This window comes from Alligator mississippiensis, chromosome 5 (genome assembly GCF_030867095.1).
Source record: "Alligator mississippiensis isolate rAllMis1 chromosome 5, rAllMis1, whole genome shotgun sequence".
In the NCBI taxonomy this organism is placed as follows: Eukaryota; Metazoa; Chordata; order Crocodylia; family Alligatoridae; genus Alligator; species Alligator mississippiensis.
Window position 1 is genome coordinate 93,293,398 of NC_081828.1, and position 119,827 is coordinate 93,413,224.

Below are 119,827 nucleotides of genomic sequence, written 5' to 3' on the forward strand. Positions count from 1 at the left end.
CCCAGCTGAGCTGCATCCCAGACCCCAGCCCAATCTATTACTGGGCATTGGGAAGCAGCCCACTGGGTGCTAGATCATGCTGGGGGTGGAAGGCAGCCCAGCTGGGCTGCTTTCCAGTGGCCCACGCTAGATCACTGGGCTGCCTCCCGCCCCCGGTGCAATCTAGCATGCGGCACTGGGAAGCAGCCCCTCTAAGCTGTCACCCACCCCTGACACGGTCTAGCAGGGGGGCTGCCTCCCACACCCCGGGCAATCTAGTGCTGGGGATGGGAAGCCAGCTGGGCTGACTTCCCATCTGCAGCAAAACTCAAAACAGTGTCAAAACAGCCTTTCTGTTTTGATAGAACGGAACGGAACAGCTGTTTTGACACGAAATGAAATTCAAGATGAAACACTGTTCTCTTGAACCATTGAAACACAAGGCGAAATGGAAAGGTGCCATTTTGCGCAGCCCTATTAGGCACTTAAGTACACTTAAAGCCTCTCTCCACATGACAGTAAAGGCACAATGGGACCTAAAGCACAATCCATACATGCATGGCAGGAAGCATAACTATGGGATCACAAATCAGATCACATCATCCCATACTGCAAGTGCAAGTTCATTATTGCAAGAAGCAAATTCCCATGGTTAGGAACACCCCCAACTAACAAGCCTCTCAGCCTTAGGGGCTCCCCATGAACCCCCGTGGCTAGAAGACCAACTGCTGTGACCTGCCAGCCATCAGCTAATGGGAGCCCTGTCAAGTAATGGGGCTCTCAACTGTGGGGGCATGTTCTCCTGCATCTGGGAGCTGGCTTTCTGAGGCTTAGGGGTGCACATGGCCTCTCCACACCTGGGAGCTCTGATCAGCTGATGGGGCTCCCAGCCACGGGGACACAGACTCCACATGCAAATTAAAGCTGGATAGAAACTGTGTATATAAAGTTATTACACAATTTCCAGCAATAACTTTATAGCTGGTTGGACCTTTTCAAGGTGCCCTAGTTAATTTGCATGTATAGTCAGTCTACATAAATTACGCGATTAACTGGGGAATTGCATAATACATGCAATGCCTTAGATGCCCACTAGGTGGAATAGTAACTGCTCCCTTTTATTTTGTTTAATATGATTCAGGTGACACTGTGGGTGATCTAGCTCTGGGCAAAACTTCCTCAAACATATTGTTCAAAACACTGAGCAGAGCAAAATCAAGGTTCTACACTGAGGTTTGAAAGACTGGAATCTTGAAGACATTGAGCAGTCACTGTCACATGGCTATATGTTTCCTTTATAGTTTTCTTGGTCTAAGTATCTTCTCTGTTTGTATTTATATTAACTCATACTGACATCCCCATGTAATGATCACTAGGTTCAATAAATACAGATTTACCTGAATGAAAAAAACAACCAACTTTAATCATAGAGCAGTAGGCCGCTTCTGCAAACCTCTGCAGATTGTCTCTAACTAGGGAGCATCTTTATGTTACAATTTCTATCAGTGCATTTTCCCTCTTAACAACAAGTACAAAAAAACCCAACAACACCCATATAACAGAGGAAAGGTTATGAGCACGTCACCCAGGAGTGAGTCTTTACCACTCACACCCCTATTCCCCCTTTTCTAAAGCTTTTAAGCAAGTCTCTATAAGCCTTTCAAGTTTTACTTTCTTCTTAGATGAACAAAGTGTCAGATTCAATTTCTTATTTGTTTTTATTGGGAAGCTTTTACTGCAAGTCTTGATAGATTTTAGTCCTTAGAGTGGAATCTAACTAACTTGCACCCTTGGCAGCTGTGCTTCTCCACATAGCACAAAGTACATTAGCCACAGACTGCTAAGGCTGGTTTCCTCTTTTGGTATTATGATATTTGCATGTGTGTCCATAGCTGCATCTCTTCCAATAAGGACATGGTTGCTTCTTGTGTTCTGGAACAATTTTTTTTTAAAGACTATCCAGATTTGGGCCATAGCAACCAAGAGAATCATCAGAAGATATGCATGTTGTGTCTTTTTGTACTGCAAACACACCATTAACTAGATTCAGTTTTTCACAAGCTGCTAGGCTAGGGGTAGGCAATTTTTTCGGGTGGAGGGCCGCTTTAGTAGACTCACTTTCAGTGTAAATCTTAGTTTTCCTTATTCTTTCTCTGGTAGATTATTAACCTAAGCTCATGTCCAATTTAAATGAAATCATTGTTTCCTTCACTTCCACTGGCAAAATCCAGTGGGTTGATTTTGCTTGATTCAACCATATCTAGAAAAAAAATCTCCTCTTATAGTGTATATTCAACCATGTGGTTTGTGTGTTTGGGATCTGCAGCACCTGGCAAAACAGTTCCTTCTCTAAGAGTTAAAACATAGGTTTCCAAATGCAGGACAACATTTTGGGCCATGCTGCCTTCCACATTTGTTGCATGTGAACCCCTTCCCTTAGCAGGATCCATACCAATAGAAAATTCCACCCAGCGAGGAGGCTTCCTCTTTTAAGCCTACCTCATGGACAACCCCTTTTGGTATAGTCAGCTTTGAAGCTTGGGCCCTCACAATTTTTGCTGGTCTGCATATTTGTACAGGTTTTTTTAGGGATAAGGCTCCCTCATGCAATAGCTTGCCTTGCAATGCCACAAAAAATTCTATTTCTAATCAGAGATTCTGTCACATTCCCAAAGGCACAGTTCTTACTCAGTCTCTTTAGTTCAGTCACGTATTAATCTCTACTTCCTCTGCACATAAAAAAAAACTGTCTCTTTTAAGAGTCTCATTCTTTCTGACGTGCAGTGCTCCTCAAATTTTGGACATTATAACACTGTCAGCTGCTTACAAGTGCTGCTACAGGGTACCTGCCTCTAGAGGCCTACTAGTGCCTACAGCCTCCAATCTCTCCCCTATTTAGTAGTCTCACCTGCCAGGTCCTGATGTCAATATTATTAGGCAAAACTGCAAAGAATGCAAGGCACACTTTTGAAGAGGCAGGCCCTGTCTGGTCTGAGGCTCCCCCCAGCCCCATCTAAATTTTACTCTCACTGAGGCCTCTAGCTCAGGGCCTACTGTTCAGGGCAGCAAGCCCTGGCTTAGCTTTGGCGATACCCCATGACTTAATATTCCAGACCCCACAATATCTGCTATATAGGCAGCTAGGGGCCTTCATCCTGTTTTTCCCTTGCCAGCCTCCTGACTTATAGTCCAGGCAAACTCAGCTTCATTCAGACACAGAACATACTCTAGATCTTATCCTCCGGCCACTCAGCAGAATTTCAAGTTCAGGGTGTCCACATCACCTGCTTTCCATGGCCTCTGCCTCCCCTATAGCCACAATCCAAACAAAAACCTCAAAATACAAGCATCATTCCTGGCTCAAAGGAACGTCCCACAGGGATGACAAAGTTGAACAGTTATAAACTCCTGCAAGACCATTTCAGGCTGGACATAAGGAAGAATTTCTTCATTGTCCGAGCCCCCATGGTCTGGAATAGCCTGCCACCGGAGGTGGTTCAAGCACCTACATTGAACACCTTCAAGAGAAATTTGGATGTTTATCTTGCTGGGATCCCATTACCCCAGCTGACTTCCTGCCCCTCGGGCACGGGGCTGGACTCGATGATCTTCTGAAGTCCCTTCCAGCCCTAATGTCTATGAAATCTATGAAATCTATGGGGTTCACAACATCCCTTGGTGGTGGGCTGCAAGTAGATGGGAAAACAAAACAGAACGTGCTTGGGATATTTAGCTGGCTTCCTATTCAGGTCCCCGGCTTCTCTTCACTCGGGGCTTCTGATTTAATCATGGAAAAATGTGCATTTGGAATTTTTTTATATATATATATATCCAAAAATGGGATTTTTTTAAATCAGAGAAAACCAGGATCCCTGGTCATCAGCCTCTGCCTGCCTGCCACTAGGGCTAGTGGCTATCTTGCTTCAGGCTCACCTGCCTGAGTTTGCCTGTGGAAACACCACCAGGGCACAGACAGAAAATACACAGAGACGAAGTGGAAGGAAGTGAGTGGGACGGGGGAGGGAATAAGAACCACAGAACAAGGAAACCAGGAGAAGATCACAACCAGGGAAAGGATGTACCAGCAGACACACAAAAGGTGAGAGAGGAAAAGGTGAAAGGAGGAGGGAGAAAGGACCAGGTACCCCTGGATCCCCTTACCATTCTAGTAATGGGGTAGGGGCCCTATTACAGACACTTAATTGCATCATTTGATCCTCTTTACAGGTAAAGCTGTTATAAACAGCCAGGGCTTCCTCCGCCACAATACGTAAGAAGATAGTTTATTTGACTTTTATCATTTTTATATTCTGCCCAGGGCTGCTATCTACCACTCAAACCTTTCTCTGAATACCCATAAATCCTCTGCTATACTGCCCAAGAGTGGAAGGGCAGATAGAGGTTGCAAAATTTCCTTGACCAACTGTCCTTAGACTCTTAACTGTGCAGACAGATCACTCTCTTCTTCCATGTGGCTGTGTTGCTCCACTTGCTCTCAGTTTCTAACTTCTTTTTCAGTTCGGAATTCACATTTTTTCAAGTTCTTTCTCATTTGCCACTCTTGCCAACATGAAATGATCATCAGCTTCAATAAATACAGGCATACAAGGAATCAGAAGAACAACACATGTTAAATATGGAGTAGTAGGCAGCTTCTACAGACCTCCACAATCTGTCTGTAACTAACTAGCTATTTAACTGAGGGACCACATCTCAATTACTAACTTGTTTGGTGTCCTTAGAGGGGGAGCATCTTTAAATTAAAACTTCTATTCATAGATTCATAGATGTTAGGGTCGGAAAGGACCTCAATAGATAGTCAAGTCTGACCCCCTGCATAGGCAGGAAAGAGTGCTGGGTTTAGATGACCCCAGCTAGATGCCTATCTAACCTCCTCTTGAAGACCCCCAGGGTAGGGGAGAGCACCACCTCCCCTTGGGAGCCCATTCCAGACTTTGGCCACTCTAACTGTGAAGAAGTTCTTCCTAATGTCTAGTCTAAATCCGCTCTCTGCTAGGTTATGGCCATTATTTCTTGTAACCCCCAGGGGTGCCTTGGAGGGTAAAGCCTCACCAATTCCCTTTTATGCCCCCATAATGAACTTATAGGCAGCCACAAGGTTGCCTCTCAACCTTCTCTTGCGGAGGCTGAAGAGGTCCAGGTGCCCTAGTCTCTCCTCACAGGGCTTGGCCTGCAAGCCCCTAACCATACGAGAGGCCCTTCTTTGGACCCTCTCCAGGTTATCCACATCCCTCTTGAAGTGCGGTGCCCAAAATTGCATGCAGTACTCCAACTGCGGTCTGACCAGTGCCTGATAGAGGGGAAGTATCACCTCCTTGGTTCTGTTCGTCATGCATTTGCTGATGCACGATAAAGTGCCATTAGCTTTTCTGATGACTTCGTCACACTGACGACTTATGTTTATCTTGGAGTCCATTAGGAGTCCATTAGGACTCCAAGATCCCTTTCCACTTCTGTGCCACCAAGCAGGTCATTCCCTAGGCTGTAGGTGTGCTGGACATTTTTCCTCCCTAGGTGCAGCACTTTGCATTTCTCCTTGTTGAACTGCATTCTGTTGTTTTCTGCACATATGTCCAACCTGTCCAGGTCTGCTTGTAGTTGTTCCCTGCCCTCCGGTGTGTCCACTTCTCCCCACAGTTTTGTGTCGTCTGCAAACTTGGACGGAGTACACTTCACTCCCTCGTCCAAGTCGCTGATGAAGACATTGAAGAGTATCAGTCCAAGGACCGAGCCCTGCGGGACCCTACTGCCCACACCCTTCCAGGTCGATACCGACCCATCCACTACGACTCTCTGGGTACGACCCTCTAGCCAATTCGCCACCCACCGGACTGTGTAGTCATCCAAGTCACAGCCTCTTAACTTGTTCACCAGTATGGGGTGGGATACCGTATCGAAGGCCTTCCTAAAGTCTAAGTAAACGATGTCAACCCCTACTCCTGTGTCCAGGTATTTTGTAACCTGGTCATAAAAAGAGACTAGATTAGTCAGGCATGATCCACCTGCTACAACCCCGTGCTGGTTTCCCCTCAGCATAATTTTTCCTGCTGGGCTCTCGCAAATGTGAGCCTTGTAATTTTTTTAAAGAATTTGCCAAGGATGGAGGTGAGACTGACTGGCCTATAATGCACCCCAAACCATTTGGAATGTTCCAATCATAAGCTGAAACTTTACTGAAGTAAATAATAAGTAGCTGTGAAAGAAAATTAAGTGACAGCCAACATGTCAATATGGTGCTGCATCAGATTATTAAATATCATGCTTACTACCAATCAGGTAATGTCTATAATAATAATTAACCCCATAGCCTATTCCTTTGGTGCTTTATGTAAAGTGAAAAACCCAGATGGCTTAAGCCAATCCACAGTTCGGGACAACTCCAACAAACAAACAAACAACTTGGACATTTTAGGAATCCTAGCTGCAATTCACAAGCAAGAAACCCCACTGAAAAGAAAACTATCCAGTTAGAAAAAGAAAGACTGAGAAAAGAAGAAATGCCTTGGGCTGGAATGCTGTTGGATGCCAAGACCAGGCTTGTGCTCTTCATGGTTGGGGCTGATGATAGGTCACATGACCCTCCCCAGTAATTTTTCAATGGACTCCTGTATAGTCAAACTTGTTTGATAATATTTTGGGGATCAGTGTTTATATACGCTCCCCCACCCCACCCATGAGCCAGAAAAATACATTCCTGGTCCTAGGGGCACCACAAAATAAATAATAAAAAAGAGGAACTGCTGGATTGCTAATAAAGAGTTTCATGTAGTTGATAACATTTACTTTCTGCCTAGTAACTCTTGCTTCTAGTTTTCTCCTTAATCAAATGACTCAAGATGGACAGGGTTGTAAAATGTTTATCAGTTGGATGGATTGGATGAATACTGTAAAAAAAAAGATCACTTTCTCAAAGTAATATTTTATCTTCTGCCTACTAACTCACTGAACTAGCACCTTTAACAGTTTCTTCCTTCCTCCCTTCCTTAAGAAAAATCTCCAATTCAATTGACTGGTTCTCAAAGATCATGAACTTAAAGATAATCTCATTTTTCTCAATGTCATAAAATAAAAATTTCCAGAAAACTGAAGATCCTGTTTTGCTCAGCTCTATTCACAGAGCACTTGGATTGTCTGTTATTTTTTTTCCATCTGTGGCAGGTTCACACCCCATGGGGTGGCCATGATTCCCCCTGGTGGCCAAGTGACTCCTGCCCAGCTCAGTCCAGTTTTTACTAGAAGCTGAATAAGGGACACTGCTCATGGGATCTGAGTGCACCTGAGTGGGTGCATGAACATGAGATGCTACATCACTGTAGTGACAAGCTATGGCAATATAGCTCATCACTATGGTGAAATAGTGTCGGCAGGCACTAACCATGTCACTGCTGCTACTGCTCAGTAGCAACGAGCTACTGCACTGCGCAGCAGTGTCAGAAACCACCCGATTCAGACTCGCATGATAGGGTAACATCGAAGCATCCTGTGGATCTGCCCTGACTGATTTTGTACATGCCAATGAAAGCAGGTGTGCATCCATTTTGCAAGTGCAAGCAGTTAATAGAAAGCTGCTCAATATCTAAATCCTTGCATGAAAAACTGCTGAGCACTTATCTTTGCAGACAGACTACCTGCAAAACTGATCTTGCAAAGTAAAAGTAATGGTTGATGCTTCTATCCTTTCACATTTATCAGGTCTCTGATTTTAAGAAAAATGTTAAAAATGTTACTACCTCTTAGATACTTATGCTGAAGCACCCGTGGCTCCCCAGTCATGGTCCCACAGAGGCCGGGGGTTCTGGAAATGTCTTTCACAACTGGCAGTCCAGGCAAAGTAAAGGTTTGTGGCAAGTAGAATTACTGGCCAGTTCCTCACTGCTGGTGGTATAGCAAGGCTGCTAGTGGGCTCCTTAATAGTTTTTCAGTTGACAGATGTGTTTTGACCTGTGTTATGATGGGCAATGCCAAGACCTCTGGCAGATAGCTGCTTGATGGAAGCCTTAAAAGTCCCAGATGGCAGATGATTTGGTTGCAGGAAGGTTCCTTGGCAGCTAGTATCGAGTTTCAGTGACTTTTCCTTTTTCTCCTGTATTATACAAAACAGAATGTATTCAGAAGCCAGCCAGCTTCTTAGCCTGTCCTAAAACCAGCCATTTGGGACAACTAGGAAACAAGATAAAATGAGAATCTGGATTAGAGCATTAGATCTGGATTAAAGTACTTTAGTCTGGATTAAAGTACTCTGTCATTCATCCATTCATCCAGTGAAACCTCTGGAATTACCTAAAGGAAACAGGCAGTTTGGACATGGATTTCAATGACAGCAGAAGTAAGGTACATAAGGTTTAACTTCCCTGAAACCTTTTCAAATAGAGATATATAATATAACAGCATTCCATTTTTCTGTGTTCATTTCCACTAAAACTTTCTTCTGTGGCCTCATCCAATTATATCACTAGTTACTAGGGGTTCCCTGAGGTCATTAATTTAAGAGAAAGCTTTGAGGGGAATTGGGTTTTTACACTGTGGGGGGGTAGTAATCTAAAGCAGAACTGTGGATAGGTAGAAAAGAGCTGTGCAGCTGCCAGCTCTAACTGGGTTATTTGTCCATCATTCTCATGGTGTTCCAGAACATGATGCCCCGGTAATAAAACATAACAGTGCTATAACACAGACATATAGTTTGTGCCCAGACACAGAGTTTGTGCATATTTCAGATCAGGAAAAAAACTCATAGGTCATCTTTGGGTTGGTTTTTTGTTTGTTTGTTTACTCCTTAGGCTTAGAAATATTTTTTTCCTTGTATTCAGGAAATAATACATCAGCCTTTGTTACATTCCTATCTAGTGCTCTACCTTGGCAAGTCTGTCAGTATACTAACTCAGCTCCCCAGTCCTCAAACTCAAAGCCTTTTACTGTACTCTGCAGACAGCTTGTGCTTTCTTCTCTGAAAATCACTTCTCTGCCAGGAAGCAACAAGCAAATTGCAACAGGAACAAGCTGTCCCAGCACTAAAGTTTTATTACAATGTAATGAAATTCCATCACCAGGCAAAAAAAAAAAAAAAAAGACTTAGCACCAATCTGAAAGCAGTTTAAGCCCCATGCATCATTTGAGTCCCTTGCTGAGAGATTAAATGTAAAAGAAGGGCAATCAAAATAAATTCAGGTCCCTGCCCTAGTAAAACTGGAAGGAGTTACATGAGCTGGTCCTTCCTGGAAAACGAATACAGTATCAGTCAGAGGTGTGAAAAGCCACAGTGCCCTCATATGTCCCCTGCCATCTATGTAAATGAGCAAGAAATTAATAACATAATTTACTTCTTAAAAAATGGACTTTCACCTCTTAAACAGACCTCATTTTATTTATTCCTATCAATGCTCCAACCACAACAAAGGAAGAAGCCAAGAATCCTGTTAGGAACACAAAAGAAGAGAAAATCATAACATATGTAGTGTTCTCCCTGCACTCACAAAGAGTGAATAGATGTATCAGAATAGTTACTTAAGCAAAGTATCTAGATCTTGGCTCAGAAAGATGAATATATTATGTTTGAGGTTGAACTAGAGGACACTGGGTGCGTCTACATGTCGCCCTATGGCAACATAGCGATATGCTACCTCGCCATCCAGTGTGCTATGGTGACATAGTGATTGCATGGGTCCACACATGATCACCAGCTACATCACCATAGCAGCGTGCTCCAACATAGCAGTGAAATCTAACCATGCGCCACGCACACAGTGAAAAAACGCCCATATTGCGTCGTGCTTTAGTACTTCCACAAGGAAGTTCTAAACACAGCTCTGTAACAACATCACCATACGGTGACATGTAGATGCGCCCACTGTGCAACTCTTCCTACACCTCATAAGAGAGGTTTATACCCATTCTTATATATCACCATTGGCTGTACAATTCTGGGATACCCTGAGCTACTAGGCCCCTACGACCTTGGTCTGGACAATGTACCTTTTTTCTTCCAGGTATGGGCAACATCTGCGTATCAAATTGCAGTGTAGAATACCTGCTGTTAACTGGATATGGAGCATTTCTCTACATGGAAGAACACATTTTCTGTATGAGATGGGTCTTTCGGCTCCTCACATGTAGATCCAGCACTTTGTGCTTCTTTGTGAGAGACTCATAGGCTCCTACAACTGAAGATCAGGGGCACTAGACAGTGTGGCAGCTTCACCTGGTAAAAGCAGAGGATTTGCTTTTCAGTCTCACCTATGCATGACTTAATCTAGACCCACTGAAATGTGACATGTAAATAAGAAAAGAGACATGATAATTGCCTGCACTGCAGAAAAATGAGAAATGTCAGGGAATATAGAAAATAAGATTTTATTTAAAATTTGTTTCTTGGAAGGGCAATCTCATTTCACAGGGAAAGAAAATATAAAGATAAAAAAGTATTGTTTTGAAAGCTTGGTTCTTTATTCCCCAGTCAACAGACAGCGTTGATTGACTTCTTAAGATTTTTGAGTCCCCAGAATTTCTCTCTCAAAACTTTCCAGAGTCATGTATATGTGACTGATTAAAGGAAGGATACATTTTCCCTTTAGGGCCAGATCAACACTAGATAATAGTGCTGCTTGGCTGTCTGCCTATGCTGGGGGAACATCCAGAGTGCGCTGGCGTGGCCACACCCTCCTTTCTGACTACTCAACAGGAACATAAGCTGGGGACTTTTAAAAAAATCTTGAAGGAGGTAAAATCCCCTCTTCTCCACCCCCCTCACCCGCCACTGCCACTGTCTCTGCTGTTCCAGGGGCAAGGAGAGCTCCACCCTTGTGGGGATGTGTGGGGACTGGGCTCAGCCCAGGACAGTGGCTGCAGTGATGGCAGCAGCTGAGTTTCTCCTCCCTGAACCTTCCTCTAGGCATTCTCCACATGCCTGGGAGTAGGTCTGGGAGGGGGGAACCTGCCTTCCTGCTGCTGCCGCTGCCACTATCCGGGGCTGAGCCCAGCCTACATGCAGTTCAGCTTAAGTGGCTCTGGAGGTCCCCTCAAGCCCTGAGACAGCAGGGACAGCAGTAGATGGGGGAGAAGGAGGAAATGGGAAGGGAAGGGTATGTGCTTGTGAGCAGGGAGAGGAAGGGTAGAAAATTACCCGTTTTGGGGACTTAAAATATCCCTGAGTGCTGCTCCCGTGATACAGTCTGCCTGCCCTGGTGTGGAGGGGGAAGAGGTTGGGAGTGGGGGGTGCATTCACCCCTGCAGCAGCAGTCACTCCTCCTGCCCTTTCTAAAATCCTGAATCTACTTTGTTGTATGCCCAAGGGGTTCCATCTAGCTTTGTCCATTGTATGGAAGAACCATGACTGAAACACACCAAATATGCATGGAAAGCAAATTTTGGATTCACAATTACAAGCATTTACAGTGCAAACTTGATTCTAACAATTAAGCTCATCTGAGTAATGAAGGAAACCTGTTATATAACCTATGTATGCATTCAAAATAGTTTGAATTGGGGCTATCTCATGGATTCTCCCGCAACAACATATAGGCCAAGGATATTACATTTAAGTATGAAAAGGGATCAAATTCAAGAACAGTGCAATGTTTGTGACAATTCAAGAGTAGAAACAGAGGTGAAATCCACTGAATGCATTATTTGCCACAGATTTGTTTTATCAAGCCTTACTCCTGACATAAATTAGATACATATCAAACTTAATTTAATTGCCCACAAAAGGCTCACAATATGGAGGACAAAAAGGACAATGGGCATCCATCAAACATTAATTTAATTGCTTACAATAGGCAGGACAAACAGTCCCTATCCCTCGTCCCCCTGGCAACCATAATTCATATTTCTACAGTGGTCCAAGGTCAGTAAACTAAGGCTCTGGCTATTTCCCAGATAAGGCAACCTTTGTGTCTAGGAACCCTTCACTGATAGGCTAAGTACAGATGTTGACAAAGCTCAAGGCAGAAATCGATCAATCTTATGCGGGTCTCTGTAAGCAGCATAGGTTAATTCAGGAGTGAACAGAGCCTTTTGGTAGGAGGAGGGGGCAAAAGGGCTACCTGCACTGGCCGATGCCAGCAGGTTGGAGGTGGTCCTAGTGGCACTCCTGGGGCTGCTGGAGACTACTAAGTGAAGCCAAGCACAACCAAGTAGCTGGACCACCTCTGATTAGCTACTGGGCATAGTCAAACATCCCTCTCCTCCCCCTTCCCTGTCATCATCAGCCACAGGCATCTGTTAACTGCACTCAGGCAACTGAAGCAACCATGCTCTTTCATCCCTTACAGTCTGGTCATGCTTCCTGAGGCTGTGCCTGCTCATGTGGACATGAAAATTCCTGGGTGGGCTCCTGCACACCCACACAGGGTTCCCCATGCCCCCTGTGAGTACAACCAGGCTGCAGGGTATGGCTGAGCACTTCTCCCCCATCACAGCCACAGGTATCTCTCTCTGCAAGAGCCCAGGGGTGGGCCTGGCTGGGTGTTCAGCCAGAGCAGACAAGCACAGGGTGAGTGCTAGCATGGCTCCCTGCAAGGGGAGGCTAGCAGGGCTGCAAAGGCACATGGGATGCCAGTGGGCAGTGACCTAACTTGAATCAGTAAGGGATCTGGCACAGAAGTTCAATGCTCTGGTCTAACCAAATCAATTAAGTTAGAGTGCACATCAGTCCAGGTCTATCTTAGATTGAATTCTGCCATTTTCAAACCAGTCTCTGTGCACTGAACTTCTGTACTGTTATAGGTTTACACCAGTTTCTGAGCACTTATACCAATAAAAGTGAAATGTCTGTACCTGGCCATAATGCTTAGCTTTCAGTTCTCAAATATGCTGTTGGAAATTAATCACATGTACCACATCTGCTGCTTTAACACTGAATAGGTAAACAGGTGGTTCCTCAAGTATCTAGGTCCCAAAGTATACAGATTTTGCTGTGGTGTTAGAATTAGAGTGTTATTCACAAGTTATCCCTGCCTTCATAAGAACACCACATGAGTGGCTGGCTCTGAGAAAAACCAGCATGGATTTTACAGAGGCCACAGATGCTTGATCTATGTATATGGAAGGCCTGAAAATACCATTCTTTGAGAGCATGGCTGAGACATATTGCTTGAGCTGAGGGGGCAAGCTAAACCTCTTCTGTGGAAAAATACAGGGTACCAGGGCTTAGAATTTGGCAGCATGTCTTCAGGAAGCTAGTTCTGCCCAATTGTCAATGATTTTCAATACACTGTAAGTTTAAAAGTTTGACTCAAGCCTTCAATATTATTGGGTTAGCACTGACCTCAGGACAATCTGTGAAAGGAAGAAGCAGCATGAAAACAGCATAAAAGTGGAGCAAGGATCACATGAGCATGCAGGTGAGCAAACAGAAAAAAGAATATAGGGACAGTGATATATAAGTGCCAGGAAAGGTGTGAGAGGAAGATTCTGATGAAAAAAGAGGTACAGTATATGAACAGTATGTAGGACACTACTTGTGCTAGACTACCAAAGCTTTAGGGGTTTCTTTTGGTCCTACTACCCAGGTAGAATGTTCCATTATGGTAGGGAAAGATTTTATTTTATAAAAGTAAGAGGGATTCTGGTCTTCTCTGATTTTAAAAAGTCCTCAATTTTCAGTTTAAAAAAAGTAACCCCAAATCCACATTTTTCTGTGATTAAAATGAAAGACCACTAATTATAGATATATACATAGGGGTGTTTCATTTTAATCAAGGAAAAATGTGGATTTTGGCTTACTTTTTTAAAACTGAAAATTGGGGATTTTTTTAATTCAGAGAAGACCAGGTTCCCATCAATCAGACCCTTAGCTGAGGTAACTCACCATGATTCCATTGAAGTTACTCCCAAAGGATCTAGACTATTGGGTTCACACTGTCAGAATAAAGAGTTTATGACATTCTCCTACTCCTGCAAAGAAAGAAATAATTTCCAAAATTTACAAACCTTATACAGTATCAGCTTCATGTTCACTAGAATTGTTCCCTCTGCTTAAAATTAGATATAGTATCTCTGTTTATTTCCTAACATTATCTTGGGAACTTCCCACTTACTGAATGTTTCTCTTTAGACAAAAAGCAAAGAGAATGGTCTGCAAATTTGTTGTTATTTTTGAAGTAGGCAAACCTACAGGTAAGATTGTTTTCCAGGAATATAAATATACACAACAGGATAAAAGCACATGAGAATAAGGAATTAATTGCTTACTGTAGAGTTTACTAATCCTCTATCTATTCATCTCTACTTTCTATCTATATAAACCTGCATGCCTTCAACCCTGAATCTCTAACCTCTATGTCTATCCATTCACACATCATTCCTATTTCCCATCCAACTGTATTGTTCACTAATTCCCTACCTACCCTTTATCTCTAGCCTCTAGTATTATTTAAGGGATAACTCCATGTGTCCAACTCCCCTTTCTTCTAAATCCTGTTTGAAACTAACCAGGCTATTTAAGAATTACTAAACCCAGCAAGCAACACAAAACTGGATGTAGCTGACATCACCATTCAAAGTATATAACAGCCCAGAGAGCTACTTCTGTTTTCTTTTCCTTTCGATAGTCTGCCCAGATGGCAGAATAGACTGGCCAGTGGAAAATAAATAAGCATAAGATACACAATGTGTCCTTTGCCCTTCCACTTCTTCCCCCGGAAGACTTCCTGTCCCCTGTCACCTGCACTCCCCATCCCCAGCTCCTCACAGCCTTTGCCCCTTCTCCCCACCTACTTCCTTGCTGGGCCATGGAGCAGCATTGGTGCTCCTGATTGGCTAGGCAGGGGATAGTACTTCCATGTGTTCGGTGCCTGGGAGGGAATCCAGTCTGAGCCAGAGCAGCATTGTACCTGACAGTAAGTGGAAGTAGAGGGGAGGGGGACAGAGGGAGCAGAAGCTGCAAAGAGCAAGCAGGGGCAGGGGCAGGGGGAGAGGGGCAGGACACTGCTGTGAGTCTGACTCTGGCCCCAACCTGGGTTCAGAGCCAGAGTCAGCTCCAACTGAAATTTGCTTCCCCTTCCCCATTTTATGTATGAATCTAAGTCATGCTAACTGGGCGGGGGGGGGGGGGGTGGGGAGGGGGCTCATGTTAGATTTGAGTAAATTCTAATATCATAAAAGCTGTAATCTGCTTGTTTGTCTGTCCATAATGCTTTATTCATGCTCTGATTGGCTGACAAACAGCAAATCAGAGTGCAAAGAAGCACTGTGACAGGAGGTGGTTGTGCGGCAGACTGCCACCCTGATGGCAGGGACAATAGGGGGTGGGAGGAGTGAGGCCAGCACCCCATCCTGCTCCCTGGAGGTGGCAGCAATGGAGTGGGTGGAATTGCGGCGGGGGGGGGGGGTGAGCCCAGCAGTATTTGCCTCACCCCCCCTGCCCTGTTCCCTGCTGGTGGCAACAACGGAGCGGAGGGGGGGAGTGATGCCACTGGAGCTGGTGTCGCCCCCCCCACCTTGCTCCTTGGAAGGGACAGTGGTGGCGTAGGAGGGAGCGGGGTAGGGACACTGTGGGGGGGGACAGGTGAGGCCTCAGCCCACCCCTCCCCCCTTCCGTTGTCACTGCCTACAGGGCCAACACGGTAGCGGTGGAGGGAGAAGCGGGCACACAGTGGTGGTGACAGTGGTGGTGAGGGGAGGGGAGAAGTGGGCCCGGGGCCCAATGTGGAGGAGGGGAGGAAGAACAAGCCCGAGCGGGGGGAGAAACTGGCCCACCGTGGCAGTTGGGGGGAGTAGTCAGCTAGGCCCGATGCAGCCCAACACGGCAGTGGCTGGGGGAGGGGAGGAGTGAGCCTCCTCCCCACCTTGGGCTGGGGCCCACTCCTCTCCAATCCCTGCTTCCCCATGTCAACCCTGAGCCCACTCCTCCCATCCCCCTGCTGCTGCAGCAGGGAGGTGGGGGGAGCAGGCCTGGACCACAAGCAGCAGGAAGGAAGTGGGGAGCAGGCCCGGACAGGGAGAGGGGGAGTACAGGGCTCCGTCCCCACCCACTCCCCACCCCCATCATTCTTGATGGGCACCTCGCTAGTATATTAATAATAATAAAACCTCTGTTGCGGAAGGGCAGAGGGCAAGGGGCCTGCCTGACCTGTCTCCAGCCACCTGACCCTGTCTCCAGCCACTACTTTCCTACTGTAATTGGCAGGGGCGGGGGGAAATGAATCTAAGACAATCTTCCAATAATTACATTATTTACCTGGAAAATTACAACACATTTATAATTTTCCTTATATAGAATCTAATTTGCAGGGTGGGCAGTCATATTCAGGACCCTCTCAGATTCAAGTTAATATGGAAGACACAACACCACATATGGGTATGGCACTTCACATGGAGAAAAATAAAACACATTCCCTCCCTCACAGTGGTTAAAATTTTAGCCATTGCAAGGTCTGATTTTAAAATGGGTAAATTGAGCCTAGATGATTTGATTACCCATTTCTGGATGCTATCTATTATATACAGAAAGATCTGCTGATGAAAAATGGTGCATAAGAGCTAACTATGATAAACTGGAAAACTGAGGCATTTTAAGATGACAATTATGAGTGATGAATCAAACACTGAATACTGCTTAATGGATTCCTGAGGCAAAGTTGTGATGTTTTGATGTTTGAGAACATTATCATGATCCTTGGGCTTAGAGCTGTTTGTAACTATTTCATATATCTCACAAGCAAGTTAAGGAAGTATGGGTTGGATTAATGGACTTAAAGGTAGATAGAAAACTGGTTGGAATGATGGGCTCAGAAGGTAGTAATCAATGGCTTGATGTCTAGTTGGCAGCTGGGACCAAGTGGAACACCACAGGGGTCAGTCCTGTGGCTGGTTTAGTTCAATGTCTTCATCAATGATCTCCAAGATGGGATGGAGTACACCCCCTGCAAGTTTGCAGATGACATCAAGCTGGAGGAAGTATTAGATATACTGAAAGGTAGGGCTAGGATTCAGAGAGACCTCAAGTAATTGGAGGATTGGACCAAAAGAAATCTCATTAAGTTCAATAAGCACAAGTCCTAAGTCCTGCACTCAGGATAAATTTGAGAGAGTCCAGCAGAGGGCAACAAAAATGGCTAGGGGGTTGGGGCACATGGCTTAGGAGGAAAGGCTGAGGGAACTATGCTTTTTTAGTCTGGAGAAGAAAAGACTAAGGTAGGATTTCTCAGTGTTGGCAGATGACAGAACAAGAAACAGTGGTCTCAAGTTGCAGCAAGAGAAGTTTAGGTTAGATATTTGGAAAAGTCCTCTCACGAGGTGGGTAGTAAAGCACCGGAACAAGCTACATAGGGGTTGGTGACTGGTAAGGCCCATTTCCATCCTCAGAGGTTTTTAAAACTTGGCTAAACAAATCTTTGGGTGGGATGACATAGTTGGAGATGGTCCTGCTTTGAGCAGGAGATTGGACTAGACGAACTCCAGCATTCCCTATCAACCCTAATTTTCTATGATTCTGCGATAACACATGGATAGCAGCAATGCATTCAAGTTGGAGTGTGTGTTTCTGAATCTATTTTGGACTACTTTTGCATTATACAGCTATATTTGCATGAGTAAATGGAGGGGGAAAAGAGTCTTTAGTAGTTCTAAAATTACACCAACCACTTTTGTAGGTTCGTACCAGTGATACCTTGTCCATGGCTCACAGGCACTATATGCTCACAAACACCCTCATGGGCTGCAGCAGGTTGGGGTGTTGATGATGTAAAAAGCAAGGGTAATTTTTTTATGGTAATATCTTTTGTTAGAACCACTGAATATTTAGGAGAGATGTGAGACAAGCTTTTGGGCTCAAAGTGCTAAGTTGTCAACAATGGTTGACAAGTTGTCAAGTGCTAAGTTGAGAGCAACTTAACACAGCACATAACATTAATTTTATTATAGTTCCAGCCATGTCAAAGAAAACCCACAAGAACTAATTATATTAAATATCTTGCTGTAGGTGTGTTGCCTAGCCTGGTGGCTTCTGTAGGAAGGTTTTGCTCCCTGAGGAGCACCTCAGGCAGTCCTCCCAAAGAAAGCACAGTCTTTTAAACAATCATCCCAAGCAAAACAAAAGCCTGCTGTCCTGTGTTGGACACTGGGAAGGTAACCCCTTTGGCTCTATCCCCAGCACAGCAGCCAGACTCCTTTGCGCAATAAACAGTTTAACCCACAGCTTACTTCCTCTTCTGTGCTCTCCCATGAGGTTTTAAGCTCCCAGCGGGATAAACTCTTATTATCCAAATGCTCTGCAGCTGGGCTCTCTCAACAGGACTGACTATTCCCTCTGAAAGGAGCAGACTGTTACATTTGCACAAAAATCTAAAGCTAAGGTGCTATAGTAAATAATATTTTCATAAATTTTACTAGAAATCAACTGAAGTTGCTATAAGGCAAACCTAAACCCCAGAGCCACTAATGCAGTTTAAGGACACATTTGAACCAGAGGTTATCATCCGCCAGTCACACTGACCATTGTAGCTCCCCCAAAGTTACTCTGTTTTCCTTTAAAAAAGTAAAGAAATGTATTTCACACAACATATTTTTATAACTCAGTGTATAATACAGAACTTCAGAGAGCCTGTACACGTGATGCCATTACCATGGACACGTGATGAAAATGTCACTTTGTGTGACTTAATGGCATCATGCTGTACATATACAACAGTTTTGGGGTTTAAAATCAGTTTGCATTGAGGCAAACTAAACTACATCACAATGTAGTTTAGTTTGCAATGATGCGTTGCACCTATTAGTCAGCTCACCCCACCCACAAGAGAGGCAGGCAGATTCTATAGAGAGAAAAAAAAAAGGATTGGGCCCCTTGCTACTTCTGCCTTTAGCAGGCATCTCCAGCAAAACCAAGGAATCACCGGTATTGGTGAGACCACAGCTGGAGTACCACATCCAGTTCTGGGCACTGCATTTTAACAAGGATGTGGTAAAGCTTGAGAAAGTCCAGAGAAGGGCCACCTGTATGATCACAGACTTGCACAGCAAGCCATACAAGCTAAAGCTGAGAGACCTGGGACTCTTCAGCCTGAAAAAGAGGAGGCTAAGAGGGGACTTGGTAACAGCTTACCACTACATCAGGGGTGTACATCAAGGGCTCGGTTCACCAGGGCACCCTTTGGGAAAACTAGGAATAATGGTCAGAAACTCCTTGAAGACCATTTAAGGCTCAACATTAAGAAACATTAGCACGTCCAGACTGGAATAAGCTCCCTCCATAGGTGGTGCAATCCCCTACTCTGGAAATCTTCAAGAGGAGACTGGACAGTCACCTTGCTGGGGTCACCTGACCCCAGTTGTCTTTTGTGCTTGGTGCAGGGGGCTGGACCCGATGATCTTCCAAGTTCCCTTCCAGCCCTACAATCTATGAATTGATGAGGGCCCGATTGTATTTTTTTTTGGTGGAAACTACCTGCCTCTCCTGCAGTCAGGGGATGAGCTGCTGGTGGCCTGAGCAGCTTCTGAACTGTGCAGAACCCCAGTCCTTCCCTTTGCGGTGGCAGCGCCTCCCGCCCCTGCCCCCCCCCGAGCTGTCTGGGTGGGCTGCTATTGGGCTGGGTGTTACCCCAGCTCAGGGTTGGGAAAGAGTTGGATGAGGCTGGGTGCTGCCTCTGAGCTGGGACAGAACCCAGCCTGCTAGCAGCCTGCCCAGGTGGCCCCAGGGGGCGCTGCTACCATAGAGGGAAGGATCAGGGTCCCCCCTGGCTCAGGGGCCACTCAGCCCCCCAGCAACTTGCCCCAACCGGCTGCAGGAGAGGCAGACAGCCCCCTGGCCCCCCAAAAAAGAAGGATCAGGCCCCTTGCCATTTCTGGCTTCAGCAGGTGCCCAGTAAAGGCAGCAGCAGTGAGGGGCCTGATCCTTTTTTTGTGTGGAGCCGCTGCCATCGTTGGCGGTCAAGCTGCTGGTAGGCTCTGAGTTGCAGGGAGCCATGGTCCTTCCCTCTGGCATGGTGGTGCCCCCCAGGGCCACCTGGGTGGGTTGCTAGTGGACTGGGTGCTGCCCTAGCTTGGAGGCAGCACCCAGCCCAATCCAACTCCTGAACTTCAAGCTACGGCAACACTCAGCCTGGTAGCAGCCCACCTGGGCAGCCCCAGGGGGCATTGCCACTGTGGAGGGAAGCACTGGGGCCCCCTGCAGCTCAGGAGCTGCTCGACCCACTGACAACTCACCTGCCGGCCATGGGCAGGCTCCTCTGGGAAAAACAAAAAAAAAAGGAGCTCTGCTAGTTCAGGGGGATGAGGAGGGGGGTTGGGGTGTTTATGGGTTGGTGGGTATGTGTGGGGGTGTGTGCACATGTGTGTGTGTGGTGCTGCCCAGAGGGCTAGGCCCCAGGAGCCAGGTTGGGGTGAGGGGAGAGAGGAGAGGCAGGGGCCATGTACAGCAGACCTTACCTGGGCAGTTCAGTCCATGGCTGCCCCTGCAGCACTCCACATGGGGCTGAACCCAGCCCATGACACACTGCAGCCCGCACCCACTGGTCTGGCCCCGGCCAGTGCAAACAACTTACCAGGTCTGCTTCCAGTATACCTGCAGTCATGTGGGTGCTGCTCAGCTTCCCTTGCTTCCAGTGGCAGCTCCTCTTCCTACTTCTGCTGTGATGCTCTGGACAGCGAGTAAACTTCAGCTGGGCAGCTCTTGCCCCAGCACACAGCAATGACTCCCAGTACAGGCAACCAAGTGGTTGGAAGGTGGCTGGGAGCTAGAGCTGAAGCCCTACATGCTGCGTCAGGAGCCACCCAGCTGAAGCTTCCTCCCCACCTGAAGCAGCAAAGGAGGGGCAGGAGGAGGATGAGCTGCTGGAGGCATGGGGAGCAGAGCAATACCCAGGAAACTGCAGCTACACCAGGAGCAGCCCCACCATTAAGCTGCATGCTCTGGTTGGGGCCAGGCTGGCAAGCAAGGGTGGAAGTGCAGAGTTGGCTGCCCTGGGCAGGGCTTGGCCCCATCCGGAGGGCCTCAGGGGCAACCACGGGCCAGATCTAATCAATTCATGGACGCTCCCCACAGGCCAGTCCAATCATTTGGTGAGCAAATCTGGCCCACAGGCTATTATTTTGCTCATCCCTGGTTTAAGCCTTTTCCATGGCTACAGTAGAAGGGAGATACGATATAAGAAGAGCCTGGAAGAAAGATGAGTAGGTTTAAGGCAGAAGCAACAACAGCCAGGATGGGTAAGGGACCAAAGTAAAATCTTGTAGTTATTTTGGAAATTGTCTGCTTAAACATGTAAAGGCTTAAGAAGTTCACAAACTTCAGTGATAGTAAACCTACACCCACCCCCAGTATCTATCACCTCTATCTCAACTTGCTGTTACTTGCATAACTCCATCCCCATGTTTCATTTTCCTGAACTCTGCAGGCCAGGATCTGCCTTGAATAGCTTTGCAAGATTTGGTAGGGCAAGGCTCCCACCCTGGTGATCCTAACATACGAATTTTAACTTTGTGTTTGTTAAACTAAAACAACTGAAGAAATTCACATGCTAAAAGCAAACAAACAAAAAGTCTTTGTTAAATTACAGAGCTAAAGCTGAAAAGGTGTTTTTGTGTAGTAAAATTAGATGGTGGGTAGAGCAGAGGAGAGTTTTATGGCAGTGAGGAAATAATCTGAACTCTTAACTGTTCATTTCTAGGCAGCCTAACATCTTATTTTCTGTAAAAGGACTCCATTTTTATGAAGTGTATTTCCAAATGAGTCTGTACCTCCATTCAAAATGTTTTAGGGATCTGCAAATGAAAAAAACATTGAAAACCACAGAATTAGGGGGATGCTTTAGCCGTGGTGGTCCAGGAATTATGTGAGACAAGGATTTCTTCTAGTGATATCTTTAATTGGACTAATTGCATAGTTAGGATAAAATTAGACAAGCTTTTGAATGCATGGCATTCTTCTTTGGGTCTGAGGAGGAAAGCAAGCACAGCAGTTCTTAAGAAGAATGAATAGACATGAAATTGGAGGGGAGATAAATTCCCAGGGGTAGCAGACAAACAAGCAGAAATTAGCAGAACAAAAGAAGCTGATTATCAGACCTATCAAAAAAGGGGAGGGTCATTATCACCTGTAGTGTGTAGAAAGAATTTCAGGAATCAGATAGATTTTTGTAATAAAATCAGTATTGATGTTCAGTCTTTGGTTCCTACTGTCCAGGCAGCTTATGAATTTTTGTTTCACCTAAGATCACCTCTAAAGGTGTTAGATTTCCCACGAGCACAAGGATAGTGTGGTCAGAAGGGGAAAATCAGTGTTCTGTGAAAAATGTGCTACTAATGGTGTGTGTGCATCTTGGACCTTCTGTGAGAGTTCATTCTGATGTGTAGTCACTGTTTAGTTTCAACTACATAGGTATCATGAGAGCCTTTGGGGTGTTTGCATATGTAAAAAAAACCCCAAAACCAAAACCATGCTTAACTTTAAACTTGGCGTGTTCCTGCGCTGAGCCCCACACATGCCCAGAAGAGGCAACGCGTTACGTCAACCCAGCTTGCCTGACCTCTGTATAGATCAGGCACTTTACTGGGGCTTTTTTGGGGCTTTTATCTAATAGCTGATTGAATCAGGTTTAGCTAAAAGCACCAAAAAGCCCTCCTGAATCTTTACAGATGCTGCAGAATTGGGTTGAAGTGCATTTAAAAAAAAAAACTTCTTAATGTCTGCAAGCAGCCTTGGTGCACTGAATCAGGTATATCACGCTTTGTAGAACCCACAGATTCTCATGGGTTTGTTGTGTAGGGTGTTGATTATAGTAAGTGAAGTTAACCATCTGTTGTTAAGACTGTGTCCCATTTGATGTCTATTGAGCAGTGGAGAATTTTCTTCTGATGATAGTTGGGCAAGGCTAGGGAGGGTCTGGTAATATTTCTCTCAGAGTCTGATCTTTGTCCAGGATAAGCTGTAGTTTCTTGATGATTTTTCTAATTGGTTCCAGCCTGCTGTGGTAGGTGACCACCAGAGGTGTGCAGTCATAGGTGGTTTCTTTTTGTATTGTAGCAGGTGACTGTGGAGTATTTGTGTGGCTCTTTCAAAGATATGGTCTATTTTCCTACTGGAGTGTCCTTGTTATAGGAAGGCGGATTTTAGATTTTTCTCTGCAGAGAAATGTTCTCCTCAGAGCAGATGCAGTGGTATTTGAGGGCCTGACTGTAGATTATACCTTTTTTGGTGTGCTTGGGATAATTGCTGATCTTGTGGATATATTAAATATCCACAAGATATTGAGGTTGAGGTTGTAGATTTTTTGCATATGGTAGTTTGTAGGGTACCATCCAGGATGTGGATCATGGTATTAGAAAGCTGATCTTAATGTAGGAATATTCCAGAGAAAGTTTGATTGAGAGATGATAGTTATTCAACATGTGGTAGAAGTCAATAAATGAGTCCAAAAGCCAGTGGAAGAGAACTCTATATCAGATGATGAAAATGTCATCTAGTGTACATAATACATGGATACTGATGATTTACTGGTGAAGTTTTCTAAGAATTTCTTCTCTACATGGCTCATGAAGTAAGGGCATATTGAGGGGCCATTTTTGTACCCATAGCTGTGCCCCTGGTTTGGAGGAAGTGTCAATAGTTGGAAGTGAAGGTATAAATGAGGATGAAGCGGATGTGTCCCAGGGGAGCGGGGGCACCGGGAGACCCCCGCGGCGGCCAAGGGGTCTGCTTACCTCCCGCAGGGCCGGAAGACCCGAAGAAACTCCACGCGCCGGCAGTGCCGGTGCGGGCCATCAGCCGGGCGTTTATCTGGCTGCGGCTGAGCGGTGGGGGCGGGGCACGCCGGCCGGGAGGAACAAAAGGTGGCCCCGCCGAAGCAGCAGGGCGGTTGAAGGGAGAGACCTGGAGCGCGGAGACCCAGCGAGCAGGGGATCAGCCGCCGCCCGCGGAGTGCGGGACGCCGCTGGGTAGAGGCGGAGCAGGCTGCGAGCAGCGCAGCGGAGAGCCCAGAAGGGAAGAGACAGGGGGAGAAGTCAGCCCCAGAGGCGGGGCAGCAGCCAGCGGGGAACCCGCCACCCGAGGCAGCGGGAGGCGTAGCAGCTACCCCGAGAGCGGGGCCAGCTGTAGCCGGTATTGCAGAGCAGGCTGCGAGCAGCGCAGCGAAGAGCCCAGAAGGGAGGAGACAGGGGTAGAAGTCAGCCTCAGAGGGGGGGCAGCAGCCAGCGGGGAACCCGCCACCCGAGGCAGCGGGAGGCGTAGCAGCTACCCCGAGAGCGGGGCCCGCTGTAGCTGGTATTGCGGGGCCGATGGAGCGGGTAACAGCGGCCGAGACTATTGGGGAGGCAGAGAGGACGGCTGCATCCCAAGGAAGGAGGGATCAGGGCAGCACCCTTCAACGGGGAGAGGCATACCCGGCCCGAAGACAGCCGGTAGGGGCTAGGGTGACCGAGCCGAGAGAGAGGACGAGACGAGGACGGGTGAGAGGCCAGGACAGGAAGACCTGAGGTGGCGTATGGCCGGGGTGTAGGGGAGGACGGAGCCCCGAGAGTACCCGCGAAGAGGCGTGCCGGCACCAGGGGATACCCCAAGGGAAGACCCCCCACTGAGAGAGTCATCAAAGTCGTGGCAGGCGAGTTTTGGGGTCCCCCTTAATACCAGCCGGGGTAAACCCTGGGGCGTACCAACGAAGCTCGGGGGCACAAGATCCCGAGCCCGGGCTAAGGCGGCGCGTGAGCTCCTAATCGAACGGAGGCGGGTACAGATGATTTTTGCAACATGTAGCAATTCTGAGTGTACTCCATGTTCTTGTAGGCATTTCAGGCAAGCATCTGTGTCTTCATGCTGTGAGATGTTAGTTTACAGGCTGGTGGCATCCATGGTTGCAAGTATGGCCTTCTTGGGGAGGTGGTTGGTGTTCTCAGTTCTGCAGAAGCAGTCCTTTGAGTCTTCTAGAAAACTTGCTCTTTGAGAGACAAGTGGTTTCAGGAACAGTTCTGTGTTGTGATTAATTAATAATGATGTTGGTGTCTTGGCTGCCGTGAGCTTGATTCTCTCTTGTGTTGCAGATGCATTGCCTATGAGGTGTTTCCTGTTGTGATAGCTGATTCCACTTTTTCTTCTTATGTGCATGGCTGTCACCAAATATTTTTGGTAGTATGTTTGGGTCTGCTTCACAGTACCCAGATATATCTCCATGCATCATAATAAAGACCACTCAAAACACTTGCAGTTTTCCCAGCCAGAAGCACGGGGTGATTGTTGGTTTGTTTTCTTCCTAGAAATAAAACCTGTAGCTTTTTCTGATTGTCACAACAGCTAGTGGAGCGGAACTCTATATCAGAGAGCATCTTCATTGATACAAGTAGAAAAAAGTCAGGTTTTCTGGGAGTGCATGCTCTGCCTCAGCAAGAGCAAAGAGATGGCAAGTGATGCAATTCATAGATTCATTCATAGATGCATAGATGTAGGACCTTGCAGATCTTCTAGTAGTCTGACCCCCAGAAAGGAAGCAATATTTCTATAAGCTTTTCCATATAGTTTCTCTTGCAGACACAAAAGTGAAGAGCGACTGTAAACTCTGATATAAAACCAAAGATCATTCAAGGACAGTCTGGACTGCAGATTAACTGGGCACATTTTGCTGAAGGGGAAAAAAATAAAAGCTACACTGCCAATAGTGATGCTACAGAGATCTGCTCAAGAACTAAACCCATTGGTGCAGGACTTAATGGCAAAGCTTCTATTGGCCTCACCGGAATTAAGAGGGGTTCCTGAAGTTAGGCTAATGCATCTGCCTCTAGTTCTCTAAAATTGATTTTTTACATCTGCAGAATAGAAAAAAATATTTTCTCAGGACCAGATTCTCACTTGGTGTAACTTGGCACAGCTCCATTGAGATTGCTGGTGCTGCACCCACTTGTACTGGCACAGAACTTGGATAACCCCTGTTAGAGATTTCCAGTGACATGGAATGTATTCATAAAGCACAAGACCTATGTCCTCAAACCAAAAAAGAATTTAATGTGTAAGAGAAAATCTTTATTATAAAGGTAAAATCCCATCCAACATCATCTTGGAACCAAAGAAAAGATGAGCTGTTGTCTTTTATAGCTGTTGAAAGCTGCCCAAATCTCCATTTTATGATGTCTCTAACACACTGTGTAAACTACTTATTGGATGATAAATCAAGCTCTTAAACTAAGTGAACACAAAATGAAATGAAAAGTTATCTGGCTTGCTTTTTGTGCTTGGAACCAGAGGTGAATATATGCACTTGGGGTGCATCTATCCCTAATTATTGGAGATGAAGTGCCAGATCTTTAGCACATGTGATTTGGCCAAGTGTGTTTGCCTTTAGGGGAGCTATTGTAAGACACATTAGACATGTCCTGATGAACGCGCACATGCAGGGGCATGCGTTTCCCACAGAACAAATGTACACCCCAGGGTTATGTATTGTAGATGAGGCCACATTTATAGGATTGGGGTCTCATCACTGTACAAACCGTTGACTCATAGGCTTGTGGTGCACAGTTTATTATCCAGCTCCTTGGTGTTCTATCACTAGTGACTCATTAAAATTTAATAAAGAAAGCTTTTAATGCTGTGCCATTAAAAATAAAAAATCTAAGAGCAAGCATCCCATTTCCTTGGCTTCTGTACAAGAAAACAATGTTAATGGGAAAGTGGACAAAGAGCTTTCATTGAAAGCCCACTCTACACCAGAATTCACAGCAGGCATTTCATCTAACCTCAGAATACTCAGGGAGCTTTCAAAATCTTTATGCATTCCTCCTCTCCACATTGTTCAGCAGCTGATTTCTCTGATGGAGAGGAATCCTAGTATCTAACAACACTCATTTACCCCACATAATATAAGTATATGATTGACAGCCCTTCTCCTCTCCACCCTCTGAGAAGACAGCTTTTCTCAAAAGACAAATGCAATACAATGTAAATAAAATATACAAGTCAAGAGTGCTTTTTCATTTCATTACATCTAGTGCAAGTTCAAATATACATAGCAAGGACTTGACATCTCTTATTTATGCAACAGTGTGAGTTCAGGTCTGCTGTTAGGAAAGCCTATAAACAACATTAACCCAGAGGCCACAACTTCTACTTTCACGTTTATAGTCGATACATGTCCTTGCTACCATATACTGACAGATATGATACTGGGATGTTTTCCAGAAAAAAACATTTATGTCAGGTAAGCTGAAGGACACACCACTACTCATTTCTTTGATGCAGATGATTTCTCTGCAGTTGTGTACTTGAAAATGTCAGTCTTATTCTTCAGTCCCTCAGATATTGATTTTCTGTACCTAGGCTTATTCTGTGACAGGTGGCATTAAATACATCAATGAGTGCACACCAAACATGTGAGCTAATTTTGTTGACTATAGCAGCAAGTGCACCAGAGGTTTCTTGAATCAACACTGGTGTGATGGAAATGTAAACCTGCTTAATACTAGGCTTGGATAACCAGCTCTTGCTGTGGTTACGTTCTGGTTAGCCGCAATACAGGGCGATACATTCTGCAGGCAGCAGCTGAAAAATGATAAGCAGGAAAATTTCAATGAATGAATGAACACTGAGGTATACTATACCTTTGTGGCACAAAGAACACAGAAACATGAGGAGTCACCTGTTCAAATAGCTGCATTATAACCTTGGGGACCCTCATGAAACCACTCTACACTCTGCTTCTAATTAATTTTCTTCATACTGGTGTAAATTAGAATTGGTTCCACTGAATTCAAGTGTTCTTACATTACTGTAACCTAAAGCAAAATCAGTTCCTGTTAGGCAGCTCACTTATGAAGAGATTCCATACAATTTTTCTTTCAAAAAATAATAATATCCCCCCCCCCCCCCCCCCGGCTTTTCATAGCAATATTAAGAGTGTGGGTCAGATTCTCACCTACTGTGAACTGATGTCGCTCCAGTGAAGATAATAAATACAGTAATCTTTATGGAGAAGGCTCCATGGTGTTACAAATTGCAAATATTACACCAAGTTGTGAAGACTTAACTTAGCCGATCCCCTCATTAATGTAAAAATACAATTTTGGAGAATGATAACAGACCGATAATCATGATTGCCAGCTGGAACATTCTCATTTCAACAGGCAGGGATTTTGGCTTGTACCTCCTGCTGATGGCAGACATAATTGTTTTCTCTTGTTACACAACTCTGCTTTTGCTGTGGCAACATCAGTTTATAAACTTCATTTGTGAATCTATTTTGAAAATGTTACCCATGCCACACTCCCCACTTCCTTATATACTTTGCAAGCTAAATTTGAAAACACAGAATAAAAATATATTTCAAAAGGTGTGAAGGATGACTTTAAATGTTTTCCTACGTTTTTCAATAAATATTGCACCATCTGTTCTAGTGTTTACAAGCAAGGCTGGCTGGAGAGCCTTGGATGCACATTATCTTACCAGTGTTTAAGTGTCTGGGAATTAGGGAGCTAAGGTTTTCAAACGTGTTCAGCAGCTACCATGTCCTAGTTTGACTCTTTCCTATAGATGATCAAAGTGCTGACTGCTTTTGTAAAGTGAGGCACAGAAGTATCTTGGCTTGCCCAAGAGTGGGAGATTGATACAATGCTTGAGGAACCAAGCTAGAATGTGGGGACCCTAGTTTCAATGCCATGTTTTGCTACATAATTCCTGTGTAAACTTAAGTTACTTAGGTTCTCAGCATGCTAGTTCCCTTTCTGTAAAATGGTACTAACAGAAGAACTGGCTGGAAGATGGCAAATCTATTTCACAGCAGGGTTGGAAATCTGTTTTCAGCCTTTGTTAGAACAAAAATAAAACCTTTCTATAGCTTTTGCAAAAAACGGTATTGTGGCAACATGCTTGTTTACTAGATTAATACCACAGCTTTTCAATTCAGAACAGGATGCATTACTCTAGCACCTGAGACAGAATTCTGTTTCATGCTCAATAGCTTCCATATTTCATATGGAATAGGATTGCACATGGTGTATTTGTGCAAAAAATGTCACTTGTGTGGCTAGAAGACTGCCATTTGGGTGCATGAAGTGACATCGGATTCTGCTCCCACTGTTCAGGGCACTGGTCTGGGATGTAGGAATCCAGGTTCAACTCCTGTTCTGTCAGTCTAAGGACAGAGTATTTAATTCAAGCCATTCTGAATCAGGGAGAGCCCCCCACATCCCAGGCTAGTGCTCTCCACATTTGACTATAGAGCAGGGGTTGGTAACCTTTTCCTGATCCAGGCTAGAGATTATGACCTGGCCATGGATGCCAGCTGGAAGTCTTTCCCTATCTGCAAGAGTTGCCAGCTGCTTACACTCACCCTTGCTTCAGACACTCACCCACCCTGCAATACAGGAAGTGCAGGCAGGGAGTGCCATGGAGAAGACAGTTGGCACAGCACAGCTCCATGCCAGATCAGACTTTCACAGGCCAGAATGGACATGTTCACAGGCTATATCCAGTTCAGGGTTGCTGACCCTGCTCCAGGACATGAGCTATGGCTCAAATTTTGTTTCCTCCAGTATTCCTACTGCAATAGGGCCCTATAGAATAGACAAAAATTATTTGTGGGATGCTCATTTTAAATATTTTGTTCAGGCTTATTGGGTAAGTTGTTTTTTTTAACTACACAAATCCCTTCTCAAAAATGACTTCATGCCACTGAAATTCAATGGGACCTCAACTTGTAAGTTCATAAGTCATTTTGGAAAATATTGCCCATCTTTTATCAGGCAGTTCCTGATGGGTTGTAACTTTTATGATCACAGAAAAGTCTTGAATCTTGATTGGTGCTTAATTGGGAGTCTGTACACACCTCTGAGGAGGAAGATTTGATCATGACAGGCCTTGAAAACAAAGCATTGTATAAACAGTAGACCATGAGCCTTCTACTGAGAAAATAGGCCAGAAAAAATCAGAACACGTATAACAATTGTCCTTAGCTCCTGTATAACACTTTTGATCTGCAAATCTCAAAGTGCTCACCAAGTAAGCTGCCAATTTCAATTTAAGTCACTTCAAAGGGACTCTATTTACATGATAAGTGTTGCCAAAGGGTAAGAAAAAGACAGGCTCCGGAGGTATCTGTCAGAGGCAGATCTGGGATCCTCACGATAAGCTTACACATTCTATTTGAGGTTTGATCCCTTGGGCCCAGTTGTTATTGTGGTCCTCTGATCCACGGGCAGAGTGTTGCAGAGCACAGCTTCATCCATGCCATATTGCCATCTCCCAGGGTAAGCCATTTTTTAAAAATCATTTTTCAGTGACATGTCTTAGAAGTTTCCAGGTAATTTGAGGTGACATCTTTCCCACATATCCTTGTGTTTCAGGCACTAGAGTAAAAACCAGTTGTCTGCCTCAACCCTCCTGTTACACTGAGCACAGAGTCACTGTTCTCAGATTTTATCATTGTCCTCATTTCACAGGTAGGGAAACTGAGTCACCATAAGGATAAGTGGCTTTCTCAAGACCCTCCAGTAAATCAAAATAGAACATCTTCTATAACCTGTGTCTGCCTGCCTGCCACCCTCCAGCTATTTTTCAGAATGGGAGTGGGGAAAGGGAATGGAGGGAGTCCAGTCTCCGTTCTTTAACCCTCCACTGGAGGGTGGGACAAGTCTATTGGAGCCCCCACCCCTCCAGGTGGTGGAGCTCCAATTCACCCACCCCACCCTCTGGCACTGCTGGGAACCCCTAGAATGAGGTCCCCCTCCTCCGTTTCCCCACGCCCATTCTGAAACAGGGACAGGCTGGGAGAAAGGAAGGGCCATTTTATAGGGGAAACCAGCTGCAGGCTCCCAGCCAGCAGCTTGATTCCTGTCCTCCCCCCTCCCTCCAACCAACAGTGAACCTCTGTGTAGTCTTGGGGATTGTTGTAACTCAGAACGCTTCCTGCAAAGCATTCTCAGTTAGAGGTGGGAGCTGCACTTCTGTCTGCATCCTATTATCACGGCAGTCTAGATAGCAAGCAGGAGCCTTGTAGCTCAGAATAAACTCGTGGGGTTCCAAAGGTATTGCTATACCTAACCTCCTTCCACTGAAGCTCATCTCTTGGAGAATAGAGGCGGCTTTGACCTGTCTCCTTACCAATCAAATGCCAAAAAATGTTATGTCATTAGGGCTGTGCGAAGCTTCGGGTACTGATTCGATTTGGAGGAGATCTGGCCTGATTCGATGTCTGAATCTCTGTATCTGAATCAAATCAGGAGACCAATAAAAAGGTTTGAATCAATTCAAAGCTCTCTGAATTGATTTGGAAAAGATTTGGAGAGCTTTGGAGATTGGGGCAGTTCCCGCTCGCCACTGCAGGGAGCTGGACCTGGACTCCATGCCAGTAAGTAGGGGGCGGGAGGGGGGACTGGAGGAGGGGGGAGGGGACCATGGGGGAACCCCCACCAGGTCCCATGCCCTGCCTGCTCTCACAGTGCCCCTAAGTGCCCCTGACCCCCACCCGCTCTCCCAGCCCCCGCCCCCCAGCTGCCCCACCCAGCCCCAGCTCCCAGTTCTGGGGGTTTGTGGCAGAGCCCCCTATGCAGTTCAGGGTAGCGCAGTGCAGCAGGGATCGCTCCCTCGCCTCCCCTTCTTTTCCCTCCCCTCCCCTCCTCTCCCCCCCCCCAGCAGCTGGTGAGTGCCAGGCTTTTTTTTTCAAAGAGCTGGGAGGCTGAGGCCAGGCAGGGCAGCTGGGGTGTGTGTGTGGGGGGGGGGACTGTTTGATTTGGAGATTCAGCTGATTTGACAGTGGCTGAATCTCTGAATCAGATTCAGCTGAATTGATTCAGGACAGTGATTTGAATTATCAAATCGAATCACTGTCCCCTGAATCAGCCAAATCCACAGCTAAAGCAAATATTAGCTGCTTCACACAGGCCTACATGCCATGTACTTGCTGTCTGGTGTGTACCCAGCACTGCTGCCAAGCTCAGGTACATTTAGGTGTGGGCCCAGTACTGCTCTCAAGGCTAAGATGTTATCTGCTATTCAGAATGTGATGTATTTTAAGTGGGCAAGGTGCATTTTCACATTCATAGCCCTTACCTGGGTCATGGATTATATAGATATGCCCTTAATAGCTTTATAACATGGGACCTCTATCTACCCATTCTGAGTTACCACTTTGAGGTAATATCAGAACAATTGGCTATCATATTTGAAAACTCATGGAGGTCAGGTTCGGTCTTGGATGACTGAAAAAGTGCAAAATAGAGTGGCCATATTTAAGAAAGGGAACAAAGAAGATCCAGAAAATTACAGACCAGACAGTCTGACTAGAATACCAGGACCTATTATGGAGCACATCATCAAGGATTGTATTTCTAAACACCTAGAGGAGAACAAGGTGATCAGGAACAGCCAGCATGGATTCACCAGGAGCAAATCATGCCTGACCAATAAGATGTCCTTCTATGACAAGGGGACAGGCTCTTTGGATAGGGGGAAAACAGTGATCTTGATATATCTTGACTTGAGCATGGATTTTTACAGTCTTCCCTGACATTCTAATTAGTAAGCTAAGGAAATGCAAACTAAGGTACTGTGAGGTGGATACAGAAGTGGTTGGCTCACCATGTTCACTGAGTAATCATCAATAGCTCAGTATTTAGTTGGGAGAAGTTAATCAGTGGTGTTCCCTAGGGCTCTGTTTTGGGTCTGGTGTTGATTAATATTTCATTAATGATTTAGAAGATGGGATTACAGATTTAACAAATTTTCAGTTGACACCAAATTGGTTGGAGTTATAGACACTCTGGAGGGTAGGGTTAGGATTGACAATGACCTTGATAAACTGGAGAAATGGTCTGATATCAATCAAACAAAAAATAAATAAGGACAAGTGTGAAATCCTTCACTTGGGACAAAACAATTGCATGCACAAATACAGATTGGGAATGAGTGGCTAGGCTGCAGTACTGCAGAAAAGAACCCAGAGGTTACAATAAATATGAGCCAAATAAAACCCAGCCATATGCTCTTGTTGCAAAAAAGGCCAATAGCATGCTGTTCAGTATTAAAAGGAACTTCATTTACAAATAAATGGAAATGATTCTCCCATTCTATTCAGTACTGATGAGGCTTGACCTAGAATAATGTGTCCAGTTTTTAGGCTCCACACTTCAAGAAGGATATGGACAAATTATAAAGAGTCCACTAGGGAATGACAAAAATGATTACAGGTCTGGAACACATGATTTATGAGGAAAGACTGAAAGAATTAGGATTATTTAGTTGGAAAAGAGAAGCCTGAGGGGAGATTTCATAATAGTCTTCAAATACCTGAAGGGTACTTATATGAAGGATGCAGACAGAGTGGCTGCAGGGGACAGTACAAGGAACAATGATCTTAAATTGCAGCTAGGGAAATGTATTTTGGATATTAGGAAGAATTTTATCACTACAAGGTGTTAACATCCTTCAAACAGGGTGGATAGGTGAAAAGAATTTAAATGGACCCTTGGGTCATTCCAACCAATGTGAGATGTTTATTAATTAATTGACAAAGCAGAATTATTGCAAGATTAGTGCTGAGGATAAACATAATATTATGGGATGGCTCTTGACTGTCATGAAGTGAAGCTGGCCAAACTCAGGGTCTCCATAGCAGGGGGTTTTCAAACAATCTGGCAGGTAGGCAAATGGTCCAACAGGTTAATAGTTCAGCAGACATCCTGGAAAAGTTCCCAAGTTCCCACCCCTCCCCACAACCTATACCTGCTATTTATACATGGCTGGTAAACATAATCTTAATATTCTAATAAATGATCCCTATTTAGTTTTATTTAAATTTATTTGTTTCACTAAAGCTTTTAGAACCAGATTAAACTAGATTTCTTATGGGACAAAAAGATGCCAATTGTTAAAATTTAAATTTTTGAGAAGTAATAAGGGAATAGGAAGGGCTTCTTACCTCTGTTTTTCTCATGGTAGAATACTGTTTTAACTCTGGATAACGAGGTTATCCTGATTGTGTCCAGTTAGACAGATGGACTTTTTTCTTTGTTTTTCTGACGAAGCCAGCAGCAGCATCTGCAAATGCTAACATTATGGTATGACACTCAAGGACAGGCTTCAGGCCTGCTGTTGCCACTTAACTATAGACCCTTTGAAAATAGCCAAGCCTGGCAGTAACATACCCAAGGCTCATGTCACACAGGCCTGTGCACAGCCTACAGAGGATGGTTAAGCATTGGAATGGGTTACCCAGAGAGGTTGTATAATCTCCATCCTTGGAAGTTTAAAAGAGCAGCTTAGACAGACACTGGGATGGGTGACCGGGATAGTTTAGTCAAAGATGCTTCTGCTGTGAGCAGGTGGTTGGACTAAATAACCTCCCTTTTAACCCTATTATTCCATGATTTGACAATCCTCATTTTGTAGAGGGAGAATTTCAAATGCACAAATAGCAGCAAGATGTCCAATTTGCAGTGAGAGATAACTGCCATTTGTGCCTTTGAAAAACTCCCCCAATAATGTTTTAATTCTTTAGGTCTTAAGCATCTGCTGACTCCTAGTTAAGCATCCTTGTAGAACTAACAGTGAGTCTGCTTCTCCCAAATAATTACCTATTGTTGTAGTTCTCTGGATTGCATGTTCTGATTATTAACTGATTATTGTTCTTCCGCTCTGAGAATGTCACATTTGTTGAATATAAAATAGATCAGAATACATTTGCTCATAAAAAGGGATTGGGTAAATTTACAATCAGTACTTTTACTTATACCCTCCCACCCTCACCCAGCTTTCCTCTCCTTCCATAAAGAAAACAGATAAAAGGATTTTTGTAGAGGCTGAGCTCAATGAGAAGTAATCAAATTGTATGCATGAGAAATTACCTCCCATGGTTCCTATTATCTCCCATAGTTCTGTATTTGGCTGGTTGCACAAATGTGGATGCCTATGGAAAAGCACAACCATTTTATTTCTATCTTGCCAAGAAAATCTTATTATCCATTCTTGCCTCAGTTCCTTTCTTATTGATTGTTCTCAGCTGGGCACATTAGGTATGCATTGTACATAGCAGAAACAGAGTAAAAATTGACGTAGGTTTCTATGTGCCCCTCTACATGTTTAGGTAAAGGTGCAATGGAATCTATACTATCGCGCATTAGATCCCAACATGCCTTATTGCCAGTGCTGGGAGAGCCTGATCCCAGGCTCCCCCTGCACCGGCAAGAAGCAAGATTCTGGGGCTGGGAGCCCCCTCAGCCAAGAGGCTCCTAGCCATGAGGCAACAAATGCAACAGTGAGATTCGGAGATGCAGCTGCTGTGATCTCCCAGCATCAGGAGTGTGTGAAACCTCTGAGGTTGAGAAATAGAGGACCTGATCAGGGCTCCCATCTGATGGGGTTGTGATCTGCTGGCAGGGCTGTGATCTGCTGATATAACTCCCAGCCACAGGGGAGACCTTGCTATACATGCAAATTAAAGCTCGATAGCAACTAGCTATAAAGTTAGTACACATTTGCAAGGTCTAGCTTCTATAGCTGGTTGGAGCTTTTTATGGTGTGATAGGTACTTTGCACATGTAGCTGGTCACAAGGAAATTGAAAATTGAGCAGTTAATTGTGCAATACCTGCAACTTGTAGAGGGGGTCTATACAAATCAAATTTGCTATGCTGATTTTTTAATTGTATTGAAACCTTCTAATGAAGCTTTCACTAGAAAAGCGGTACTTTAGAGCATAACAAACCAGTTGACTTTATGGTAGTTTTATTTTTAAATTGAAATGATGTAAGTTTTATTGTTTTCTGATACTGAACAGTTTCACGTCCTGGCTATATTTCTGCATAAATGAAATTAAAAATTAATATAGTACATGAGTCCTGTTTATGTAACACTGGATTTCTTTTAGCATTCACAATGTACCATTCCTTACCTTAAGAAACTTAGCAAATATTTTAAAAAGTTATTGTGTCTTCTGAAATGGCCAGTAAAAATGAAAAAGACAAAAAAAACCCTGAAAAAACTGACCCATTTACCATGTTGTTGAAAGTATTTCTCTCTTCAGAATGTTTTGAAATCTTGGGGAAAATGATTTGTAGATCAAAATGGGCCCACAGGCAGTTTTATCTTGCATGACTGGCATATATTCCACTCACTGATGTTAGGGTCCTATTTCACATGGATGACCTGTTGTTGAACAATTTCTCTAGCAAGTCAGACACCAAAGAGATGTAGCTGCAACCTCAGCTAAGCTCTTTTCTTTTTATTTTCTTTCTTTCCAAGAAAATCATATTATTCATTCTTGTTGGAGGTTCCTTTTCATTGATGTTTCTCAGCTGGGTATGCAAAAGGTGCAGACAGAGCCAGCCTCTGTGCTACTTGGTAAAAGTGCACATGGGGTTACCCAGAGCAAAAAAAACCCTTCAGTATGTTGATGAAGCTGTAGTCTGTGCTCACTTGGAAGCAGACCTTCAGGCAATCATCAACTTCTTTACCAAGGCATACAAGAAAATGAGACTGATGCTTAACATTCAAAAGACTAAGGTCCCATCAATAAACTCTTAATAAGCTGTCCCCAGGTCCAGCAATTCAGATTCAGGGTGAGACTGGAGAACACTATTTCCCATACCTTGGAAACCATCTCTTGCAGAAGGCTGACATCAACAAAGAAATCCAACATTGCCTCAAATGTGCAACTGCAGCCTTCAGATGCCTGAGGAAATGGGTATTTGAAGATGGTGACATCAGATCCAAAACCAACTTCACAGTTGATCAAGCAGTCATAATCCCGACCTTATCATATGGAGCTCAGAAGTGGACTATGTACAGAAGATGCCTCAAATCACTGTAGAAATTCCATTAACACTACCTGCAGAAGAAGCTTCAAATCCAGTGGAAAAATAGAGGCATTAGTGTCCTCTCACAAGCAAACACCACAAGCATTGAGGCAATGATTATCCAGCATCAACTTCACTGGGCCAGCCATGTCATCCAGATGTTTGACTCCAAACTCTGGAAGCAAGTTTTATTCTCCCAGCTCAGTCAAGGTGTACACTCAACAGGTGGGCAGAAAAAGTGTTTCAAGAATGTCTTCAAGGCTAATTTGAAAAAATGCAACAACAACATCAGCTTGTTGGTGACTGTTGCCCAGGACCACCCCAACTGGAGGAAGAGTGCCGAAAGGATCTCAATACTTTGATGACAGCAGGAGATGGAAAAGTGGGAGCGGCATAAATATCGTGCCATGGACCAAATCAAGAATATGGAGTCCCCCACCCCACATGGAAACATAATTGCAACAGAGTCTGTCAATCCTGCATCAGCCCTGTCAGCCACCTTCAGATCTACAGATAAGAAAATCATGAAAAACAATCATCTTTGACTGCCAGGGATTGCTGAAGATGTGTCAGTTCCATAATCCGCTTGTGCACTGAAAGCTGGATCTATTGACTTGATTTTATTTTGGATCATGCCCCATTTTCCTTTTCTGTTAGAATGCTAGGTGAATAGTGCATGGAATGTTATAAAGAAGTAAATCCAGTACGGTGTCAAAGGTCTGCACACAGATAGTGTGGCTTAATTTCCTTCTTTTAGTTAATGTGGCATTGAGTCAAATTACTGGGCTAAAAAATGTGATTAATCAGTTTTCTTTGCTTTTACAACTGAACATTTCCACAGGTGGCAGAAGCAGACATTCGGAGCATTTTCCAATACATGAAAAGATGAACGTATAAGATGCAGTGGTGTAACTCAGGTGTAACTCAGGTGGGGTGACTGGGACAGATGTGCCAGGCTCCAACTTGGGAGGGGGGTGGGTAAAAAAACCCAAATGCTGATGCAGCCATGCAGTCAAAATTGTGATCATGTGGTGCAGCGGTAACTAGAAGCTTCCCTCTGTGTGGCAGCTGCCCTGGATTCCTGGCTATGTTGTTATACCTCTGATAAGATGACACCCATAACTGGATAACATTGTACTTTGAAGACATCTCTACTGTATCTTATGCTTTCCCCATAAGTCCCTGGAGGGTGATCTTCCAAGGTTTGGTCTGAGATGCACACAGCAAAAAATGGTGGTGGGTTGCTACAGCTTCCGTTCTCTTCCCCCAACCTGGACTGTCTACTTTCACCAGCATTTCTGGTCTTGTCTTTGAGATTATGGTATGTAATATTGAGTACTCCATGTTTTAGCTTTTGCAGCTTCACTATACAAGACATGCCTTACTTTAAGAGCTCCTTTTGTGAAGCAAATGGAAAATATAGAAGCCAAGAGATTTATACCAGGTCATAAGTCTCAGATAGGTCAGCACTGATTGGAGGGCTGCCTGTATTCTTCTTCCAAACACTGGTTAGGTCTTGACCACATTTGCACATTGCAGCAACTCATTTGCTCCTCTTCCTGTTGTAATACAATTCGCCTGCTACTCCTATTAATCAATGAGAACTAAGAAAAATGGATATCTGTTTAATAGCTACTGAACACAAGCAATATCCAGGCTCCAGCTGAGATGTAGGAGTGCACATAGATGACTCCTGGGTCATTCTTCTTTCAGAGGTGAAACATCTTTCTATATTTTTTCAATTCATTTTTTACACACTGTAGAGATCTAACACTACTTGGATATTTATACTATCCTCACACATTAAAATATTTGTAGATAAATCTGAGATTTTGCATTAAAGATATTTCTATTTCTGCTTTATAACTGCTGTTGTCCTTTTGTTGTTGTCCCCATCTCACCAAAATCCCAAGAGCTAGGTATCAGATACAAAAAAGTGAACAGGTTTTTATGGGTTCAGGAATGCATATAATAAAGGTGAAATATATGAGCAAAAAATATAACAATAAAACTAACCCTTGCTACATTTTTGTTGCTGCATTACACTTTAATGAAAAAAAAAACAAAAACAAACAGACAAGAATTTGAGAACCAAGCCCTATTTTTTTCTTTGCCAGTTAAATTACATCCCGCTTTCCCTGGGGGAAAAGAAATTACCCACCCATCTATGCTCCAATCAAAGGATAGTCTGACCAAGGCCTAATTCCCACAACTGTGCAACTCTAAGACATGAAGTGGATAGCAAGAAAGTTCCCAGGGGACAGGACTGATTCTTTTTTACCATTTTAGGGCCCATCCAGACACGCGTGGACATTTGGCTCCTTGAGGACAACTAGCAGCAGTGCACCTTACATGACAGCTACTTGTCCCCGGGGGAACACTCATGCCACACGGCATGTTACTCTGGGGGTGGTAGAGGATGCTGGGGCCAGCACTGTGCTGGCCCCAGCAGCCTTACCTGGGGCTCTGGGGGTCTCCCAGGGCAGCAGCCACAGCAATCCTGCCAAGTGGAGCCTGGCTGGCACCTGCAGCACAACTCCAGGTGGCCAGGTTCGGCTTTTGAGCAGCATGCGCTGCCCGAGCATGCGCTGCTCCAGGTTTTTTTTTACATCCAGGGGTTGTCTGTATGTTGGAACACAGGACTAGAAGGGGCCCTCTGGGCTACTGAGTTGACTTGCCAGCTTTCACAGGCAACCATTATTAATCCAAAGAGTCTTAAAACATGCTAACACAAGCCCTTCACAAACAGCAACCTTAAAGCATATTACACAACCAGAAACACCCTACATTGTGCTACAGGTGAGGCAGGGCCACTGTCTCCAGCAATAGCATAAAAATTAGCTATTAATAATTGCTTGGAGATTCCCATTTAGAGGACTATGCCTTATGCTTGTGCATATAGAGGCATATTTCCAAAAGAATAATATCTGCTGTAAATCTTTTTAAAGTTGATGAAAGTGTTTAGTGTTGAATTGAGCAAATAAGGCTAACCTTCCTAGCTGTAAATTTACTCAGTCTGATCTCAGACCTTCCTTAAAATCTTTAGCAGATGTCAGCTTAAGTCCCCATGTAATATACTCCAGGGATAAAGAAGCACTGGAGTACTGCTAAAATGGCTTAACAGGGATAAAATTATCTTATGCCAGAAAGCATCAGTTAAGAGACTGAGCTACCAGCAGGGCCATTTTTCTGTCTTGCATTTAAGATATAGGAAAAGCATCAGGAAAGTATTTGTTTCTTAGAGCGAGGGAAACACACATTCATGAACACCTATAGAAAGACTCTGCATCTCACAGAAATTGCTTACACCTTTTGTTCCTTTAGAGACAGATCCTTCCATCTTCACTCACATATAGACTCATTTTGGTCATTTTGTGATATGTCAACCACAGTGTCTGGTGCTGTTGTCCTACTCTTCTACCCCCTCCCAATCTTCTTTTTTTTCATCCTGCTTCCTATAAATGCTCCTCTGTAGTCTACTCCCTACAGTTTCTTCACTAGGGCCTGTGAGAGAAATCTGAGGCCCTTTATATCCTGAGAGACACTTCCCATTTTGGAAACAGGAAATAGAGAATGATCTGATTGGGAGGAAGGCAGTACTACTGTAGTCCCATTTTCCTACTCCCCTCCTTAAAGGACACTGCCTGAACTTGGGTAAATCATTTGACTTTCTCTTGCCTCCCTATTCCTCCTGAATGGGCTTGATACCTTTCTCTCCTGAACATGCTACTTATACCCTCAGTGCTCTTCATCTCCAATACAATCTAAGACTGCCTTACTTCCTTTTTTCCTGGGCCTCTTCTTTGGTTGCTGGAGGACAGCTTGAGTTCCATGGTTGGTTGCAGGTGCTGGAGGATGGGAACAGTGGTGGAGGGAGCAGCTCTGATTTTCTTTCCTCCCATGCACACTAACAGCAGTCCCTAGTCAATGTAGGTATGTTTGCTTTTGTCTGTTTCTATCTGTATTCACGTGCTAATATTCTGTGCAATGAACAGCCTGGATATTGAACAGAAGGAGCTAGTACTATAGAAACAGAAATTCTGGGCTGGAAGGGATTTCTACAGAGGGGCTGGGGCAAGGTCTAATACACTCACACCACCTACAAAAGAAGTTTGTCTAACCTGCTCTTGAATAACCTTCAGTGAAGGAAATTCCACAATATCCATCAGTGCCTGGTTCCACTGTTTCACCACCCAAACAGTTACAAGCTCTTTTCTAATATGTATATTAAATTATTTCTGCCTCTCCGTCCCCCAGGGATTTTGGAGAACAGCAAATGTAGCCAGCCAGCTTTCTATCCATATAAATAGACCAGTTTACAAAGCATTATCTAGTTCAGTAGGTATCTGGGGTTTGGGGAATATTTATGACTAGCAAATTGCCCATCATGAATGATTGGGGGGGGCAGGGATGGAGCGCTGTCCCCCCAGTGCCCCAGAGTGCCACCGGATCACTTCCAGCCCTGTGTGCCGCCCCCCACATCCCACTCATCCCCTTTCTCCAGCTCCACGGCCCCCCCTCCACCCCCTGTATCCAGCTCTGTGGCCCCCCTGCACCTCCTGCGTCCAGGCCCGCAGGGCCCCCCCACACCTTGCTGTTCCTGGTATGGCCCCGTGCACCTCCCCACCCCTTACTGCTCCAACCTGCACTGCCACTGGCTCCCAGGAACAGGGCAGGGAGGGGAGCTTGCATGTGGCAGCACGCAGCATGACCCCCTCCCTGCCTCCCTTCCCTCTCTCCCCCCTCCCTCCCCACCACCCCTAATCTCTGCTGGCTGGTGGCAGCGGCATCTGGGGGGCATAGCAGTTGTCGGGGCTGGGTGCAGGAAGACTGGAGTGGTGTCCAGCCTAGCCCATCCCCTTCATCCAGCCACTGCTCAGGAGAAACAGGGCTGGGCACTTGTGGGTAGAGTGGTGCCTGCTCCAGTCTGTCCTCCTGGCTCCCATGCAGCAGCAGTGCTGCCTGTCCACCTGCCTGCCTGGTGCACCAGGCCACTCCATCTCCCTCCTGGGCTGTGCCCCAGGCCCCCGCTTGCCTGCCTTTGCCTACAGCAGTGCCACTGATTGGGGGGAGGGGGGGGGGTAAGGGAGAGGAGATGCAGTGTCCCAGATTTCCTTAAAAATAATATGGTCACCCTAACTATAATTGCTAGCTCTAGGAATAATGTTTGAGTCAGCAGCTCCATGTGTCAAAAAATTATGAATCAGATCCCCTCAAAATCATCTATGAATCTATCTATGAATCTATAAGATTGAGTTAAAAGTCATGACATTTGGGGATACACTTTATTTACATTTAAGTTATTGATTCCCTAGAGTTTATATTTCCATGATTTTCTCTGCCACTGTAAGGGCTTGGAACACCTTTTTTCTGAATGAGACCTGAGATTATCTTGTAACAGCATGATGGCAGCTGCTGTGGCTTTAAGAAGAATGCTAAATACCATTTGACTCACAAATAAATCTGATGCTCACCATAATTGTCTAAGATTAGATGCTTAGAATTGATGCTGAATAATTCACATTCTGGGCTAGATCATCAGCAAGTCAATGGAGCTACACCAATTTGCAGAAATTGAGGATTGACACTGTGTATTCTATAATAATCAGTATGGTATGATACAGATTTAGGGCCTACTTCATTTAAAATGACTGGAGTTTTGCCACTGACTTCCAATAGGAACAGGAATAAGCCCTCTGTTATTAATAAATTACTCTTGTCTTTGGTTGTCTAAAATAGCAGCAATCTTGTTTCAGTCAAGCTCGGCTTCAGGTCCACCTCACCGTTCATTCCTGACTTCCTTACCACGTTAACAATTCAGATTTTTTCATAACTGATGGGCATGTCTTGTATAATGCTTCATCTACACTTAAAAGGTTGTAATATTTTTTTCCTCACTATTACAATGTCATTTCAGTTCATTACCAAGCAAGAAGTGTTTCTTTTTATGCTATGAAGTAGTTTCAAATGGCATACATTTTTAAACACTGTTAGTGTCTGAATCTCTCATATCAACCTGCCCAAAATAATTTGATTTTCAGTATTAAATTCTTCACATATTTGAAATGTTTACAGCAATGCTTATACCAATATGCAAAATGTTGTGTCAAAAATCATTGTAAATTTACATTACATACTGTAAAGTGTCAAACACACCATAAATAATCTTTATTTTGTCTAATTTATACAAAGTGGAGACTAGCTGAGCATCAGCAAAATGGAAATTTTGCTAACACCCAATTGTAAATTTAGTCTGGCAGGTTTATAGTTCACTTATTTTATGGGATCAACAGGGAAACTTTCTGTACTCTTTATCTGGCTGCATAAAGCCAAATTCAATCCTAATATGGGATGCCACAAATTCAAGCCAGTAGAATTATATATGCTTACAAAGGATCTGAATCTCACCTAAGGCTTATTACAAGTCTTGTACTTGGTGTTACTTATTTTAATGAATTAATTATTATGTTAGACTCCAGCAACCCAAACTATTGCCTGTTATATCTCATCATTACTGGCAATCCTCAGAAGGTTACCCCTTGAGTAGTACTACTCCAGCTCATATGCTTTTAGAGGATAGTCAGGTGAAGGTAATGGTCCCATAAACTTGATAAGCTCTGACATTCCATATGAGGAGAGGCATCTAATAATAGAAAGACCCAGAAATTTGGTATTAATAATTTCTTTAAATGGTTTGATATGACTATGTTATTTTGTAGTTAAAAGATTTTTAACAACATCAGAAATTTAGGAGCTAAAGTTACCAGAAATATGTTGAACTCTGGCTTTTGTAGTGCTGCATAGTAAAGAAAATACGCTAGATCCTCAGATCCCAACCAGTCCATCCTCAGCACAGGCCACAGGATAAGGTGGTCATTTCAGCACAGAGTACTCAACCCACACCCCAGGAATGTCTCATGCCTGAAATATGACAGTTGGTATTTTGTCTGTCTCAGGAGAATCCTCAGACATCACTTTACGAAGCACTGTTGATCACTCTATAGATCACTACAAAGAGGATGAACCTGGATCAGTGCAAAGAGGATGAAACTGAGTGAGGTGTGACAAAGGAGGCTGGGTGGGCTGAGTTCTAGCCTGTTGTTCCAGTGGGGAACACTTTGGGAGGTTCAGTGTGAACAGGTTTTGCTGTAAATAATTGCAAAAGCAGGAAACCTAGATGCCTTTGCACCCCAAGGGGAGATGGCAGTCTGCACCTGTTAGCTGGGATTGGAGACTGTTCCTTGATTGGTTCTGTATGATATAATGTATTGGGTGAGTGAATACTATAGTTTGGTAACTGCATTGTTGCACATGTAGCTGACTGAAATAGAGGAGAATGCGTATGCTCCAAGTAAGCTGGGAGTATGAAAGGGAAGCTCCCAGGGGGACAGAAGAAAAAATCCTAGCAAGGACAGAGAGAAAAGAAATAGCCCCAGGGAAGACAGAATAAAGTCTGATTGAGAACAAACAGAACTGGAATGGCACAATAAACACTGTTTGCTGTGAAGCGGAGCCTGCTGTGCTCTTAGGGATGTCAGCACTCTGCTATCCCTTCTTTTTAAAAGAAGATCATAGAGGTGAGGGTGCTACAGATTAGGCCTGTGCGAAGCTTCGGTTGCTGATTCGATTTGGTGGAAGTATGTTTTTTCTACATACCTCTAGGTAGCAGGGGCTTGTGAGTGCTGCGATGCTGGGATTCAGGGAGTATCCCACAGAAGCACGGGGGGCTTCCCAGCGCACTTGGCAGCAGACCCAGAGGTAGACAAGAAGCACTTCCGTACACTTCTGGGTCCACTACTGAGCACATGGAGGGCCCCCCCGCATTCCTGCAGGACACTCCATGCACCCCAGCATTGCAACGATCACAGGCTGTGCCTGCTACTTCAAGGTAAGTAGAAAAATCTTTTAAATCTGTGTCTATGTCCAAAGTGCTGATTCTCCGAATCAGCATCAAATCTTCAGATTTGGATTTGGCTGAATTGAATCAGGGACAGTGATCCGAATCTGAATCGAATAGGGCCTGCTTCATACACCCCTACTACAGATTGCCAGGGAAGCAAGAGATTGAGAAGAGATAGCAAAAACTTTCCACTTCCTCTAAAAAGGGGCCAATGATCCTGTGTGACAGAAATTGATCAGCCAGGGTGAGATGACTGGATGTTCTACCCCATGACTGGAAAGAGGGAAGATTAAATTTGTTATGTATTAAATACTTTCTATGACTGTTTGTGTTTCTGGTAGTCATTCATGTATAACTAACTGCCTTCATTATATTTCCAAGGTGTACTGTTCCAGGTTTCTTAGTCCAAACAGGAAGCTTTGGCACATTACTGATGCACCAGAAAGAAAGCAACGTATTAATGAATAAAGGCTGCTGGAATGCTGATGGGATGTGGAAGGTGCTGAGAGGCTCAGTGAAGAAGAACAAAGGTATCTGAGAAGAACAGAGGATTTCTGAAGTGAGAGCAAGGACATGGGAACAAACAATCTCAGGCAGGCCATTCCTTTCTCTGTTAGCACTAGATAAGTTAACTTTGTGCCATTTGTCAGAATTCTAGCCAGGAATGCAACACCAAATCCTAAGTAGGTGTCACTCGACATAGCTCCATTAACTTTGTGAGGAGTCCCCTAAGTTCAAATATTTTACCTGCTTGAGTAAAAAAAAAACAAACCTGGCAAGAAAAAGACAGTTCCCCAAACATGGATGAAAAGGTTTAAATAAAAGAGAATCAATAAGCTATAGGGCACATATTCATAACTTCAAAAATTGCTAATTCATAGATGTTAGGGTCGGCAGGGACCTCAATAGATCATCAAGTCCGACCCCCTGCATAATGTCAAGATGCTTTATGGGAGCAACTAGCACTCCTAACTCGTGGCCTGACATTTTACAGTAGGATGAACACGAACTTTCTGTTTATTCTCCTGAAGTTGAAGTTATTTCTAGAAACAAAACACAACCCACAATTATTTCTCTTGCTGGTTGCACAAATAACCTTTGTGGAATTGTCATATTCCTGGCATGTTGTGTATTGTAAGATCATCGCAGACAAGATGACAAATGAACCTACCTGAAAAAACAAAGTTTGACAGCCTGAGGCTACTTTCATAGAACTTTTCAAAAAGACAACAGACCTACAGGCTCCCAAACAAAAAGGATTCCGGACAAAACTTTCAGGCAGATATCACCTCCAGAGCTAGTTGAATACCATGTGTTGAATAATGCTTTTTGAAGAACAATTCCCTTATTCATTAACTATATTATTTATCATATACATTTTTGTATTGCTCAACCAGCTTGATCAAATAATAGCTATATTGTCTATTTCTTTCTGCTATAAAAGCAATTTTGTTTGACATGATTGGATATAGTGCTCAATCAGTTCTCATTGCCACATGAGCATCATTCTGACCTCTTCTGTAATAGTTTTATCACCCCCATCTCTTTCCAGCTCATAACACACAATAGATCCCAATATTCATTATAAATTCTAATATAATAAAAGCCTCAGTCTAACTGCCCACCTGCCAGATGCACCATGCCATCCTGCCTCTGCACTGGACTGTGTCCAGTGCCCCTATGATTTCAGGACTTTTGTTTCAATTTTCACCCAGAAGTTGGTACCAGCCTACAAAATCTGGGACTATCTCATCCAAAATGGGACCCTTGGTCACCCTAATTATAGTATAATTAAAATACATAGCTTAGATATAAATTATCAGAATTTAGCTTCTGAAGACCACTTGCCCTTAGTACCCTGATTAAACACTTCTCCAAGTAGAAGTATTTCCTGTTTTAGATCTATCTGATTGCTAATGGTTAGAAGTCTCCTAGATATATGCACAGGATCTGAATGCCTGATAATAGCTATTTTCTGAGTTCTCCTTTTTTCATCCACATGAAACACACATACACAGTATTTGGCTAATGTATTCTACAATATTTCATTCCTTTTTAACTTAGTTTAATTGATTTTTAAGAGTCCATTTGTATATCTTAAAAATTACAAAATGAATTAGGCTTTACAACAATATATGAAATATCAACACATTTGTTGCATCCTTCTTCCACTTGCTTTCCCTGTAAAGGGTCCTAGTGAAACATCCCTCTAACATTGTTAGGTCTGAAGAATTCAGATGATCTGAAAAGCTTCTTCTTCATCGTGTCTCCAGTCTAATCTTTCTATATGGTCTGCTCCCAATATTCTGCACAGGTCATTGCTTCTGGTGTAGGTTTTGTGAAGTGCATTGTAGTGTTACAGGGCTTCTCAGGAGATGGTCCATGGTTTGCTTCTCCTGACAAACACATTGGTCAGTTGCGTAGAGGCCCCATGATTCTTTGAGAAAGTTGCATCTGCTGAGATTGACTCTCAATCTGTTCAGGCTCTGCCATGTGTGCCATTTGTAATTGGAGCTAGATGCTAACACCTCACTGGTGGTGATTCCTCATCAGCTCTATTTTGCCTAGTTTCTCCCATTTTTTGCCAGAGGGTAGTGCTGGCTGATTGCAGTGATGTGATCAATGGTATGGTAGAGGACAAGAAGCTATTTCTCAATGAGAGATAACAGTGCACTGGTTGATGTCCATATAGTAGGGGATGGTCATCTGACTCATACCTGCTGGTCAGTGTCACCTGCTACTTTCCTCCTGATGTAAGGGGGCGCTATGCCAGATAATGCATATAGGCAGGGAACGGCGTAATTCTCCATGTATCATTTAGGGTGGTGTCAATGTGTTTACTGTGACTTGAGTGTTCCCAGGCAGTGCAGGCATATTCAGCTACAGAGAAACAAGGTGCTAAGGCAGTAGTGAATAGGGTGGATGGATGTGCTCCCCACTTGGAATTTGCAAGCTTACTCAGAATGTTGTTTCATGTGTTGACCTTGACTTTGTTATTTAATATGTGCTTTTTGTAATGAAGTGTACGGTCCAGTGCTACCCCTAAATAAACTAGCTATTTCTGATCTTTGAGACTGGTCACCTAGGTGACATTCACGTGTTGTTCTGCAACCCAGTTTCTCAGACGAAAAGCACAGATTTGAGTTTTGCTAGGTCTGGGTTTGAGATAATTGTTTAGGTAGTAATCTGACATGTCATTTAATGCCTTCTCCAGGATCTTTTCTATGTCTTCCAAATTCTTCTGCTGTTTGGTAATGCAGAGATCATCAACATAGGTAAAGGGCTGACATTTGGCAGGAAGTGGCCGATTGTTAATGTAGATGCTGAAAACAAGTGGGGTGAGCACGCTGCCTTGTGGTAAGCCATTCTTTTGGGAGTGCCATCTACTTTTCTGGACGTTTAGTTCCAGGCAGAAATGCCTGTTCTCCAAGAGGCTACGAATGGTCTGTCTTGGTTGTTAGTCATGAGGTACACTTTGATGATCATAATATGGTGTTGGACAGTAGCGTATGCAGCAGATTTGAAAAGCAATAGCTAATCACTAGTCCTGGGATGTTTACAGAACAATTTTTAAATAAATTGAACAACACTGGACAACAACCTTGTATAAATTCAGTTCAACTTCTTCCTTGGAGCTTGTGCCTTTGTTATATGTTTAGGGGTTCTGGTGAGGAACATTTTCGGGCAGGCAAAAAAAAAAAAATCAATTGTGTATTGCCATTAGGACTGCTGCTATGATAGGGATGGGCAGGTCTATTTTGAACCGGGACTGATATTTTGACTTTGTATCTTATAAAATTCTTGCACATGAATACAAAAAAATTAATTATGTGAACATTAGTGTAAATGTTCACGGTATTTCCAAACAGAATGTGCCCACTGGGTTTCTGAATATACGGATTACACACTAATGTTATGCTGGCTTTAATGGAATGCTGTTGTACTGCACCTGAAACAGACTCATCGGGAAAGGTCTCATACCCAATTTTACCAAGAGCCTTGCATGCATGGTCAGTGAATTGTATAGGCATGCTGTGTCTATTTCCAAGGATTTATGTGCACACATAGGCAGGGCAGAAATAAAGTCAGAACTGTGTCTAACCAAGATGTGGGCAGACACAGAGAATAAACCACAATAAACACAGCAGCACTGAGAATCTGAAAAATATTTTCTGAAATATTTCATCAAGCCATGGTGTTTCCTTGTCTAGATGCAGATCAGTAAGATACCTTGTCACCTATTAGCTCTTGAAAGCCATGCTTGATTGTGATCCTGAACAATCATTGCCTTGGCACAAGTCAAAGAACGCAGCTGCCTATCGAAGAAACATTTGAATAAGAATTGAAATACTAGTCAATGCTGCCAGTTTTGAATGTCTGGGAAATTGAAACCACAAGAGCAGATATCCAAAAAATGATTTTGTTCATGTAATCATTAGGATGATGCTCTTGTAGATGTATTTTGTACATATTTCCCTAAAAAGAACTTGACTAAACCATTTAACCCTCAGACTGCTGCCACTGTAAACTGGACATATCCTTGTCAGTCAAGTCTAGAGTTTAGGCTTAATTTTAAGGTTTACATTTCCAGAAATAATGAATATCTCAATATGCATAGATTTTCAAGAGTTCTGTTTTCCTATTTTTCCATCTCTTTAACAGGACAGGCCAGTGTAAGAAAAGTCATCTGTTTTAGAAAGTGGTAATGTCATTAAATGCCTTATGTCTCAACATACTGTACAACAAATTGGCATAACTTTCTTGTCCAATGCTTGGGTATATTTCATTCCCATCTGCTTATTTTCTTTGATGTTCCCAGTAATAACTGACAGTCACTTGGGTCTCTCAGCTATCATCTGCACAAATAAAACCTGACACCGCTTTCATAAAATAATGTCAATAGTATATCAAATTCTCCCTACAAACTCCCTGCACAGCTGCACCAAGTGACAGAAACAAAAACTGCCTTCAAACATAATTTATAAAATCATAAATGGAGTGAACTGTTCTCCTTTGTAAAAACAGAGCTCAGCTACCTTGTAAACAAGATGACAAATCACCAGCACGTTGGTTTAGGGTTTTCTTCTGGACAGGAAAGGTCACTGGAAATGTTGTTTTCATCTGATGCCTTCACATGAAATATAGCAGGATGGAATGCAGGAGTAATTAGAGAAAAGAATGAGTAATAGAAATTGAAATGCTTTTTTATGTAGTCACAGGTGTTTTTTTCATAAGTATCCAAGACCTTTATAAACGTAATGGACTTGATGTCTTCCTACGTCCAAGACCTGCCTGGCTATAGCTTCCTGGATCTTCAGCATCTTCCCAAACTCCAGCATCAGCTCATATAGTCTTGGGGCTCTTCAACTCTCCAGTTTCCAGCCATCAGGAGTATAGAGCTCTGCCATGACTCTTTTTAGGATTAGATTCAGGGTGGGCTTGGCTAGCAGAGGAATTGACTGCTACAGATATGCTAAGTGGGAAGTTCCCTTCTGCAAAGGGAAGTCTGCAGAATCTGGTCCCTTTGCCTTTTTTTACCAGATTATCTTGTCCAGTATTTATTCTATTCTAAAATACATATTGCTTTGCTGAAATAAAATAACATACTTCTACTGTACATATACTTAACTTCAGTGATCTCCACCTAAGCTCCTGGCTCCTATCTTCCTCCTTCCCTCCTGCCCCGCCACCTTCCAGTTCCTGCTGGGGCACCACAGGGCTTCCTTCCCTTCCAGACTGTGCTGGGGCCCAGGCTAACAATAACTGGTGGGATAAAACATGTGTAAACACTGCACCCCAGAGCAGTAACTCCAGCACAAACTGCACCAGAGTTTAATCCATGGTCTGGGTTGTAGCTGTGTTGGTTTAAGGACATAGGCAGACAAGGTTCTTTGGGTAAATCTGATAGCTTTTATTAGACCAACTCAAATAGCTGGAAAAATTCTTCAGGAGAATTTATTCAGGCACACTAATTTCACATGTAGATGTGCTCACTGACAACATTTCTCTGTTAATGTTCCTGAACTTCATGTTCAGGAAGAAATTCTTTATAGTGAGGGCTGCCAAAATATGGAATGGGCTTCCAAGGGAGGTGGTGCTTTCTGCTACCTTGGAGGTGTTCAAAAGGAGATTAGACGAGCACCTGACTGGGGTTACTTGACCCCAGAGCTGTTTCTTGCCCAGAGCAGGAGGTTGGACTCAATGATCTAATAGGTCCTTTCCAACCCTAGAAATCTATGAAATCTATGAAACTGTAACTGGATAAGAATCAGTTAAATGTAAAGTTCATTCCAATAAGACTGTCCCTTTCGCTTCCAGCATGCTTTTGAACACAAGCTTCGTGTTATGCCAATTAGTTCTTGAGTTGTGACAATGTATATCACAATGGCTTTTCAGCCATTTGAAGTCCCTTGCTGGTTTGAAAAAGCTTATTGAGAAATTGCTACATTACCACACCTCATCATCAGGATTTTCCCCCTCATTTTAAACCTGAAATGAAAGTCCTCTTATTGTTCTACGGTACTTCTTTTTAAAAAAAACTTTGGTTTATTTATCTATTCCGTAAATGGTAACATGAAGCCGGATTTTGCAAAGAGCTGAATGTCACCTAGAAGGCCCTGAGCATGAGTAATTTCTACCAGGTGCTCAACAGCAAGTCACAGGGCATGAATCTTGGTTACTAGACAGCAAGATTATATAAATCAGTTAGAATGCAATGTGCATGTGTGCACATGTGTACACACACACACACACACACACACACACACTCTACATCTAAAACAATGATGAAATCCAAGAATCGTTGTGCATGTTCTTATGTAGCATACAGTCCTAGACCTGCTTCTGTGCTATAGGTTTTTGTTCACCTTGTGTATCTAACTGCTTATTCCTGCAACTTTTTCTTCTTTCTTACTACAAATAACTAGTATGGTCCATCTGAAAAGCACAAGCTAACAACCTTTCTTTCAAACCACAGTTTGGCATTACACTATATTACTATTCATGCATTCTTCTTCAAATATTAATATCCAGGCTTAATATGTGTAAGTCAAATCACGGAAGCCAGTAGTATAATTGAGATCTGCCACTAATCTAGGACCATCCTGAAGCGTATGATTATACATTAATTTAAATTATTATCTAAACGTCAGGTTCCCCTCCACTCCCACCCTACCCCTACTCTGCATTTATTAACTAGGCATCTTTTGTATGCTCAATACTTCTGGCAGCATGTGCCTATATTACTTGAGAGAAAAAACTATGGTAAAGAATATCAATGAGGTTGTAATGTCAAGTACTCAAAAGTTAAGAAATGACAGAATTATGATTGTCTGCGCAGTCATAGTTCAGCGGACTTGTGCATTTGCATTATGATAGTCTCAAATGCATACCATTTTTTCCCCACAGGATTTCTGGCGCTTTCAGTATATTGAATAAAGGGTGCTTGGTACAATATTTTTCCCCCCATTGCTCAGTGCGTGCCCTCCTGTCTCATCTCAATGCACTATTTAAGCCCTGCAATGACAATGGAATGATTTATTCCCACATAGGCTTTTCTATGCTGCTCCTGAATACAGTAGACAAGTGCTTCCCAAATATTCATGTACTTCTTTTCTTTACATTTCTGTGAGGTGAGGGGGCACTGTGGAGCTAAGACATGAACAGATTAAAGTGAGACATAATCACTAATTTTCATGTCCAATTTGAATGTCTTTCATTTCTACCCAGGAGAGCTTTTACAATCTTTTCTCTGATGCCTGATGAAGGGTGCTTGTGCCCAAAAGCTTGCAATTAAATATTTTTTTCCAAAATCTTGTTGGTTTAATAAACTGAGGAGAAGCACTGGTTGGTTTAACAGCACTGGTAGCAAGAATGGTCCTAGTGCCAGCCTGTCTTGGACCACAGATTGGCCATTCTAACCTGTCACCACAAAGCATTGCCAAACATGGCTGTAGATCATTAAAAAAGTCTCAGGATATATTTTTTTAATGGGTAAAACCTAGCTTCATTCTTGGAAATGGCCAAACAATATTGGCTGAGATGCTGAGATGTTCCAAAATAATTCAACTTGAGGCAGCGAAGCTATCAGCCACACATGGTCATACAATCATAGAATCATAAAGAGGGCCTAAAGGGACCTCCAGAGATCATCCAGTCCAACTCCCTGCCTCAGGCAGGATCATCCCTATCCAAACCATTGTAAACAAATACATTGTCTAACCCAATGGTGAGCAATTATTTGGTCTCTCAGGCCACATAGGGAGTTTTGTTGAAGTATCATTGTCTGGGTCAGCACCCCACCCTGCTGTGCAACAATTCATGAAAATTCCCTACCTGGGATGGGACTGAGGGTGGGCTGGGAGTGGTGCTCAGGACTGAGATGGCTGGGCAATGCCAGGATTATGGTGTGGGGTCATGGCAAGGTGACAGTGCAAGGCCAGGGCAGAGCTGTGATCTGCTGCCCGCACACCCCTGTGACAGGCATGGGTTTCACAGGCAGGGATATGCAAGGAACAGATTGCAGATCTGCCCCAGCCTGGCCCTGCACTGTCAGCACTCGAAGTTCCCAGGGTCTTCATGGTGACTGGCAAGCACCCAAGCAAGCAGGGTGCTCTGACTGTGTCTCCCCGGTGGAGCATCCTACCAATGTGGCTCCTGGTTGATCTCCATGGAGACCCTAGGATCTTGGGGCAGTGACAATGCAGGGCTGAGGCAGAGTCCCAATTCTGTGGCCAGGGACATAAGCTAAGCACATCGCAGCTCTACCCCAGCCCTAGCCTTGGCCCTACACTGTTACTGCCGCAAGAACCTGTGGTCTCCCTGGCTCCTCCCATCTGTCCCACTCCTAAACACTGCTGCCCACCAGCCCGCAGCCCCATCCCAGCTACTGGGCCACGTGCCCTGCCCATGTGAGTCCTGCCCTCAGTAGCGGGTGTGAGGTGGACAAACCAGGGTGCTTGGGCAGTGGGGATGGGTCTGACAGCAGTAGCAGCTGAAAAGATCTCCCACTGCCACTGGGGCTACTGGCAAATGGAATCCAGCAGCTGTACTGCCCCAGCCCCACTGCATGCCCAGGCACATGCCGTGGCCTGGGCTTTCCTCATGCCTGGGCCGGGAAGAGCCAGAAGACCTGCCATAGGCATGGCAAAATTGCTCCGTGGACCAAATCCTGTCAGTGGGCTATATTTTGCCCACCAATGGTCTAACCAATTAGCAAAACTACACAATCAATCCTGACATACTAAGAAGGCATGAGACCCTAGTCTATCACAGAAAAAGCAGGGGGACCATGGGTGGCCAATCTCCTGCTGCAGCAAAGGTTGTTAAAATATGCTCCTGAGATCTAAGGAAGAGGCAACACCTCCCACTACAGAGGAAGGCAACCCTTCTCCCTCACCCCTCCACCCCCCTCCCCCAAAAAATCAACCTTAGTCCAGACCATGGGATACAATTCCTCCTGACCCCAAATATGGTGACTGGTCTGACCCTGAGTAGAAGTGCAAATATGTCTAGCTAGAAACCTCTGGGTTTAAATCCCAGCCAAAGCACTTGCATATCCTAGTCAAAATAGCCTTGGATCCAGCCAATACCCATTGGTTCTGCATCCCTGACCAGTGACTGTCCAACCTCTGTTTGAACACTTCCAATGATTGAGAATCCACAATTCCCCTAAGCAGTCTATTCCACTGCCTCACTGTTTTAACAGTAAAGAAGTTTTTTCTTAATATCCATTCTGAACCTACTTTGCTGCAAGTGAAGCCACTGGTCCATGTCCTACTCTCTGCAGCAAGAGAGAAAAGGTGTTTTCCCTCTTCTTTATGGCAGACCTTCAGGTATTTGAAGACTGATATCATGTTCTCTCCTAAGCACTTTTTCTGCAAGCTGAACTTAACTATTATTTTCAACCTTTTTGTCTGCTTTACCTTCCATGCCTTCATTTTTTGTGTTGCCCACCTCTGGACCCTTTCTAAGTTCTCCACATCCTTCTTAAAATGTGGAGCCCAAAAATGCACACAATACCCTTGATGAGGCCTAACTAGTGTTGGATAAGGAGGCGGCACTATCACCTCTTGTGACTAGCATCTAATGCTTCTACTGATGGATCCCAAAACTGCATTTACCTTCTGTGCCACTGTACCACATGCAGACTCATACTGAGTCTGTGATCTACCAAGACTTTCAGATCCTTTTCTGTAGTGCTGCCATTCAGACAGGTGTCACCCACTTTCTATTTATATTTTTTATTCTCCTTCCCGAGCTATAGCACCTTCAATTTGTCAGTATTATATTTCATCCTGTTAGTTCCAGCTGAACTTCACAACCTGTCAAAGTCCTACTCAGTTGCACTCCTGTCCTCTAGCATGTTCACAATCTTTCCCAGTTTCATGTTGTCTGCAAGCTTGCTCAAGAAGCTTTCTGTTCCAGACTCCAAATAATTAATGAACACATTGAACAGCACCAGCCCACACCAGGACAGATACTTGTGGGGCTCCACGTGAAACTTCTTGCCATTCTGACATGGATCCACTTACAATTCCCTTTTCTTGGGACTACTGAGCCAGTTGTCCATCCACCTTGTGGTGTCTATCCACACAGTTCTCCAATTTGTTTATGACAAGGTCATGCAGGACTTTGACAAAAGCCTTGCTGAAGTCCATTCCCTTCATCTACCCAAGTAGTTACATTGAAGGAGATCAAGTTTGTTTGACACAATGTATTATTAATAAATCCATACCAGTGTTTGTGATCAGTCTTGCCTCTTCCAGATGACTGCAAATGTATTTTCTGAGGATACACTTCAGTAACCTCCCAGTTATTGAGGTGAGGCTAACTGGCCTGTACTTCCATGGGTCCTCCATTTTGCCTTCTTTTTAAAGGGGACACTATGTTGGCCCCTTTCCATTCTTCCAAGCAAGTTGAAGGCAACCTTAATAACTGATGGTGTTATCAGTTCTACCATCATGTAAGTGCACTAGCTTTATCTAGTTTCCATATTTGCTAGCTCTGGACTCTGCACAGGAAAATGAGCTCAGTTTAACATAAGACATCACTTGTGAGCAGAAAGAGAACACTGGAAAAAGAATTATTCTTAAGGGAGGGATTGATGTAACTGCCAGTAGAAGTCTTCACAGTTATAGCCAAATGTTTGCATTCAGTTCAGTGAATTAAACAATTCAACTCTATATCCCAATTTCAAATTGTGCTTTTATTATTACGTGCTGTATTTCAATTATCATCTGTCAGCTTATTCTAGCTAATTTCCTTTACTAAGATCTAGAAAAGGCTTCAATTACTTTCTCACATTACAGTATGTTATTTTAAGAACTGAAACCTCTGACTTAAAAATATCAGCCTATGCGGCTTTGACACCAAAGTCTGTAAGATCTGCAGGAAACTCTGAAAGGACTGACATTTTCATGAATAAAAGAGATGTTAACAAAAGCATGTATTTTAAACATACTTTTTATTCTGGTTAGAAGTGGATTGATGCTAGAAGAGTTAGACACTATAGCATGCCTTTTGCCCTAAGCAATTAAGATTGGTGGGAAGGCTCTGTGTTGAAATTTGTGCATCAAAGGATGGAAGCTCAAAAGAGCTGTTATGTATGTGTAAGGAGGAGAAGAAGACTGTGCCAATGCTACATGGGAGCAGGAAAGAGATGGTGAAGGAAAAGAGAGCTCCCTGGGAGTTGCTTTTCCATAGTTACTGCTCCGTGAAGTTAGAGTGGCCCCGAAAAGAGGAAGAGATGGTGAAGGACCCGGATGAAGAAAAAAGGAGTGACGCCGTATGGGAGAGATGAACCTACAGGCCCTCAACTGCCGGCGTATGTAAGGGTGCTGAGAGAATGGTTACAAAAAACTGGGGAGGTCACTCAGGACCATCTCCTTCAAGCTTACTTGAAACAAAAGGAATCATATAACCAGGGTGCACAGCAGAGAGAATTCCAGGTGGGACAGAAATTTTTAGTACTCCTTCTAAGCATCCTTCTCAGCATTGCCAGTAAATTCCTCACTAATTGGCAAGGACCCTTTGAGATTATAAGACAAGTTGGCCCAGTGAATTATGAAATGTTCCAGCCAGAATACAAGAAAGAGAAACAAATTTTCCATATCAACCTGTTGAAGTTATGGAGGGTAAGAGAGGGCCTATTATCCACTCCCATACAACAAAGGATAAATACCAATACTAAAGAAGGACATGATGTAACAAAGGAGGCCTGCCTAGGAGTGCAGTTGATTGAGGAAGAGAGGGTACAATTATCACAACTAGTAAGAGAGTTTAGGGATGTATTCAGTGAAGTTCCCAGATGTACAAAAGGGATAAAACACTGAATTATCACTCCTGAGAACAAGGTGGTACAAGAGAAATGGCAGAGAATCCAGTATCATTATTATGATCTTATATGAACGGAGATAGACAAAATGTTGGCACAGGATCATGAAGCCCTTGGAGGAGTCTCTTAGTAGCCGTGCCTAAACATGATGGCTCACTCTGGCTACGTGTAGATTTTCACAAACTAAATGTAATTTCCAGATTTTACACTTTTCCAATGCCCCAGATTAATGAATTGTTAGAGAGGGTCGGGCAGGCTAAGTTCATTTCCACCTTAGACTTGACCAAGGGATATTGGCAAGTGCCAGTTTGCAAGGAGGATGAACCGAAAACAGCTTTTGGCACACCTTGAGAACTTTACAAATTTAAACATATGCTGTTTGGTTTGCATAATGCAGCAGCTACATTTCAAAGGCTCATTGATTGGGTCCTAGCACCATTTCAAGGATATGTGGCAGCCTACATAGATGACATTATTATACACACAGAGGGGTGGGAGCAACATCTGCAATCCCTCCGATTGGTCCTTCAGGAACTTCAGCTAGATGTCCTAACTGCCAATCCCAGGAAGTGCACTTTGGGAAACACAGAAAACAAGTATCTGGGATTTTTGGTTGGTGAAGGCAGAATCTGATCCCTGGCAGATAAGATAGAGGCAGTAAGATACTATTCTCCCCCTCAAACCTGAAAACAGCTGAGGACCTCCCTAGGATTAGCTGGGTATTATCGGCATTTCATCCCACATTTTGCTGAGGTAACATCACCTCTAACTGACACATCAAAAGGGAAAGCTTCAGGTCCAATAAAATGGGATGAGACCCATCTCAAAGTTTTCAACCAAATGTAAAAAGCACTGTGCAGGGATGTAGTGCTTCAGACTTTGGATTTCAAATGACCTTTTGTCCTATAGACCAATACATCAAATCAAGCAGTATTATCACGGGAAACTGAAGGAGTGGACCGGCCCATAGCATATGCCAGCTGCAAGCTAAACTCCCAAGAGTAAAGGTATGCAATGAAAGGAAGAGAATGTTTAGCTATCAAATTGGGGGTGGAATATTTCCATTATTACCTTCTCAGCCAGGAGTTTATGTTAATCACCGAACATGTTCCTCTAAAATGGTTACAAAACACAAAGACTGATAATGCTTGCATGATCTGGTGGGCCTAAGCCTTGTAACCTTTTCATTTTTGTATCAAATATAGGCCTGGCCAGACCGACGTGGTAGCAGACTTTCTATCTAGATGTCATTCTGAAGAAATGTATTTGAACGCCAATGGACACCAACAGCCATGCACATCCCTAATCCTAGGGCCAGAAAAAATGGTGTCTAGTGGCATCTTAAGGGGAAGGATGTGTAAGGAGGAGAAGAAGAGAGTGCTGATACTGCCCAGGAGCTGGCAAGAGACGGCAAAGGAAAAGAGAGTTGTGTTTCTGGAGTTACTGCTCTGTGAAGTTAGAGTGGCCCCTAAAAGAGGAAGAGATGGCGAAGGACCCGGATGAAGAAAAGAGGAGTGACACCACACGGGATGTAACCCGGGAAGATGGGTGGGATGGCTGCGACAGTGGTGACCCCACAGCCAGCTGGCTGCGGGGCTTGGAAGAATTATTCTAAGCCGAGAGACACCGGCTGAAGAAGCATCTCTGGGAATGTGGTGCCAGAGCTGGGACAACTTCAAAGAGAGGGAAGGCTAGTCGGGAGGAGTCAGCTGAGCCCCTTCAGAAACAAGTACAAACTTTTCCTTTTTAGTTTCCATGGTTAAAGGGCAAGCTGAGCTGATGACTATAGAGAACTACAGGTTCTAGAGACGGAACCTCCGACCCAGTTAGTCGGGTTAATTGGCAAAGAACACCCTGTGCATGATTTGTACATCCCTAAGAGAGGGTTGGATTGAACAACCACAGCCCAGAAGGGCTTGTACTCATTTTATTGGTTATCATTATTTATTTTTCCTATTTTTGATAAAGACTGGACATTGTACTTACCTGAGGCTGACGAAACTGTCTGTTAGTATTTGGAGATGTACGTCTGTCATTCTAGGCACAGGGAGATCCAAGGTATCTAGACAGCAAGAGAAAAATAATTTAATCAATAAAAGATAATAAAGAGAGCGAGCATTGTGAGTTTTAATAATAAGAACTGCAGAATTTTCAGCATCACTGAGTTGTGTTACAAGAGAGTTTGAAGCCACAAGAGAAACCAGCCTTGGTTCTGTTGTCTAGTGGTGTTTAAAATTCAACCCTCGCGATAGAAATCCTTTTACATCAAGATGTGTCATTTGTAGAAATGAACCAAAACTAAGAGGTTAGTACCTGAACCAGCCCCAAATTAAGTGGAAAGTCCCAAATCAACTCCACTGGTTTTTTTGCTGTACCACAAATTGAAATAATCATTTTCAAACTGAAATCAGATGAATTAATGTGTGGATTCTCGTGGCTCCAGGTTCTAAAGGTGATGGAAACCTTTAGAACCTGGAGGTGTTTTATGAAGGACATGATGTGGATGTGATAGGAGGTGACCCATCACAGCAGAATCATTTGGGATTTCAGACACTATAAAAAAATCTAAAATGCATACATTCCGTTTCCTTTCCCCTAGTTGGTTAAAGAAGATGATGTGTTATTGTACAGAAAATTGATTTGAAATAGGTGAGACTTGTGGTTGGTCACCCTACAGAATGCACAGGCCAGCTATTGAAAAAAAGACCCATCTTTAGTTCACAGTGACAGTATGAATGTGTTGGGGGTGGAATCAAACAGAAATAGGCTTGATGGCTCAGGAAGCTCCTTCTAGCTCTATTAGGATAGGACAGAAAATCTTGGGTAGGCTTAAGCATGACCTTTCTAATAAAGACACAAAAAAATGTGTTGCTATTAAAACACAGCATGCAACAGCACTGGGCCCATTGCCTCTGGACATTAGATGTAATGAACCAATAAATACTAATAGATCAAAACCTAATTGGACCTAATGGACCAAACCAATGTACTTAATGAAACAATTGAATTGGCAACCATTACACCACAATTGAGTCTTATTCAGATTTTCAGCTGGATTTCATGTACAAGAAAGACTTCAAACAGGCTGAACTAAAGATGGGAATGATAACCCGTGACTACATTCATTGGTCTTTCAGTTAAGTGATAATTCAAGGATACCTGGAAGGATGGAACTCTCACAGAATGGTTAGTCAAGCATCTAAGGCTTGTATGTACACGTTTTTTGATCACAGGAGTCCTGATCAGCCAATGAGGGAGGTTCTGATGATGTATTTCTTCTATGTTGTGTTTCCTCGTAAGAATCCCATTCTACTGACCTGAGCAGCAGAGCAGCGCAAACTATTGAAGACTGACATTACTTCTTCCTCCGTCCCAGGGAGGGCCATAAGCCACAAGAGTCAGTAGATCTGTGTGAAGAAAAAAAGGATCCCCCACAGATAGCCCTTTTCTCAGAAGGATCCTGTGGTATCTATTTGTATGACTGCACAGCCCACAGATGCCTCCATGACGTGTGCCTTGCCTGCTCACTCCTGCTCAGGCACACAGACCAGTTGTGTAACTAGGGTTGGGCAGGTTGGGCATCCACCCCAGACGCCAAGTTAGGATGCACACTGGAATTGCCCCTCACCCCTCAAGAGCCTGCACCGTGACAGCTTACTCATGTCAGGGACTCCAGTCTCCCCTACTGCTGCTACTGCTTTAAGAAAAACAGCCAGGGCAGACAGCGTGCAGGGCAGCAGGAGCAGCAACCGCAGCAGCAGCTCAGCCAGAGACTACTTAGGAGTTTCTGGCATGGGTAAGTCTGCTGCCTCCCTGCAGCCCCGCTCGCAGAACCTGTTCTCCCCCCTCACCCGCTCCCCTCCCACCCCTCAGGGTTTTCCCTGGGTGCCAACTCTGATTGTTATGCCACTAACACTGATGTCCAGAAATGAGGCAAGGTAGCTGTCTCAGAACTGCCCATGCCTCAAGATGCTCTTACTGGCACGCACTCAGGCTATGTTGTTTCATTTCTGGAATCTGGTGGGATCAAATGGATGGAGCACATTTTCTGGTAATACTCCAGGATGTGGCAGAGAGGAGGCATGGACACAGATCCACGGATCCACAAATATGCTGTATTATTTTATTTACAAAAAACCCAAGCTGGATGTAAGCCATTGTTCTCTGTGTTGTTTAGCTTAATCTGTCTCTGCATCTTTACTAGACACGAGGAAAGGCACTGTGTGTGTGAAAGTTTGTCTAGCATCTCTACCAGCTATACAGTTAGGATACCACCAAAAAACCCCAGCAGTTACCTAGATACCTCATGTATTTACCTTTGCACTCTAGCATTTACTAGGGTTTCCTCTGCCTGTCTTGCATGCCAATCAAAACTCTTGCTTATGCTTTTTAATTCAGAGAAACTAAATTATTGTTTAGTTATAATTAGCTATACTAATATATTTAAGTAATAACATTAGCGCTTTAGTCAGTAATATTACCATCCAGTATTTCATTGTATGATACAGGAAAATGATTCATCCCCCAGAATCTCTGCTGATCTTTTTCAATCTTTCAATAATTTGAAGAAATGCCTAGAATCTTTTTGGTTTGGACAAAACAAAACTTCTCTCTATCCCCGTCCCTCAATGTACTTTCAAACCATATGAATTGAGCAAAACAAGAAATTCTAGTAAATACCTATAGATAATGATTTAAACAGACAAAACCACACATTCTTTTAGATAATTTTAATTTATTTCCATCAAAAACAAAGTAGGAATTCTCCGATTAAGGCTTCTATTAAATGGGAATGGCAGTAAAATTATAAAGCTATTTTCCCCCAGCCTTTATTATAATGCCTGCAGTTAAAAAGCTCATTCCAGCTTAGGCCAGTTCTGACATACTCGTCTATATTTTAAATGGAGGACATCATTAGAATAAACAATATCTCTAGAACCAAAATAATCTTTCAACTTGTAACTTCTGTTTCATTTGCGTTATCACATTCAATATATTCAACACTTCTTTTAGTATCCTAACTTATTTTTGAGCCAATAGATAAACCTGACATATAATAGATTACAACTTCCTTCAGATAATGGCTCTCTCTCTCTCTCTCTCAAATCTTTGTATTTATCACCTAGCATCCCAGAATCAGATGAGAACACTTCAGTTTTCTTATGATATTGACACTTTGCCCAAATCATTGGATAAGACTGACTGACCTGCAATGTGGTCCTTAAAGAAAATAAATGACTTAGGAATAGGTAGATGGGTAGGGGTGGGTAGTATCTTCTCTCCCTTACAGTAAGGTAAATCAGGAACAACTCAAAGTCACAGGAATACTACTACTCTATAACTAGTGTGAAACGGAGCACAGGTCTATCATCAAAATAGGCAATAAAGACTTGGAAACATGCAGGTACATATAAGAAAATACCCTGAACTTGCCCATCTGGAAGACAATGTAAATTCCAAGAAATTCTGGAAGACAATGTCTATATTACCCTAGCACTGTATTAACTTACCCCTCTATCTTTTTCAGTGTTACCAAGATCACTGTGATATCCAAAACCATGATGCTTAAGTCTCCCAACTACAGCATGTTAAAAAATTCTCAGCAGAGTGAATCTCCAATGGAAACCATAGTTTCTAGAAACTAACATTTTCTGAGCAGACTGATTTTCCAACCATTTACAATTTTTTGGAGGAAAAATCAAAATGAAATATTTCCTTTTTTGGATTGAAACAACCCCAAGTGGAATATTTTTGAGGTGACCTCTTCCAATTTTGAATCAGACTGGGGCAAAAAACTCAAAGCAACTCTGGGCTGTATTCCCTGTGGTGCAATGATTTATTGGAACTGTAGTTCCAGCCTCTATTCTATCTTATGTTCTGGGGTTGCTGGAGAACTACCATTCCTGTAATGCATCATGAATTATAATGAAGAAACTCTGGATGGAAAAAGGACTGGCAGGATGGAGAGCCTCTTTTATGTGATGAAACTGAAAAGAGCTTGGATGGCTTCAGCAAGGAAAACAGAGGCTGAGAGGAGATTCAATTGATTTCTGTAAATAAACCAGAGGGATAAATACTGTAGGGAGAAGAGCTACATAAAGGACAGTGCTGGAGCAAGAAAAAATGGCTTTAGACTCACTATGAATAAATTTAGACTAGAAATTAGAAGAAGGCTCTCAACCAGAAGAAGAGTGAGGTTTTGAAACAACCTTCCAATTGAAGCAGTAGGAACAAACCATGAATTTATTTTAAGGTGGAGTTTATTACAGTGATTATACAAAGACACTGTCTATGATAGCAGGGGTTTGGACTCAATCATCTGGTAAATCCCTTTTAGTACCACATTCTAAATGCTTATGATTAAGACAGTCTGGGGCCTCAGACACTGTTTTGATTCTGTAGCCACTTGCTGGCCCTCCCATCACAGCCCTCCCTCCATACGACAGCCACACTGCCATTTGGAAGAGCAAAGATTTCCACCTTCAATCATTCCTGAGACACAGGCATAGCTGGATGAAGACATCTTTCCCTACCAGGAGGCAAGCTTCCCCTCTTCACTGAATCAGAGTAGGACAGCAGTGCTTACTCTAGTAACTAGAGCATATATGCAATGGCAGATGAACAAGGCCAACTTAAACACTTCTGGTCATGTCACAAACAGAGCCCTTTGCTGTGGTGGTGCTGTCAGGAGTGATGAAGAAATAGGCCTTGAAATCCTTACCTTGGTGCAATGCATGGTTCACTTCATCCTTCTTCAAATGGCTGTTTTCAGGTTCTGCAAACTCAGGCAGAAACCTTTACTTTGGTCAGATTCAGGTCAGTCTCACGCTTTTCTTTGCTATCTTCAGGCCTAGAAAACAGATTCTGATTAAATTGTGTGACTCCAGGATCTTGGACCCTAGAAAAGGGGTTAGGGCCAGATTCTGTTCCATGAAGTGGATGTTCAGATAGACTTAGGTGTTTAAGTGCAATTTTATTCCACCTTGTACAAGTCCCTGAAATCCATTAATGCATCTACCTTTGTAACACATGGGGCATGTCTACACATGCACTTTAATACGTAGTAGACTATTTTACTGTGCATTAAAGTGTTGTGTAAAAAAACATGAGATTACGCTAATGTACAATAAATTAATCTACTGCACATTAAGCATCCCTAAAAATGTGTGCAAATGTGCTACTGCACATTAGCACAGCCTAATGCACATTAATTTAGTACCTCATATTGGAGGTACTACATTTAATTCACATTAGAAAAGGCACATTAATGCACATGTAGATGTGCCCACTGTCATCTAACCCTTAAGACTGAGTCATAGAAAAACAGTAAGGAGAAGGAGGACACACAACAATTTGTATGAACTCTTTTGCAGGGATTCAAGCAGGGTAGAATACAATCACACTTAGGTTCTTAAATCTATCCCTTAGTGCCTACTCCTCAACTTACCATTTCCTCTTCCTACCAACATTGCTTCTTTCTATTTAGTTTGAACGTGAGCCAATCACTTTTCATCAAGACACTTACCTTGCCCAGTATGGGGACATCCAAGTGATATCCGTCTCCACATGGGATAACAATGAACTAAGGAGCTGAGCAGTATACAAGAATGATCCTTGTGGGTCTTTACAGAGCAGAACAGGATCAGAATCAGGATCAGGAGGAAGCCCAGGACATAAGAGGTCTCTGGGATACTTCTGAAAAGAACATTTATGTTGACTCCACCTAGCTCTTCCAGGCTTTCAAAAATGAGCCCATTAGGACCTTATGGTTAATTGGCTCCAAGCAATATTGGTATAAGCATTAATTACCTTCATTCCACTCCAACTTTGTGGAGACTGTCCATCAGTACCTTCTCTTTGCCAAGGCCTTGACTAGCATCCAGTTTGAAAGGGCTGCTATTGAGTAGCTTCTGAGGTTGGCTTGCTGCTATTTTCTCAATAATCCTGATTAGTAAGGAAATGTGAGATATAAAAATTTTGCTGGCAAGAATATTTTGTATTGGAAAAACACATTCTTAAGCGCTGAACCAAGTGGAGGGTAGCCTGTCTTCTTTGAAAGAGATTCCACAACACTCATCTAATTCTTCCCACCACTTAGCAATTAACAGAGCTGAGGGTGTATTCCATGAATGGTGGTTTATCGTTTGCATTGGACTTTCAGGGCTGGTGACTCAGATGGGTAGAACTCTGTCAGGAAATGTTTTAATGTTTCCCATGAACCCCTGTTGGGGTTCTGCCTGTTTGGATGAAAGCATTTTGTTTCAGATTTTTTGATCTGTTCAGCTATGTTGGGAGCTGTCCAGAGAGGGAGCGAGGACTGGGACAGGATTAAGGCAGCCTTTTCTGAAATTCTTTGCTACTTTTTTCTTTTGGATGTTATTAATATTCTGCAATAGAAAATACAATTAAGGAGTTTTAGTTAGGAATAGAAGAGAGTTAGACTATCTGACTCTACCTTGCTATAAGTATACACCAACCCATCTATAAAATTCAGTTAGAATTGTATCTGCTTATATTGGAGCAAGCATCACCACCAACTGGATGCAAAATTAAATTAAAGGAAATGAAAGCAGGACCTGCTAGCATGTACTAACTATCGCCACACCCCCACCAGAAATGTAGACCTATCTCTATTCTCTGTTGTAACTAGTAAGGAAAGAACTATTAGAGGATGAGATGGATACATACACCCAAATGTTCACTCAGGAGTCCTCCCGTGTACTTAGCAGAGCCAAAATCCATAGTCACATCTCTCAAGGTACCATTGTGCATCTTATCTGTGCCCACACCTCTTCAATTTTGAAAAGCTCTTTGGAGAATTCTTTAATATGAGAGTTTCTCTAAACTCTGCTATTTGGTATTGCTATTATATGATTTTCTTTTGGATAATAAAAAGTTCAGAACCAGATATTAAAGACAATAAATGTTTTTTTTAATATATTAACTTTCAGATCTTGGTCAGCATTACTGGCTTAAAGTGCAACCCAGTCCCTTGTGGGTGCACTAATCTAGGTGTGAATCACCTTTCATAACACTTTATGTGAGTGAAAAAACAGCACCGAATAGTGTCATAAGACATTGCTGCCACTTTTAAGTAAAAAAAAAAAAAAAAAAAAAAAAAAAAATTATGTTACCTCAATATTCCAACATTATAAGGGTAATACTTAAAAATGTCAAGAGAAATATCCCTCCCTTCACATGCCCCCACTTCCTGAGAGGAAGCTTTATAATTTCTGATAGTGAAAAATACCAAATTCTGATCACCTTACCTAACACCAAAATTTCCTTAGGAGTTAAGATTATTTCAATCCTCAGGGGTTACCAACAGTAGGTGGACCCTGCTGGTTAGTTAAAACACACTTTTTGTGTAATCTGTGCTAGCAAGTCTTATGAGCAGAAGTGGTACTAGAAAAGTCAGAGCTGAATTCATCAAGAATGCCCACGTTCCCTCCTAAATAAATACACTGAGAATTATTTACAATACTAGACACTTATTTACTCAAATAAAATGAAAATCCTCACTATGGACCAGATTCTATACCATATATTATGCACATATAATATACATATAAGTGTGATCCTATTCCACCCTACCCAAGTCACTGCAGAGCAGCTAAACAAAAAGGGTGAATGGGTCCTCCTTCTTGCTGCTTTTTTTGCAACACAATGTCAAGGGTAAGATAACAATTATTACAACAGTAGATGTATTAATAGATTTCCAGGACTTGAACAGGTTGGAATTGAATTGTACACAGGTGCCTAAGTCTTCTTTCTCTCTAGTCAGCATGTAAAAACATCACAGAGCAGGTTGCCATGCTAATAATATTTCCTGACAGGGTCCCTATTTCATGATGTAAAATTGCAGAGAAAAAAATCTTTAAAACCAAAGTTCCAAAATTGTGAGGAAAGTTTCCTAATTAAAAAAAACATATTGTTTTTAATACTTCAGCATTTTTTAATGGGGAGACTGATACAATGGTAAAAGGGAAGGATAGAATTTGAAGGTAATCAAGAAAGGTCATTACAGGAAATGGATCCTGAATGGTATATTGGACTATAATGAAGTGGACTGTGTGGAGATGGAAAACAATGAGAAATATGGAAGTATACAAGGGTTACAGCAAATGTGGACTCTTTTGCCTCCTTTAGGCTGTTCAGATAACCCAAATGCAGGCAGAGCAGGCACTCATGCCACAGCCCTTCACAATCTAACTGCAAGAGACACAATGGGCACATTTACTTGGCCATAGCAGTGGCAGCTGCTTGCACCCTGGTTGAGAATCACTGACATAGGCTGAGTTGAGAACCACAACAGTGATTCTCAACTGGGGACCTGCCAAATTGAAACAAAAATTGTGGAGGGATGCTCTCATACTAAAAAGGCTGAGAGTGCCTAATCTAGGAGAAGGAAACAGTAAGAGCCTGGGGGTCATTTGATATATTTTGCTGGTATTAATAATTCAGTTTCTGTTCCCCTCACATTTTGCTATTTCAGGGCTTCTGTGTGGAAGGTAACTGATGCATAGATATGCCTGTGTACAGGAGTTAGCCTCTGACAGGCAAGATCCAACTCCCACTGAAGCAGTGGGAAAGTGTTAGACAGACACTTGGTTGGGATGGTTTAGTCAGGGATGATCCTACTTTGAGCAGGGACCTAGATTAGATGACCTCTTGAGCTCCCTTCCAGCCCTAATTAAATATCATTATATGATCCTATGAACTTACATGGAATCCCTAACTCTACAGAGCAGCCTCAGCTGACTGACCGAGGATGGACAAGGAGAAAAACCTCACTTTTCTAATGTCCCTCATACCTAATCCTGAGACACAGTTGGCTGGACAACCAGCACATTATTTTGTGCATTAAAGTAAATTTCTGCCTCTACAAACATTGTAGGAATTAGGAATGCAGGTAAGGGAACCCTCATCTCACACTTTTGCTTCACTCAGAGGATCAACTCTTAACTTGATACTCCAGTAACAACTCTATGGGGAAAATAATATAAGCCTGTATTATTTTTTTTCTGTAATTTGAGAAAGAAAGAGATGCCAAAAAAAAGTCTCCAACTCTGCCACTGAGTCTTTGTGCGATAGAGAACAACCTAACACCTCTGAGTTTCCTCATTTACATGATGAGTACACAATATTGATCTGCTGTACAATGGAGAGTGTTTGGGAAGCTTGCTTAGTTGGTAAGTACACGGCACATTTTGATTAGGTAAGTGAAAATTGTTATGCAAGTACAAAATATTCACTATATAAATAAATAGCAGTTTTGAGAATACTATGAACATTACAGATATTCTGACTTTAACTCTCCACTTCAGTAAAGATACCACTGATACCAGACACCTGAAATATTTAAAGCAGGATTTCTTAAGTGTGAGCTCCTGTTTCCCAGAAAACTGCATAGGCCACATCCAGACAGGCACAGTTGTTTTTTTAGTTCCCTGGAGAATGCCTGATCACCTGGGGTCAAAAGAAAAACCCACATTGCAAGGTAGCAGTGCAGGGAATGCCTGAATGTGTAGTGTGTGGCACCACAGATGGATCTGCAGTGTCACATACTGCATGGCTGTGCTCGTCTAGACACGGCCATAGAGGGCACTGGCAGTGACTACTGGACAGCATAACCCACAACTTATTGCTGTTGAAAGGAAAACGAGGGCAGGTAATGGTTAGAAATGGTGAAACCTATTTGACCAGCATATGTAGCGCAAAAGAGGCACCCAGGGCATTTCTCTTTGGGTTTAGCTGAAAGGCAAAACTAAGCAGAATACAGAAGTCATCCTAATCAGTCCTCAAATAAGGATACTGAACAAGAGATCTGAATTTGAGTCTTTTCCTCTCACAAACCAATGTTCATTTAGTTTTCTGAAGTATCTTATAACAACTGTTTCAAGAGACAGTTGACCTGAAAGATAGGGTTTCACACCACAAAAGTTTCTTTTGAAATTATGATGTTTAAGCTAAATTTTCAAGAGTGCCTGGAGATTAAATGTACTAACACTGGGGGCACTAAACTTGAAATACACAAAGAAGGAACAAAATAGAGGAAACAGAGAACACTCACCCACTGAAAATCTGGCCACTTTGGCCATGTCCCAATGAGTATGGCTGTGCAGTATGTAGTACCAGAGACCTGCCTGCACCGCCACACACTGCACATTCAGGCGTTCCCCATGCTACTACTTTGCAGCATGGGGGGGGGGGGGAGGGGGAAGAGTGGGGAGCAGCAGGGGTTTGATCCAGGGAGATCCCAGGGTAAAAAAAAATTGTGCAGAAAAAAAGCAGGGTGGCTCATGTAGTGGCACCATGTGCCACCCAAAACCAGATCCTGGCCTGCTGGAGCTACAATCCAGCTGCTGACCTAGGCTCGAAGCTGCAGAGGCACAACGGCTGAAGGTTCCAGGGCCCCCAGAACCCCAGGTAAGACTGCTAAGGCCAGTACAGTTGCTATCCCCATCCTCTCCTACCCCACCTGAGGTACCCTGCTGTGCATCAGAGGGTGCGTGGAATGGGTGTACCCCAGAGACAAGCAGCAGCAGCACAAGGTGTACTGCTGCTTCTTGTCTCCAGGGAACCGCACATTTGTGCTCGTCTGGATGTAAGTCCACACATACAGGCACATGCACTTGCAGCAGCTCAAATAGCAGCAGCAGCACAAATTTGTGCTAAAGATTAGTGCCTCAGCACACAGGCCTGAATGTGCACTTTGGTGTGGAGCAAATTCTGCCACTTGGGGCAAAACTGACTGTGCCCAGCTCCTCCCGGATCTCAGTCAGGGGGAGCTGGAGGATGGGGCCATCACCTGTGGTGCATCCCCGGTGTTGACCCTGGGCAGGGTTCTCTGCCTGGGTCCTCCCACTTGCCTCACCAGCAGGGATCCTGGTTTTCTCTGTTTACATATCACAAATTGTCTTATAAAACCCCTAAATTATCTGATTAAGAAACCCAACATTCGCATTTTTCCACAATTACAATGAAATGCTACTATATATATAGGTAACAGTACAGCACAAAGTTTTGATATATTTACAAATTTAATGCAATTTGGAAGCCTACCACTGCCTCAATCATTATAATAAAATAAATTCTAAATACCTATATATTTTGTCATTTGCTTTTGGTTTTTTATCATAGGAATTTAGAGCTCACCCTGGCCTCTTCACTCATCAGGATGCAGATCCAGCTTTGACTGCCCCCACAGCTACTTTGTGGTGCTGAGCAGCATTGATATGCTGGTGCCATGCCCTTGACTCTTACTCCCAACCCACAGCACCCACATCACTGCAAGTGTCCCTTATTCCTGACCTGCAGCCACTGTCTGCTGCTCACTCTTTCCCTCCAGGCAACAGCTCCCTCCTGCACCAGGACATGAGTCCAGCTGCAGCTGTCCCACCCACTAATTTGTGGCTCTCAACAGTGCCAGCCCTTGCTGTTCAGTCCCGGCCCCCATGCCCAGGCCCCAGTGATCCCCATGCCATTCCTGGGAAGCCATTGACTGGGGCTCAGGGACTGGACTGGGCAAGCTCCTTCTCTTCCAGGGCAGCCTCCCTGTTCTAGGGGGGCTGGGGGGCTCCAAGCCCAGCTCTGGTGGCTGTTTCTACCCAGAGTGCTGCCCCCCCACCCCAAGTATTGCCCTGAGGGGTCAGGCCAACACTCAGGATCTCAATATTGCATTGTTAGACAGGAGGGGGTGGCATACAATTGCACATATACAAACACACAAATCAATTAGGTACATACACACACACACACTACCAGCTCAGGCACATACACATCCAAACCAGCCTAGGCACATGCATACTTATCACCAATTTAAGCGCACACACTATACACCCCAAAAGTTAGACACAGATCACTAATTCATATATCATGCACACAATGCCATGTATATAGATATACACACACACATATACATATATACATACATACACACACACACACACACACACACACACACCAGCAACTCAGATACACACACGTTCAAAATAACTAGTCTAGGTTCATGCACACCTATCACCAGTTTAAGTCCATACACGCTACACACACCACATTTAGACAGAATCAGTTACCAGTTACCAACACCTGCATATCCAATACACATACGTGGATTACTAATTCATATACCACACACACACAATAATATCTATATATTTTTATATATATGTGTATTCACTAATTCACACACATACCACCCACCTAAACACACACACAGGTGAGTTCCTCAGTTGGGTGTTGTGATGTGTATGTATGAATGTGCTTGGTGTACTTAGGATACCTGGGGAAAAGTTAGGGCAAGGAAGTAGAAGTATAGGGAGTTAAAGTTACTGGAAATGAAAGTCACCAGGACCAGGATTAGAACTGGTAGACTAGAGGCCTGGGCTGAAGAACTGAGGCTTGGGAGTAACTTTAGGTTAATTGATTGATCTTAATTGATTAAAAGACAACTGCCCAAAGCCTGCACAACAGGGAAGCATGCTGGACTGGAGCCAGAGCTATGGGGTAGTTGAAAAGGTAGGTGGGGAGAGGGGAAAATGGGACTAAGGGAAAGTGTGGGTGTTAAAGAGGGGCTCTGGGTGTGGGGAGCCAGAAGATGGCTCCAGGGCAGCTAGAGAAGTTGCAGGGAGTGGCAGTAGGTGCTGGAAGCTGGAGGGTCAGCCCCTGGTGTACTGAGCATGTGTGCTTCATGCAGGGATGTGCAGTTTCAGGTGTCTGTAATGGTAAGAGTTGCTGGTTTTGCAGGGTCTTTTGTCTTTCAAATGTTGGTCTTGTCCCTGTTCCTGGGTGAGGTCCATGGTTCCTGGATGAATCAATGCAAGGTGATGGCCCAGTCATTCCAGGCCATTCAGTAGAGGCCTGCTACCATTGTATTTCAGTCATTCCCAATCATTCTCATTCATCCAGGAACCAATTTACATGGGAAGGGGTACGTGACTCATACAGTTGCAACATGGGATGCCCAGGCAGAGGACACAAGATGGAGGTTTGACATATAAAATGGAAACTTGACATGACTTTGGTTCACTTACAAACACAGGGCTAAACCATACAATAGCCATATGAAACAATAAAAATCAATACGAAAATGATAATAATACAATATACAACAGTAGTAAGAATCAATACAAACCTAATAATAATACAACATAAAACAGTGGATGTCCAAAACCAAACACTTGCTTCCAAAATAAAAATGTTAAAGCTTATTCTAAGTCTGAGCTCACTTATACTTATCTATAGGGAATAGAGAGGGAGAAAAAAAGTCATTAATGGTTGGGAAGGGGAGGGAATGCATTTTAAAATAAATACAAAAAAAAAAAGAAAAAAATGGGGGTTTTGCTACACCAGCATCTCTTGCACTCACACACCCATGCTGCCACCCCTGGCCCATCACATACACATATAGACCCTGCTGCCACCTCATTCCCTGTCCTGCCCTTCACTCACCCCTGCTCCAACAACCATCTCCACCCCTGCCTCCCATCACACCCCCCAAGTGTTTTCCAGAACCAAGAGCCACCCCACCTGCCCCTGCCAGGACTGCATGTCTCACCACTGGTGTGGGCATGGAGCAGGGCTGGAGTGTGGCAGCTACCTGTGCAGCTGCGGTGCCTACCAGCAGGTCCCATCCCATCTGGTGGCTGGGCACACAGGGTATGGGATTTGAGATGGGAATATGGGTGGGCATGGGGTTTGTGGGGGGTGTGGGTGCAGATGGGTGTGGGGTTTGTGGGGGGTGTGGGTGCAGTGGTGTATGTGGGTGAGTGTGGGATTTGTGGGACTTGTGGGGGTGGGGGTGGGGTTTTGGGATGATGTGGGGTTTGTGGGTAGTGTATGGGTATGGGGTTAGTGGGTGGGTGTATGTGTGCATGTGGGGTTTGTGGAGGGTGTGTGGGATTTGTGGGGCCTGGTTGGGGCCTCCCACCATATGCTTACCCTATGATGCACAGCTCTCACCAGTGATGACAGCAGACGCAGCAGTAGGTGATCCCTCAGGGCACTCATGGCCCATGGCAGGCAGAGCCCCACAGTGGTGCACAGCTTCAACTGAGTCCTAGGGGCTGCATGTGGCAGCACAGAGCCAGCCCAGCCCACTGGCATGTACCTTTGGGCCAATCTATGCCAGCACATGGGGCTTCTGGTGGAAGCTGCATGCCATCAGGCCAGGTGGGGCCAACTCTGTGGCTCCATATGTGGCTTCCAGCACTCTGGTGGGGAGCCATACATGGAGGCATGGAGCCTGCCTGACCTGATGGCACCAGCAGTGGTGGCTGTGCACCATGGGGAGGGGGTGTGTTGCAGGGGGCCCCAACCCCTGACAAACCCCATACCCCCTCACCCCCCACACACCCCTTCCACAAACACACCCTTCCACAAACCCCACACAGAAGGAGCACCCCAGGACTCAGCCAGAACCATGCTCCTCATGAGGGCACTTTGCCTGCCACAGGTCATGAGCAGCCCAAGGACCCACTGCCTGCTGCTTCCAGTCATGCCCCACTTCTATTTTCTCCAATTTGCTGAGGCAGCATGCTGAAGCAGCAGGAGGATGCAGCAGCCATATACAGTTTGGCCAGCTGCCAGAGCATCTCCTTGGAAGATCCAGCCTCCAGTTGCTTACAGGAAAGTTCCAAGAGTGCCCTGCGCTGCTTTTTTTCAGTGCATTTTTTTTTTAATATTGGGATTTCCCAGTATCAAATTTAGAGTCCACGCTGCAAACATGCAGTGCAGGGAACATTTTCTCATATGTGGGGTGCCTTCTATGGCATCTCAAACTCCTATGCATGCTAATGTGGACACGGCCTTTAAGGTGTCTTAATTTGGACCAAAAATGGATGGCATTTACACATGTGCTCCAGGAGATGGGTGGGGAGGGCACTTTAATTAGCACATATCTGAGAGCCATGTTAATTAAAAGTACCCAGAGCATCACGCATATCAGTGTCCCTGCACTGAAAAATGACAGTGGGACACTTTGAGCTAAAGCTCATTGAACCAGCTTTAGTTTAAAGCACCCTGCCGCCATTTTATTAAAATTGCAGGTCAGTTCTGTAATACATATGGGCACAATTTTTAATATTACTATAGTCAGAGACAGTCTAATGACTAGTCATTTTGTGTAGGACATCCATTGCTTTCCTCTGTAACAAGTCTGATGCTTAAGGAAGAAATTAAACTGCAGACAAACAGGATGGTGACTCAAGAGCATTCTGATGTAGGAGTCTAAACTGGTGATGAAAATAGACAACTTAAAAGAAAAACTTTGAAGGTCCCTAAGTAAAGATGCTTGAAAAAAAAGGCTGTTTTCTACTGCAGCCTTGGGTTTTATCAGCGTTCATGTGCCCCTTGAGTTGTTCTCTTTATTTCTTTCTATTGACTGATGTATCAAAGAGTGATGTCTGATTTAACTTTCCACTAAACAAACTTTTCTCTATAAAGATATACACTACTGCACACAGGAGCTGTACATACTTCCAGAACAATTTCCCCTTAGGATATGAAGAAAAAAAGACACAAGAGAACATCAGAGCATTCTGTTTTGATCTCCATGCTGTTATCTGGGGAAGCCACATTAGACTTCACAATGATAGTTTATAGCTTCAGCAGCTTTCTGTGTAGTGAGTAATTATTCATGTAGTGCTATTGTATGTTTTGGCCTTAGTTCATATATTCTTTTTCACCATCAGTTCTTAAAGTGGTGTATAGAAAAGAAGTAACAGGAAAAAAAACAGGGAGCTAAAAAAATTAACAGCAATGAACAATAATAAGCAATCCTGATTTGAATTGAAAGTCAAAATATTTAAGGCATCAAATCTTCAAGAATATCATGCTGAAATAATAATTTTGCTTTTTTATTCTTTCCCATAATTATAATTTATATTTTAAAAGATTGTAATTAACTAAATGTAAAGATAATTGCAATGAAGTATCTTTAGTAACAAGAGATACAGCTGTTTACTTAAATTCAAGTCTTAAAGTGAAAGCATTGGAAAATATATCACAAAGAAGAGAACCATGTTGTACTAAAGGGGCAGGGAGGAAGGAAGGCAAGAAGAGCTTAAAAATTACTCTTTTTTTTCCTCCTGTTACTATGATTATATAAAACCAAATATATGGACAGAGTGATGATTAACAGAAACCTGCTTTACAGTGTGACTGAAGTCTGGTCTGGAGTTATATTGCTTTGTCAATCGTCTCATAAGAACTATCAATGCCACAGTGAGAACTGGGATGTTTGAAACATTATCAGCTGCTATTGGAAAATGAATTGAGGCTCTGTAGCATTTTGCTCACTGTGATCAGAAGGTACAGTTTGTTATGCTGAGTAACATGGAGTGAGGATCCTCCCAAGAAAAGGCATACACAGCACATTGAATATATTCACATATAGTCAGTCCATGCTGAGTTTGCTCACACTCTTAGATCGTCATCCTGGGTTTGTCTACACATGCTCCTGTGGCACAGTAACAGCCCGTACTGTGGTGTGCTAGTGGCACGTGGTTATTTTTAGCGGCTTCACCACTGTAGCAATGCGCTATAGTGAGGGAGCATGTTGCTATGGTGATGTAGCTTGGGCATCATGGTTTGTGCCCACCGATGCTACATCACCATAGCACGTGGTTACAATGACATAGTGTCCTGTGTAGACACATGCACTGAGTATAACCAGTTAACATATGCATTTTCATTAATTCCCGTATTAGTAACTTGCTATCTACCCTTACCTAGTAAGGAGGAGTAAGTCACTGAGGATTGTAGTCTTACACTGTTGCGAGTCTAGTATAAAAGTAGGACCTCTGCAAGCCAGTTGACTTGCCTAATTTCCCAAGTTTTTTATTGGTTCTTGCATATAGAGTGAGCCTGTAAACCTGCTGTTATTGCATTAACACTTACCATGTAGAAATCATGCCCAAAACATATATTTATTTCCCTTCCCTCTCTGCTCCTGTGTATCAAATAAGAAAATAATATATGAGGGGTCAGTATGACTCTACATGCAACTTAGGAATTCTGTGTTTGCCTCCATCTTAATTTTTCCTGTATCTATTTCTCTGCTTGTCAACTTACTACAAACTTCAGCTATTTCTATCTTTATCATTCGAACACCATGTTACAGAGAACTGCAGATAAGCTTATGTGTTTGTTTTTATTCTTTTTCTTTCTCTCCCTCGTGCTTTCACAATAATGCTATCTGGCAAGACAAATTAACTTGGAATAAATGCTACAAAGTTATACTGATATGAATACATAAAGTTCCTTTAGGGGTGGTGTATTAAAAACAGTCAGCAACTTCAGTGATCATACAAGGCCTTGTTGCATGGTAACTTTGGGCAGCTCCTGGAGCTCTTAACCCTTGGATTGCCCACATGCTGGGCACACCTACACAAGACACTAAACTGCTCAGTAGCATAGTTTACTGTGAAGTAAGCATGTGCATCTACATGTGCACATGCTTACTACGCAGTAAACCTTGCACATTGCTAGTAAATTTTCTACCTGCAAATGCAAGTAGCAAATTTACTTTAGATTAGTAATGGTGTAGTAGTGCTTGTGCAGATGACTGACTGGAAGCAAATCTGCTCTCGGTCAGCCATCCACCAGAGGATGGGAGATTGCTCCTTGCCCTTGGGAGCTGCCTGCTGCCAGGGCAGTCTCTGCCACCAGAGCCCAGGAATGACAATGTCCACCTGTCCCAGCAGCAGGGAGCTCCAAGCCCCTCGCTCAGAAATCATGAGCAGGGAGCGGGGGCTAGGAGATACTAATTAGGGCTGTGCAAAACAGGACCATTTTGTTTCGACTTCTGCTTGCCATTTCGATGGGACAGTGTTTCATTTTGAGTTTTGTTTTGTTTCAAAGCACTGTTCCATTTCATTGAAACTGTTTCACTGTTTCAACTCTGTTTTGATATTTAGTCCATAGGCTATAATGGGGAATCATGAAACTGTCTATAACTTTGTCATTTTTTGCCTGATTTGAGTGAAAACAGCAGGGATGGTAGTCCCTGCTGAGGCCACAAAGTTTGTCATGTTTCAAGGAGATAGTGCAGGGGACCATATTGGCCCCATTATCAGTGACCATGAACCCACAGGTGAGCTTGGCCTGCCCAGTGAGCCACCCCTGCACAAAACAGTTCATGGCCCCCTGGCCCCCATGATCTCTGGTGCCATGTGGGATTCATCCATCACCTCAACTTGAAGGGGAGCCCACTGACGGCCTGACTGGTTGCACCAGTGCCCTGTGAGGGAGAGGTATGCATGATCTCCACCCCGGCTGCTCAAGATGTCTGAGGTGAAGTGTAAGGCCGCCTGCAGACTTACCTTGCACAGTTCCTCCCTCAAGTACTCCCTGCATGCCTCATATAGGGAGAGCAATACCATCCTGCTGAACATGCATGAAGGCACTTGGTATGATGGGGCCACAAGCGCCATGTGCTGCCTGAACACTGGCTGCTCAACTAAGGAGAAGGGCTGGCCACTGACAGCAAGCATCTCCCCAATGCTCCGAGTGATCTTGCTCACCCTTGCAATGCGCCCCACTTTCTGGCTGCCTTTCCCCCAATATTCCAGAGTGGCCTGCCTCTGCATTAGGGGGATGGGGCTTTGGAATGAGAGGGGGACTTCCCTTTGGTGCCAGGCTGAGGAGGAGCAAGGGCAAGGGGGTGGTGCTGAATCAGAATCCCCATGGTTCTCATGTGTTTTGCTCCCTTGCCCTGGCTGGTTTTGGCTCGGCAGTGCAGGCAGATAGTGTACGTGGGATCATCTGCCAGCTCAAAATGATCCCAGACCACACTACCCGCTTACTTCTGGGGTGTGGGTGAATGTGTAGATGCTGCCTATTCCCCCTCCTCAGCAGGTAAAGGCACAGCAACAGGAGGAGCGGACTCAGCTGAGCCACTTGCCTCCACAACCTCTACCTCAGCCTCCTCCAAAGTGCATTCTGGGGAAAGAGATCTGGCTCTAGGGGAAATGAGGGGTGTGGAGCACAAACTCAGATGATTCCCCCTCCTTCCCCAGAATTTCCCTTGCTAGGGCAGTCAGATCCAGATCCAGTTCTAGCTCTTCCTCTGGCACTGGATGGCTTGGCATGGGAAGTGAAATGTGGGTGGAGAAGACTGTTAGGCTGGTGCTGGTGCTTTTTGTCATGGTGGTGGTGGGTTATGGCTGATGATCTTGGAGGGTTGCAGACTCAGGCACAGGCAGTGGCACTGGCACTGCTCCCCTCTCCTTGCTGCCTGTAGAACTAGTGGAAGCCTCATGCCTGCCTGTTGTAGCAAAGAGGCTGCATCTCAGTTTGGTGGTTGGGGAGGAGGACTTACAGCTCTCCATCTACCTCCTCTTCTGCCCCACCCTGAAGGCTTGCCAGCTGCCTTTCCACCACACTTCATGGTGTGTTTCATAATGTCTTGTCTTTGCCTTGGTGTGCAGGGAAATTTGTCTTCTTCTGTAATGCTACCTGATTTATGTAATATATGTAGATAAGATAATTGTAAGTATGCGTATTTATGTAATGTACATATGTATGTATTTATGTAATAAATAAAATAAAATATATAAATATATGTGTTCCTATATAAATCCTATATTATAATATGTAATATAATTATACTGTGTTTCCTTGCACAGTGAATGGAATGCACACTGTGAGAGAAAACACAGATTTGAAAAGAATCAAAATAGACTAACAAAAACAATAAGAGGATTTTGAGGGAGGAATAAATTGAAAGGAAGCAGTGAATATAATAATAAAACAAAAGGGTATAGAAAGCAAAATTTATTGATGAATCCTACTTGCTAGGGTAGCAAGTAGGAAGTGAATGGTAGCCTTTGGTATTTGACGCTGCTGAAAGACAGCTCAGTAACTGTCCCCAAGGCAGAAAGCAGCTCAGTTCAAACAATGCTGCTTTTTATGCTGTTTTTCCATTCCTCCCCCAGAGCACTGGGATTGGAAGGGGCCTCAGGGAAGGATCACAGTCACTGTCCAGCTACACAGTCAATATCAGAGTAGTCCTTCCTTCCTCTTCCCCCTCCCTCTCCTTACTTTCTGTTTCCCTGCAGGCAAGCCCATCTTCAGCTTTGAAACTCAAAATGTTTCAAAACTTTCAAAACATTTTGACTGCCCTCATTTCATTTCAAGGTTGTTTTGAAGCCCTTCATTTTATTTTGATTTCACTGTTTTGATCTTGAAATGAGTTGACACAGCGTCAAAATGAAACAGCTGGCCAAATTTCGCACACCCCTAATACTTCTCTCTCAGTCCCTGCTCCACCATCACAACTGGGGGGCAGGGGGCTGAGAGATCCTCATCTCCCAGCACCAACTCCATGAATGCTCTATGGTCACAGAGGGCATCTCCCCACTGGGAGATAAGTCCTGTCCCACAGTGTGGAGTTGGTGCTGGGAGCTTCCTGTTGGTGGGGGCTGCGGAGTTTGTTCCCTGCCCAGCTCTGTACAAGTTCCCAAGCCTGTTCTCTGCCCAGCTCCATGCTTGCAGAGCTCAGTGGGGAACAAACTCCCCAGCCTCCACTTTGCATAATCTGGGAAATGTCCTGGTTAGGGGAAGGTCCCAGTCCTGTGCCCCAATTGGGTGACTGAGGCATGGACTTGGAAAGAGCTGCAGGAATGAGGAACTCTGCCAGTGGGTCAGCTAGCAGTGAGCTAGCTGCTACCTGCCCCACCAGCTCATCAGGGCAGGGGGCTAGGATCTGCCCCTCTCCTGCAGCTCTTTCGAAGTCCCCTGCCCCTGATTGGGAAGCCAGAGCCAGGAGATCCCTGCTGGAAGGGCAGGGGGATATTGTCCCCGCCCTGGCAGCAGGCAGCCTGCAGGGGCAGGGTGTAATGTCCCAACCCTGGCAGGAGACAGCTGTCCACTGGTCTGGTGCTCCCTACCAGTCCCTGGGCTAGCACCTAGAGCTCCCCCTGGTGGTGTCAGGAGCCTATTGCAGTGACCCAGGAAGCGGCAGCAGTTTGCTGTCATTAGCAGAATCTAATGCCTGTCTGGGAGCATTTACTTGTGAGTAGTTTAATTGTGAGTAAACTGATCCCAGATCAAATGCATGTGTAGATGGTGCTAGCCCAGGGACTGGTCATTAGCACCTTAACGTGGTTTAAAGCACTCATTTTGCAGCTCAAAGTTACACCACTCAAGGGCAGGATTACCTTTTGATCTGCACAACCCAGTTCATGTGCCATTACGGCAGAGGTGGGGAAAATGCAACCGGTGGGCTGGATCCAGCCTGCCAAGAGATTCTATCTGGGCCACAGTGGGTCCCTTGGTCCCACCCAGCCAAGGCAAAGTGGGACAGCTTGGCATGTGAGACTGTTTCCACTGCCCTTGGGCACATAGCAGGGCAGGGGCAATGGTCATAGTTGGCTTCCCAGCAGCTTCAAGGTGGTAGTTCACTTCATCCAGCTGCCCCTGACACTGTCTCTGCCACCCCCATCACTGCCACTGCTGGACCCAGCCTCACTGCCCAGGTACCCTGGCCCATTTCCTTGCACCCACCACTGGGGGTGCTGGACAGAGTGGGCAGGGTCTCCATGGAAACCAGCTCAGGACCCCCACAGGCAGGGCAAGCTTGGCTAAGGAGATGGGATGGGGCCACAGATGGGCAGGGAGTGGCATTCAGGAGTGGGACAAGTGGGTGGGCCTGGGCCTTGGACCAGGGCCCAGATCAAGGGACAGTGACAGTGCAGCACCAGGGCCCTGGGCAGAGCTGCAATCTGCTCCCCATATGTCCCTGCCCACAGAACTAATGCCCATTGTTGGGATGTCTGGGGAGCAGATTTCAACTCTGCTCTGGGCTCCTGCTCCATGCCATCACCACCCAATGATCTAGGCCTGGCCCACCCATCCCACTCCTGGGTGCTGCTTGCCCACCCATTGTCCCATGTCATCTGCCCAGCTGAGTGCACCTGGCCCCCTGGGGTCCCAGGCTGGAGACCTTGCCCAACCATTCCATGCAGCATGTTTTATACAGCATTGATGGGTGTGGGGTGGGCAAGCCTGGGGGCAGAAAGGATCAATGGCTCCCCCAACCAGGCTGGGTCAGCTGACCCCCAACCCCAGCTTCAACATGTTACAAACACTCCTTGAGTGGCCCTCCAGCCCAATTAATTGCCCACCCCTGCATTGAGGTACAGCCACTCCCCATAGATGTGCCACTCAAGTTGAAGGTGTGACAGCTCCAAACTCCAAGCTAGCACGAAGCTGATCAACATTTGTGCCACTCACAGTGTAAGGTGTAACAAGGCCCAGTGTCTGAATAAGTCAAGGGTAGACAAAATACAGCCTGTGGGCCAGATTTGGCCCACCAGGCAATTCTATCCAGTGCATGGGGCCCCTCAATATGCCCGCTATAAGCTCTGGCCACACCTCCTTCCCTACAGGAGGTGTGGCCCTGGTTGCTAAGAAACCACCCTGCACCCTCCCACACATCCCGCCCCCCCACCATACCCCTAACACACACCCACACCCTACCACAGCCCACACACACTCCCACACCTCCCCACCAGGCCCCCAAACACACCCACACCATCCCACACATACTCCCACATCCCACCATAAACCCCAACACACCAACACCCTCCCACAGCCCCAACACATTCCCACCCCATCATACCCAAACACACCCACCCACATCCTCCCACAGTCCCCACTCCACCACATACCCAACACCCACACCCCTCCACACCCACCCCCTCATCCTCCCGCACACAACCCACCCACCATACCCACACCCTACCACACACACACACACACACACACACACACACACACTCCCCAACCACAACCCTGCCACATACACTTCCTTAACCCCCACACACAATATACAAGAGTAAGACTTTATTTTGAGCTATTATGCATTAGTCTCTAGATACACTATGCAAACACACATAAATCAGATAAAAAATATTTTAAAAATTAAATAATTTATAGTAGATCTTTGATTTTTTAAGGACATGATTTGTTGTTGTTTTTTGCAAGTTTCAAGATGGTAACACTGTCCCTCCCAAAAGGAGTACTTTCAGGGCAAGGGGAGGAATTTCTGGTGGCAAAGGTCAGGGATTTGGTGCAGGACTTCAGGTCCCAAGGTACCCAGGGACAGGGCACCCATCAATGGGTGGGGCTATTCTTGCAGCCCTTGACAGCTCACCAAAACTTTTAAGCAGCCCTCCAGCTGAAAGAATTGCCCACCCCTGGAATAAGCATTTCAGCTGAACTATTTGTGTTTGTAATGTAACAGCACTTACAAAAAATTAATATTAAGGTTTTGACAGATACCCACAGAAGAAAGAAAGTTCGCAGCTAATGACATAGTGGTTCTTTTAAAATTAAGAGGCCCTTCCTCTTGATTTGATATACCCTTGTTTTAGACAGGCAGGTCACCTGGGGCAAGTGAAAATGAAAGCATGTATTTAATATGCAAAGCCTAGCTATCCCAATGGAGAGAAAAAGAGGAAATTAATATATCCTTGTTTAAAAGACTCTCAAAATCAACAGGTTGGGGGCAAAAGCCTGGAGGCCAGATATCTATAAGAGAGAAAACTAAGGAGGACAGGTATGATTATCACATGATTCTTCTTAAGTGAGACTGACTACCTTCACGACAGTTTTGTATAGGCAATTCTCACCTAATGGGTTACAGCCTCCCAGCTTTTCTGTCAATCATGGGTTAATCCAAGATTACTTCTGCCTCTGCACATAGCAATAGACACAATGTAGACATCCTTTTTTCCATGTGTAAATGTATTGTAGATTAAGTCTCAGTTCCACTGAAGTCAATGGGAGTTTTGTAGTAATTGAAATGGAACTAGAGTTTCACCTTAAAAACACATCATCATCAGAATTTAAACTGTCATTTTTAGTCACATCATCTTCCAGATGAGAGGGAGGTTTTCCTGACTTCCCAAAGGAGCTAGAATAGAGTGATCTTTGATGAAGGATTTTAGAACTTTTTGGTTCTAGTGGGTTTTTCCCCCTCAGGCTATGGTTATTCAGGCTTTTGTTGCCTCCAAGGGTGTTGGAGTGCCATGTATTAATTCTGAAGCTCAACAAAAGGATGCTAGGAAGCGTCATCCAGTGCACTGTGCCACTGTGCCAGGCAAGGTTGGTGTGATAAAAGGTGCCTTAAGCAGGGGTTCCCCGAGTGATGCATTATCCATCCAGCATGGGGCCCCTCCCCTCAACTCACCTGCCATGACTTGGTGTTGTTAGATAAAGGGAGGGTTCAGTGGAGATCTTCTTCCTGGGGGCCCCCCCCAGCGACAGCAGTACTCACAGTTTGGGTGTGATGTTCCATGGGGCTCCGCCTCCCCTACACCCTGTCCACTCTCCAACTGGATAGACACCAGCGGTGTGGTTTGGTCGTGCTCGATTGACCCCTGCTTGCCTAGAGGAGGAACCCTCATTAATGTGGGTTCTGTTGGAACTTGTCAGGGTGCCTCAATGAGTAGCCTTCCTGTTGTGGAGACTGGCAAACTGGACTTGAGTTGGCTGGCATCTATGTCAGTGCCTCCGAGTAGGGCACTTCTAGTTTTGTGCCTATTCTCATTTTTTGTCAAAAGAAATAGACCTCTGGGGAAGAGAGGGGTGTGGAGACGCCTTCTTCCTCCCAGCCTCCTACAGGGGGCTCAAATGCCTCCCCTGCTCTACCTGCTGGCGTTGAGCTGGCTGCACTGCTCCTGTCTGCTGCAGGAGCCTCAGCATGTCTGACGTGCTCCACACCAGTGTGCTCCCTTGCTCTCCCTGCCTCCCAGGTTCTGGTGGGTCTTTTAAATCTTCCCGCGGTGGCCATTCCAGCTGCTGTGATTGGCTCGTTTTTTCCCCACCAGGGGAACAGCTGATTAAACAACCATCGTAACGCTGGCTCATGCGGCCATGGCTGCGGTTCCTGCTCCTGCTGCACCCCTGGAGGTAAGGGTGCTCTTTGTGGGGTTTGGGGCCCACAGGGACTGCCCTCTCCCCTTCGGGAGCCTGTGGGGCATCTCACTGCCACAGTTGGCAAGATACTAGAGCCAGCATTTAGGGCATTTATGCACATACATTTGTCTGCTCCAATGTGCCAGAGATTCAGCACGTCAGAGCAGACTTGATTAATTGATTCTGCAGAGCACGCAAGCTGATGTGCCTGGCCTCACATTTCATTTATTTGTATAAACCGCAAAATGCATGAAAAAATGACAATGCGCTTTTGAACTAAAACACCTTTGATGTGTTTTAGTTCCAAAGTGCACTGCCACCATTTTCATTTCATGAGCATTTTGCTGTTTATACAAATGTATGCATTTAACAGTGCCTGGCAGCGCAGCACATGCATATGTACAAATGACCTTAGAGTTCTAAAGGAGATGGGAAAAGTGATGGAGGAAACCTCAACAAGGATATTTAAGATCTTATTAAAAGTAGGATAAGTATCTAGTAAGCACCGGAGAATGTTTAACAGTGCACCCATATTTAAACATTTACTTTATAGGCCAGATCAGAAGAACTAGAGAAACATTGCAGCAGTTTTAGAATGGATTTCTGACACTACTGAGGACAAGAGGAGCTTTACCATTCACTTCAATGAGTATATAGAAATGCCCAGGATTTAGACTGAAGGGAGGCTGGAAAAACTGCTGTCCCTCTTGCTAAAATCACTGGTTTAACTCATGAGGGAATGAAATGGAAAAGCTTTCTACTATTATGTATTTAGTCATTTGGTTGCGGGGAGAGAAAATCAAAAACTGACCAAATGCAATGGGAGGAAGAAACCAGTTTGATTAAAGCAAGTGGTCCAGATCTTCAAAGCGTGTAAATTTTTGTAGCTGCACTGCAGTGAAGAGGTATAAGGAGCTTCACTGACTTAGTTCAGCTGAAGTTCTAGCCAACTGCATACATTTTCAAATGAAAAAATCCACTTAAAAGCTGACTATTCAGTATCAAACTTTTTGAGAAAATACTTTGAAAAATACAGTAGAGGATTTGTGTCTTTAATTCATTACACTTTGAGCAGGTTTAAATATATTGCAACTGGGATTGTATCACCTGGTTAACATGAAAACAAGGGCTATACTAATAGTCCTTGGAAAATCAGGTCTGATGGAAAGCTTTTATGGCTATTATTTTTTGTATAAAAACAGTAAGTCTGTAGGCAGGCAGAGAGGTGGAAACTTGGAAGAGTAAATAATTTTGTTTACCATCACACAGCTATAAATTTGATGTAATGTACAGCTAAGAGCATCCAGAAGAGTCAATAGAAAGGATTCAGGAAGAATCCAACTGGAAAGCTTGAGATGAGTAAGCTGCTTATACAATTCAGTGTAGCAAAAGTAAAGTAATAAATCTGGAGTCAAATAAAATATATACACACAAAGATCATAACCATAAAGCACATCATAGAGCAAGATAAGCATTACAGGATTAAAGTGACTAAAGTCAGAATCATCACAATGCTTAAAAGCAGTAGCACAAGACAAACATAATTCTTGAAAATAAAAAGAGAAGCACTGAACACCAGTTGCAGGAAATATTTCTGACACTGAACAAGAGCACTAATGAGGCCACATATGAAATATCAAGTTGGTTTCAGGTTGTTTTATTATACTACAGATAAATATGACTTTATGGAGAAGTGGAAGGTTCAGCAGATGCCAGCGAGAATGATTACAAGAATCCAGCTAATTTGAGCACAGGGAAAGTCACTCTGTGTTCCATGAACCAGAACAGACAAGAGACAGTAAAATAATAATAATTTTGAAGTACATTCTTAGAAGAAAACAAGGAGCGGGTATTATGGGTCAGGCATGGATCAAGGGGAAGCAGTACTCAGTCCTCTGGGGGCACCTCTTCCAAGGGTCAGGCACGTAATCTGCACTTCTCTTAGAAGAGTGTCTAGATTCCCCACGCTTTTGACTAGATCTCTCTGGGCATGTCTACACATGTACCCGACTGTGCAGCTGCTAGAGCAAGTACTAAATGACTGCGCAGTACTGCACAGTCCCAGAGATGCATGGGTTGTTTCCAACCCTACTGCACAGTAGCATCGGCATCATGGTTCATGCCCACTGATGCTGTCACCGTATCAATGAGCTATGTTGCCATCGCTTGTTACCACAGTGACATAGTGTCTTGTGTAGACGCGCCCTCTGTGTCCCTATTGTATTACCTCTAACAGACCCAAAGTGTGTGGCCCCTCTTCTAGAGGCTTTTCTGGGAACTTTGACCAGGTCTTAAACCATTGCTTCTACAGTTACAAAACAATTTTATGTATTTATCCCTAGGAATATCACACAATCAAAAAGAGAGGCAAAAGGGTGAAAATGGCAAAAGCCTAAATGCATCTGATGCTATCTAAACCTTTTTCTTGCTTGTCTGTTTAAGAAGAGCTCATTATTGTCTGCATACTACCATTTTGGGAGTTTCTGAATGGTTTGATCAATGGCTGCCTTTAACCCAGCAGTACACTATCCAGAACACTCACAGATATTTAAATATTAAAAAAATTAAAACAATCCATGGTCTTTTCAAGGTTTTGTATAAAATACGAATACCTAGGAACTGAAATAAAGCTCAGGGTCTTAGAGATAGAAGATTAATTAAAAGCACAATGGAAATATAAGTAGATTTTAAAAGAACTAGGCAGATGTAAAAGGATATACACATAATGGACATAATGACTGACTTAAGAAGGTATGTGTATCCATCTTAGTACTGTTCTATTATCTTTATATAGAATTCATTTTTACTATTCACTTGCTGCCAATAATTCAAATCAGTCATGTCAAAGCATTCTTTTTTTGGAAAAAAGATCAGTGCTGTTACACCAATACAGACCTTAAAAGGTATGACATGCTCTGTGTATAGCATAACTGACATTGAGCATTGGTGGGCAAATATTAAAACAGTCAGGGGAAAAGGGCAGTGGCAAGTGTTGGGGGTGAAAAACTTACCAAACAGCCAAAGACTGAAATTCAGTGTCTGGATTTCAGTGTAAACAACAAAATATACATATATGATATTGATCCCTGTGTAATAAGACTGATGTACTGTATACATCCAAATTAAATTGTAGTGGGAATTAACAGACCAGGTACCCAACACTGGAGTGAATTTTGCCATGCATAAGTGAGTGTTAGAAAGAACATTTTAAGTATGAGCATGGGCAAACACTGGAACAGATTACCTAGAGAGCCTGTGGAATTTGTGGGTTACTGGGGATCGTTTACAGAGCTGGCTCATCCTATACTGCGAAACCTGTGGCTGCAGGGAGACCTGCAGCTAAGGGGCCCCCTGCATCCAGCCGCTTGCCTCACTCCCACCCCACCCCCGCTGCCAATGCTGCTGGCTTCTTTGGGGCAGGGGGCCCCTAAACTATTTCTTGCAGGGGGCCCCAAAAAATTGTGCGCTAGCCCTGATCATTTAGATCAGGATGATCCTACCTAAGGTCCCTTCCAGCCTTATTTTATCATGGTTTTCCAACTAGAGCTCCTCAATTGCCTTTAAAAGTTATACAGTGATTATTTCAACCCTTGCATAGCCACTATATACAATTCCTTCACACATTCTTATTCTGAGCTCACTGATCCCATAGGAATTACTCCTGACCTTTGTAAGTGGGAGGAGAATCAGACTTTTGTATCTTCAAATTAAAAAAAAAATCCCAAACAAATATTTTTTCTGATTTAAAGAAAATGTAAAACAATTTGTGAAGGTCTCCTTTTGCTAACTAGCAGCTTTCCCAGTAATTTAGTATCAATCTTATTAATCCTTGGCAAGCTGACAAACTGTGAAATTCATCATTATTACCATGGTAAAGCCATGAAATCCCTCATCTATCTCCATGATGTACAGAAGGCAGTCTTATAAGAATTAATATTAGAGTTGTATTGAGCAATATGAATTTCCGCCAAATTAGTTGCTGTAGGTATGGAAAGGTGATGCATGAATTCCCCCATATCTTTCACTTTTCACCCATTGAGTGCATGCCCTTAGGATTATTATTATTTTTTAATATAAATTTCTCTTTTTGCTTGAGATGAGTAAGAAATGTAGAGAAGGAGGGGCTGTTTTTGATCAATTTTCATATGAAGTTCCTCATTAAAAGGGCAATACCAGTGTTTTGAAAAAAAAATCCATCCCTTCCCAAATGATTGATATATGAAATACAATAACGAAATACCACTAATGCATAATAATGTATTGGTAATCTGATCAAACTGCGTAGTAATGTGGGAGTATCCAATATGGAAAAAAGAGGACAATTTTAAAGGAGGCATTTGAGTCTAAGGATGGAATTCTTAGTTGAATAAATATAAAAATAAAAAACCTATGGGAAAAAAAAATAAAGTTTCAGCTACTTTTTCCAAGGAGACATGGACTTTCACCAGCATTATCACCTATACGTGTTAAGTGCTATTGAAAGAATAGGATCATAGGACTGAAAGGGACCTCCGGAGATCTAGTCCAACTCCCTGCCAAAGGCAAGAAAGACCCTAACTAAACTGTCCCAGCCAAGTGTCTGCTTAACCTGCTTTTGAAGATTTCCAGAGATGGAGAGCCCAATGCCTGACCACGCTTATGGTCAGAAAGTTCCTCCTAATCTCCAACCTAAATTTCCTTTGCTGCAATTTGAGGCCATTGATTCTAGTCCTATCCCTTATGGCCACAGGGGAAAAGCTTATCTTTATTCTCTCTGTAATCACCCTTAAGGTATTTGAAGACAGCTCCATTCAGCAGTTATCAATTCTTGCCAGCCCATCAGCCTGCCAGCTCAGGACTGCTCTGACACTGCTCAACATACTGTGGTGGGATTGGGTGAGGCAAGAGGGTTCTCCAGTGTTGGGCTAGCTAGCAGGCAGCCCTCACACTGAAGCACCCTCATGCCCCAGCCAGCCACATCAGCATCTACATGTGCAGTTCTGCAGAGTAAAATACTCCGCAGCAGGATAGCACTTGTATTTACAAGTACTATCCTGCAGCAGAGTTAATTGGTTTCCTGTGGCCTACTAGGGCCACACATGTAGACACAAGATATTTACTGCAGAGCTAATTAGTCTACTTGCAGTAAACATCCCATGTAGACTTGCCTCCAAAGTGCAGTGATTTGCACTTGTCCTTGTGCAAAATAGGGTGAAGTGCTCTTCACTGACAGGCACACAAACCTTAGGAATCAGTTTAGTTATTCTTGATTTTTATTTTGAGGCCTTTCAGAGCTTTCTGTGCATGTTGAATTTCCCCTAGAGTGTGCATGCATACAAATGCAGGCCACCGTTATAAAAAACATGACCAATAATGTTTATTACACTTGTTGAAATAATTATAACAATGAATCAATCAACTGAGTATTAATTATATTAACACTGTACATATCAGTTTCCTTGGAAGATGATGTATTGTACGAGATTGTCGTTCTTTGTCAGCAAACATGTTAACTTAAGGTTGGGGTGTTTTATAGTTTAATTTATTAGTGCTTATAAAGAGCTTTATATTCCCAGGTGGAAGGCACTATATGGATGTAAAGTATTATTATTAAGCATATTACTGCAGCCACAAGTCATACATACATATTTAAGACTACAAATTAAACCAGCTGTATGTGATGTTTATCCTGTAGAAATAAAACCACCACCTGGCTCTTTCTCAGTATTAAAAACATCCTAGGAATAGAAATATCATGTAGTATGTGACAGATTCATTTTACAGCCTCTGAGTTTACTGTCTGGTGTCCTTTATTTCATTAAGCTGTGGTTTAAAGGAAGATGATTAACACCTAGCAATCTCTGAAAATGTATTGCTGCACATTGTCAGCTAGATTGTGAACTCTGCCAATAATGTCCTGTGAGGCAACATTATGGCTACCAGGAATGATGGGAAAATTTCATCACAGAGATTTCTTGGACCAAAATGCATTAACGTAACTGCTCTTTTACAGGTATAGCTCAGGTCTGATGTAGGAGTAAAAACACCTCAGAGCTGCTTTCAGTGCTTTCCTTTTCACCTTAATCAGGTCTTCCTCTTTTTCATGCCAGGCTTCCAGTTTTTCTGACTAACATTGCCTAATTCCTTTGCCCATCTCAAAGGCCACCAGGCCTAAATATACTCCCCTCAGAAATCCTATTGGCTCCACTCTACGAATCCCACGTGCTGGGCACATATACATGTAACACTTTACTGCACATGACACTAGTCTAATGAGTAGTAAAGCATCACTATCTAAACATATGTGGCAATTACTGAATAGTAGATTAGTCTAATGTGCCATTTCCTAGAACCAGTACATACAGGTCCTAGAACATAGAACATTAAACAGAAACACACATGTAGGCATTGACTGGGACAGTCAGCCTAGGCGGCAGGGGAGGCCACAGGTTAGCTCCAAGCTCCAGGGGGATAGCAGGGAGCTGTCTCCAGCTCTCCACTTGCTCCCAATTGTATCTCCAAACTCCACACAGCTTGGAACTGATCCAGGGGAAGCCAGGAGCTGTCCCCACCTCCCCCTTCTGCCCCCCAAAACTCAAGCCTGACTCCCCCTTTGCCCTCTGCTTGCCTAGGGCTGGCCCAGTGCTTACTGCCAGCCCGAGGCTGGCACCCAGGAGAGCCTGGAGCTTCCCCTGGCTGCTCCTGGGGGGCAGAGCAGGGCAGAAGCAGATTTGTTCCTGATGCAGGTGCATATTCAGACATGTGCCTAGATGCAGTTTAATGCATCTGAATTTTCTGCTCAGAAAATTCAGACGTATTAATTGCAAGTGTAGATGCGCCTACCGATACCAAGTAGACAGTTAGATTTACTAAGAGCAGTTGGAGTTACAGAAGGCAACGGTGCTTGTTCAGGTACTGTATGGTTTCCAGTTACCTGCTCTACCATATCTCATGTACATTGTGTTTATTGCTTTTATAGAATGCAGCCTGTTGCTGCACACAGGTTTGATGGCTATCACTCACCCAGTAGATATTTGAAACTAATACACATTTGACAGGGAGGTCAGAGAAATGACCTAGTCTGCTTAACAGTTTAGGATCAGTTTTTAAATGATGATAAGGCCTATTATTATATTAAGAACAGGTTTATAGAAATGTAGGATGGAACCTAATACTGTGATATTTAAAATTTAGATTCCTTCTGTATTTTACTACATCCAGTCTCCTCATCTTCTGTATTTTACCGTGGTGACAGAAGTTGAGGAGGCTAAGTGACTGTGATGATACTGAAGTGGGTGCACCTATATAAGGCACTCTACTACACAGTAGCATAGTTTACTGCACAGTAAGCACACACGTCTATATGTGCACATGCTTACCACACAGTATACTTTGCTACTCGCAAGTAAATTTGCTACCGCAAATGGAAATAGCAAATTTACTCACAAGTACTTACAGCACAGGAACACAGACTTGTGCTCCCAGTCATCCCTGCCACAAGTGGGCCCACCTGAGCTTAGCCCCAGGGGCTCTTCTGCTCTGGGCCTGGATCGCCTCTATGGCAGCTCCAGTCCCATGCCCTTTAAAATCCTGCAAGAATTTTGAGTCCCGGGGAACAACAGCCCTGGAGGGGTCTCTAGGCCTCTGCTGCTCCTGCATAGGCCATGGGCTACCTGTGTCAGCCTGCCTGCACCTTGATACCACTGCCTGACACTGCATTGCCACATGGCTGCCAGACCCATGCCCTCCAACCTTGCAGGCTGTTACAGGCTCCTGCCAGGCCTGCCAGCACCCAGGCCCAGCTGCAGCCAGTATCACTTCATCACGGAACTCACAGTCCTGCGCCATGCCCAGGCCCGGCAGCACAGGGACAGCCATGTGGAAGCCTAAAATGCTGGTGCAGGAGCCACAATGGCCTCATTACCAGCACCATATGCTGCCACTCAGGGCCCCAGCTGGTCACAGAAGGAGAGTGGTGACCTCTTGGCACTGTGGGATGAGGTGAAAGTGAAGTGGGAATTCGCATGGGGCAGGCACTCCAATGCCCATGTCTATGAGGGGTTATCAGGCCAGATGTGGGAGTGCAGGCACAACCAGTCAAAGTGGCAGTGCCACATAAAGGTCAAGGCCTTGTGGGCAAAGTGGATCACCATTACTAACCACAACAGTCGGTTGGGGAGTGCCTGCAAGTCTAGGTCCTTTATATGGCAGCTGGATGCCATCCTGAACCACATGGGCATCATGGGCATTACCCTCCCAGCTGGCAGTCACGTTGGTGAAGGCATTGTGGTGGTCCATGATGGCCTGGAGTACCATGGAGTGAAAGCCCCTCTGGCTATAGTAGGAGAGGTCATCATGGGGTGGGCAGGTGACAGGGATTTGGGTCCCATCTGTGCCCTGGGATTCAGCAATGTACTGGGGGAATCCCAGGGCACAGAACCCCACCACCACCAGGGGGTCATGCATGTGGAGCACAGTGCGCCTCAGAATGTCCTGGAGGATGCTGCACACCTCCAGGATGGCCTACCAAGCAGTTGCCTTGCCCACACCAAAGAGGTGGCCCATGTAGCAGAGGTTGGGAAGTGTAGTCTGCTTCAGCAGGGTAACAGCCAGCCAGGTGTTCGCAGGGAGGGGCAACCACATGTTGGTATCCTGCCACTCCAAGTGTGGATGGAGCTGCTTCAGGAGGGCCAGGAAGGTGGCCTGGCTTATTCTGAATGCCTCCAGCCACTGTTCTTCATCTTAGGTGTGCTGGACGATGTGCAGCCACCAGTCCTGGCTGGCCCAGCAGGCCCAGAGGCAGTAGAGCTGGAGGCCCAGGAGGGCAAGGGTGGCCCTGGTGGTGCTGTCCTGAAGCCCATCATTGGTGTCCCTGCCAGGGTCTGGCCACTAGGAGAAGGTCCAGGTGGCAGGTGCATGGCAGCAGTGGCCTTGGGACCGTGCGGTGGGGACAGGCAGGTGGTTGCTGTATGTGGGGGACCCAGCAGAGCCCAGACAGCCATGGGCAAGCTGTGGGTTGGCATTGTGAGCCAGGAGGACCAGCATGATAGCCAGCAGGAGCCTGGAGCACTAGGCATCACTGCCAGGGGCAAGGACTGGAGCAACCATGTCACAGGGAGCTAGAGCCTGTGGCGCAAGAGCTGCCATGTGCTTCCCCTGTGCTCTGCATGCTGCTTCTTGTCAGAAGTGCAGCTGGCCAGGGAGCAGGGAGTGGCACTTTCTTTTAAAGATGGCCCTGGTGGTGTGGTGGGTCCACTGCAGTGTCCCAGGAAGTGGGAACAGGTTGCTGCTAGGAGAAGTAAATCTCCCATGTCCCTACACATGTAGACACCTGCCTGGTAGTGTTTACTCACGAGTAGTTTACTCACAAATAATCTGGTTCTGCATCAAATGTACATGTAGACATACCCAGTTTACAATCTTGCTAGTGAATATCAATCTATTTTTGCTCTGAGTCATAGTTGACCATAAATGTTTGTTCTGCTGTGAAGGACACCACCTTTACTAATAAAAATTAACCAATGTTCCTACTGTAAGAACATTCTGGCTACCTGCCGAGATTTAGATTAGCTTTTTTCCCCATAGACTTTTCCAATACTGGGATCTATTCTAAACCAAGCAAAACACAATCTATGTACCTCTGAGTGATGGCAAATTAGTCATGAAATGCCAGAATGACTAATTTCTCACTACAGCCATTCTAGCGACACTACAACAGTTAGTGATTTTTAAATACACTATTGCTGTTATAAAAATGCAAGCCAGTCATTAACTGTCTGTAACAACATGTATGGAATAATTGCTTGCTTAGATTTTTACTTTTATTTGACAGAGGTTATTAGATAGATTTTATACTTCTAAAATCAGAGTAAAAGTCTATGGAAGCTAAGCCTATATTAAAATGCAGTTTCATGATAAAATAAAATATATTTACTCACATCAAAGAACTTTAATAGGGATCATTTTAAAATGAAGCTATTTATACATTTTCATAATTTTCTTTGGTATTTTGGCTAAAAACCAGCTACCTGTTTTTTAAAATGTTTAAGGAAGAGGTTCCCCCCTCACAGCCTGTTCACTTTGTGCTGCTGCACTGAGATTATAATGCTAAATTTGTGAAATTGTAGTAACTTTCATTCTAGGAGACAGCAGGCATCATGAATACAGAATTCCTAGTCCAATCTGAGGCCAAACAGAAGGTTCATGGCTATTCTTTAATCACATAGCTTCAGCATTCAGGATAGGAGGAAAATCAAACATTTCTGCAGAAATTCATGAATATCAATGATAACAGTTTAAACAAATCCAGAGTAAAGAGGATTCTAAATTTAGCTTCATTTATTTCATTTTGCTAATCATATTTTAAAACAACTGCTACTTGCCTTTCTAAGATGTACACCTCTATGCTGATCCTTTATGCAAACCCTCTTCCCTCTTTTCCAGTCTCCCTTGCTCCCTGTTTTTGTGACATTTCCACCCAATCACTCCAAAGACCATGCAACAGACTTATAATAGGCCTCTTGCCCTGCCATTCAGCCTTTACCTTAAAATCACTGACATTCAAATTCAGCAGGTCTGCACACCTGGAGTATGGCCTTGGAGAGACAGATCTCATAAAACTCTCCAAGTCTCATGAGATCATTCTAGCCAATGAGAGTCTGCAGAACCACATTACTGCCTAGTAAAATGAAGTGCCTCTCAAATTAATTTTATTTTCACTGCTGTGTATAAGCAGAAATACTGCTAATAAATCTACAGAGAGTCTGAAAACTATGAGTGGTAACATATGGATTAGCAATATAAACTATGTCAAATCTTCCTTGTTTCACTGTTCCAAGCTCTTTGGGTGGAAGTTACCCCTTGCTTAGAGAGCTAACAAGGAGCATATGCATCACATAAGAAATACCTCTGAGCTGGGCTCTTACCATAAAACAGAATTTCAACCTCAGACAGTAAATGGCAGGAAACCAAAACTATTTTCTTTTCTAAGCTGAGTGCAAAAAAGAAGTAGAAAAATAATCCTGAATTCTTTTTTTAAAGAAAATATATGAGCATTAAAACTCATTTGAAAGTCTCATCCTAAAGAAGTAATTCCATAAAGTTAACTGAAATATTGTTAACTTTATTTCACGAAACAACTAAGACTTTTCAACAGGGATCTATATGTGTGTTTAGGAATATCTGTGAGAGGGCTAGAAGGGTCATTATACTTAAATCAGTTAAAAAAACTTGTCAGAAAAAAAGCAGTGACAAAACTAGGGAGATGAGATAAGAACCAGTAAAGTTGGAAAGCCGATTCCCTTATTTAACCCATTTGGGAGAGCTCCTCAAGGAGTAGAGATCAGCTAAGCAACTGCCATTATTGTGGAAAGGTCTGGAGATACGCAGCATGAGGGGACAAAGAATGAAATATCAGCCTGTTTGACCTTGGTAACTGTTGCAATTGATAAGATCAAATGAGAAAGCCTTGCAGATAATAAAGAGTCTAAAAGAAAAGCCATGCCTGCCTACAGAAGGATAAGCTTATTTCAGAGTTTTTATCCTACTGCCCATAATACTGTAAGGAAAATCTGGTTTAAATCCTACCTCTAGGTTGAATTGCCACTTCCCAGAGAAAAAAACCTACCAGAAAGGAGTAAGGATGCTCACATCAATCCCTTTGCATCCTTATTCATGGATGCAAAGGGATTGATGTACCCTTTTCTCCCACATGGAACAATATCCCTCTTGCTTAACTCCACACACTCCTGCATACTGGGAGAATATTGGGAAGACATATCCATAAGTATGCAGACCCTACATTACTGTAGCTGTCTTGGTTTCTTGTGAGGGTGGAGGTATCAATCCAATCTTTTCCTAAGAATTTCTAAGACGAAGCTTGTTTCCTCTAATTTCTGCAAATGGTCAATCCACTCCTGCTACAAACTGCCTAATCTTCACATCCTTTCCCAGTCTAGGACCTGGATTCAAGTGACACCTTCCATGGGGTCTAAAGCAAGGGTAGAAGGGGTGACTGTTCTCCTACCCTGCAGGATAAGGAGCTATCAGCAGACTCTCTGGCCACTTCCAGATAAGTGCAGATGTTTGATTCCTTGGGGAGAAGTAGCAGCAGCATACCTTGTGGTGCTGCTACTTATCCCCGGGGAACCCTTGTGCCATGTGTGCTCTGGCATGCATCTGGTTACCCTGGTTGGGGTAGACGAGGATGGGGCCAGCAACTGTGCTGCCCCCAGCTGCCTTACCTGGGGTCCAGGGGATGGGGGAAGCTTCAGCCATGGCGCTCCTGCAGCTGGGATCCTGGCCAGCAGCCAGACCATGGCTCTGGCTGGCGAGGCTCGTTCTGGATGGCGTGTGCTGCTGCCATTTGCTCCACCCCACCTTTTTTTCATGTGGGATTTTTGACCCCTGAGGTCTTCCAGGGTCACCTCCCCCGCCCCCCCACACACACACTGCAAAGTAGCAGTGTGGAAAATGCATGATTGTGTGGTGTGTGGCACTGCAGATGGTTGTGCAGCATTACATACTGCACAGCCGTGCTCATCTGGTTATGGCCCCTCTGTGTATGGGTGTAAGATACAATCACATCCTATCTTTGTAGATTCTTACATGCTACCCATTAGACATAAACCAGAGCTTCTATTTGAATTCAGTGGGACTCCACATGTAATTTACTTGCATGAATAAATGCTTCTTGTACTAAATGACAAAGGTGTCATAAGAAACGATAGCATATGATCATATAACTAAGGACTCCACTGAAATGCATATGGAAGAGGGTACTGAGGTAAGGTTGAATGAGCAGTGTAAGGAAGCTTCAACATTCCCTACTTTGTAGTGATTAGATTTGTTCTCATAACAGTCTAATATTCAATAAAGGATATTAGTTGTGCAAGGGACATTTTATTTCTGGAAGGCAACAGGTTTAAGAATCTGCAATTGTGTCATTTTGCCACATTTAAGTTGATGAATGTACAGTTCCAAAGTCTCATTTTCTTGTTATGTGTTTTCTGATGATTAAAAATCCTTGGTTTACTATGTACCATGTGGTTTAAACAGGTGCCTGAGAATTTCAGACTTCTTTTCAGAGCTGAAACACACTTTGACCTCTATGAAGAGATTGCAAAAAAACCGGCAGCTGGAGTTTACCTCCAGCAGGTTTCTGTCAACTGTGCCTTTATTAAGAGATCTGCTTTCACAAGACATATTGTTATCGTTGTCACAGTTCTAGTGATGCACAAGAAATGCATAGAGCCACAGACAAGAACCTAGTTTAAGAGTTATAAGGGAACAGTGTTGTACACAGTCCTCATTTCAGATAATGAAGACTGTGCAGCTTCCATATTAGGTTATCTTTGTTCCCTGTTCAGATGTTCTGTGCCCCAGATGTATTTTCTGTAATACTGAATCACAAAAATCCCCACCAATTTATTAAATTAATGTTAGCATCTTATCTGAACCTGGTGTATCCATGAGCAAATCACAATTTCTTTTACTTCAGTTATTAGAAGATACTTGGCATATTCTCATTAAAAATCACATTGTAATTCATGGATTGTGAACATTTCTGTGCAAATATCTGTTACTCAAAATCTAAGTTCTTTTGATTGGTTGTAAATGGTTACATAAGCAGTATGTTGATGTTTTGGTTCCTAATTGGTTGAATGCACTTTATAATCTGTGAGAAGGGCACTTTATAATGAGAGAACCAATGGAACACTGAATATATTAAATAAAAATAGCAGGTAAGCATCATCATAGATTTTTTAGACAACACTGGACCTTTTCCTTTGGTATTCACATAGACCTTGCCTGAGGCATCACACCTAGAAAAAACTGGCCTACTAGAAAATTTACTGACTGGATTCAATATCTAATTTTTATTTTTTGGATTGAGTTCACACACAAGGTAATTGTTCATGCGCAATCATGCTTGCAAAGCTGAAGTCAAAGCATGTTTGATTTATTTGGTTGCCTGAACTCTGGCATAGAGAAAAGGACTTTGGAAATCCCATGCCCCTGCTCTTTTAAGTAGGTACAGGGTGAATGATTTTAATATATAGTACAAGTGAATAATAGAGCATAAAACATTGCAATCTGCCCTTTGTGGATCATATCAGTACTAACATTACTGTGGAGTATGCATACCAAGGAGGGGCAAGTGAAAATTCACTATTGGTGCAATTAGTCACTGGCACATTTTCAAACTATTAGCCCAGTACTCATTTGTTCCTTAAAACTGTCTGTGTTTGTGGCCTGCCATCATCCAGTTCCTCTAAGAATTTCTTTGGGAGTCACCCTGTGGGTGTGAGACCCAGGTGGCTTTCAGCAAAAGAGGTTGGAGGATATGAGAATTCTGCTCTGTACCTCTCTCTGTACAGTGCTCTGGGTGGCGTGCTGAAGGAGTTCGGTGCACAGGTGGTTTTCTCTTCCATCCTACCAGTGACCGGATGAGGAAGACAGTAGGAGAACTGCATCCGAGAAACCAACTGGCGGCTTTGGCAGTGGTGTCTCGAGGCAGGCTTCGGCTTCCTGGACAATGACCCGCACATCACAACGAGGGATATGCTCAGCTGGGATGGGCTTCACCTGTCCCCCAAAGGTAAGCGTGTGTTTTCTACTAGGTTGGCGGATCTCCTCCGGCGGGCTTTAAACTAGGCTCGTCGGGGGATGGGAGTACGAGGGCAGGGGAAGCTGTGGACCACCAAACCATGTGGCACCCACAAGGACAGACCAGCCTGAAGAAGGAGAACATTGGAAACCTGAAAGCTATGGGGAGACCAGCACTACAGAACACGTAAGAAACAAGAAGGTAAGAAACAATGGGCTCCTTGGGACTCGGAGCGGGGGGGCAGCAAAGGCACCAGTCGCAGGGCTCAAGTGCCTATATACTAATGCTAGGAGCATGGGGAACAAGAAGGATGAACTAGCGCTCCTGCTTGCACTAAACACCTATGACTTAGTGGGGCTAACAGAAACCTGGTGGGATTCATCCCATGACTGGGCGGTACATATTGAGGGCTATAGATTGTACAGAAAGGACAGGTCGGGGAAGAAAGGGGGGTGGGGGGTTGCACTTTATGTCAGTGAGCAATATACATCAACCCTCATCAAGACAGAATCCAAGGATGAGGAAGTAGAAGGATTGTGGGTTAGGCTACATGGGGGGCAAGGAGAAAGGGATTTGGTGGTAGGGGTCTGCTACAGACCGCCAAGAAGACCAAGGGGAAGAAATAGATGCGGGGCTCCTGAGGCAACTCTCAGAGACCATAAAAGCTAAAGAGGCGGTAGTCATGGGGGACCTAAACTACCCAGACATCTGCTGGGAGACGCAGACAGCAAGGTCCCATCGCTCACGCAGGATTCTAGCCTGTGTACAGGACCTCCACCTGACACAGGAGGTACACGGTCCCACTAGGGGGAATGCCATACTGGATCTGGTATTGGCAACAGGGGATGACATGATAGGGGACCTCCAGATCGGTAGCCATTTGGGAGACAGTGATCACCTAATAATAGAATTCAACATAAGACGTCGAGTGGGTAAGGTAACAAGTAGGGTGAAAGTGCTAGACTTTAGGAAAGCTGATCTCAATGCAATCAGGAGATTAGTCAAGGACGCACTGCAGAGTAGGAGTTTTGAAGGGATGGGAGCCCAAGAAGGGTGGCTGTGCCTTAAGGAAACAATCCTTCGGGCACAAAGCAAGACGATCCCCAAGCGAGGCAAAAAAGGGAAAGGGGCTAGGAGGCTTCCATGGCTGACCAGAGAAATCCAGGGCAGCCTAAGGTCCAAAAGGGGAGCACATAAAAAGTGGAAACAGGGTGAGATCACTAAAGATGAATATACCTCCTCTGCTCGTACTTGTGGGGAGGCAGTTAGGCAGGCCAAAGCTACCATGGAGCTGAGGATGGCAACCCAAGTAAAACACAACAAGAAATTGTTTTTTAGATATATTGGGAGTAAAAGGAAGGCCCAGGGAGGAATAGGACCCCTGCTAAATGGGCAGAAACAATTGGTGACAGACAGGGGGGACAAGGCTGAACTCCTCAACGAGTTCTTTGCCTCAGTGTTCCTAAGCGAGGGGCATGACAAGTCTCTCACTGGGGTTGTAGAGAGGCAGCAGCAAGGCGCCAGACTTCCATGCATAGATTCTGAGATGGTGCAGAGTCACTTGGAAGAACTGGATGCCTTTAAGTCAGCAGGCCCGCATGAGCTCCATCCGAGGGTGCTGAAGGCACTGGCCGACATCATTGAAGAGCCACTGGCGGGAATATGTGAACACTCGTGGCGCACGGGCCAAGTCCCGGAGGACTGGAAAAGGGCTAACGTGGTCCCCATTTTCAAAAAGGCGAGGAAGGAGGACCCGGGCAACTATAGGCCAGTCAGTCTCACCTCCATCCTTGGTAAAGTCTTTGAAAAAATTATCAAGGCTCATATTTGTGAGAGCCCAACAGGGCAAATTATGCTGAGGGGAAACCAGCACGGGTTTGTGGCGGGCAGATCGTGCCTGACCAATCTAGTCTCTTTCTATGACCAGGTTATGAAACACCTGGACACAGGAGGAGGGGTGGATGTCGTATACTTAGACTTCAGGAAGGCCTTCAATACGGTATCCCACCCCATACTGGTGAACAAGTTAAGAGGCTGTGACGTGGATGACTACACAGTCCGGTGGGTGGCGAATTGGCTAGAGGGCCTCACCCAGAGAGTCGTGGTGGATGGGTCGGTCTCGACCTGGAAAGGTGTGGGCAGTGGGGTCCCGCAGGGCTTGGTCCTTGGACTGATACTCTTTAATGTCTTCATCAGTGACTTGGACGAGGGAGTGAAATGTACTCTGTCCAAGTTTGCAGATGACACAAAGCTATGGTGAGAAGTGGACACGCCAGAGGGCAGGGAACAGCTGCAGGCAGACCTGGATAGGTTGGACAAGTGGTCAGAAAACAACAGGATGCAGTTCAACAAGGAGAAATGCAAAGTGCTTCACCTAGGGAGGAAAAATGTCCAGCACACCTACAGCCTAGGGAATGACCTGCTGGGTGGCACAGAGGTGGAAAGGGATCTTGGAGTCCTAGTGGACTCCAAGATGAACATGAGCCGGCGGTGTGACGAAGCCATCAGAAAAGCCAATGGCACTTTATCGTGCATCAGCAGATGCATGACGAATAGGTCCAAGGAGATGATACTTCCCTTCTATCGGGCGCTGGTCAGACCGCAGTTGGAGTACTGCGTGCAATTCTGGGTGCCACACTTCAAGAAGGATGCGGATAACCTGGAGAGGGTCCAGAGAAGGGCAACTCGTATGGTCAAGGGCCTGCAGACCAAGCCCTACGAGGAAAGACTAGAGAAACTGGACCTTTTCAGCCTCCGCAAGAGAAGGTTGAGAGGCGACCTTGTGGCTGCCTATAAGTTCATCACGGGGGCACAGAAGGGAATTGGTGAGTATTTATTCACCAAGGAGCCCCCGGGGGTTACAAGAAACAATGGCCACAAGCTAGCAGAGAGCAGATTTAGATTGGACATTAAGAAGAACTTCTTCACAGTTCGAGTGGCCAGGGTCTGGAACGGGCTCCCAAGGGAGGTGGTGCTCTCCCCTACCCTGGGGGTCTTCAAGAGGAGGTTAGATGAGTATCTAGCTGGGGTCATCTAGACCCAGCACTCTTTCCTGCTTATGCAGGGGGTCGGACTCGATGATCTATTGAGGTCCCTTCCGACCCTAACATCTATGAATCTATGGCTCACAGATGTGGGCTCCTTCCCCCATCTCCAAGCAGAGCAGTTGGCCAAGGAACACTAGAATCACAAAGATTCCCTGGGAATAGTGATTATTTCCAATAATTCACCACTGAGAAGAACCAACAAACTCCATACTCTTAGGCTGTTTGAACAATTCCCACCAGGGGACAGACTATACATTTACTGTTCTCTCAATCCTAGGGCAAAGAGGAAGCACTTTTTTCACATTAACTGTGATAGGGTCTGTACATCCTGGGAGTCAATAACATGAAAGGTTATTCTTTTTACAGCATCTTTAAGTTTCTTACAAGGCATCTGTTCTTCTCCTTCTGGTCTTTTAACAGCCCATGTATCTAACATTGTGGGAAGGGAATGGGGTCCCATGTCACACTCTTTGTTGCCAAATACTTTTACCCTTTGTTTCCATCTGTCACTCACATAGGGAGAGGGGTTATGTTTACAGGAGTTGTTTTTTTTTCATGGACAGTACTTTAGGAGCAGTGGGAAGAGCAATGCCATCAACCAAAGGAACTACAGCAGGTTTCTGCATCTCAAGCACTAATGGATGCACTGGAAGCACATGCTGAAGGAGAGAAACAGGCCTTGATCTTGGCAGGTGTGGAATACTCTGGCTCTGATCCAGCAAAGCACTTTCACACATGCTTAATTTAAATATAAGTAGTCCTACTGAAGTCAATGTTAATGATAATGATGGCCCTAATTCTGGTCATGTTACCTTCCTGAGTCTAATTGCATGATTATGTCAAGTAGAATTTGATCCAGTTTTAGAATGAAAGTGTGATGTAGAGATACAAAAGCAATTTAGTGTAGGGATGACAGAGCTAAATATAAACTAACCCACTCAGGTCCCTGTAAAAGCTATGACCTAACTTGGGGACAGTCTAGTGAGTGCAGCACAGAGCTGCTTCTGAGCTGCCAAATCTGCCTGAGAAACAGAGTAAATTACTCCACCCTCAGCTCCCAGGCCTCTGTGACTAGACGGGTAGCCGCCCATAATCTAGGTCTCTTAAAAGTAGCTCAGCATGTCTTCACTGCACCACACTTGGGTTTTCATAGGGAGATTATCCTTTGATAAGGGAACAATATTCATTATTACTGGTATATATTCAGGGATAGATCCAGTGGAGGTGCAATGGTGCAGTTACACCCCATTTTAATTTCTCCTTCACCCACTTTAAAATGAATTGGGAGGAGCAGCAACATTTTTATTCAGGCAGTCCTGTTAGAGTCAAATGGCCCATTATCATCTCCCTGATTCCTGTTAATCTCTCACCACTTTACAGGTGTTAGCAACCTTATATCTTTGTTAATAGCCTTCATGTGTCATTATTCAAACTATCCTTTCTTCTGCAATCTTGCTGTATCCTGGCATTGTATAGCCTTGCAGACTGTTTTTAGGTCTATCTAAAAACCTTAAATTAGGTATGGTAATATTAACTCAGATGTAAAAATGACTAACAATGAAGTACTGGAGGCTCTGCAAGATGCTCTAGAAGGCTATTTTTTGTTTTATGCATTTGGATAAGAGAAGTACACTTACCCATAATGACTACAGGACTAATGATATAATACCCTTTGACTATTTTTGCCTAGTTATGTTTTTTTAAACTTTATATATAATCTAGCAAATTAGTGCACATTCCAATAGTTGTGTTTGTTTTTTGCTTTGACCTTAAACTAAATAATATAGTGCTAGTCCCCTACCATATTACTGAAACTTCTAGTTTCTCTTTTACTAGAAAAAAAAATGTTACATCACATGTGATTATGTGCCACACCATCTGCACCTCACTTTTCAAAATCCTAGATCTACCCATGTATATATTTTCATATTAATGCAAAAAGCCCAATCTGAAAGAGTGAGCCCTCATTTAGCTAAGCAGTGGATAGATATATAATGAAAATGTCACTTGCTTCAAAAGTCTCTGGATAAAATAGAGTATGATCTAAGTGTAAGATGGGATAAGATAAAGGAGTATAATAAATAGGGGAGGACAAGGTAAATTGTTATGATTAGCATTATAAGCAGATATAACAAAATTCTGTCTCTGTGAGCCCGCAGCCCTGAAAAGCAAAAACTCTGGTTTGTATTCCCAGCTCCACAATGGACTTATTTCATAATCTTGATGATGTCTCTAACTGTTGCTGTCCACTAATTTTAATTTACCTATCTGTAAAGTGAGTGCAATAATAAGACCTCGAGTTTACATGAGGCTTCATTAATTAATGATTGTAAAGTGCTTTTAGATGCTTATCTGAAAGATGCTATATATTAGGGCTTCAGAGTATATTTTATTATCAAGTGATAAAAATCTATGAGCAACAAAAATAATAGCATCTGCAACAGCATCAATTTCATATCTAATTAAAGGTAAGCCAAGTGAAACAATGAGGTTGAAATAATCTTCTATTACTTAATAGAGTAAAAAAAAAATCACAAATCTGGGAAACCATATTTCAGTGTTTACTCTAATCACTTGAGTCCTTCTTAAGTACAACATTGCTATTATGCGCCTTACATATTGTTTTGACATGCATGTACAGTTCCTTGCAATATGCTGGAAAATCTCTCATGGAGTAAATTGAAGAGTCTAAGTAAATACAAATAGGTTCTAGAGAATTAAGCCAATCCCCCCCTCCCCTTCCTGCCCCCATTTTAGGATAAATTCTGTTTTTATTTTTGTAAAATACTTCCTTAGAAGATTTGCAGTGAGGAGAAGATAAAACCTTTCTAATCTTACAGTTAATTAATTGTGTGATAATTGACTTATTGTTGATAAACATGAGAACAGAACAAAACAAAATAATACCCTTATTTAACCACTTCACAAATTTTAATTCTACAGGCAGTCCTCGCACTTACAGCGGGTTACGTTCCTGGAAAAGGCACTGTAACTGGAAACGATGTAAGTTGAATCTGATTTTCCCATAGAAACAATGTTATAATAGGGGGTTATGTTCCTGACCAAGGGCCTGATGCCAAACTTTTTATAGAAATGATCATAAACACAGCTGCCAGGGTGCAGCTGGGACCCGCCCGCCCCAGGAGTGATTCCCATGGCCTGTCCCATCCCCCAGGCAGTGGTTCTGGCACCGTGAGCCTGTACTGAGCAGCTGGGTGCAGTGCCTGTCACCATCACTAGAGCACTGCCTTTTCCTTTTATCAACCGGTTTTAAGGACTGAATATATAAAAAAGCTTAACATGCACCAAGAATCCAAGAATACAAGAAACTTACATGCCGGAGCACATGAGGAAGCAGACTGACTGGGTGACGTGTACGTTTGTGTGCCGCCTGAGTTGCCGTCATGCCGTAAGTGCAAGGATCCAACGCCGTAAGTAATAACATGGGTGTAAATGGCAGAGCGCCACAAGTGCAAATCACTGTAAGTCAAGGACTGCCTGTATTTATTTTCATCTTTTCAACTGCGTGAAAACAAATGAGCTCTGACTATTAAAAGAGACATAAATAAGCAGCTCACCATTAAAAAGCATAACAATATACCCTTATTCAGGCTACCTCTTCCCAGATACTCATCATGCTAATGTCTGAAAGAATGTATCTGTTGAATGTAAGAGTATTGAATGTGGAAGTATCCCCAGAAGCCCATTCCTGGGATCTGGAACTCATAAATTAATGGCTAGTAATTGTATCTCAAATATTTCATTAAAGCAGGCAAATAGTATTGAAGTATAAGGAAGGGCACTATTTTACCTGATATGCAGAAGCTCATCACACTGAGAGGGGTGGGTGCCTGATTCACATTAGCCAATTGGATATTTAGGACATAGGGCCCAATCCTGTGACTAGATCAGCCTGCTTGGAGTTTTAATCCTTCAGAGCATGCCAGCAGATTTCAGTGGGATTTCAGAAAAGAATGCACTGGAACATGAGAAGCTAATGGTAAGATGGTAAGATCAGACCTACTTCTCTTTCCCATGTGCCTTTTATATTTTGGAGAACATGACATTTCTCTTTAAATATATGTCTTTGGACATTCTCATACACTACTACCTCTATTACCTTTATATCATTGTTGTTCCTCACAGCATAGCATTTATAGAGGCAAGATCTTGGCTGCTGGATAAACTGAATAAATAATAGAGTAATACTTCTGATTTGTAACATCTCAAAAGACTGTTCTTGTTGATATCTGTATATGTTATAATTCTGGTTCATGCTTCAGATTGTGTCATTAATTAATGTATTACCAACATCCACTGAATGAAGATGATCATTTGGGTTTCTCCCCCTTCCGCATCTGCGGAAATGGAAAAAAACAAAGTCAGTACATTCTTACATTTAGTAGCCAGGCACTGATATCATTTAGGAAAGATGCAAACTCAAATGTTTAGTGATAATAGAATTTTTTTCAGTGTATACCCATTTTTACAAGCTAAAATGACATGATCTTGTCAAATAATACCTGAAAATGTCTATAATGCACCTTCCGTTAAAATTCATGGGATTTACAAGGTCAACAGCCCATCTGCACATGAGAAGCATTTCAATTATTTTCTAACCCGTTAAATATTGCAGATTTTTAAGGTGCCCTTTTCTCTCAATAAGCTATTATTTCTCTCCTCAAATAAAGATGAAGGGCAACACATCTGGAAATTAGGATTTAATTACTGTTTAAATCCTAGGGGAGGGGAAAACATATTTCTTCTTATAAAGATAGTCTAATTAGCAGGTGGCATTCTGAGTAGAATTTACAAATATATATCCACAGACAAACACAAATACACTTAAATATAATTTGCTTTGCCTAACTAGTAACTTTGGCTTGCAACAGGAGAGAAATTAAACAGCTCTCTAGAGGGACAATGGCTTGTCCCAAATACAGGGACCTTGTGGAATAGATTCATAGATTCATAGATGTTAGGGTCGGAAGGGACCTCAATAGATCATAGAGTCCAACCCCCTGCATAAGCAGGAAAGAGTGCTGGGTCTAGATGACCCCAGCTAGATGCTCATCTAACCTCCTCTTGAAGACCCCCAGGGTAGGGGAGAGCACCACCTCCCTTGGGAGCCCGTTCCAGACCTTGGCCACTCGAACTGTGAAGAAGTTCTTCCTAATGTCCAATCTAAATCTGCTCTCTGCTAGCTTGTGGCCATTGTTTCTTGTAACCCCCGGGGGCTCCTTGGTGAATAAATACTCACCAATTCCCTTCTGTGCCCCCGTGATGAACTTATAGGCAGCCACAAGGTCGCCTCTCAACCTTCTCTTGCGGACGCTGAAAAGATCCAGTTTCTCTAGTCTCTCCTCGTAGGGCTTGGTCTGCAGGCCCTTGACCATACAAGTTGCCCTTCTCTGGACCCTCTCCAGGTTATCCGCATCCTTCTTGAAGTGTGGTGCCCAGAATTGCATGCAGTACTCCAACTGCGGTCTGACCAGCGCCCGATAGAGGGGAAGTATCATCACCTTGGACCTATTCGTCATGCATCTGCTGATGCACGATGAAGTGCCATTGGCTTTTCTGATGGCTTCGTCACACCGCCGGCTCATGTTCATCTTGGAGTCCACTAGGACTCCAAGATCCCTTTCCACCTCTGTGCCACCCAGCAGGTCATTTCCTAGGCTGTAGGTGTGCTGGACATTTTTCCTCCCTAGGTGCAGCACTTTGCATTTCTCCTTGTTGAACTGCATCCTGTTGTTTTCTGACCACTTGTCCAACCTATCCAGGTCTGCCTGCAGCTGTTCCCTGCCCTCCGGCGTGTCCACATCTCCCCATAGCTTTGTGTCATCTACGAACTTGGACAGAGTACATTTCACTCCCTCGTCCAAGTCACTCTTGGACATTTAATGAAGACATTAAAGAGTATCAGTCCAAGGACCGAGCCCTGCTGGACCCCACTGCCCACACCCTTCCAGGTCGAGACCGACCCATCCACCACGACTCTCTGGGTGCGGCCCTCTAGCCAATTCGCCACCCACCGGACTGTGTAGTCATCCACGTCACAGCCTCTTAACTTGTTCACCAGTATGGGGTGGGATACCGTATTGAAGGCCTTCCTGAAGTCTAAGTATACGACATCCACCCCTCCTCCTGTGTCCAGGCGTTTCATAACCTGGTCATAGAAAGAGACTAGATTGGTCAGGCACGATCTGCCCGCCACAAACCCGTGCTGGTTTCCCCTCAGCATAATTTGCCCTGTTGGGCTCTCACAAATATGAGCCTTGATAATTTTTTCAAAGACTTTACCAAGGATGGAGGTGAGACTGACTGGCCTATAGTTGCCCGGGTCCTCCTTCCTCCCCTTTTTGAAAATGGGGACCACGTTAGCCCTTTTCCAGTCCTCCAGGACTTGGCCCGTGCGCCACGAGCGTTCGCATATTCCCGCCAGTGGCTCTTCAATGATGTCGGCCAGTGCCTTCAGCACCCTCGGATGGAGCTCATCCGGGCCTGCTGACTTAAAGGCATCCAGTTCTTCCAAGTGACTCTGCACCATCTCAGAATCTATGCATGGAAGTCTGGCGCCTTGCTGCTGCCTCTCTACAACCCCAGTGAGAGACTTGTCGTGCCCCTCGCTTAGGAACACTGAGGCAAAGAACTCGTTGAGGAGTTCAGCCTTGTCCCCCCTGTCTGTCACCAATTGTTTCTGCCCATTTAGCAGTGGTCCTATTCCTCCCTGGGCCTTCCTTTTACTCCCCATATATCTAAAAACCAATTTCTTGTTGTCTTTTACTTGGGTTGCCATCCTCAGCTCCAAGGTAGCTTTGGCCCGTCTAACTGCCTCCCTACAAGCACGAGCAGAGGAGGTATATTCATCTTTAGTGATCTCACCTTGTTTCCACTTTTTATGTGCTCCCCTTTTGGACCTTAAGCTGCCCTGGATTTCTCTGGTCAGCCATGGAAGCCTCCTGGCCCCTTTCCCTCTTTTGCCTTGCTCGGGGATCGTCTTGCTTTGTGCTCGAAGGATTGTTTCCTTAAGGCACAGCCATCCTTCTTGGGCTCCCATCCCTTCAAAACTCCTACTCTGCAGTGCGTCCTTGACTAATCGCCTAAGTTCATTGAGATCAGCTTTCCTAAAGTCCAGCACTTTCACCCTACTAGTTACCTTACCCACTCGATGTCTTATGTTGAATTCTATTATTAGGTGATCACTGTCTCCCAAATGGCTACCGATCTGGAGGTCCCTTACCATGTCATCCTCTGTTGCCAATACCAGATCCAGTATGGCATTCCTTCTAGTGGGACCATGTACCTCCTGTGTCAGGTGGAGGTCCTGTACACAGGTTAGAAACCTGCGTGAGCGGTGGGACTTTGCTGTCTGCGTCTCCCAGCAGATGTCCGGGTAGTTTAGGTCCCCCATGACTACCGCCTCTTTAGCTTTTATGGTCTCCGAGAGTTGCCTCAGGAGCCCCGCATCTATTTCTTCCCCTTGGTGTGGGGGTCTGTAGCAGACCCCTACCACCAAATCCCTTTCTCCTTGCCCCCCATGTAGCCTAACCCACAATCCTTCTACTTCCTCATCCTTGGATTCTGTCTTGATGAGGGTAGATGTATATTGCTCACTGACATAAAGTGCAACCCCACCCCCCTTTCTTCCCCGACCTGTCCTTTCTGTACAATCTATAGCCCTCAATATGTACCACCCAGTCGTGGGATGAATCCCACCAGGTTTCTGTTAGCCCCACTAAGTCATAGGTGTTTAGTGCAAGCTGGAGCGCTAGTTCATCCTTCTTGTTCCCCATGCTCCTAGCATTAGTATATAGGCACTTGAGCCCTGCGACTGGTGCCTTTGCTGCCCCCCCTGCTCCGAGTCCCAAGGAGCCCATTGTTTCTTACCTTCTTGTTTCTTACGTGTTCTGTAGTGCTGGTCTCCCCATGGCTTTCAGGTTTCCAATGCTCTCTTTCTTCAGGCTGGTCTGTCCTTGTGGGTGCCACATGGTTTGGTGGTCCACAGCTTCCCCTGCCCTCGTACTCTCCTCCCCCAACGAGCCTAGTTTAAAGCCCGCTGGAGGAGATCCGCCAACCTAGTAGAAAACACACACTTACCTTTGGGGGACAGGTGAAGCCCATCCCAGCTGAGCATGTCCCTCGTCGTGATGTCCGGGTCATTGTCCAGGAAGCCGAAGCCTGCCTCGAGACACCACTGCCGAAGCCGCCAGTTGGTTTCTCGGATGCAGTTCTCATGCCGTCTTCCTCGTCTGCTTACTGGTAGGATGGAAGAGAATACCACCTGTGCACTGAACTCCTACAGCACGCCGCCCAGAGCACTGTAGTCTGCCATCAGGTGATCAGGGGTTCTCCTGGCCGCATCATTAGTACCCACATGGACTAGGACCATGGGGTAGTAATCGGTGGGCTTGATCCTGGCCTGGTTAGCTTTGGTATTTAATTTTTCCTGAATGCTTAGTTTAAGGGATATGCTGTGGCAAGATAAGAATAAAACATGAATCAGACAACTAGCTTGCAATCTTGATTCCAGACCTTTGTCCTACCTGACTGAAGCTATACCCTTTCATTGGCAGGGTGGACTTTCCCCTAGGGGAACTGTGTACATGTCTTTTGGGTTACTGACAGATATTCAATTAAAGGTGTGATGCAATCTGATCCATAATCATAACAATCAAACCTTCTAACATGCCACATGCGTGGCTGGAGGTGCAATTGTGGAATTGTGGATCAGATCCCAATTGTACCCTATTGCCAGTGCAGAGGGAACCCAAGATCATGATCCTGAACTCCTCCTGCACTAACAAGTAGCAAGTCAGGTACCTGGTGCACTCTCATGGCTGAGAGCACCAGCCAGCTCACTGCCACGTCAACCTGTGGAGGCTCACTGAAGCAATGGGCTCTGATGTTCTTCCAGTTGCCAAAGTGCACTGGAGCCCTTCAAGTCTCTGGTGTGCTTCTGAGGATCAGAGCGGCCACAAGTTGTGCCCATATGATAAAAAACAGCCACAAATTATTAGACATATTTTGTGTCTGTGGTTTATTTCTTGTTTTATTGCAACATTAGATGCATGAACTATGGCCAGGTTACTACTTAATACATGATTCACTGGTTAATCATGTCTTAAGGGTAATATCTGCCAGAGGCCTTGGATGACATTGCTGGCCTTCCTAGAACAGATGAGGGGAGAGATGTGAATGGCTTGTGGAGAAGGGAGTTTGTAGGAAAAACAGAGCAGTAGCTCCCTTGCCTCTGGGAACCAATGGGCCCAATCATGATGCAAGGCTTGCAAGAGATCCTGGAGTGGCCATTTGTCTTTGCACTGATCTCATAAGGTGGCTCTTCCAAAAGGCATGGTTGAGGTTGCTTTTGGCTGAGGAAAGTCCTGCTGCTGCACTTGACTTTCTTTGGGGGAAAAAAAGGTATATTTTAAAGGTACAGGCAGTCCTCAGACTTACAACACAATTGGTTCCTGAAAACCATGCCTTAAGTTGAAATGTTGTAACACAGAACCAATTTTCTCATAAGAAACAATGTTGTAAATGGGGGATTGGTTCCTGAACCAAGGCCCGGTACTCTATTTTCACCAAAAATACCCCAGGATTTTGTACTTGATCAATTATAGATGAGTAATATAGCTACATGAATGTATTTATATTGTAAATAGCAATCATATTGATTTGGAAGGACTTCTTTGAGGTGACTTTGCTGGACTTTTTGAAAGGCTCTTGGTTGGACTTTTTGAAGGGTTCTTGGCTGAAGTCTTCTCAGGAGTCTTGGCTACAGGTTTTTCTGGAGTCTTGTCTGCTTTCTTAAAGAAAGTGTCCAAGGAAGTTTGGACAGATGTTCTCCAGGGAAATGAGTGACGCAGCGAACTTGTTTGCTGGTGTGGTGTTGCATTGGATCAGCATTGTAAAGTCAAAACTGATGTCATAAAGTTGAAACGGGGTGTCAATTTATAAACATTGTAAGTGTGACTCAAAATGTTTTAAGTCAAGGACTGCCTGTATTGATTTTTTAAAAAGGCAATGTTAAAACACTGCACAGAAGTCTAAAGGTGACTGTCTCCCTTTCTCCAAATACTTAATGAGCAGTTGTGATTTGGACCTTGTGAGAGCAGATGATTCTTCACATGTATGGTGCTGTTTTAAGAACAGCCTGCTCCAAAGGTATGCAGACAATTCCTGTTTCCAGAGATCTGTCCCTGAATTAAAATATCCACGGTGGCCATTAAGAGGCTACACAGAACCATGGTAAGCCTCTTAAGATGCTATTAATCCCTTTGGCCACTGATTCAAATCAGCCTCAGGCCTGCAGTCATCAAAAGCAACTGCAACATTATAATTCAGTTACTGACCATTTCTGGCTATTACTAGCCTGAGGTTTCCTGGCTAATGGTAGTCTCTAGAAATGCTGAAAAAAACCCCAGCTGGGTTCTGATGGAAATCAAATTCCATGGAGTGCTTTACCCTCTGTACCTCAGTTTTCCTATTGGAAAAGTCAGAATGACAATGCTTATCCACCTTTGTAAAGAGCTTGAAGATCTGAGCTAAAAAAACCCCCATGGTATGCACTTACATTATTAATTGCTAACTTTACTAGTGAGATAAGATGCATCAGTGGATCTCCATTGGGGGTTTCCATTGCCTATGTTGTACTAGTTCTATCACAAATGAAGGACTTTGGCTTCCCTTTCTGTCCCTCTAACACTTTTCATAACTTTTAAATGTATTTTAGAAAAGATACTGCAAGAAGGCACTGTTCTTGTTATTATGAAGATGATATATTATATCTGTTGTATTTTGTTGTCACATTAAGTTATACAGTGTGTTATTATATTATATTTATTATTGTGTTGACAAACTTGGACCTTTCCTGAGTTTTACCAGGACTATTAATCTATGGTTTGAAAGCATTAACCTAAATCTGTCCTCTCAGGTAGTAATTGTAGGACGGGTAGAACTAGGTGGATGCTGAGTGCTTTGGAAAGTCTCATCTTGTCAGCACGCACTTTTATTAAGATACCTTGGGTGCATACAAACATTAAATTCAGACTGGTGTAAGTGAAAATAGATCTATCTAGACCCATAACCATACGGAAGCTCGGTGCACATAGACCAGTCTAAAAATGTCACAAGTCACTTAGACTAGCCCTTGTCTAAGATACACTCAAATGGAATCAATTCAGGTTAGATCAATGTATTGAATTTGAGCATATTTCCCCTACAGATTCAAGTTAGATTGGTGTCCTCCAGCATCTCAGCCTGCTTTGTAGTTCTTCCCATGCTGCCCTCACAGGGAAGCACACTAGCACTCTGCCCATGCTCAGCTGCTTAGGTCAAGCCCCCAACAGACACCATCCCAAGGTTGTCCTAGCACCAAAGAAGCACAGCACCTCTACCTAGCCCTGACTCCAGCCACCTGTCAGCCCCAGGCAGGCACACAGGGAGAGAAGCAAGGCATTTGTGTCCCCCATATGAACCCTGGAATCTGGGTACCCAAGTCCCTCGGCTGAGCCCCCACCCCCCCAAAACCCCATCACAAAGCACCCCATGATGGACACACAGATGCCAACACTGAACCCAAGAGAACCCTCATGCTTGGGCACAGCCCCTCAGACTCCAAGCCTGGCATCCACACACCCAGGCAGGGACCCCATACCCCCATATTTAGGCACAGCCTCATGGACCCAAATCCTGGAACCTACACATCACAGCTCAGAGGCCAGACCCAGCATACTGTGATCCAGTCCCCAGCATAGACACTCCCCCCCAACTCCTCAGCCACTGTGGGCAATTCACCTTGGGTGGGTCAGGATGGCTGCAGAACAGCAGGCTTAGGCCTCTACAGAGGTGACCCTATGACCTCCATGTCTCAGCCACAGCTGGTAGATCCTCAGGTCATGTTCATGTGGGGTACTACAAGGGTTTTGACCCACAGCTACAGGGTCCTGGAGTACTAGGGCTGGGGGACAGGGGAGGCACTGAGCATCTGAGCTGGGGCAAGCAGGTAGACACCCTTGGAAACTTCAGCAGCACATGAACAGCAGCCAGCCACACTGGAGCTGCAGACAGAGGTCACTGGAAATATCCAGGCTGAGGAGTGAGTCATCACCAGCATTGACAGTGGCATCTGCTGTAAGTTCCTGGAAAGTTTGAGATCATGGGAGTGACCTGACTAGTGGAGCCCTGGTCACACTGGAGCAGGGGATGCACTTAGATAGAGTGAAAGGAAGAGCCATCCACCAGGACTCTCACCTATGTGCACCCACCATTCCTTCCATCCGTCCACCCTTCCATCTATCCATCCATCCACCTCCTAATAGCTGGACTTTCACCCACCTGTGGGTGCTGAGACTCAACAGGCACTACCATGGAAGAACCCATCCTCTCCTCTTCCAGTACCCGACCCAGATCACACAACTGGGGCCATATGGAGGGATCTTATCACTATCTGGGATGAGCAGGAGACTCAGGACCAGCTCCACAAATGGCACTGCAAGAGGAATGTATTCAAGTGCATTGCCCAACAGATGCAAGAACAGGGCCAAAATAGGGACTGGGTACAGTTGCAAGCCAAGACAAAATGGATAACAGTCCAAGACAAATCCATGCATGACACCAATAAAAAGACCAGAAGTAGAAGGCACACCATCTCTTTTATGAGGAGCTATCTCACTTCCTCACCACTGACAGAGCCATCACCACCCCACACATGTATGGCATCATGAGTGGGAAGGAGTTGCCAGCAGGAGGAGGTTCAGGAAAGCCCTGGGGTGATGAGACAACCAGGTGCCCAGAAGCAGGTTCCCAGGGGCTGCATTGCACTGAACAAGGTCTGTTGCTGGTGGTGGTCCCTGAACACCCCAGCTCAATGGTGCTGGTCCCCAGAATATTGAAAGATGTAGTAGCAGAGGTACACCTGCTGGACCTGAGCTCCTTGTCATCCTCTTGGGTATGGTTGAGTATATAGACCAAAATATGCTGGAGCAGAAGGAAAGCTGGATAGAGAGCAGTTACATGGCTGCTGGCCCCCAGGAGAGGTAGGAGAGCCAACAGAGAAGAATTATCAGAGCTACCTTGCCATCTCCAACTGGCTGCCCAGGAAACTGCTGGAATGGCTTTAAACAACTGCCCATATACTTCTTGCTATCAGCAAAAGTTGCTACTTCACACAAAGGCTCTGTGTGTCCCCTGTCAAACTGCAGAAACACCACCTGTGCGAAGGAGTACAGTATGTGGAGGATGCGATGACAGCTCAGGGCTGGGGGTGGGGGTGCACAGCTGTATGGCTTATGAGAAATGTCAGGAGCAGGCATTGAAGAAAGGAGGAGGAGATGCTGCAGGCTTTTGTCAATGCCTCTAAGTGCCTGTCTGTGAATGTGGCTTGGTATATGTGGAAGGTCTGGACTCACAATTTGTCATTCCAGGTGTCCAGAACAAGCCACTCCCACTAGTTGCGGCTGATGGCATGCGCCCAGAACTGGTGTTTGACAGTCTGGAGGTGGTACCAGAGCACCCCAGCATCCATGGCATCCTGGGTGACCACATCTTCTTTGTTCACATGGAAGTCAGTAGCACAAGCTAAGATGCTTGGTGTGTGCATGGCATGGTAGGTGATCTCTTACTAAATGGCCAGCTGACAGTTGCTGGACATGCTCCAGGTCCATGTCCAGTTGGCCACATATGTCCTGCACCCTTCAGTGAGAGTCAATCAGGACTGCAAGCAGGATGCACTACAGCTCCTGGGTCTGTGGGCTTAGGTGTGGATAGTGAGGTACCATGGAGAGGTGTGAGTAGACCAGGAGATTGAGTCACATGCAAATAACAATGGAGGGTACTCATTCTCAGGCTCTTCTGGAAGCCTTTGAGTGGGATGTAGAATAAGTTCCATGGTGAGGGAGAGCAGGGGCTGGGGGCATGGTTGCAGCATCCAGCATCCAATCAGGGGTGGCCCAGGTGCTTGGCTATGCTCACCAGTCTCAAGGAACCTGAGGAGCCCACAGGATACCCTGAGAAGCATGCGGGAATGTCCCCCACCTATGGGACTCCACCACTGCAGACTTCCTGCATGCTCTACCCCCCTTGCAATGGCAAACATGTATACTGTTCATTCTCATTTTAAACTAGGTCACTAAAAGAAAACTGTGCAACTTGGATTAATGTCTCCTCTGGCTTTTTGAACATCTGTGTATGATCTGTATGTCCAAAAGGCTCATTTAGTATTGACACTTGTGAAAATTAAGTTACTTGGCCTGGTGCAAAAGTGTATTAGTCCAGTATAATTACATAGAGTAAGACAGTGGTGAATCTGGCCAACTGTCTAGAATTGGCCAAATGAAAAAAGCTTTCCTTGTCAGAGTGATGGGGAACGGCCATCACCTAAATTACATGAAACATTATCTTACTATCACTCAGACTGATAAAGGAAAAAACACATTTATTCAAAAATCAAATTTAAAAAAATTATGAAAAATTCCAAACATCTTCATATATATTAACAGTGAATAAATTGGCTATGATACTGAGAGCAAGTGACATGTTATAAATACCCAGCAGTATTGCATGAGCCAAAGAGTGGCACTTCCAGAAATGAAATTATTATAGCATCCAGAAGGCTGGGTGGCTAGCACATCAGTGCTACTCCCATCAGCACCATCTCTGACATCACTCCAATTCCAACTGGAATGACTGTATTGTGGCAGGCCAGTAATGGATTTGTATGTCTCAGTCCAGCTTTTTTCATGACTCAGTTTTAATCAACCTCCTCCAGAAAGCTGACTGATGTTGTGATACAAACAAGCAATGGACTGAGAGATAAAAAAAACCAAAAAACCATTCTATACAAGCAATGCTGGGTTGCTGGGTTATTAGTAAGATATGTTCTCCTAATGCAGTGGTGGCCAACCTTTTTTGGAAGACATGCCACAGACTAATCCTGCACCCTCCCTGAGTGCCACTCCAAATCCCTTTCCCCTGCCCAATCTGCTGCTCTGCTTTTTTACTCCCTGCTCTCTCTGATTTTGATCCCAGGCCTCAATAAGAATAAATGTATTTTAAAATGCATTACCTCCCCTTCCCCAACCATTAACGACTTTTTCTCTCCCTCTCTATTCCCTATAGATAAGTATAAGTGAGCTCACACTTAGGATAAGCTTTAACATTTTTATTTTGGTAGCAAGTTTTTGGTTTTGGATATCCACTGTTTTATATTTTATTATTATTAGGTTTGTATTGATTCTTACTGTTGTATATTGTATTATTATCATTTTCATATTGATTTTTATTGTTTCATATGGATATTGTATGGTTTAGGCTTGTGTTTGTAAGTGAACCAAAGTCATGTCAAGTTTCCATTTTATATGTTAAGCCTCCATCTTGTGTCCTGTACCTGGGCATACCATGTTGCAACTGTATGAGTCACATACCCCTCCCATGTAAATTGGTTCCTGTATGAATGAGTATGATTGGGAATGATTGAAATACAATGGTAGCAGGCCTCTACTGAATGGCCTGTAATGACTGGGCCTCCACCTCACATTGATTCATCCAGGAACCACGGACCTCACCCAGGAACAGAGACAAGAACCCAGCATTTGAAAGACACTGCAGAACCAGCAACTTGACCATTGTACCCCACCATTACAGACACCCTAAAACTGCGCATCCCTGCATGAAGCACACATGCTCAGTACACCAGGGGCTGACCCTTGCCTGGGCATGCCTCCTGTCACTAGGGTCACGCAAGGTCTACCCCTATAAAAAGGGGCAGTGAAGACAGACCCAGTGGGACGCTCTCTCCATCTGGACCAGCACTATGCCACGCCACCTATCCACCCAGAGGCCCTGCCGGCAACCCTCCTCTGGACAACACCTACTGGACAAGGACCCCTTTCCAGCCTGGATAGGTAGCTAGCAACCCCCACCCCATCTTCAACCAAGGACTTGGACTCTGCTTCTCTTCCCTACAACTGTTATTTGGACCCCTAAATTGGGTTTTGCTTTACTATGGTTTGGCCCTGCTCTAACTTCTGTCTCATTTCTCCCTCTCCTGCTTCTGGCTCACTGCTGCTTTTCACTCTCCTCTTGCTTTTCCTGTGATTTTCTGCTCTCCTCCTACTCCTACTGCCTTTTCCCTATGACTTTCTGCTGCCTTTCTCTGCTATCCTGCTGCCCTGACACCTTTCAGTCTCTCCTGCCACTTTTCCTGTGATTTTCTCCTGTCTGTCTCTCTGTTTTCAGGCTTCCCCTGCAACTTCTGTAGTTATCCCGACCTGTCCAGCTTCCCAGCTCCTCGTGGCTGTCCTGCAGTTTTCTCCAGCTCCCAGCACCTACTGCCACTCCCTGCAACTTCTCTAGTTGCCCTGGATCCATCCTCTGGCTCCCCACACCCAGAGCCCCTCTTTAACACCCACACTTTCCCTTAGTCTCATTTTCCCCTCTCTCCACCTACCTTTTCAGCTCCCCCATTGCTCTGGCTCCAGTCCCAGTCTCTGTGCCGGCATCGTTCCCCTGTTCTGTAGGCTTTGGGCATTGTCTTTTAATCAATTAAGATCAATTAACCTAAAGTCATCCCAAGCCTCAGTTCTTCAGCCCAAGCCCCTCTAATCTACCGGTTCTAATCCCGGTCCTGGTGATTTACACTCCCAGCAACTTTCACTCCCTACACTCCTACTTTCTTACCTTAACCTTACCCAGGTACCCTAAGCACACGCATACACATTGTACCATCCAAGTTAGGAACTTACCTGTGTGTATGTGTAGGTGGGTTGTGTGTGTGTGTGAACTGGTGTGTGTGTGTATATATATGGCATTGTGTGCATGATATACGAATTAGTGATCTGTGTCTAACTTTTGGGGTGTATAGTGTATGTGCTTGACTTGGTAATAGGTATGCATGTGCCTAGGCTGGTTTGGATGTGTATGTGCCTGAGCTGGTAGTGTGTGTGTGCATGCACCTAATTGATTTGTGTGTTTGTATATGTGCAATTGTGTCACAACCTCCTGTCTAACAGCACAATATTGAGATCCTGAGAGTTGGCCTGACCCCACAGGGCAGCAATATAAACTTCACATCTTTGGAATCTAGAATACAGTAGGTTAATTAATGCGCCTCTAGACTGAACTGCACACACTGCTGTTATGAAATGAACATAAGGCAACTGAAGAACAAATGGAAAACTTTGGTGAAATGGTATGATGTTAATGTGTGATCAAAGTTTATAAAATTCTTTTACTCTACAGATGCAAGCAGTAAAGAAAGCTGTTCATAGAAAATATTTTCCTCTCATCAGTTCCAAAGTGTTAATTTAGTCTCCCAATTTTTGAAAATATGCTGGTAACAATGTGAGGCTGTGAATAAATTAACTATAGAAAAATAAGCCAGAAAAACTGTTCAGTGAACTTTCTACGAAAGCTTTGCATGATATTTATGCATGGCAGACTGCAAGATCGCTACAGTCATCAAGAAACATTGAAGAACTGCCAACAGTGAGCATCCAGAATTCAGCAGTATAAATGCACAAAACCGTGTGCTGTGCAGGTTTATTAAACTTTAAACAAGTTTAGTGGTAATTCTAAATCACATTTATTTTGATCATTTCTGTGTTATGCTCCTATGAATATCCATGGCCCCATCTTTTTAAAGGAAGTTTTATTATACATATTTGCTATGTTAGAAATGCATGGCATCATAAAGTCAAAATTCTGCTCCAGAATGTATCCATGCAGAGTCTATTGCCATCATCTTTCCATCTCTGGGCCTGAGCTGAAAAGGTCTCAGCTTTCTGGACTTTGGGGGAGAGCATGGGAAGGAGGTTAAAGTCCCTGGAGTCCTCCTAGTATCTTAAGTGACACTGACTAAGGACATATTAGCTTCCTTAGAGAAGCAGATTATCTCATGAAAAAAAAACATGTCCTTAGCTGCGCATACATGTACTGTTCTGGGCTTGGCCTGCCTATAAGAAATCCTGTGGGACAAATATTTTCAAAGCCAAACTTGATATTTACAACCAACATGTTTATATTGAAAACCAATCGGGGGGGGGGGCATATGGGGTGAAGTCCTGGGACCCCTGAAACCAGGAGCAGCTTGTTGCTTACCACAACAAAGTCAGTATTTCACCAGGGAAGCTTTCCATGGACTTTAATCAATATTGGCTCAGTGCCTGTATTTATGGAAAGGTATCTCTATTGGTCTATGGTCTGCAAATGATGCCAGACCCTATAGTATTGGCTTTATAAGTGCACCTGAGTTATTTTCTTTTTTGGCAGAGGACTTCAGTATTATCTTAATAACAACTAGTTTTTTACTAATGACTTCTACCAACTTAGATT

The 119,827-nt window shown here is 44.2% G+C and overlaps 1 long non-coding RNA gene across 3 annotated transcripts; it reads right to left on the reverse strand.

Moving 5' to 3' along the window:
- Window positions 1–25,923: 25,923 nt before the first annotated feature.
- LOC109282320 (uncharacterized) lies at window positions 25,924–106,766 on the reverse strand. Of its 3 annotated transcripts, XR_009462499.1 has the most exons (7): window positions 105,612–106,766; window positions 104,826–105,013; window positions 64,742–64,876; window positions 63,654–63,782; window positions 60,092–60,339; window positions 58,919–58,994; window positions 25,924–27,454 (listed from the first exon to the last, which is right to left on the reverse strand). It is a non-coding gene; the product is annotated as an uncharacterized LOC109282320 (long non-coding RNA). The 3 variants fall into 3 exon arrangements; XR_009462498.1 differs by having other exon boundaries at window positions 60,250–60,339; window positions 104,826–106,766; XR_002089264.2 differs by having other exon boundaries at window positions 104,826–106,766.
- Window positions 106,767–119,827: the final 13,061 nt, after the last annotated feature.